Raw genomic sequence first — 144,179 nt, 5'->3', positions numbered from 1 at the left:
GTTTAAGTAAGCAGTAAGGTTTTTGGTTGGGAAGCTAGGTACTGTGTTGCAGATGCTTTAAAAAAAAAAAAAAAAAAAGTGTTTCTGTACAAAGAGGGTTGTCTTTGAGAAGGATGGCTGGAGCTATGACTCATTTAACTTAGCTTTTATGATCAAGGAAAGGAGAGGAGGACCAGAGACTATGTAAGAATCCCTGAAAGTCTTATCTGAGAGAAGCTTAAGGTATTATACTGATGAATACTCTGGAAAATTCTTGAGTTTAAATTTGCATATTTTTTTTCCAGTCATTGCATGCCTGTCTTCATAAGGCAGAATGAAATAAGAACTACATACAATGCATCAGGAATTCCTTTCCCTTTTCTAGTGTAAGTCAGCATTGAAAGAGGCAACATCAAACTGAAAACATCACCTTTCTTTTCTCTGTGTAGGTCAACTTACTCATTATGTGCAAAAACTGTGATCAGTATGTATTCCTGACAAAATGCTGTTTACGTCTAAACATTAGTAAGAGAATAGGAAAGCAAGTGTCAAGAGCACATGAGCCAGAAGGGCGTGAAGTAATGAATAACTTAGATTTTATTTTTCCTCTAGTAACGAATTGAGATTACTTTCTCTCAGTAGGAAATGGAGAATGTACAGGATCTGGCCCTTGTTCAGGAAAGCAACTTATTAAATGTTAATGTATCAAAGTATTTCTTCACCTACTTCATGTAATGCTTCTAAAGTGTTTGAATGGCATATTTTTCTATCTGTGAAATTATGAACTGGATGGTAAAGCAATCAAAGGTTGAAGTGTACTCTTGAGTATGCACATATCAGCCCTGCAGGGGTAGGTAGAAGTTTCATATACAAATACAGTGACTGAATTTAGTTCACAGTGTATAAATGGACTGTTGAGAAGATTTTTGTGTTGCACCCTGATGCCCTGAAATGTATGCATGCTGTGATGCTCATTTGTTGTGCCATGGTCCTGTTGTATCCCTGAGGATTTTTCAGTGGCCTTCATCTTCAGATGAAGAAAAGCAGGATATACAAAATAAACATAGTGGGAGGTTTTCGAAATGACTAAGACATAAATAAAGTAATCAGCATTTCACCTGCTGTACTAAATGGATGCTATTAGTAAACACTAGAGGGTAGGTTTTCAGCATATAAAGACTCTGAGTAGCAGCAATCTTTGATAATGATGGGAATTGCCTGTTTAATTCCCCGCATGCCTTACTGAGAGTTAGCTACTAGCTGTATGGGATTTAAGATCAGCTAAAGCTGTCTGCAGCTCCAAGTTTTCATTTCCCAAAGTTGTGAATACTTTTTCTTTTGGCTTATGAATCTGTAGACGCTCTGCTCTGATATTATACATGCAAATTGACTCTAACTGGATCATTTTGCGTCAGTCTGAGCTGATGAGAAAAGCCCCACGCTAACCATATGTTGTACTATCTCTGTAAAGGGAGCAATGGGATATTCTGTACTTTTCGTAGCTGTCACTGGATCTGTAGCTTTTTTCCTAAACTGTATATTTAGGCACCCAAGGAGAACTGGATTTACAGTCCTCTGTTTCCTAAGATACGGTGATTGTGATCTGAAAACAAAAGAAAAGGTTTTAAAAAGGGAAAAAAAAAAATCCATATAACTGTGAAGGGACAAAAAAGCCTCAATAGCTGGAAATGCATCATAAAATTAGTTTTTCCAGCTTTCATGAAAACTAAACATTTGAATTTGTTTCCTTTATCATTTGCCTTGCTCTGCTTAAATGAAGGATAAGATTATCTATGGGGATTTTTTTTGTTTTTCAACATTTATGCTAAAGATCAGTGTAGGTAGCTTCAAATAGCTTCAATAGTCTTTACTTGCTACTCCTGTTTACTAGGAAAGCATTCCCTATAGTTTTCTCGTGAAACTGTGACAAGTTTTCCCCATTCCCTTGAAGTTTTGCTGTGTACAATTTTCTACCACATGTCGTTTTCTTGGCTTTCTGGTAGTTAATTTGAAATGTACTATGACTATCATCAGGCAAATAGAGATTTGCTCATTTTTCATTTAAAAATCTTGCTATGTGGTTTACATTTTATTTTATTTTATTTCGTTTTTTAAGCAACTGTTGGGGTTTTGTGAAAATGAGGAAAAAAAGTTGCCAGCCAGGCTTTATCAAGCTGGGTGTAAGATTATGCAGACCGTACATAAAGGTAGTAGCTATTTGTCTTCTATTTCTTGCTTTGCAGATCATGTTCAACATTGTTGTAGCTGATCTAAGATTTCTTAAAGATTTTAAATACCTTTATTTCTGAAAAACTTGAATATACTGCCTAAGGTTTTCACAGAGATTTAAAAAACTGTTTAAGAACAAAAAGGAATTATGTGTCTCTTTTTTTCACTTTGGACTTTAATATTGTAGCTAAAAAGATCATAAATTGAAATGAAATGTTAGGAAATATTTCTATAACTCATAAAAATGTTAAGAACTGTAGAGATTGAGCAAGAATTGGCATCTTTTGCATAAATTTAAACTAGGGTTTATGGTGTAGTTAAAGCTTAAAAAAGGTGGGGGCGGATCAAGTTGAAGAGCTAGATTATATGAATTTTGGAGTGTTAATAGGATGTGAAATATTTAATGGAGTAAATGTGAAGAAAAGTTGTGAGAATCAGAAAGAACCTAAGATGACCTTACTGCTGAAGATACGCTTAATCCATTTTATGTGTAGAAACAATGTTTGTTTGCTAATTCTAGCCTGTTTTCCCAGAGAAACAAGATTTTTGCAGTCACATGGTATTTCTGTCACTAGCAATTTTTAGATGTATTTTGGTCATAAGAATCTATTTGCCCATGTTTGACAGTGTCATAAAGGTTTCAAAGATGAAACCACATTAAAATAAGCATGTGGATAACATGCCCTAATGAGAGAGTTGCTGTACTACTTGATTATCCAGTAAAAGTGAGATAAACGTCCTAGGCTTGGAAAGAGGTTCAGTTGGAGCTTACATCTTCAATATGTGGCGAGGTCAATCAACTGCAGGGCACAAATCTATAAGATACCAGACTTCATTACAGTTCATTGGATTGCTTTGTTTGTTTGTTTGGAGGTAGGGCTGAGTAAGACTTTCCTATAAAGATGTTTACTGGTTCACAGACAGATGATGTTTCTGTCAATTGAATGTCAGTTTTGTTGCCTGGCTTAGCTTTTCTTCTTAAATTCAACTATTATCTTGAAATATCAGCAGCCTTCCATTTTGGATAGTGTAGGGGCAAGTATCCCAACGGGAGGTGGGAGGTGGGGGTGAAACTGGAGTAGGGCAGGGAGGACGAGGACATGAGGAGGAGAAGAGTGAGCAGTGCAAGCATACTTAATGAGACCTTTTTCTACTTTAAACACAGGTGTATAATTGCATATCTCCTATATTAGATTGTTTACAAGTGTTTAGTTTGTTACTGTATATTATCTGTTCTTTCAATTAAGTGCTGTTTCTCAGTTGGTTTGTGTTTAAGAGACATTGCATTTACTACTTTGTGTAAAACAGAGATTTGTTCTCCTAAAATATGGCCTAATTCCCTGTTTTGGGACCGGGGGGGAGCAATGAGGGGCTGGGTGTTGGGGTTGGGTTTTTTGGGATATGGTTTTGTGTGTGTGTGCGTTCTCATTTGCATCTCCAGGAGCAAATAATTGGTTTGTAACTGTCAGAAAAAGCCAATCTCTTGGGAACGGGTTTGGGGCCAGGGTGGGAAGAGGCGAGAGGAGGGAGTTCAGTCTCCAGAATTTCAGTGCTGGTGCTCTTGGGGATGGTGATCCCTAAGCTGCTTAAATGTTAATGCAAGGAGTTCAGTAAAATGCACTTGAGGAATAACTGGGTCCAGCATTAATGACAACAATTTGGCCTCCGAATGCTAACAAATGAAGTGTATGCTGATCAATACTGGAAGGGAAAGAATACTAATTTGTTCAGAAATGTGAATCAGACTGCATTTTTAGGAGAATGCCTGTCAGCTGGCCACCCTCGGTTGAAAAGCCAAATTTTGCCCAAGTGGTGCTATTTTGTAAAATCTGTCGGTAAAAGAACAGAAGTGGTTGATGATAAGAAGAGTAATATGGTTATAATTTGTGTATGGGATCAGGAGTTTACTTGATGGGCAATCTCAGTCAAATCATCACGTAAACTAGATCATTATCAGAACTTGAAGATTTGAGTATTTTGACATCAGGCATCTGTTGAGTAAATAAATGTTTGCAGAAAGTTTCTTACATAAAAATTCCACCCCCCCGCCTCCCCGAGGAATGAGCCTGGCCTGGTTGCCACAGCCTATGCATATGACAGATAAATTTGCTAGCCACCAAGATAGTCTTCTTGCTCTTGATTAAGGTTGTTAAAGCTGTTTTTCTTTATGTAAATTAATATTCACTAGTTTATTAATATTCCTGCCCTGGGTGAATATTACATACAAGGGGCTGGTTCATCTGGTATAAAATGAAAATCATCATTCTGTATATATACTGGTCAAAACTTTTATGTACATTTATGTATAATAATAATAATACTCTCCAGACTCCCAGAACACCACCAAACAAAGGCTTTAATGAATTTGATATTTTTCTGATTAAATAATTTTACTAGAAATTTCCTTACTGGCTGTAATGATGACTAGTAGATTTCTTCACTGTTCTTTTGACTTCTTATTTTCCAATAACAAAAGCAGTGGAAAAAATGCAAAGGCAATTTCAAATATTGAAAAGTATATTTGCATAAAGTGTTGGGGTTTTTTTCCATCTACAGTGATGTGGCTACCTGTATTAAAACCCAAGGGGGATGAAACTGAATGAGTAAAGAAAATGTCATTTGAGAAGCACCATTTGCATTTTCAAGATTGCTTAATAAGCATTTTGCTTTAATGAGCATACTTTAGTCGTTCCAGAGGAGTTCGAGAATTATTAATAGCGGTGTCATTCCCAGAGCAGTCGTAAGTATTTAGATCCCTGTACTGAGTTTAATCAGTTAAAATATATATTCTCCCTAGTTTGCTGCCCCCAAAACATATTTTTCAGCTGTCAGACAAACTCTTTCTTCTTCAGTGCTGTTAACCAGCTCAGAAGAGTTAACTCTTAATTATTTAATTAAGCCTTTTTATTACAGAATATGGCATTAATTTAATTCCTAATTTAAGCTAGTTAAATAACCTTATAGACCCGATTAGGTGAATTACATTGAATAGCTGCTGTTGAAATAAATAACACAAGCCTCTGCATGAATGGCATCTAATCCCTCTAATTATGTTTTGTTAGGATTGCCTCTTAAATATTAAATATTGCCTTTTTTTTATGTTCACGTGACATTTACTTAAATATTCTCTAGTGGAACGCCTTGTAGAAAAAAATGCTGATAAACATTGACTGTTAAGTGTGAGTGTTCTTAGTGTATTGAGTCCGATACTCGTCCATGAATAATTTGAGATCAGCACTGTGCTCCAGAAGACACTGGATTAATGTTTAAGGAACTGATTTAGAAAAATATTTGAACATGTTCATGATTTTGAACACATATGTTTACGTATTGACTACAGTTACTTATGCACTTAAATTTACACATGTGATAGTACCTTTTTGAGTGTAAGGCATATATGACCAATTTTTTAATGATAAAAAGCAAAAATATTTAGGATAAAGTCAGACCTTTCATTGCCTAGGTTTCTTTTTGCTAAATTTCCGAATTCATTCAGAGAAAAAGCCCTAAAGATTAAACCAGAACTCTTCATTCCCAGTGATGGCAATATGTGGTACTGGTGAGTCACAGTGCATTGGATACTTCTCATTTCCACTCAGTTTAGTTTTGCCATTTTAAATAATGCTATCCAAGTATGAAAAGCCACCTTCTTTAATATCTGTTTCCTTCCCACTGTTTGTAAATAGAAATCATAGCTGTTGTTTTTTTTTTTTTTCCAAGCCTAATATGTCACTTTTGTAAACAAAAAGAGGATGGACTTACTGGGATGATAGAACACCCGTTCCCATAGTTGCTGTCTTTTAACCTACCGAACAGCATGTCTAGTCTTTTCCCTTTCTGTAATGCCAATGATTTTTTTCAGCTGGTTTGCTTGCAGGGGTTTATGTTACAGAAAGAAAAATGGAGCTTAGAAGTTGTCTGTGGAGTGCTGGTAGTTGGAGCTGTGGGAGCAGGTGGGGTCACTTAACATGAGAGAATGTAAAAAGCAAGAGGAGGAATGGTAAGCATGGCATTAGGCAGTTTGCGTCATCACAGACATGTCAATGCCTTGGTCCCTTCTTAGTCTTTTAAACTCTTCAGCTGTATGAACTTCTTTTCTGAGATAAACTTCAGAGGCTGGTGCAGTAGATGTTTGCTATTCCAGATTACCTTTGAAGCAAGCACGTCTTGACCTTGAACTGACAAAGATATTCTTATTAGTAAGAGCAGCATGTTCCTTGCTCTGTTTCTGCATAGTGATTGTGTGAAATGTAAAAACCCTTGGGATGTTGAGTGGACAAGGCTGTGTTCTTCTGCAGTTTACCTTTCTCATCATGAAGTTGATCAGTGAGCTGTAACAGAGAGAGAGGAAAAGGATAGGAGCATAAGAGAGAGAAAATCCACTTACACAGATTAGCCTCGATACGCATTGATTTAACACAACAATAAGAGCTTTTAAGAGAGGCTATACAGCAAAACAATAGATTTTCCATTTTCTTACAACATGAAGAGAAAAAGAACTTATAAAAATAGTTATATAAATTAAATTAGATAGCCAAGAGAGAAAATTATATATAACAAGAAGAAAAAATATTGCTTTGTTTGTTTTTGAAAGAAGCAGAAGTAAATTTATGGAAATTGCTTCTATTTTCCAGCTCCACTAGCTTTCACAGAAAATTCCATTAAAGAAAGATGAAAACTAAATATATGTTTTGTATAAATGTGTGACTTTTCCAAAGATGAAGAAATTATTGGAAGAACCTGAAGTTAGATATTGCTTTTTTTCTTTTTCTTTTTCTTTTCTTTTCCTTGAGGGAGCTGGGAATTATTCAATTTGAATGTCTGCAACTTTGGTGGGTAAAATATTAGTTTCACCTACCTGTTCTTATTTAGAAAAGTCTCTTGAGAAGTACACGCTGTAGTGCCTTTTTGTGGTTACAGTATTTTGGGAAGTATCTTTTTCATTCCTTTGTTGAGCCTTGTTTTTCGCAGCACCTTGGGCAAGGGCCTTGTTCCACCTTTAGTTTCCACTTTTAGTTTCTCTTAATCAGGTGTTTATTTAAGGCTCCTAAAGATGGGTTTGCATGAATACACACAGAATAGAGGAACAAAGCAAGCTGCACAATTAATCTACCTGGATTCCTATGCTGACTCATTGCCCCCTGGCCCATACACAGCATAGCTGCCTATTAGCCAGCTCTTACTTCATGGCTGGAAAGTACTGATGGTCTAAAGATTGGTAGATGGGTGAAGAAGCAGGACCGTGGCTGCTGTGCACGCCAGTGGGTTGCACAGAATGTAGTCTGCAAACCCTTCCTGCAGTGCAAGGCTTGCAAGATTTGTCGTGCTGCAACACTGCCCTGTAAAATGCTTATGCAGTAGTTGCAGCTGGGTGGGAAACACAAACACTGAGGTGTTGCTATTGTAAGACACGCTATAATAAGGTTACGGTAATGCCTGCAGGTCTGCAGAATTAATCCAGTCATTGGCTGCATTATATTTATAATGGCCAGTCCAAAGGTCTGCTGGGGTAACGCAAGGGCTGTCTTCAGTCACAGGATGCTTTGGACTGGAGTCTTGATGTGTAAGGCACATTGATGTGAAAGGTTTCAGGTTTAAAATAATAAGATTAGAGTTCTATGAAAGTACATGCCTGCCAAAGATCTAGACAGCATTTGATAGCGTGTCAACCAACTTCCCAGATTTTATCAGAAACGCATTTGTTCTCTATGTAGATTTGTGTTTATCTTGTTTATGCATGATGTACATACGCAGGAGTTGAAAACGTGTATTAGAGCTTGACTCCGTCCACACTTCCACATTATTAATGCTGTTTCTGGAAGTCACAAACTAACACGTTAGTGCACCGGTAGTGTAACAGGTGGATTAACTTACTGTAGAGAACGTTGTCTGGTACTTTTAGAAATGTGTTAAATTATTTAGTTTGGAATACTCTAACTCCTAAAGAACCTTTACAATGTTCAAAGTTTCTTGAAGTACTAGCTGGAAAGCATGACTTTATTTGTATTAAGCAAGTGATATATCCTAGATTTTAATATCAGTAAAATCTGATGAACATGGCAACAGACCTAATTACATGAACTTACATTTGGTAATTACGTTCTTAATACAAGAGAAAAGGCAAAGTTGGCATCACCTTTGTGTCAACTGCTTTGCCATTCTGGAATGATGTACATTTAATTAATGGGTCAGTATCACTTAGCCCCTTAAAAGAATCTTCATGTCTTCACTTTAGTTAATGACCGTCAAAAAGGTAATTGAAATGGACTCAATTTCTTTATATCAGTGTGCTTTTTTATACTTCAATTATTTTATTTCTCCTTTCCCTGAGATTACTTGTATATGCTTAAGCAATTTGAGTATAAAAGAAACAACAGAAATAGGCCAATACATATTTAATTTTGACCTATAGCCTTCTTCATGGAATTCAAATCTCTTATGCTTTCAAATTAATGGTAATTTATCTGAATGAACAATTGTGTTAAATATGCCAGGAATGCAGTTATGACTAATCAAAGGAAAATAGTACTTTTGCAAAACTGAGGTTCCTGGTTGTGCACCTTTATTTTTATGAGGGTGAAGATGTTTGTACTCAGATACTTACATAGGCTTCTGCTTACATAATGCATATCTAATTGGATATCCGTTGAAAGGAGTAGGGTGACCAGTACCTATCTATCCCCCTTTTAACTCATCTTTTCTTTTTTTCTTTTAAACAAGCTAGACTCCACAAATAATTTGTACTGAAACAGATCCAAGGATAAGTTTGACGGATGTGAAGCTTTGATGATAAATCAAGCTTTAGAGACACATTCATTAAAACAGAATGGCAGGTCTACAATAATAAAAATCAAGTGTCTCAAGTGTCTCAAATGGAAACATCTACAGATGTCCTTTCCTAGAATATCTATTCACCTTTAGAGTACCCTAGATAGTTTTGCCAATCCTTTTTCCTAAGGTTGCCACACAGGTTGAACTATAAGGGCCGCAATATTTCCTTTCATTATAGTCTCTTAGTTTATAGTGCCTTGGCCTGAACTGAGGTTTGAAGTCTCTGAGGCAAGGGCTATCTTTTTGTTCTAGCGATGTCCATGAATAGAGCTCCTGATAATGGTTAAGTATTACCAACAAAGCATTGAAATGCGGTCCTGCTGGAATTTAAAGTAGTTTTGCAATTGAACTCATTTATTTTAAGATTTCTGTTACAAGCTAATAGCATATTCCTCTCACCCAATCAGCCGGTCAAGAATAACTGCTCAAAGGTAATTTATACTTTAATATAGAACACTCTACTTGGAAGTAACGGTTTTCTTCAGCAGATGGGCAGTCTACTGATGGCTGCAAAATTCAGTCTGAAACTTGACATGTGTAAGTTTTGCTAAAGTGGAGAGGTACATGCTATGATGGCTTCACATCAGTTGAGAATTTTATCTCAATCTGAAACTCTAACAGTACTCTAACTAGAAAACATAGCACTGTCACTACAAGACTGTAAAAGCAAAATAATAATAATATTTTGTTCCTCTGTGTACCGTGTTAAGCAGACTTTTCACTTGGTATTTGATTCATTTTCTAGTGCAACATAATCGATTAATATGATTTCTTGTTTTATGCATCTGATTCTTGTAAACACTATGGTATAAAACCATTATTTCATTCGGTAAAAGTACTATGGAGTTCAGTGTCTGGCAACAATACAAATGATTTAATTTGATCTGGAATGCTATTCTGCTCTGATTAAAATACTGCAACTTTCTTAATGATCTAAATTTAGAATAAGGAGTTGGAATTTGCTTATTCTATGAAGCAGACAAAGTGCTTGCAATGGGCAAGATGCTCGTACTTCTTACTTAACGTTATGGTAGCTTTTGGGGGTATTATTATCAGATGAATTTGGCCATGTCAGTCTTCCTTGAGATATCACTTGGTTGAAAATACTGTCTTGAGACACGTTATTCCAAATTAAAAAAAAAAAAAAAAATCTGTATTGATTCTTCCCTCCAGATGATGATTGAATTTTCTGTATATCATTGATCAACAACAGTGAAGTTGATGTTATTATTTACGTAAATGAGAAATACAAAACATACTTCATTTTGGTTTACTTGCAGGTATATGATCATGTGATTTTGAGCTTTAAAAATCATATTTTCTGAAAAAAACAACAGGTAGAAGACACGTCTTTTTAGTAACATTAAGGAGTAAAGATGAATTCAAGTGCTTCAATGCGTTTCTTATCAGTCCTGCATAAATTCCTTCCACAGAAACAAATGCAGGTCCAGAGAGGCTAGGTCACCCGTATAATTGTGTTTTGGGTGGAATGGTGGGAGATGGAAAGGAAAAGCATTTACGCAAAGGAAAAATGAATTATTAGGAAGAAAGAAAAAGAACTTGGGTGACAGCTTTAGGGTGGTACATGTTTACTGGGACAGTAATCCAGTGTATTCTTTAGTTCTGGCATGTACAGTCCTAGTTAGTAAGTACATATTGATATGAAATTGGTTTGGGTTTGGGTCGTGTCCCCCCCCCCCCCCCCCTCCAATTATCTCTCTTTATTTTTTTCCCCTTTTTCTCCTACTTTGACCTTTACAGCATGGCATATAGGTCATCTGATGACTTGAACTAATGAGTATACCAGGCAGTATGTTTGTGTAAACATATGAAACCTCTTTATATTTCCTTGCTGTTTATCAATGAAATGTTGTATATGTATTTTCAAGAAATTATGCATTGTTGTTGCCCAGAGTTAGAAAATTGATTCGTATGGAAATTGCTCATAGAAATTTGAAAAATAAATGCTCTGACAGCATCCATATTCTTCCCAGCATTGTCAAGAATTTGGCTGGCATTTTGGTGCCAGAGAAGTACAACATTCGTTATTGATGTGATGTTTTCAGTTCAGTGTTGAAATAAGAGATTCCTTTCTGCAAGTGACAAAATTTCACTTTGTGTTCTATAGAAATAGCCGTCTTAATCCTTCTTAAAACTAATTCAATCCTTGTGGAAGATTGGTGCTTCTTTACAGCCTATTAATTGTTGCAAAAACTTACCTGTAACTAGTTCTTTAATTCTAGTTGACTAATTTATTTTGACTGTTGCGGAACCTCTTGCACTATTTCTGTTTATTTTCCAGTGAATGAGCATTACTGAAAGTGGTGGGTAGCATGAAGTGAACTTTTGGGGTAATCAAATTTTGATTTAACTGCAAATTACCTAAAAATTTAGTATTGGTGATTATACTTAAGCAGTATTAACTCACACGTCAAGTAGATTAAGGCCAGAATACTGGAGCAAGGGGGGCTCAGCTCTGGTGACTAATAACAATTTAGCTTTACAATTGATTTGTCACTTATTATCCTGATGTTAGCTGGAAGAGGGGAGTTAAGATTGCATCATATTAACTACCTCAGTTCCCCTTTTCTTTCACCATGGATGGTGGAAGTAGAAGGGAAGTACACAGTCCTTCAATATTTTATTGGTTAGAATAATAGAATGTTTATGGTAGAAATGTTAGAAAATCCCTGGATTTGAGGAGAATCCCTTGAAAAAATGAAAGTTGAGAAATTGATGAGGCAAAGTAGCTGAAAAGTCCTGAAAGAAAAGTTTCTTCTCTTTCTCTGGTGAAAGAAAAGGTGTTTGGTTTCTCTTAACCTTTTGAATCATGAAGACAGGGAATGAAGTTAGTCTCTCCTTCAGGTCTGATTGGATTGAATTGATTTATGCTAGTGGTTATTGAAGAAAACTTCTAACTGGGCCTGGCAGTATCTTAACTCTTTCTTATCAGTATGCAGATGATGATCACAAACTGTTCTTGTGCTTTCCAAAACTGCCTTTTCACTAGGGCTTGCTGGAAATTGTAAGCAAGTCAGCGCTCAAGTTGGACAGAATCAAGGCAGCCCCCAGACTAGCAGTCCAGAAGCAGTAGAAAGTAATGACCAATATTGGGCATGTTCAGTAGTTGGGCTTTTTTGTCTTTTTTGTTGTGTTGTTTTTTTTTTTTTTTTAAATCTAGATTGAAATTATTAAAAAAAAAAAAAAAGGGGGGGGGGGGGGGCCAGAAATGATGACTCCGTATCCCTGTTAAGCAAATCTGTATCATATCCTAAAACAAGGACAGCCTGATTCTCCGAGGAACTAAGAATGTGCAGATCCTTTCTAAGGTCATTTAATTTCTGTGGTCAATTTTCATGCAGCACATGGAGTCAGGACTTAACAGATCTATGGCTTCAAAACATTAATACTTTGTATCTTAAAAAAATCAAGACTGTGTTTGTGAATCTGATTTTGCATCGGCTCCACAAGGTAGTGCTTCCATTTCCCAGGAAGATAAATTCCAGCAAACAGAAGTGACTTGTCCATAGCTTAAAAAAAAATATTGTTGGAAGGGCCAGTGATAAATTCTGGATCTCCCGATTCTCAGCACTAATACCTCATTTGAGTGCGTGCACATAAAAACAAGAAAAAAAATCTTGCAAATGCATCCTGTGTATTTAATCATAGCTTTTATGCCTACGCAGAATGATCCTTTACGTATACCCTTCTGTGAAAGCAAAAAGTTGCAAATAGCGTCATAAGAGCTTTGTGTTTTATGTTACCTTGCATATGGATATCTGAAAGCGTTTTACAAATATTAGCGAATTGCTTCTCTTCTGCGTACTGTGGACACCTGCCTCACGCAGATGGACGATAAAGGCACACACAGTGTTGATGAAATGCTAAAATTCTCGGAGGAGGAGTAGAGTAAAACCGAGGAAGGAAAAGACATCTGATGCTGTGCTGAGCTATAATCAGAGAACTTTTCTTCCTTTCTGCAGAAGATGAGAAGCTAAAAAAAGTCTGCAGTGTTTTGAGACTTGGTAGATACGTTGAAAGTAATGAATGAGGAAATCCCTAGCTGGCAACCTAAGCCCAATCATTAGTCTGAAGATATTACACAGACACAGTTGATTAGTCTGTTGTGCTGCACTGTCTGGAAGAAGTTAAAGTATAAAATGGCAGTCATTTCTATCCCCTGTGAGAATGCAGCCCCTTCTGCAGCTTTCAGATGATAGACCATTTTTTAATTAATTTTTCTTAGTACTCTATTTTTTTCTTTTTGCTTTAAAATTTTCTATTAACTTTAATTAACTTTGCCAGCCTTGCGAACTTGTTTGTAAATCAGCTGAAGGCATGCTGGTTCAGAGAGCAGGCTTCTTCCAACTTGGATATGTACAGATCAGTAGTTCTGACACAGATTATTGCTAAGGGCTCTCTCTATAAAATGTGAATATCCTAGGCCTGCACCAGGAAAAAAACCAAACCAAAAAAAGTCCTGAAACCAGTGGTTTTCCCGCCAGCACAAGAAAGTCTGTGGACATCTACGTAGCTCCCTGGGTAGTGTTAGTAGTGGTCCTGCTTTAGCGCTTGTTGAGATCAAAGTATTGAACTTTGGGGAATGGAGGAAGGACATGGAGACGTGAGGAGATCAGAGCCTAAAGATGTCAGTCTGCCTATTTATTTTGGCACGAGAGGAGGAGGAAGGTTTGTTGTTGGTTTGGCTTTTGGTTTGGTTTGGGTTTTTTGTTTTTGTTTTTCCCAGTGGTAAAAAATCCATGGACATCTCAAGTCCATTATGTTTGTGAATAAGAATAGGAGCTCAGTATCACCGAGGTACTCCTTCAGGGAACAGCTTTCACTCACTAGCAGCTGAAGTGAGAGTTGGGACCGGCTACATGTAGGAGCATCGTCACCATTCTGGGAGCCATGGGTACGGTACTGCCCAAATGCCAAGCAATTCCACATCCTATTTACTGAGACTGGATTGACGGTGTGTGCAATGCAGAGCTGCCCTGTAAGGTTCAAATCAGTTGTCTGCGAGAGATCCTTCTGTCCTGGAGGCTGCAGCCCGGAGTCCTGCCCCAGTAATTACTGCAGCAACAGGATCTTCTGGCTGTTGTCCGTGTGCCATGTCGGCACACCTTTTGTACTTCTACCAGTTGAAGCAGCTTGGGACGGAGGGGGCATTCATTTTTTGCAGACCCAGCAAGTACCCCAGGCTTCCTCCGGGCATAAACAGAAGCGTAAATTGGGCAAAGGTGACTTAACTCTCAGGCTGTGAGCTCTTTGGAGCAAGACCGGGATGTGCAGACTCTGGCACAAGGGCACTTTGGCCTGGTTGGAGCCTAGGCCACAAATACAAATGTGTGTTAAAACCGGTATGAAGTTTTCAAAAGTTCATCACTGCCACTGGAGCTTCATGTCGATGAGGCAGACCTGGGTACGCGCTGATTTCTGGTAGGAAAAGTGAAGCGCTTTACTGTAACTTTTGCTAGTCTCTTATGTTTTCCCAAGACAAATTGCCAAGAACTGTTCAAATTATTACTTTGTTACGCGCGTGGTCAATACTTCTCCAGCAAACCAAGCAGCATGACACAGCATTCCCTTGACAAACTTACAAGTTTGGCTGAGCTATGTTGATATGAATCTAATTTTCAATTTGCAATAGTTTACTGTCCTTGGGCTGATGGTTTCAGGGCAGATCACACTCCAGAAAAATCCTAAGTGAGGGCAATTTAAGCAGCCATTTAAAAAAATCTAAGTAGCGGTAAATAAAACAGAAACTACACTGACTTTTCAGGAACTTTTTCTTGTTTTCTTTTTTTTTTTTTTCTTGAGCGCTTTGCCTGTTTTGAGATAAAAGTTGACTCTTGCAGACAAATAGCAAAATGTCAATATGGGTTTCTAGGATAAAACTGAATAATTGGTTCAGCATTACAACAGCTTTTTTATTGACCACAACTTTCATGACTTGCAATATTATTTACTCCGTAGGTTGTGTGTTTCATAAAAAGCTGTGCAGCTGTGTATGGCACATGAAAGGATGATGATATGCATACAATACTTAGTGGCAGAAAAGAAAAACAAAATACATATTTCCTTTGTAATCCTAGTGGAGCACTTTTTTTTACAAAGCATCAGGGAGCATATATTCACAATGTGTATTACAGAAGCTACATTTCCCATTAATTATTTTGTAACTGAGTTTCTTTCAACATCAGACATAAAAGTGAAGGGCTTTTTGTTTTTGCATTAATTGGTGTCTTTGTGATAAAGCACTTTTTGCTCCTGTGGCTGATAAAATAATCAGCATTAGTGTATGTATGCGAATATTCCCTTAGGGTTCACTTCAAAGACTATAAATGAGGCAGATTTTCATACGCATGAAGAATTGGTTTAGAACTGTGTGACATGTTGTTTGATAAACACTTCTGAGGCATACCTTATAATATGCAATGTACAAAGTAGTATGTCCTTTTAAATTAGAATTATTTTTTTAATCAGAAAAGCATTTTATCATCAGTACATCACAGTGGAAGATTATTACAGCCTAGGCATTTCAGAGCTTCTGCAGGTTGATATATTCTGTTTATTTTCAGAATGCAAAGATGTGATTTTAATTTTTTTCTAAACTCAGAGGTATGGATTGTAGATCACATATGTATGCTCCTCCTTATACCCAGGGGAGCTTCACTGTGGATTGAGGTGAGAATGGAGCTAAACCTGGCATCCCGAGCCAAAGCTCCCTGTGACATATAATCTCAGAAATATTTGTCTGTCATCATTGTTTTGAAAATGAGTATTCATGCTTTTAAAATGTGCCTTTGTATTTATGATTTTGGTAATCAGCCTGAACTTTGCATACAGAAGACCATTAATAAAAAATATTTGGGCCTTCAATACATGGACAAATGTGACTTGGGTTGTTTGGAGATAGATGAAAACTTTCACTGATGCTCTTAATCACCTAGTACAAAGTTAAGTGTTGATAGATGTTGCTAGTGTGATAACATGTAGCAATTGTAGTTACACTGAAACAAAAATCACATGGGATTATGTTAATCAGAAAAAGGATTAACTATCAGCAATCCTTTGCCCTTACAGCATTTGCAGAACTTTTGGTAAGATCGTTAGGGAATTTGTAGAAAAAACCCAACTGAGATTATCTACTGCATCTAAAGCCTTACACTTTGCTCCTTAAAAGCCCATTTTATTATGGATCTAATGCAGAGCTCGAGGTGGAAAGGAGTGTAAAAGGACACTAAGAAAAGCTACCTGCTTGCAGCGTGGACTTTTTTATTTGCTAAATAGTCACAAGAATTAGGCATTTTAAATTTTTTTTTTTTTTTAAGGATGTAATTTTTTTAAGGGGAGAAGACACGACCAAATCATGAGGCTCTTCCTTAGCACACCAGTGGAACATACAACTACTTCTAGGTTAGGACTTCTATTTGTGTACCTACAACTTTGCTTGTACAAGTTCCTCTTCGTTCATTACAGCAAAGGGATTTTTGATGGTAGGATTACTACCTGCTGACCATTTGTGTAATTTAATCTTGTTGAATTCCTATATATGCTATGTGTTGATTGCTTTTCTCAATTTGAGCATGGCAGGAAGAAGGAAACCAAATTCTGAGTATCTGGCCAAGACTTGCATTCACATTTGTGCTCTTCCACATTATTCTTTTACAATCTTGATCAAATCATTTATTTACTTTGTATCTCACTCTAAATTTAAAGTGCTTGTTGGAATGAAAATCCAGCAGGGGATTTTTGTTTCTGTACTACCGGGAGAGATGGTACATCAGTTAAAGTGTACTTTATTATAGTGTCTGTAGTATTACTTATCACACGTCTCTCTCATGAGAGTGCTTTGATTTCTGCAGATCTTGGTATGGTGTTTGTAACTGATAGGTTTTTTTCAATCAAACTTGATGTCTCCTCTTTTGAAGACATGACCAAAGTAACTTGTTTGGTGTATACCGATTGACATTTTGCATGAAAATTCATAGATTGTGTTCTTGTTTCATTAGGCTTTTGTCATTTTCTTCTCTGCTCCTGCCATGTAACGTAATGTCACTGAGGATGAGTTTGATTCCTGTCACTTCTGTTAGCAGTACATGTACCGATTTCTGGAACAGTTTTGGTTCCAAAGGGTATCTAAACTTGAAGGGATGTTTTTTCAAATAATGCTAAAATAGTTATTTTGGTGTTTTGCTGGTATTTATAATCAATTGCAAGTATGTGATGTGCACTGGTGACAGAAAGCCTATACGTGACAGAATTTGAGGCTGATAGGTTTTCATGTTCCATTACTGCTTCTTTGAACCTGGGGTTCTGCAAATATGTGAAGTGCCTGGGTGTTTTCTTTTACAGTCTAATTTTTGAGCTAATCCATCCTGATAATCCTTCCATCTTTCTAACACTGCTGAACTGTGCCATACAGTGGAGTTCTTTATCTGCCTTAGACCTTCTTGTTAATCTTGAGAGCATGATCCCCAGTACATCTCAATCATACGGTGTTTACACTCTATATAATATCCCAGAAGACATGCTATGCATTCAAACATGTCAAAGCAGCCTATTCTAGTCTCTCCCTCCTTAATTTTCTGTGCTGCGACATATCCTGTGATAAACTCCAGTGATATTAGGACTTTTTATCAATTTAGCAAGCTTTTAATTCCTGATTTATTTTTTTTTTGTTGCAGTATTTTACTACTTAGAAAAAGATAAATATATCTCAACATTTTGAGTTTTGTGCTAGAATTTTACATTTAATTTCTCTCTTTTTGTAAAGAGTGTTGGGGGAAGATACCCAGTGAGGCTTCTCATGGCTCTCTTTCTCACAGCTCTTTCTGTAAAGTTAAGTAGCTGCACCTTATCAGTGCTGGCCTCGAGCATAGGCAGCAAAACCCTTAATAAGGGGCCTGACAGTGAGGGTGCAGTTTGCCTCATCTCCAGGTCATTGATAAAGCTATTACACAGGATAGGTCCCAAGATGGACCCCTGAGGAACCCAACTTCTAGGTACAGCATGAACCATTAATCACTACTCTTTGTTGATTTCAGTGTGAATCCTTTGTGAATGATTTCACATTTAGTAGGGAGAAGACTTCAAAGTCTGGACAAAAGAAATTTCCCTTACATTTGAAGATATTTTTGTGGCAAAATGGAGTCTGTAAAAAGGAAGAGCTTTTCATCATCTTTTCATCTGGAATTACTTTCACTCTACTTTTTACAATATATTGCAATCCTTTCAATAAATGCTCAGCAATTAGACTCTTAACATTGCTGCTCGGTGTTCTGTGTGCACCTTATTAAAAACAAAAGGGTTCATCTAAATGAAAAGGCAGTTTAAGGCAGAATTAGGGTACTCTTAATTGTTTTGGGCTCAGTTGAAATTAGTTAAGCTTCTTTGGGCAGCCTCCAGTCATTGCAGTACATGTAAGAAAAAAATACTCTCTCTCAGTACTATATGATGAACAATTAAGCCTAAGAGACTATGATTGTCCACCTATGACAGTGTTTTTTTCTGTTTCAAAGGACTGACATGATGATTTACACAAATTTGTATTTCTGCTTGTTGGTGCATTCAGAATTTCATTCTCAAATGCTGTATTTATTATCTCTTCTTTACTACCTTCAGCTCAGGAGTCCTTTGCTAGTGATGGAGTAGAGTTGGTCTGGAGGAACAGTAATATACAGCACGAGTGGCTGGTCATCTTTGTTTGCAAGAATGGGGACTGGTGAACACAGCTACAAATGATGCTTTACTGGCATTACTGAATGGAACAGGGCCAGTGCACCTGGGACTTGCTGTAATTCGTTGGTGAATTACTTTGGTTCCCCTGACCGGAGTATGTTGTCTTGAAGCCTCTAAGTTCCTTTAAGCAATAGGGCTGATTACATTAGGGCATTAGAGGGACAGAAATTGGTTCTGTTCTTACAAAGTACTCTCTGTTCTGAGATGTGAATTTATGACAGAATATAAATGTACGAATTTGATTGCAAGTTCAACACAATTTCTTGACGTCTCTAGTTCTCAGTCTCAAATGTAGATGGAAATGGACACTAATAATTGCTGAGGCAATTTAAGCAACTCAAACAGGATTGGAGTCAGTGAGAGGGTAATGTGAGTCGTGCTGATGCCCTTGGACTTTGACCATGACACTGTGGTCTGTCTGCAAGGTCTAACCCAAACATTACTCCTGCAGTACTGCCTGATAGCCCTAGACTTTGTGCAGTTCATCTAGCCAAAGCATTGCATCCCTTCTGTTAGGAGTGTCCTGGAGCTCTGCCACTGGGTGGGAAGGAACTGGAACAAGCACATAGATCATCTCAGCACCTGTCCCCTTCTGTTCACCGCTGAGAGGGCCATCTTCTGTCTTTTCTTGACCTGGCACTTTTATTTTCTTCTCTGGTGTTGCCTTTTGTATAGGAGAGAGCTCTATGGAAAAATGTGGAGTCACGAGGAAACCATCTTACCTTCCTTCAGCTGCTACCTCAAGGCTATCATTTCCCAGGATCTTCCTAGTAAATTGAAACCTGATGATGGTAGGCAAACAGAAGAGAGTAGTTTCTGCTTTTGGTGCTTGAGGGTTCTGTACACCCTATGCTTTGTTTTGCCATACTCATCTCATTTGCTTTTCTTCTTTGCCTCTCATTTCATGTTTTCTATTCAACATCAACAGAACAAAGTCTTTGGGAGAGGACTGTTGCATTCAGTCTGTTCCAGTGAGAAGGAACTCAACGTGGTTAAGGTCGCTGGATGCTTAAAAAAAAAAGATGTGTAAACAATAGGAATGTTAACAATGATAATAATACCTATGGTGTAGAAGAATAGCAGAGCATCTGCCTGGGAGCACTGGTAGAGAAATTACGCCAGTTTTCTCTGTAAGGACTATGTAATACTGCTCTCCCCAGGGAAAGGTTCTGCCTAAAAAAAATTCTCAAACACTTCAATATATAATTTATTCTGCAGTTCAGGTGCCACTGTTAATTTTACTTGCTGGCAGTCCTTTTTGTAGCAATTACTATTGCTATAGCAGATTTCTCTATATTGCTTTTATCTGTTCTTGATACTGAAGCTTTGAAAGTGAGTGCCAATAAAGTTACATATGAAGTCTGATATGAGCTTCCTCCCTCTCGGAGCTCTGTTCTCATTCTTGGTAAGTGCAGATACTGAAGTTTCTTGTATGTTCTCCTTAATTCCATCACTTTCCTTCAGTCATCTAAATTTCTCTCACGTTCCTTGTGCTCGCTTCTCCCTTTAATTTTTCTCTTTTTGGCTCTTCTCTTTTACTGTAAAAGTCTACTTTGTTGCTCATTTCATGGACAAAGAAGCAAACACCAGCCTTTAAAAACAGCAGCACTTTCCTCTATCCCAGTTAACTCTCTAGCTATATCCCCAACATCCCACATTTCTCCCTTTTGTAGTTAAGCTGAATTCACGTATGTGCTCTGAAGCACCTTTCCTCAGACGTTATCCTTGGCCCTCTCTATTCAGAAGTTTCATTTCCTGAGATTAAGTTTTGCTAAAGTAATCTTTAACTCCTTCCAAACCAAGTGTGGTCCTCCATGACCTGTCAGTCGCTTTGAGCACAACTGACTGTTCTTTCTTTTTTTCCAAATCTTTTTTCTTCTGGTTCTCTGCTACACCTATAGCCAGTCTTGATAGATCCTTTGGAGGACAAGGAAATTCCCTTTAATGTCCCTTCCAGCTTTCTGTGGCACTCTCATTGGTGCATCTCTGTTTTCTGTCTTCATTTCTCCCCTCTTTTTTCCTCTTGGGGTAATTTTATTCACAAACACAAATTAAGGGAAGATCTATTTTTCTCCTGTCCAAATGGTATTAGTCTGTCCCTACTATCTCCAGCTGGAGATCTCTTATCCTTGAACTTACTGTGTTTCAGGGAGGGATTGTACTTCTGTTTGTCTCCTGAGCGTTTTTTTCTGTTTCTGATCTTAGTCATGTGGACATCGGCAATGCTTCTGTGAATCTGATTTCCTTGTTGACTCAGACATGTCTCAGAAGCCTTGGGTTTCCCAGACTATGGCTAAATTTTGCAGGCAGTTTCCGCATAGTGTGTGCAAAGTAGTGTAATGCTTACTCCTTGACACTAAACTCCAGTCTGGGCTCTTACCTAACAACTTGATTATTATCATGGTCACTTCCTTGAATTCGACTGTTTGACTTATTCACTGTGATCGCTCTAGGATGTTGCTTCAGAGAACATTGATTGTTTTGATTATCTACTTTTTCTGTATATCTCTCCACTGATTATCTTCTACCATCTTTCATTAGCGGTTTGATACTTTCAGTGCCCTTCAGGGACCATCCCCGGTCTGTCATGTATCAATGATCTCCCCCCCCTTCACCCATAAAACCATCTTTCATAACTCTTACTATTTTCAGTTGTGAAAATTCATGTTTCTCCTTTGCTTTAGAAAGACCTCTTTATGGATTTTCAGAACAAACCTGTTGTAGTCCTTCAAATCCCACCGCAAAATTCCTATTTTTGTCGGCAAACCAGGTTGCTGATTCTCTATGAATGTGGATGAATGTTTTTTTGTAGTTTGCTCGTAGCTCCCTAAATGTTATCTTCATTTGAACTGTCAGAATTTTCGTGTGTAGAGGGTGGCTTTTTTTTTTTTTTTTTTTAGGTAACCCCCCCGTTTTTTGACATGATTTTGAAATGCTTTATAGAATGGTTGCTATTAAAACTTGTACAACCCACTTACAAATGGAATAACAGTTAATGTACAATTGTTTTCTCACAACATATCAAATGCATCACATAATCATTAATTTATAAAGGCAATTCCTGTTAACCATTTATTATTATTAATAATAAGCTATTTAGAATTGCTGCTTTATTTTAAAGTATTCTTCATTCCTCTCTGCCACTCTAGTCTGCTGTACTATTTCAGATAAGAAAAGCCATTACAAAAAATGCAGCAGCTTTTCTTAGTAAAGGCACGTATTTCACCTGCAGTTTTCAACAAAGACATCATTTTTAAATATCCTACATAATTTTAACACCTGCACACTTTTATATAAGTGTTATAACACAACATATGGAATTAAGTAAAAGATACTCAAGCATCCTTAGTTTCTTTGGTTTTGTTTATAGCTTTGCATGTATTTCCTCAACATTGCATTATTAAATATATTTATAAAATTAATGTTACAAAATTCATCTCTTCAGCAGAAGGACCACTTGGTGTGACTAGATAACACATACCCTTTGGCGAAGGGGGGAGGGTTATCTTGCTTTGCTTAGCTTTGATAATATGCACATATTCTCCAACAGTAAGGACTTGTTGGTACAAGATTTGCAAATACACCTGCAATACTGTGTGGTTCTGAAGTTTTCCATGTTCTTCCTTTTTATTGCAGTTAATCCTCCTTGTTCTCTTGCTCATCAACTTGTCTGTTGGCTACTTCTGATGTTTGCATAGTACTTAATAAAAAGGGGACAGGAGAGGAAAAAGGCATGGTTTCTCACTTTTTCAGTTGGTTTATTTGGTACTTTTGAATCTTTATTTTCCACTCACTGACAAGTAGAATTTTTTGTTACCTGTGAGAGAGACAAGTGTCTGTTGCTTATAGTTTGACGCTTAGTCAGAACCTTCCCAAACCCCAGCACATTTATTCTGAACCTATACATGCAAAAAAGTGCCTTAAGATACTTGTATCAGCTGATCTGTTTGAATGCTTGTGGTGGTTTAACCCCAGCCGGCAACGAAGCCCCACACAGCCGCTTCCTCCCTCCCCCTGGTGGGATGGGGGAGAGAATCGGAAGGGTAAGAGTGAGAAAACTCGTGTGTTGAGGTAAAGACAGTTTAATAGCTAAAGCAAAAGCCACGCAGGCAGGCAAAGCAAAACAAGGAATTCATTCCCCACTTCCCATGGGCAGGCAGGTGTTCAGCCATCTCCAGGAGAGCAGGGCTCCATCACAGTTACTTGGGAAGACAAACGCCATCACTCCAAAGGTGTCCCCCCTTCCTTCTTCTTCCCCCCAGCTTTTTATGCTGATCATGACATCATACGGTCTGGAATATCCCTCTGGCCAGTCGGGGTCAGCTGTCCCAGCTGTGTCCCCTCCCAACTCCTTGTGCCCCCCCAGCCACTGGCTGGTGGGGTGGGGTGAGGAGCAGAAAAGCCCTTGGCTCTGGGTGAGCACTGCTCAGCAGTAACCGAAACATCCCTGGGTTATCAACACTGTTTCCAGCACAAATCCAAAACACAGCCCCGTACCAGCTACTGTGAAGAAGATTAACGCTATCCCAGCCAAAACCAGCACAATACTGCAAGTATAATGCCAGAAATCTGCTTTCAGATATCAAGCCTTTTATCGTGGTAGTTGAAAACAAGGTTCACAGAGTAACTTGGTTGTTTTGGGGGGGCAATGGTGTTCAGCTTGGAAAGGTATTTGGATGATAGAATTTAATCATTTGGGGCATAAAGGCCTAAAAGCATCTGAGAATGACACATTGTATTAACCTCTGAATAGTTCCACTTTTTGTTTAACAGTGTCATATCTAGTTAATATGTCAGTCTTCTAGTTTTGGTTTGTGAAAAAATATCACTGACGGTCAGAGGGTATTCTCCAATCTTATTTAGACTCTAGCATCGTCTGTGGAAGCTGTTGTTTTCTGGTAGATGCACTCACATATACCTGCCTGCATGGAAAGGATTGATGATTCAGTCTTGCTGCATATGTCGTAGATCATCAGCATCCACTAAACGTTGGTTGCAGAAGGAGCAGGATTAAATGAATGTTCACAGACACTTGGTTCTCAAGGTCATTGTTGCATATGGTTGCCTTCAAATAATTCATAGTGGTTACTTGCTCATTTGCTGTGTATGGATTTTATTTTATATTTTTTTTTCCACCAAAGAAAGCTCTTTTGAGAGAACTTTTATCAGCAAAGTAGGAAATTATCTGGTGAATATTAATAAGCATGTCTAGTGCCTGATGCTTGAAAGTAAAGCTTTAAGTGTTTGATCCTTAGCTGCACTGCAGTCTGCTTGAGCCACTCAAGTAGATATGAGTGAAACAGAGAAAGAGAAGGAAAAGCAAGAAAGGGGTTATTTGGGATCATTACTTGAAACAAGTGGCTTCACATGCTGGAAGTGAAATGTTTAGTTCTCTGTTTGTGAATGATTGAAGATCCATCCTGTTTATTCCTTAGAGCACAATGTATCTGCCACAAGGTAAGATGCAGCCCTGGTATGAGCACCTTGACTCCTGACTTTTCATGTCACATAACTCTCAGTCATGTAGCCAGTTTGGCTGTCCTGACAGGAGGAGGGAGAGGCCTCCATTTCCATGATTATGAAGATCCTGTGTTCCTGACCACATAGGGGGAAGGAACAAAAATGCAGCTTTTCTACTGGCTTATGAATAGAATGGGAATGAGAGGGGCTTTGCAGCAACTTTTTATCCTGTGCACAGCTGGGGCGGCTGGCTCCCATTCCCACAATGCCTAGTCAGGGCACTGCGCTCCATCCTCAGCATGGTGCAGGGATGGGTGAATTTCACCTTGAAAGCTTTAAGGTTAGTATCTGGCATCTGTGATTACATTTGCAATTCAAGTTAGTCTATTTTCTGCTTTTTAGCTTTTATTCAACTGAATTTAGTGCTTGTGAAAGATGTTGGATTGTTATTTCTGGAGACTGAAATCTTTTCATTTATCCGTGTAACAGATACACCTTAAGTAGTGGCAATGTAATCCTCCCCCTGTCCAACACTACCCCTTCCCATGTTCCTGATGCCGAAGAACTATCTCTTAGGAGTGAGAATAATGGTCAGTTTTCATGTAGCTGTAGCAGTATTAATGACTAGCTTTGTATGGATGAATTTAAGACAAATCTGGACCTATCCATATTATGGACTGCTAGCAAATAAATGATGGTCACCATCACCTGGTAGAATCAATACTGATTTAAAATGTTAGGCATTACATCTGGGATAATACAAATGGGTGGGGTGCAGAATATCTGTGTCTAAACTTGACTTTGTGAATATCTCAGAAGCTAAGTAGTGTATCTCAAGGTAATGAAAAAAATAGCACATCAGCATGGGTGTTTCTTTGGGTTTTCACAGACACATACTCCTAGCATATAATGCAATGCCATCCAGATTAAAAAAAAAATAGTGGAACAGTAAATCTATTATCAGAATCATTTAAAGATCATTACTATAGTAAAGTCAAATTCATATGTCGAGAAACAGAAAGTCTGTTTGTAATATAGGAATAACAGAATATGATGACGTTGTCTAAGAAAGGGGATTTACTCACAGGGCTGAAGTACGGAGGTGGTCAGTGATGTGATACCTCAGCTAAGCATCTGCCAACTTGAAGCTGAAATTCATGGTTCCTGTTAGGAGTTGTGTCAAAATAAGGACAGACAGTTGAATGCTAACTGCACAATTCTTGTGCAAAAAGTTTCCTAAGACCCCCGTCTGAAGTACAAAGTGCTGTGTACATTTTTAAGTCATTCCAGCTGCTTGAGATTTTGATGAATTGTTCAGTGATACCAGGAGAATATTCTCTGTTCTCAAGTTTCTAGCATGGAGCATGGTATAATGGCAGATTCATTGGGCTAGAGAGACAGTGAACATAACCATGCATCTCTAAATTAGGAAACGCAGCTGAAAGCTGAGTCTTGGGTATCTCTTCCTAATTCAAGAAATTATGAACAAGGTAGTCTATAAAGTATCTCAGAGTCCTTGGAGTAGGAAGAAGTTAAGAATCATGTTCACTCGCTGATCCTTAAGAAATAAAAACATCAGGTACCAAATGGAACGTTTCCTAGAGGTGTTTCTAGAGCACTGCTTCATCTCCCTATATAATTCATATACATATCTATGTATACTAGTATATATACACACTGAAGGTTAACCCATACACTAAAAGTAAGTACAGTTTTCTGAGTGTTTCTACAGGTGTATTTGAATCCTTTCTTCAAAGAGAGGGGATTAAATCTAAGTGTCTGACATCTTTGGTGGGTTAACTGGTCTATAAATAAAAAGGGGATACCATATCCTTCAGCCATATTTGTAAGGAATCAGAATTCCACTGCATTTCAGCTATATTTGTTGTACAGGATGCATAGAAGGCTGTTTTTCGACCTTGCTGGGAGGTAAGCATGAAATAAATGTCAAGTTCCTTAGCTGTGTCAAGTCCTGAGGCACTATTAGTCTTCTCCACCAGAATTTGGGGAATCATAAGGAACCCGAGTTTTGAAAGCTGATAGGCCTATGAAGTTTAGATCTTTCTAGGTTAATGTAAGTGTATGGAGATCACAATTTTAAATTTGTGAGCCATCTGTAAATCTCACTTTCAGACTTAATGTATGGATTTGGATTTTAAACTGCCTATCTTAGTCAAATGAATGTGAACTTCACTAAAACCTGGAAGCTAAAAGTGTGAAATATGATACAAGCTCAGAATAGGAAGGCTGAGTTACTTTGCTGTTCAATATTACTGAGCGTAGTGCTAGACTACTGTTTTCAGATTCTCTTTTCAGCCCAGAATTTTGAAAGACTTGTGGAAAAGTTGAGAAAGATTTCAGAAAAAAAGCTACAAGAATGAATCTTTCTAGAAAGAAAAAGTTTAATGCAGAAAGAAAACTTTGAAGCTAAGTTACTGAAATTAAGTTATAGGGATGATTTGAGTACTGTTTACAAGTATGTTTATGGGGATGAGATATCCAGCAGCAAGTAATTCTTCACGGCACAGGAAAAATAATGGAAGATCCAGCTTGAAGTTGAAGCAAGGTAAATTAAAATTAGAATTAAATGCATGTTTTAACTTGAAGTACTTCACCTGTTGAAAGCTTTTTTGAGGATGTGGTGAAGTCTCTAGATTTAATTTATTATTTGAAGTCTGTAAATTTAAGACTGCATGTCTTTCCAAAGGTGAGTTGTAGATCAAACAGAATTTTACAGGCTGGATATAAAGGTTACCATAGGCTCTTTGGTTTGTCATGCAGTAAATAGTTCTAAATTCAGCTAACTGCAAGCTATTGCAGGCAAAACTATTGGTAAACTACTACTTGACACTTCACATTTAGTGAGCTATTAAAGATGATGCTGGAAAATGCTAATTCCCTTTCTTCCAACATCAGCATGCTAGGTGTGTGTGTAAGCAGCTCTGCTGTGGTGCGTGTGAGATGCTAATTGTTCTCTCATGGGAACCCAATTCCCCCTTATTTTTAACTCCCTAGTGTGGCGTTTTACTCGTGGAAGAGATAAGCCCTCAAACTCTGGTGAGATGAGTAGGGAGCCCTTACTAACTTGATTATACACAGCAGGAAAAAAAAAAAAAACATCACTTAGTGATCCCTGGCTTTTGCATTGTCTGTAGTACCAAGCCAGAGAGAAGAAAAGCTGCTTTTCCCCAACTATCTCTGAACGCTGAAATTATTTCAGCTAAGCTATCCAGGCAGCTGTGAGAGTTGAGACAGTCTTTTCCAGGTTCAACTAATCTATGGCATATAGACTTCCACTTAAAAGCTGTTGATTGGTATTGTTTTGGTAGAACTGTAGTTTATTAGTTATGTATTTAATTTTACATGAATACTTTCTCCTCTATCTATTCATACCATATGCCCAGTTTAATGTTTTAAAATGTTTTTTTGTTTTGTAGCAGAACAAAGCAATTCCATGAGATTTAAGCAATCCAGAAATACTCATGAACAGTAGCTGCTCATTTCAACCCACAGATAGAAAATTGCTGAGTTGTGTTATGAGAGTAATAGATACATTCAGCTGAAATCAGGATCGCTCTGTGAACAAATACCAGAAAGAATAAATTTGCATTGATTACAATTAGTGTCAAACTGATATCCTAGAAAACGTAATCTTAATTACAGTGCCAATTTAGGAAATACTTAAGCACATGCTTAAGTATAATTAAGCATATGCTTAGTCCTTCATTGATTTGGGGCCTCTTCGCTGAAATATATGCACAAGGCTGGCAGCCTTACTGGTAGATTCTGCAAAGTACATGACTGCTGGGCTCAGATTCTGATTTGATTTAGTTTTAGAAGAGAAACTGTAATTCATTATGCATTTACTTAGTCAAAGGTTGCAGTTCCTGCTGGCAGTGACTGTGTCTAAAACACGAACATAAGCACATTAGGAATTACCTTAAGTTTGGGGGGAAAAAAAAAAAAAATTCTCTGGATGTTTAAACAGGTCGACACTAATTTTCTTCTGTAGAGGGCAAGGTCCTAATTCAAGTCAGGGAAAAGTATCCGGGAGGCCTTCCCTTTGCAACTGTCACAATTTATGTAGTGCTGTGATACAATACTATTTTAGTGTTTTATTAATCTTGTACATTTCTCTGTTTTATATCCTTATTTCATATTTCTAATGTGCATGATAAGAATCCTGAATTAATGTATATTTATTTTTAAATCATTGTTCATAAAATCTGGGGTAGTATGGATACATATGTCACAAGGAAGCAAATAACCATCCTTTGTTTAAAAGAAGAAAAAAGTATCAAGCACTGGGATCTTATTCCTAATGGTCACTTTATATTACAACTTTACTGAGTGTCTTCACTTGACTTCTTAAAGCAAAATGTTAATTTAAATATACGCTTTCATTTATTGACATCTTTGAGATTGGATTTTCAAGGCAATTTCTTGTTATTTTCAGAATATAACTGAAAAGTCTCTGAATGAAGTTAAGATTAGAGGCCATCTCAATGTATTTAGTTTTCTACTGATGCCCTGTAGTTTTTGTTATTGTATGTCTTGGGGTTTCTTTAACATTCTCTGGCGTGATACCTTTCCTGATAACAATTTTTCATCCTCAACAAATGACGTCTGTTGATGACCCTGGCCTCTTGTGAATGTGGAATTAATGAGTGCATTTACTTTCATTCATACCTCTGCTGTCAGCACATTATTTTTGCCATCTCTTTGAATCTGATCTGTCTTCTTCACAAGGTTTTTAATGTACATGGGGAAAAATCCTATCTCAGCTTCTTGTACAGTTTATGTCCATTTTCCATATTTGACTTCTCTTTCCTTTCCTCATTTCAACTTCTATCTGTTTTATATTATATCTGATATATAATACCTTCTTATTCTTGATTGCATTATGCAGGTCTGATTTCATCCAGGCTGGGATTCTGTTTCCTTTACCACATATTCAGCCAAATGAAATGCAGGAAGACTGAGCATATTATGCAGAAATACCCTATGAACAAACATTTCTTCTTTGCTTTCACAAACGCTTCACCTTCTTCAAACTTGTCATTTCAAACTTTTTTCCTTGGGTTCGTTTGTTTGGTGGTGGGGTTTTTTTGTTTTTTTTTTTTCATTTTCTGCTTTAGGAGTTCAAGTTTTACCCCCTTTTGGTGCTTTATGTCTTTTGGGTGCATATTGTTATTTGTGTCTCCTACATTGCTTATTCTGTAGAATAAGCCAATAATTTGATTCCCACCCCACTTAACTGGGAAACTGCTTTCTATCATCTCTTACAACTAGGAACAGTGTGATTTCTAATACCCCTTTATTGTGCATTGATTTATATTGCGGTAACTGAACACTAGCGAATGATACAAAGGAAACTTTTCCTTTCATAAAGCTCTCTCACTGATAGAGCAGGCTGTATGTGGCATGCAAATGGTCAGGTTGCTTGTTTTGTTATTTAATGTATAACAGGTGTTAATCAGTGTTTGAGGAAGGTTGCTTTAATTGATATGATCAATGAGATGACTTTTATCTGTTTTACTTTTGTGCCACTGTAACACCACTGATTTCTAAAGTATAATTGTATGCATACATTGGTCTAAGTCTGATGGAAATGTCCAGGCGAGACACAGAATTTTACAGGTGACTTGAAAAATACATTTGGGAGTCAGATGACATTTTTGGCTGGATGAAGGGTGTGAAAGAATCTCACTATTAAGAGCGAGCTTTACTTAGCTCATCTATGAATATCCCTTTGTATCCTCAATGATTTGATTATGCCTCAGATGAGCAATGTGACATTCTATTGCTGATCAGAACCCAAGTGGGGTTGGTTCAGTGTAGCTACACATGTAATCAGTACTGTTTTGTCTGCAACTAGATCTTTGACTCCAAAAATAGCAATATATGGTGCTCAGTGGAATACATGCAGATTTTGCTTTTGCTTAGTGTCTGCATTTCGGGTACATCTCTGATGGTGCCTGGATTTCTCTGGGAATCCGAAAGGAGATGCTTTTATCTATAGAGAATAGACTGATGCTGCTTTGTACATCAGTAACGTGTTCAGACTGCACAGGAGAAAAAGAACAAAAAACCCACCCCCAAAACAGGACTCTGTATCTAGACAGTAGTTTTTTGGTGATGCTAACAGGCCTTAACTTTGCAATCTAATCAAGTAAGTCCAAGTTTTAAAATCTCATCAGCATCAGCTGAGTCAGCATCATTAAAGATCAACCTCATGAGTAAACCATACTTAATTATAATAGCTGATATTTATAAGCCTGGAATGGGGGAAAAAACAGAACAGTGAAATTTGTTAATCTGCTAATTCTGAACCATAAATCATTCATTTTTCCTCTTGAGTACACTGCATTTTATCATTTACAAGTTAGCATCTTGCTAGCTCTCTTTCAAAATCTCAGTGCAAGCAAATTAGGTCTCAAATATAACTGTGTAGGACTGTAAAACTGAGAAAAGTATTGCTGATACAAGTGTGCAGAAACATTTCCAGAGATGTTGGGATTGGGGCAAGACAAAACATTTTTTTTGCTTCTTCCAAACCCATAATTCTGTTTTATTTAGCATTTAACTTGAAATGACTGAGAAGTTTTTAAAGCATTTCTATTCAGTTGTGTCTAGTGAGTGTATATTTGAAGTTGTGGGTCCCCTGTGATGCCGTGTTTCCTCAGTTGTATTGTAGCATCAGAGAAAAATTACAAAATTACATTTGGCTGGTAACCTGAAAGCTCTTGAAGAGAGTGGAAAATTGGCTTTGAGGTACAGTTATCAGTTATGCTATTTTCAGGAGAATATTAATTTGATAAATTTCACTTCCAAGATTAGTGAAGAAATGGTATCCCATCTTCTGTTCATTGTAATATACTTTGAAAATGACTTTTCTTTTGTAATTGGAATGGTGGGTGACAGTTTTCTCCTTGTGTGTTTGTATGTCTGTCTGGCTAAATGGGTGGCTTTTACTTTTGTGAAGACTACTAGTAAATATATGATAATTTAAGATGTAGCACTTAGGTTTTGGGTTGAAAGAGTTTTAAAAAAAAGCTGACAAAGGCTAGGCAAAAATGATACTGTATAAAGTATCATTTTGCTCTCAGAGACTACTCTGAATATGAGTATAATATTTACTGTTAACCTTTTGATTGGTCTTTGGTCTTATTTTAAGCATTTGAGAAGAACTGGTAACTGTTATCTGTCTTAACCTATCTATGTTTTTTATCTCTGCTAGTGAAAAAAGTGCTTCCCAGTCTAGTAATACATATTTTCTGACACATCCTAATTACCGTGATACATGTTGTAAATACAGGCACTGACTAAAGATACCATCCTTTAGCATGTGTGTAAAGGGACTTCTCAAAAGTGGGTGTTACTTTAAGCTTTTTTAAAACTTTGAAAATGGCCATTCAGCTGTAAGACTTCCTTCCAAGGGCACACTTGAGGAAGGATCTTCACTTATGGAAGAGGATATTTAGGAATATTCTTGTAATTATGTTATCCCTGATGCCATAGTCTTGCCCACAGATGATAATAAACCAACTGTGTTAGATTCTGCTGAATGATGTGGTTGCTAGGGGTTGTTGCAAACCCTTACAAAATTCTTCAGGCAAGCATCAAAAATATAACAAAGTGGAATCTGTACTGTAAAATTCTGGCTGAAAACTTTAAAGTAACCAAGAAGAATATGAATATTTGAAAGAAGTTTTGCTGGCTGAGATTGAAAAGTGAGCATTTTCCTCTATAAATTACTATTTGGTGCAAGTGGATTTTTGCGTAAGATTGTCTGCTATGATCAAGACATATCTCTAAAATTAAATGTTAAAAACTGAAACAGAATAGCAGGTAAAGAAAAAATATGCTTTGACACACAAAACTAAAATGTAAATGATTATACTTCTGATGAAACACCCTACAATGTAAAATGCGTGTTTGCTTCAGTTTCATTTCACATCAGTTAAATAAAGCTGCAAGGTTCACACTTTCTTTAGATCATTTTGTGCTGATGTATCAGTTTTGTAAAGAGCTGTACTCCAGTGGGTAAAGGAAATGTTGTACTCAGTCAAAGCTAATAATTGTTCATCCTGACATGGCATTAATGAAACAGTTTCTATTCCAATTAAAAATATATTTGAAAAATAGCGTGGCACTGAAGCTCTCAAAACAAAAAAGGTGGGGTGAATTTTGGATAGCAGTTGAAGTTTTACATCACAGGTTTATTTTGCTTATTGCATTGACCAATTTAATTGTTTGTAAAGTGAATATACTTCGGTTAATTCATTACTGGAGTGATAGCTGTTAAATGGGTTAGAAGGTCTTTGAGTAATGCTTTTAAGTGATAGCAGTATGTGCTAGCTTTGATAATTATTTTTTTTTCTGGCCAGTTAGTTATTGAGGAAAATAGGAAAAGAGCAAAACTTAAGAGCAATTTCACACAATTTGATTGAAAAGTTAGTTTTCCTGTTCTTTGTTGCTCTTGCTGTTTCTGAAGAACATCCCCTGGGTTTTGCTGCACATGAAGTTGATTCTTAGGAACAGAGGATGAGCTTGCTTGGGAGCAAGAAATCCTTGAAGACAGTAAAAGATCACCGAAAGGGATGGGAATCTTTCTAATCAAGGTCAGAGTGCAGAATGGCTGGTGGAGCCGTGCGCTGCAGATTTGACAGCTGTAGTTTGAGTTGAAAGAGATTGCCAAAGCATGCACCGGGTAGTAGCAGCAGAGGAGAACAGGGGGGTGTAACTACTGCAGATTACAGACTGCCACAATGCCTGATGTAAACAAAACCGAACCAGTCTTCTCAGCGGGTGTGGAAAAAAACCAGCCAGTGCAGACCACATGTCAAAAATCAAAGCAGTCACACGGAGGCACAAATTGTCAGATGCCATATACATTAAAACAGAACGGAACGGACTGATGTAAGAAGCACGTTGCATTGTTGGGTAAAACGGAAAGATACTTGACCTTACAGGATTATAAAGGGATGAGGTTAATGACAGTTGATACTTCTTGGTGATTAATTTATCACCATGAGAAGTACATTTTTCAAGTAATGAAATGTCAGTTTTATGATGAATTTAATTTCAATAATTTTCAGGGCTCTGATCGCATGATAATGACTTATAAAAGCTTAAGAGTGCAATTTCAGTTAAAGATGTGCAGGTGGTAAGAAATCTGCATATTAAAATAACAAAAGATTCTTAAAAAATATGTTATTTTCAACTTCTTCAGACAGTGGTTTTGGTTTTCTCATTGTCATGACGTTTGTCCTGTATCCATCTTTCTACGTGGTTTTGTAGCTTCATATAGAAAGTGTTCTATTGTACATTATATAAGGGAAATTGATGGTGTAGAACCTGTTTCTAAACAGGTAAAAAAAAACCCTGTAGGAAGCCTTATTTATAGTGAATAAGCATGCTTGGGTTAAATTCATCTGACTTGTTTTCCATTCTACTTGCTAATAGCCTCTGTGGTATTGCAGAGATAAAACAGCGTAAGTGCTTTGTTTTGAAGGAATACAATAGCTGGCTAGCAAATTATATACAAAAAAAAAAAATTTCTAGTGGTGAAAAAAAAAAAAAATCTCAAAATTCCTTTAGACATCAACCTGTCCTTCCCTGGGAGGAACGGTATTATCAAAGAGTTTGTCATAGCTGAAGGGAACCTGCTCCTCAGAAACACACAGCAGGATGGGGCTCACTAAAATATTTGCATTTGTTGAGCAGAAAGCTGATTTTCCACAAGTAAAAGAGATTGCACGATACAGAAATAAGATTTTTCCAAAAAGAAGAGATGCAGACAGAACTGGTAACCTACTTCTCTAGTGACTGGAAATTTTCTCACAGTGCAGGAGCCACTGGAGCAGCGTAATTAAATATTGAGGTCCCAGTTGTGAAGTCTAGATCAAAAATAACATGTAGGTACAGACTTTTCTTTCTCTATGTGACTGAAATCGTAAAAGTGAATGGGATTCAGACAGACGCCTGCAAAGAGGCTGGCTGCCGTCAGTTCCAAACATGGGCACTGGGACTGTTGCTTTCCAGAAGCTATAGAAGGAGCCAAGTCTGGCAGCCATGGATTGTAGGAAGTCCTAACTACCTTCTCAGCAGTCTTGAGGCTGGATGCCGTAGTATGTACCCAGGCTACTGTCAGGGCATAGGAGGAGTGCCAGGTATTATCATGGGCAGCGCTTTTACATCGTTAATGTAGCAAGAATCAGGTAAAGGTGCCAAAAAAGAGTTAAGTAGAACAATACATTGGTATAATTAACAATAAAAAAAAAAATGGAGTCGTATAATGGAACATTAAAGAAAAAGTGATTAAAACAATGGAACGTTTCCCACGTTTAACCAGCATGACTGTTGCCAAACAGAAATGTTGAAATCTGAACCTGGAGCAGGAAACACAATCTTAAAAGTGATTTTATTATCTCTCTTGTGGTGTTTTAGAAGGGTTCCTAAGTGTCTACCCAAATCTCCCTCTGGGAGAAGTGCTTGTGAAAGCAGCATCAAAATAGAAAAAAGTGTAGCATTATACCTAAATTATAAGTAATAAATTACATAGACCTAATTCTTGACTGACTTGTTTGAAGTCGGATGGTGCCTAACAACTGGCTGGTGCTGGCACTGGTAGTCTGCTTGTCTCAAAGGTTCTCTGTAGTTTTGCAACTTTAACAGTAATTACGGGGTGGTTTAGGCTTAAGTTACTTCTCTGTTCTTATAACTAGGTTATAAGAGTTAACCCTTATCCTGCAGGGTTAATTCAAGTTTTTTGACATGTGTTAACGCTAATTGTCAGCTAGGCTAACGTAAATTAAATTCTACAGTTGGTAATATATGCTACCTAAGGTGCAAACACGGTTGAGGTTGGAAGGGACCTCTGGAGGTCGTCTTGTCCAGTCCCCCTATTCAAGCATTGTAGAACTCACCTGTTGATGGACTAAGTAGGACTGGAGTGGGAGTCCAGTTCTTATTTCTAGTTCAGTCATGTTCTGTTTACAGAATTATAAGTGTTTCCACCTGGGCAGTGTGTGCTTTCCATTTTTTGTTGGGTTTCATATTTTGGTTGGATTTTTTTTTTTAGCTTTGTTTTTAAAATAGGAAAAAAACATTTTCTTTAGAGAAAATCATCACAGCCCTGAAGGTAAGTCCTGTTTAAGTAGATCTTTAGCTTTTCCTCTGGACTTAACTTTTACACAACTTAGGTGATATAAGAGGACAGTGTTTATCTATATTTGGAAACTAATGTGGTTTTTATTCCAATTTATGAACTAATTTTAAGTTCGTTTGTTCTACACATTACTCATTTTCACATATTTCTTTATGCAAATTATAGACTCACTGCACAATGCTTGCCACGCAGTAGAACTCCACAAATTATATTCTCTTGGCTCGAAAAGGAGAAGACTGACCTCATCTGCTTTAGCTCACTGAGTCCAAACTTCGCATGAAAGAGATGAATAAAATGCTTTAGAGTGAATTAGCTGTGTTAATGCTGTATTAGAAGAAACTACGAAAAGTCAAGGTGAAGGACAGAAAGAAAACTTCTCAAGCTTAACAAAAGAATACAAGTATTCAGCAGGCAAGCAGAGCAAAGACCAGCAGTATTCAATCCTGGAGAAGTGTCATGATAACTAGAAGGGGGAGTACAGGCAGAGATTTTAAAATATCAGTTTCCAGATCCTGCATGGTGTGGAATAGGTTCAGGATCAAAAGATAAGCTGAGCAATATGTAGATGCAGTGGGCAATTCTGTAACGTTGTGATGCAGTCTGTGCTAGGGTTAGTGTGAAGCGACACAGGCATCTCTTAAACAAACAGCCATTCTGGCTTTGCTGAGGAATTCCTCTTTTTTTTTTTTTTTTTCAGGGATCAGAACTCTACTAATTTTAAACTCCACTTCCGTATCCTGTGCCTTTTCCCTACTTTCAAGCAGTAAGAATTTTGAGTGGTCTCTTAAAAAGACACTAATATACATGAAAGGTTGCAAATGAATAAGAGTAATTGTCCTTTTGTCTTTCGCACACTGTCATGCTAACACAAATCCATTGGAATTTTAGCAACTCTTGTTTTGCGAAGATATTGTCAGGCTCTTAGAGAAAATGAGAATCTTAAAATTGCTAGATTGCACATCTAATCACAGCTGCCTTTCTTTTCCTAAAAATTTTAACATAGTGATTTCAAAATATTACAGATAGCTCTGTATATTCTCTATATAAAATAAAGTTTAACATAGTTAAACTAGAGAAGTAATGTGGGCATTAATTCAAATTGCATCATTAACCTCACTCAGATTGCATCATTAACCTCACCCACATTATCCAGTATACTTTGGTTGTCATGGATATGTCATCAAAACCTGAAGTGTATAGGGAACAAATTTAGTGGTGAAGTTTACATAGCATGTAGTGATGTTCCTGTAGACTGTGGGTGGCATGGAGGGAAAAAATAACCAAAAAACAAGTCAAAAACAAATCACAACTTTCAACCAAGTCAAAGTAGTTAGATAGTAGTGCAAGGAATTTGTACACGAATGCGGGGAAAACAATAGCTTAAGCAGGTGGAAAATATTTCAAGAGCTAGTAAGAAAGACTTTTCATTACATTTTTAGATCAGACTTGTTTCAGATAACTAGGGCGTAGAGTGCAAAAAGCTGAACGCTACCACTTATGTTCTATGAGTTTTATAATGCTCATGGTAGAATGAGGATAAGAAGTGTTAAACACCTTTCGAGGTTGATTAAACACAGAAGCAAGGCTGAGGAGTTGATGACTGCAAAACCCATTTATTGCAAGTATATACTATTGCAACCATTGGGTTAGTAGATACAGATCAGAATTTATTTTTATTTTTTGTTTATCTGGGCTGCTAAAGCATTTGTTTTTCTTTGCTACTTATTTTCCATTTGTAATACTATGGATTAAGGAGTTAAATGTTTTAAGAAGAGTAAGTGAACATGCTGGGTACAACTTAAACTTTTCAAATGGAGCTCAAGCATTAGATAGTCCATATGCCATATTTTTAAAAGAGGAATGAAGCAGTGATTCCTTGCTTCAAAACTGTAAGTCCGCAAAAATCAAGAGATTTCTCCTGGATAGATCTGAAGCAATGTGGTTAGACTTATTTGGCCCAGTACCTTCTCTCTCACATATGCTGAAGAGGAAGAGAACACAGGGAAATACATCACTTTTTAGCTTCAATATCAGATATATTTCTAGTATATATACTTGATTGCTAGCTAGATAAATGGAAATTAACATTTAGACCCAGAGTTCCAGTTCACACTGTCCCTATCAAAGAAAAATAGTCAGGCAGCAAGCAACTAGAGATGTCTAAGGGAATTTTTGTAAAAAATGCTAAGGGTAGAGATAAAGATACTCTGAAGGACAGTGGTACAATTGGTTTTATACTGAAAATCTGATGGGTCGGATAGGTAGGAAAAAAAATAGCCTTTAGTTATGGAAATACTTCTGCAAAATATTCAGTAAGGAATAATCTGCCTTCTCTCTCTTAGCGCTGTGTGAACAACAAAAATTTCCTACACTACTATGTAGTACTCACCAAATTATGTTATGTTCTGCTAATGTTTCCTTTAGGTTATGTAAGCTTTTGATAAATACAGAAAACACTGTAGGATTTATATGAAAATTCCTGCTTACAAGGGGTTTTTTTGGTAGCCTGCTGAAAACTTTCCTGAAAAGTGGTTTTTTTTAGCAAACCTAATCTGAACAGTAAGTGCTGCCATTCTTAACTGGTGGCAAACTAGATATTTGCAAGGAGCAGATAATTTACACCAGTGCATATGTACAGCAAGAAAACTAGTTCTTCGTGACATTTTGTACCTAATTTTTCTTTGAAGTGCACGTTATATGCTGGTCATGCCCTGATACCTAGGATGCCTTCATTTGGCCATTGTGCACTTGAATTCTTGCCTTGAACTTAAACTGTTGTGGCATTAGGATATTTTGATTGAAATAAAGCTGACAAGGTTGTGGCCTAGGTATAAAATGTTATCATATGATATATTGCTAATATTCTTTCAGCCTGCTGTGTATAAGCACTTATTTCAACCACCATCTCTAAAACACAGCCTGTTAGAAAAAGAAGGTGAGATTTGAAACTGCATTTTGTCTTAAATCTGTTCATAGTGGTCATAGAGTCTTGGCCTGAGGGTTTGGGCTCCATGAAGGATGTTGGAGGTGATACCTTGTTGGATAGCCGTGTCCCTTTTCTGGTTCCCCTAAGGTGACAGACTATACGTACTCCATTTGTAGGTTTTTGCTTTGTTTTTAGGCAGCAGAAACATAATGCACAAAACTATGGTGTAAACATAGTGTTTAGTTATTATGGAAGTCATAGGTTTTAGCTGAGTGCAGTCTGAATACAAAATGTGACCCATGCGTCATTGCAATTTACAGTCCAATTTCTTCAGATTACTATGGCAAAGATAATACATATAGTGTTTAAATGGACAGGTAGATATTCCTGCTGGGGCAGATTAAGACGGTGAAGTGCAATCTGCAGAAGGGGTTTCTGCTGAAATTGGTAAACAGGTTATATTTTCCAAATCTCTGTTATTCCACCATTTACTTAATAAACAAAATATTTATGTTCCTGATTGTCTTAATCTTACTCCTTAAGGGAATAGTAACTCTACTAGGATGAAAGTGTGCTGCAAGGCCATTGCAACACAGCTCTTCTCTGGTGAGGGCAATATGATCTGTTGACAAGAGAAGTCTGCTTGTGAGTTTGCATCTACCTTCCTTGTCAAAAGTGAAGTATTTGGAACTTTGGTTCCCTCTTCTCTGTTTTGTCTCAACTCCAGTATTTTAGCACGATGAAACTGCAGGTGCATTGCTCCTGTTCCACCATAACCTGGGAATGGGAATGTTAACGGTGTTCAGGGCATTCCTTTCCTGAATGCACATTCACATGACACTCCTCCACGCACAGTCGGACCGCTGTCTTTAGACTGCCTCACGTTAATAACTTCCACGGTATTGCAAATGATCATTTTTCTAGCTCAGTCTTAAGTGCTCCATGCTTCATCACTGTAATATCGTTCTGGATAAGCTGTTGCAAGATTTCCTGTATTTGCCGTTGTTGTGAAGGCCTACAGTATCCACAAGAGGTAATACTGTTTTGGTTGAAAACAATTGCACGCACCAGGAGAGTTATAACTAAACACTAAGGAAACTGTAAACATTTTACAGTGTAATCTCATGACACTTAGAAAGACGGTGTCCTTAGGCACAACTGCTGTTGATATCATGAAAGTGGAGCAGCTACTGACTACCAAGCTAAGCAAGGAGCTCAGAATTAGCCTGAATAAGAACAGTGCAAATGACTTGCTGTCTTGAGAATAGTTTGTGTCTGTAATTGTTCAAACATGCACATGAATGCTCGGACGCATTAACAAGTTCAGGTTTCTATACATTTTTTTAAAAAAAAACCTAATTTTGATTCCAGTAGAGGGTAATACAGTTCTTTCTGGCATATGTATTCTGACCTGGCTTCAGCAAAGAATATGCATATTATTAGGATCATATTTAATTTTATTTAAATCAGTTTGTGTTAAAGTTTCTGTCAAAAGTAAGCATGTGCTTAGAGATTGTCAGTTGGGCTCATTATATGTTGAAGAGGGATGGAATGCCTTTCTCATTCCTCCTATGTGGAATCTCTCTATATTTGGGGCGGGCCAGGGGGAAGTTCCTGGGCTATTGACTTGTTGCCCAGGAATTTGTGATAAAAGTATATTCTGTAGTTTTAGAACTTTCCTGAGATTATTTTTGTACTGCTCATTTTTTAATTTGGAAGCAGGGCAAGTTTAGTGGTAATTGCCCCCAATGCTGGCTTGGGAACTGAACGCACACTTCAGCGATCTTCTCCCTTCCATTGTAAAAACAGGAACGTTAGCTGTCCTAGAGTCATAGAATCGTGTAGGTTGGAAAAGACCGTTAAGATCATTGAGTCCAACCGTCAACCCAGCACTACCACACCCACTAATCCATGTCCTGAAGTGCCATGTCTATGCGTTTTTTGAATGCCTCCAGGGATGGTGACTCCACCACTTCCTTGGGCAGCCGGTTCCAATGCCTGACAACCCTTTCAGAAAAGAAATTTTTCCTAATATCCAATCTAAACCTCCCCTGGTGCAATTTGAGGCCATTTCCTCTCGTCCTACCTCCAGCCACCTGACAGAAGAGACCAGCACCCACCTCACTACACCCTCCTTTCAGGCAGTTGTAGAGAGCGATAAGGTCTCCCCTCAGCCTCCTTTTCTCCAGGCTAAACAATCCCAGTTCCCTCAGCCGCTCCTCATAAGACTTGTGCTCCAGGCCCCTCACCAACTCGGTTGCCCTTCTCTGGACACACTCCAGCACCTCAATGTCTTTCTTGTGGTGAGGGGCCCAAAACTGAACACAGGACTCGAGGTGCGGCCTCACCAGTGCCGAGTACAGGGGAACAACCACCTCCCTGCTCCTGCTGGCCACGCTATTTCTGATACAGGCCAGGATGCCGTTGGCCTTCTTGGCCACCTGGGCACACCGCTGGCTCACATTCAGCCGGCTGTCGACCAACACCCCCAGGTCCTTTTCTGCCGGGCAGCTTTCCAGCCACTCTTCCCCAAGCCTGTAGCGCTGCATGGGGTTGTTGTGACCCAAGCACAGGACCCGGTACTTGGCCTTGTTGAACCTCTTACAACTGGCCTCGGCCCATCGATCCAGCCTGTCCAGATCCCTCTGTAGAGCCTTCCTACCCTCGAGCAGACCAACCCTCCCTCCCAGCTTGGTGTCGTCTGCTGTAACACTGTTCTTTAAAACATACGTAAACAAGAATTAAGATATGAAGCAATGAGTTGTTTGCACAGTGGAATGGCATTGAGTGTGAGAGTACTTTGTAATTTGTTTTTTCACCATGGTTAAAGGATATGGTTTTTAAAATGTTTTTGTCAGCACAGTCTGATTAGTATATTGGGTTTTTTTAGTCTTCTGGAAATGGACTTTGCAGGGCCCAACTTAATCCCTAATTGGATATTTGTTAACATTAAAAAGGATACAATCTGGCACCATTCAATATGATGATTATTCATACATAAATTTATAAGATGTTATCATTGTAATATTTAAGTGCTGCATAGATAATTAAAATGTTTATTCTGGAGTAGGAAAGTGGTTTCTATTTCAGAGCACATTGTTACATTAAGCCACTAGGAGAAAAATAATGCCAGTGCTCATGGAATATTAGGACCATAAGCAATGTTTTGCAATAATGTATCTACACAAAATGTACTGTTGTCAGTGCGCTGTCTTCTGCCCAGAGACTGCTAAATTTGTGCAGCAAACAGCTTCAGCTCTTCCAAGTTTTTAAAAGGTGGAGAAAATGATCACATGATGATAGAAAAACAGAGCTGGAGAGGACCTAACAAAGGCATCTGGTCCATACTTTCTCCCAGGGTAGATTCAACTGTATGTAAATTTCTGTTAAGAATTTTTATTCTTGGAGACCTCTACAGATAGCATTCTGTTTCAGTTTTAACTAATTGCCTTAAGTTCTAATGACCAAATTAAGTTTTCCTCCTTTCAATTTTATTCCTCCTTTCCTCCCCATTAGGTAGGTTAGATGGAAATATCTATTGGGTGAGTATTCATTCGTATTCCTGCAATCTACTTGTTTGAACACGGTTATTGTATCATCCTACAGGATTTTTTTAGATGCCTGATACGTACTTTCTAGAAATGTGTCTGGAAGTTTTTATAATGATTTTTTAGGAAGTTGATGCTGTGAATATATACAACCTTTACGGATACCCTAAATGTATTATTTCATATGAATTTTTAACATACATAATACTTTATTCCCACTTTATTCCATTTCTTTTCTGTGAAGTCAATAAAGATGTAATTATAAACAGATTTAATGAAAGAGATCCAAATATAAAATGACTATTAAAATGCTTCTAGTATGCATGCCGTGTTTTCTTTTTGACTGTAGCTATGCTGTCTGTAGCCAGCTATGCTGGCTGTGACAGTCATGGTTCTGTGTCATCCTCCCCTCAATACCTTCTTCTTTTTATGGATGTTTGTGGTGCTCCCTTTGTGTTTACCTGCCACCCCTGTTGAGATATTGCTTTGATAATGAGTGACAGTGTATGTGGCAAGTTGAGGATCTTAATCCTTCTTGGAATGATCTTTTAGATAAGATGACTCGCTTTCTTGGAGAATAATGCATAAAATGGCTCAATGATTCAAGTAATTGTTTTCAACTGGAATAGGGGGGAAATGGGGATACTTTGCAGGAGCTCTGAGTTTAGTTAGGGGAGAAAAAGAGAAAAGGGAGATTTTCCACTTCCAAACCTCATACTGTTGGAGGGTCAGAAGGTAAACTTCTCCTGCTCTATGAGGCTCGGCTCTGTGCTGCAGTTGGAGATGTGTTATAGTCATGTGGCAAGACTTCTCCAGCCCAGCTTTAATTTAGCTTTTTGAGAATTTTACAGGCCTGTAAGGACTCTGGTAGCTGGTTATGTGGCACTTTAAGTTAACTTTGAAGTTTATACTGTTTTCCCAATTAGAAGTCTCAAGGTCTACGTGCCTTGTAAGGTTTTCTAGTCCTCCCTCACTTTTGTCATGTTTCTTGATATTTGGGGGGAAGGGTGTGTGTGTGTCAGTTCACTATTGTTCCAGATAACCCCTGCTTCCCTTTCCTGCAGAATGCAGTTGTCAAAAATGTTAATTCTCTTAAATACCTGATATTAGTCCTATTAGATATATATATTCTAAGCAGAACAGAGCCATTTTCCATATTGCTTAGAATCCCATATGGCCCCATTTGTCTTAAGAAGAGTGAAAAGAAATCTAGAATATAGCTTTTTTTTTTTTCTCTCCCAAGATTGTTTGTCCACATTAAACATTACAACTTTTCATGGAATGGGTTTTGCAGAAGAGTGTACACTAAAAAAATGCATTGAGCCTTTGGGAAAAAAAAATGAAGTATAAAATCCCCCCTGGATTTCACCCCCCCCCCCCCCCCCCCCCCCCCCCCCCCAAAAAATCATTTATGTGCTTTATTTGTTTTTATTCATAATTATCTTCTTAACTAAATTGCCATTGTAATTATTAGCTTTGCCGACTTCAAATTTTAGCCATTGGATTGAGATATGCAATCATATCCTGGATTAAGAAAGTGTTTCTATTTTATATAAAGATTGGGGAGGGCGGGGACCTATTTACAGAAAAATCTCTATTGTATTTGGTGAGGAGGATTCGTTTGATGGGTGGGGAGCATTGGTTTGTACCTGAGCTACTGCCTTAGGGAAAAGTGGATGTAAACAGAAGACATGTATGATTTTTCATGTGTGTGTATCAGCCTTGTTCTGGAATGAAGTTCTCGACTCTGGAGAGAAGAGCATAAAGAGGTGCATCTTGAGCAACAACACCATGTAGCTGGGGGCTATCATGATTTGTATCCTATGTAAATTGACTGAGGGAGATCCTGTGACATGCATTCATCAGTGAATTGTATATTACAGTAGAGATTTGTAATGTTTGGTAACATTAGAGGGAAAGAGTTACAGATTTTTGTATAAGGATTATGTAAGTAATAGCGCAAAAATGAGAAGAAGTGGATAGGGCTTATGGTGAGGGGAGAGAGAGAAAGCCTAGGATGTGAGTTTTGTCCTGCTGTTCAAAAAAAACCCCAACGCACTTATGTAATTGTTCTTGTTTTGTTCATCTTCTAATTTAAGAGCAGAGATCAGGGTCTTGATCTGTAAAGATCTGTTTCTTTTGTACTGAATGTAATGCATCATCACAGCACAATGTGTTTACCCATTCTCAGGATGATTGCTGTATTCAATACTTTTAACCCTATCACACAGCAAATCTCAAATTGTGACTGTGGCTTCCCTGGGGGGCCTCTCATCTCTACCAAGTGACATCCAAGTACGCTCAAAATGTGAACAGTAGGTCTCCTTTGTTGATTTTCTTGAGCCTTAGTGCAAGCATAACCTTGTAATGAGGATTCAGTCATGAATAGAAAATGGCAATCCTAAAAGGTTCAAACTTTTATAACTTTATGTATCTGAAAAATTTGGTTGTGAGCTGTACTTCAGTTTTTATGTCCCTAAGGATCTGCCTGAGTCCCTGCCTAAGGTCTCTGTTCTTTCCATGTTTCTTCTCAATGTTTACTGTGCTTCAAGTCTTTTGTAGTGTTCTGATTAATGGTTCCATGTCCTCACTGCTGCCTTTAACTCTTCTATTACAGTAGAAACTTTCTCATGTAACTGGGCAAGGAATTTGATAGACACTTGAAAAAATTTTATGGAGCAGATACATCAAATCCCTGGTTTCTGGCTTATCTAGACAGCCTGGAAATCGTATAATCATAGAATAGTTTGGGTTGGAAGGGACCTTTAAAGGTCATCTAGTCCAACCCCCCTGCAATGAGCAGGCACATCTTCAAACTAGATCAGGTTGCTCAAAGCCCCATCCAACCTGACCTTGAAACATTTGCAGGGATGGGGCATCTACCACCTCTCTGGGCAACCTGTTCCGGTGTTTCACCACCCTCATCATAAAAAATTTTCTTCCTTATATCCAATCTAAATCTCATCTTCAGTTTAAAGCCATTACTCCCTGTCCTATTGCTACAGGCCGTGCTAAAATGTTTGGCCCCATCTTTCTTATAAGCCCCTTTTAAGTACTGAAAGGCAGCAATAAGGTCTCCCTGGAGCCTTCTCTTCTCGAGGCTGAAAAACCCCAACTCCCAGTGTTTCTTTACAGGAGAGGTGTTCCATCCCTCTGACCGTTTTTGTGGCCTTCCTCTGGACCTGCTCCAGCAGGTCCATGTCTCTCCTGTGCTGAGGGCTCCAGAGCTGAACGCAGCACTCCAGGTGGGGTCTCACTAGAGCAGAGCAGAGGGGGAGAATCACCTCCCTCAACCTGCCGGCCACGCTTCTTGTGATGCAGCCCAGTGTACGGTTGGCTTTCTGGGCTGTGAGCGCACATTGCTGGCTCATGTCCAGCTTTTCATCCACCAAGAGCCCCAAGTCCTTCTCCACAAGGGTGCTCTCAAACCCATCAACCCCTAGCCTGTAGTGATACCGGGGGTTGCCCTGACCCATGTGCAGGACCTTGCACTTGGCTTTGTTGAACCTCAAGAGGTTCATGTGCGCCCACTTCTCGAGCTTGTCCAGGTCCCTCTGGATGGCATTCCATGCCTCAAGCATGTCAATGGCACCACTCAGCTTGGTGTCATTTGCAGACTTGCTGAGGGTGCACTCAATCCCACTGTCTGCGTCATTGATGAAGATATTAAACAGTACTGGTCCCAGTACAGACCCCTGAGGGACACCACTTGTCACCAGTCTCCATCTGGACATTGAGCTGTTGACTGCTACCCTCTGGATGTGACCATCCAACCAATTCCTCATCCACTGAACAGTCCACCCATCAAATCCATATCTCTCCAATTTAGAGAGAAGGATGTTGTGGGGGGCTGTGTCAAAGGCCTTACGAAAGTCCAGACAGACAACATCCGTAGCTCTCCCTTGTCCACCGATGTAGTCACTTCATCATAGATGCGTTACCTTAGGCTTTTCACCATGCAACAATGGTGTATAGGAGATGGGTGTAAAATGCACTGATATGCTCATGGATAGGTTCTTGCTAAAGTGACAGTAAGGGTTAAGTAACGGTTTGGTTTTGGTACCAAGATTGTGCTATTGTCTCTTTAAGTGCTCAGGTAGTTCATGGGAATGGATGCAGGCAGGCAGGCAGGCATGCAACATGCATAATACACAGGATATGAAGAAACATTTTAATGAAGAAGCCATTTAATGCTATTAAATTACATTTACCAAAAGTAATACAGGGTCCTTTTGTTTTCTACCCAGATAGCTAGGGCTGTGCACGTCATTACATATTTAAGTCTGGCAAAATGACTGCTCCCTGAATTATACTGTGTTCAGTAGGTTTGGCTAAGTTGGAGCATTTCCACTTTTTTTGTTTCTTTTTGGTGTTGTGTTGCTTTTTTCCACGGCATAATTAAGCATGAGTGTACTCTTGTATTTGTATGTCTTCTCTTACAGAACTTAATAAAGCTCTCAGACTATGAAGGAGTTTTTAGTGTTAGTGCAATATATTGCTAATTAGTATATTGTCATATTTGAATAGAGAAGTGCTTTCAGTTTTGGTTCTTGATAATAGTCAAATGATATGCAGGTATGGCCTCTGATTAATGCCACTCAGTTTTTCAAATATATCACTAAAAGCCAGGGTGAAGTTATATTTACATGTGAATTATTACCACTATTTCAAGCATGTATAAGATATATTTCAAGTATTCAAAAGGATATTGGTACTTTCTTTTGATTTAGTCAGTAGGTAACATTGCAGGTAAATTCCATCACTGGGAGAAATTGATGATTGATGTTTCTTTGAAAAAATCTTACTTGCATATAAGGAGTAAAAAGGCTTGTTTTCCTGGACACCAGGATTTGTATATCTTGACTTCTAGCCAAGGTTTAAATGAAAGCTCCTTTCCCAGTTTTCTGAATGCCATGCTTCCAGGTCTTGATTCCTCTATTTGTCTCAAACACAAAGACAGAGGGTTGCGCCAACTGTAGTTCTAGCTTAGGTATTTGTTATGCCAGTACCTGGAAAACTCTGTGGTTCTCGTGTGTCTGCTGCCAAGGCTTGTCGGGCTAGTCCCTCTGTTCATAGAGGCTTTCAACTGCTTTCCCACTTAACTTGAATGGGAGCATTGCTGAAGTGGTACTCTGTTTCCATGATCTAACCCAGACCATAAAAAGAAAAGGAGTTTTTTTAATATTATTTTCCACCTATAAATAGAATTAAATATTCAATAACAGGATTGAAGTATTACCAAATCCTGTTTTATTTCTGGACTGGCTTGTATTTCATGTCAGCTGTCAAGACAAACCTTTCCTACTGCTCTACTCTGTGCAGTGTTTTGCCTTGAGAATTGGAATGTATAACAAAAAGATATTCCATAAATCTGTCACCAACATAAGTAAAGTACCCATGGTTTGTACTGGTTCTGTTTGTATTGTTTCCTATAGATTTCTGCTAAAGTACCTCTTGTGGCCTGAAAAATGCAATCTGTCCTCTGTATAGTATCTTAGAGAAAAGTTCAAACTGTTTATGTAAAGCATTTCAACATAGTTTACAAGGAACCTTCCAGAGGTCTTCCGTTTCATCTTCCGGTCAAACTGTTCATACTTCTTCTGCAAAATGGTACAAAAACATGTCTGGGTTTTTTCCCCACTGAAAAAGTAAAAAAAAAAAAAAAGATTATTTTAATTATTCAAGCTATAGTTTGTTACCTGTTTCTTTTCTTCCCTGTAGTGGAGCTGCAGAGGTAGTCAAAAATGTTAGCCTGTCTTTGAGACAAACCCTCTTAATAAACAAAAGACATTATAGGAATGATTGCGGGTAATCAGAGGAGTAGACTTATGAATAGTTTTCATAAGTAAACACATATACACACGTGTAGGTACACATTGACATATACTAAGTATATGGTGCTCCAAGTAAAAGTGGACTAGGCGTGAAAGAAGGCAGTACAAATGACGGAATGTAGTGTTGGTGTATGTAGAAGAGGATTGTGAAAATGAAAATCTGAACAAAATAAGGAATGTCTTCCATAATTTAGCAACTCTTTACCATTAACCAAGGTAGTCAGTTATTAAATCTCCCAATAATCTAAAAAATGAGAGCAGCTTAATGTTTCTTTTATTAATTCTTGTCAAAGAAACATTTATCTTCTATACCTCTTTGGAACGGTAATTAGACGTAATAATCTGTCATTCAAGTGCGTATTTATTGTCTTCTCTCGAGCAACATGGTGTTCTGTCAGTGCCTCCTACGAATCTAAGAATAATACTGGACTTTTAACAATCTTAATATCTATTGCGTGAGGTATAGTTCGTGTTCTTCCCTAAATTTGGGGGTATGAAGAAGATTCTTGTTTACAATAATGAGGTGAACTGTTTTTTAACACATAGATTGCCTTGTGATTTGAAGTGACTTTGGTTGACAGTGGTGAAGAGATCTGCAGATAGTTTTCCACTGGCTCAACTGATGCATCATGTTTATTGACCACCTCTATAATGCTGTCTGTAAGCTGGAAATTATGACTTCAGCTTCTGAAAGAATCCTGGATCCCTTATTGCTTGAGTTAAAAGACTTTATTTTGTAGGCTCGATTTACAATTTTATGTTTTGCAGGCAGTAAAAGACTCATAAAAGCCTTTTGTGGTCTAGCCACAAGAGGACAAAAAGCCACAGTGGTATCAATGTGGGTTACAGAGGAATTGAGGTTTAGTTTGAGGACTTGTGATTATGGTTTTTGAAGAGTAATTACTTGAGCTAGCCTATTTGATTATGCTGATGAATTTGTGCTTTGATATTACGAATGTTAATATCCTTTAGCTCTCTATGGAAGTGACCTAAAATAATTCTGGTCCCTTTTAATGACTGTGACTTCATCAAGCTATTGTGTTCCCTAGAAATTACAACTATCAACCTCAAAGGGACAAGTCTGAAAAGAGTGCTTTTTCCTGCAACCAGTCATGGGTTTCAGTGCGAGAACATGAGAATAGGCATAGCTATCACAGTTTTTAGACTGAAGTGCAATATACCTGATATGATTGATCTTTCCTGCAGTTAACAAAGGATAGGAGAGAAAAGGGAAAAGAAAATAGAGAAACAAAACCCTAAATTATAATCTGTGCATGGAGGAAGTGATTTGCTTTCTTTTTATTTTCAAAGCATTATCACAGTCACAGTCTCTACTATTCGAACTGAGATAAAATAACAAAATGCAGAACCTATTCAGTTAATTTAAATGGATTTTAATTTTCATATCCAATCTCAGTAGTAGAGATGAAAATTTTATCAAAATGCCTTTTATAAGGAGATTAATCCTATACTTTAATTCCAGTAGGCCTAACCTATGTACTGAGATTTTAAAATCTTTCTTTACTCTGGGCAAAACGATGTCCACTACCTACCATTTAAATGCCTGCTTATTCCGTAAAAAGTTCTTTATCTTAGTTGACTCAGTGCTGAACTTATGTCCTCACTATAAAAGTGGAAGTACTGTTAGCATGTAAATATTCTTTCAAGGTATCAATGGAGATAATGCAAGTGTACTCCAGCAGGTCATGCAGATTTTCCTCTCTGGGTTATGAAAGCCTGATGCAGAGCAGCTTGCACAAACTATACAGAGCGTGTCAGAACTGCAGGAGGGTATTAATAAAAGGCTGCAAAAATTCTAAGGTGCCACTGTACCAAAACTTAATGCTGACTTCTGAATCCACTTAGCAGATGATGAATTGGAAGAAAAACTCAGCAGCTCTGCACTGTGGCTGGCAACTTACCCCCTCGTTTTGTTGGGCTATCTGGTTTCTCCTAAAGCTTCTTTTATAAGCAAAGTATACAGATCTTGCTCTGAAAGTCTGAATTGGCTTGCTCACTGTATATTTTTCCCAGCTTTGGTTGTCGTCGAAGTTGTACATAAAATGAGCAGGGGGGGGAGAGTTTGCTCTTGTTCCTTTGTCAGGTTGGTAGGGCTCACTCAACTGTGGTACAGACAGGGGGAGGAGAACAGGTATGTGTTCTGTAGCCAATGTCCATGCTCAGCTGAATTTGCTGTTCCCTCGAGTCATGTCTCTTTTTTTCAATGTTCTCGTGACATCAGTATATTTGTATTCACTTACTGCATTTTAAATTACCGTGAACACAAACTTGATGGCTTTTATGTTGTACTGTGGGGTTGACTGAGGTTTTCCCCAAGATTTCTATTATCCTACTAATATAATTGTCCATTTGTATCTTTTGCATTCTTCATTCATCGTAAAGACAAGCTAGGAGAGGGTATTAAGCAAGCTAGGCTTGCAGAGAATACAGTGGCAGTGATAGAATGGTTCTAAACTTCCAGTACGAAAGGCAAAAAGTAAGAAATATTTAGAAGGTTGGATGTCAACAAGGGCAAATCCAGTGACAAAAGGAATGCAATTTGAAGATAAATAAGGTAAATACAGATTTTCGTTTTATTATTATGCTACATAATCTTCTATCATACCTCTTGGTGGTTGCTTGATTAATGAATGGGAGAGAGGCAGTTTTCATACTAAGATATCAGTTATGCACAAATATTTTTCAGTACTTTTTTTTTGTTGTTGTTCTCAGGGGCCAGAGGTAGCCCATCTCAGGATATGTTTACTAGATAAACATTCCCTTCAAGGTATTTAAAACAATGAAAAAAAAAATACTTTGAAACATTTTCCAGTGTGGAACTATCTGAGATTGCTAATTTGCATGTAAGATGCATGCATAACATTTTTGCAAGGCATTTAATTTAATTTTTTAAGAACTATTATTTGTGATGTTACTCTGGATTGCTAAGGATGTCTGTTTAATTAAAAAAAAAAAAAAGTCAAGCTTCTCAATAGGAAGGTCAAATTCTGAAACATTTTCCTGATGAAAAATGTTTTAATTCCACTCTAGTCGCTTTCAAGTTAATAGGTTTACTCACATAGTGAAATGCAGTTGAGGTGAGTAAGGATATGAAAATCTCCTCCTCTTTGCTGTGAGGTTAGATCTATTCAACATGAAATCTGCCTGGGCTCCGTCGACCTTCCTAAAATAAAAAATTTTGTGTGATTTTTTTCATTATTTTTAAATGTAGTCTCTTTAAAAACAAAACACCACCCCCACCCCAAAAAACCCCAACAAAACAAAACAACCAAAACCAAAACAAACCGAAAACCTAACACAAAAAATCTCCAGGAGATCAGCATTTAACTTCTGAGAAGGTACATTTGAGATCCAGACGTGCCATCTGCCAGTGTAAATGAATGTGTGTAACACTTGGGAAATGCTGCGAGACAGCCTTTCTTTCAGCAGCACCCACTTAAAGATGGTGCCTTAAGGCTATCATTGCTTATTTAATACTACTCTGACTTCTGTGGTCTGGAAATTAAGCTAGGAATCTTGTTAAGGACAGATTTCATTGTGAAGACTCTTCTGGTTTTGCTTTGCTAGAATAACAACATCTCTTGTAGGATTTTTATAGTGCTTTCCCGTGCTTCCTTCATAATAGTGTGGTGAAGCAGTAAGCAATGTTTGCTTTGTTTTGTTATAGACATTAAAATAGGTCAAATCGCCTTTTAAAGTCATAGTTTTTAAAGTCATGTTTAATCTTTATGTAATGGAATCGGTGACAAATTCTAAATGAAATGTTGGGAATCCTAAACTGAAGGACTTAAAGTTTCATTGAAACTCCTCCACACTGTCCAGGCCCAAAATATATACTGCTTGCTTGCATTGAGAGGTCAGATACTAAATAAAGAGAGTAGACATTGGAAGAGATTGGTAATAATCACAGCTTCTTACTCACGTTGCTGAAAACTATTAATCAGACTGTAACAAAGTAATTTGTAAAAATCATTAACAGAAAAAGGCTAAATTCATCAACTCATTCTCGCACACTATTGACAATGACCTATTGTCATCATATTGTAGTTTTCACATCAGCTCTATTTAAATATAGACATATACATGTATTTAAAAAAAACCCAACCAAAACATACATGTATGTAAAACTGTACATTAGTCTTGCCAGTCTGCCTGTGTTGAAGAAATGAATCTGAAGCACCAACAGAAATTGTCACAAGCTCATGTGAAAGGTTGAACCTTCTGGCCTCCAGGAAGGTTTCCTGCTCGTTTCAGCTGAAAGGAGATGTGCCATGTTTGTATGTAGCGTGAGGACAGCAGCATTTGCACATCAGTGCCTGCACGGGAGACAATGGAATATTGCTTTGTATTCCCTACATGGCTAAATTGCAAAGCGTTAGCATTTTCTTAAGTTAGTAAAGGCTCGCTTGCTGTTATAGACAGCAAAACAACTGCTTTGTTCTTAATTCAGTTCCAAACAGTTGTGTATGAAAGTAAGAGCTTGAAAGAGTCTTAACCAGGTTTTGAGTAGCTCGGTGTTCATTGTGCCATTTGGAAGAACCCTCTTCAAAAAACCAGCCAAAGACAAAAAGAGTGGTCAGAGCTGTGATAAAACTGATATGTGAGGAAAGACTGAACAGTTTAGGAATTCTGAGTTTGGAAAGGATGTGGTTAAGAAGCAATGTGATAGAGGTATGTTAGACTACAAATGCCATGGAGATGATGACTAGGAAGACATAGTTTGCTATTGTTTAGCATTTTAGAAAATAACTGTTTTACCCAGTGAAAATGTGCACGATGTTTGTTTGTTTGGTCACTCAATATTTAAGCAATATCTCTGTTGTATTCTCTAATTCAGAACTGGTGCTGCGGGCAACAAGCATTTAGACTCTCTCTCTGGGAAATTAAAAAAACTAGAGGCACAATACTTAGTACCACCCTTACTGTGTTTGTATGCATATGTAGCTGTGTTAAGGAATATTTATCAAAATTCTAGCTGATGGAGTCACAAAACAAAGTCACAGGAAAGGCATTCTGAAACCAAATTACTGCTTGTTCTGGGGACTTCTTCCTATTTTTCTGTCTGTTTAGTCCTGCAATAAAAATCTGCTCATCCCTTCATGCCCCCCATCAATTCCTGATTTACAGAGATTTATTGTTTTCCTATTCATAATTTGACCTGTAGCATAGGATAAGTTTCAAAATGGAAAGAACTCAATTAGGAAAAAATATCTTTATTCATGATTTACCAAATAATGAATGTTCATTTTTGCCTTAAGTTTCCACTGCAAGATCTCACTGGCCTTGTATGGTTTACATGGGTGAGACTTGAAGGCATCATTTGACACTTAATTGGACTGTGTGTTTGGGAACACATTTCCTGTAATGCACTTAACATGCTTTAAATCTCGTTACACTGAGACACCTTTGGGACTTTATGAAGAATAACAGGGATGTCTGAAAGCAGATTTGTTAATTTCTGTGTGCAACTGAGGTGGAATTAAACAGCAAAGCAATTTAAAAGTGCTTGCTGTTGTAAAGAGTAAAGTTCTGTTTTCAGTTTTAAGTATTTTGATATGCACACATTTGTTCTCAGCAGTGCAGTAGAGCTTTAATTACTTTGAATAAAAATACCTGCAGTCAAAGTTTGGTTTCAGTGCAGCTGAGTTTGAATACAGTGGAAAGATCATGTTTATAAATCTCTACCTGATTCCATATAAGCTTTATTCATTTTTAATGCCAGATTTTCCTGATGCTTTCATGCATGAAAATCTCGGGTATTTTTTATTGGTGTTGTGTTGTGTAACAGAGATGTACCCTTCTATTGCAACAGGGTTTCTAAGTGAACTGAACTGTGTGGTATAACATACAACAGTCCTATGATAATTATTTAACATCTCTATTGCGCTATTGATTAGGAATTAACTAGGTCAGACGCTATTGTACTAGGCACAGTAGAAGCATATAAAACATGACAGCTCTTGCTTCAAAGAGCTTATAGTCTAAAAGGCAGCACATACCAAGTGGACGATTGAGATAAGTAGTGAGGAGATGGAGAAAACGCAAAATAAATGACTGTGTGAAATTCTTAGCTCTTTAAAGATTTTTTTTTTATCAAAAAATGAAAAGTGTTTCACCCACGTGTTCTAAGGGTAGAGAGGACCATTTTATTGTCTGGTCTGACCTCATATTTAAAACACATCATAGAATTTTCCTTCATAATTCCTGCATCAAGCCCGTGATATCTGGCCCTGCAAGAATATTTCTTTATTTAAAAAAACCCCTCAAACTATTAAAAAAAAAGTATAACTTAAATCTCTCTCAGGGGTGGGACTGTTTCTTACAGGTGCTTCTCTGGCTAGGCTTTTCAATCTTGAATGTTCATTCTTATTGTAACAGTAAGTCAGGCAGAGATGCGACGTACACAAGGGTACTAATGAATGCTGTGATAACGCAGTGCTGGTATACAATGAGTTATGAATGTTGATACATGTGTTTTCCATATAGGACTTTCCATTAAAGAAATTTCTTGACTGAAAAATCAATTATAGAAGAAATCAAGTATTATAGAAGTTTTCTTTTTATTTAGTTATGAAAAAGTTTGTGAAATTGTTTTGGATTTGAGATCTCCGTTCAGCTTAAGTAACTTCCTTTCTCTTGAGTTTTTATGTGTTTGCTATGGATAATAGACACTAGGCAGATCTAAATAAACCGAGAATGATGTGCTGGCCGGGGGGTGGTGGGGGAAGTAAATGTGTCGTAATGGTGTAGTTAGTCCTGATTTAGTCCCAGCGATATAAGAAAGGGAAATATGTGTTCTGTAGTGGTCATTACAGAAGCAATAATCTTGTAGCAGTGGAATTGGGGGTAGGCTATTTGATCATTTTCTGTTCCCTCTGAAACCAAAACAGTAGCACCCTGATGAATGTTGTAGTCTGCAGTCCATATGCGATTATGCTCCTTTCCCGATTTGTTTTTGGGTTTTACTGCCTATTTTTCCCTCTTGACAGTGTTTTTGAATGCCTGCAAAAGATAAAGGAAAATTGTAGATTTAGGCAAAAAAAATTCAACGTTTACTATGAGAAAATGTCTGTCACAGAAAATTGACAGAAAACTTTTGGAATGTTCTGCCTCAAGAAGGAGATTTTGTTAGATAAGGTTGGAGGATTTTATTTTGACTTTCATTTGCATTCTTGCTCTTTTATTCAGGTCTAGGGAAAATTTCTAAGCCATATGAATTCCTCAGCTACAAGAAATGTTGAGGTTTGGTCAGCTCTAGGAACATTAACAAATTTAAAGTGACAGCCAGGGTGCAAATGGACAACAGCAAAACTTCTCTTGATTTTTTTTTTTTTTTCCCTTGGCTTTTATTTATTTCCCTCTATGATATTCTGTGCAGAACATGTAATATATGGACTCTCTTTTGAAAATGCTTTAGGAAGAAATACTCCTGCGCATATAGAAATGTTGATACAATACAGCTGTGAATATATTTTATATTTTATCTTCACAGATGAGAAGAGAATATGGGAGATGGGAGGAAATGCAAAGAGAATAAAACTGTACGGAAAATATCAGAGTCGAGTAGAGATTTTAGTATTTTATAGAAGCCAGCAAATTGGTGTTCTCCCTCCTCCCCCCTAAAAAGGCAGCTACTTCTATGAAGGACCTGATCTTTCTTTCTTAGTTATTTAAAATATTATGCTTCTTTTTTCAGTTGATTCTTCTGAATTTTAATTTTTTGAGTTGATATGCATTGTTTTTGAATCCTTTTGTATACCTTCTCTTGAAAAAAGTTTTTCTTTTATCAATATTTACAAGTCTCTTTTATTATTGTGAAAACATATATTCCTGATAAAGCGGTTTATATAACCATCTTAGAATCTTTCTACTGCCTTTGGCAGCCCATGCCTCTGTGTGCTTTCTTGAAAGCAGGATTATTTCTTGAATCAATTTTAAATCAGCTGATTGTTCCCTTCACTTAGTTCTGGTTTTCCTTTTCTGTTAGTATGATCACACAGGGTTTAGCCTAAGATAATCAATTCAAGAATAATAGTAAAATTGCTTGAAACTCCAGCAACTTCAACCAAGTCTGCCTCAGGTGGCCTGGAGATGCTGGTAGGAGGAGGCTACATTCTCCAGCCCACCTCTCTCGTTTCATCTCCAACAAGTCCTCCCCTGAATTAAGTAAATGTAAGTTAGAGTGATGCTTTTTAACTGTCTCAGGAATTAAGTCCTGAAACAGTCAAAGACAAAGAAGTAGTACCTGGGCACGGCTACATAAGGGGTTACAAAATGAAAGTCCGTAGATGTATATTGTGATTGCTTATAACACTGGCAATTGAGTGCAGCTCCTTCTTCATGCCTCTATAAAGGAAAAGCTTAAGGCAACCTCAAGCACTTGCTTGCCTTCAACTCTGTGAAACAGTTTCATTCCATTCAGCTGTGAGTGTGGGTCCATGTAATCAAGAGAGATGAGGATGAAGGGGCTGGGTTGCAACATAATGGCACAATGAGAGTTGGCAGAAGTCATGTCAGTCCTGTTATTACTCATAATTTTTACACCTTTCAAGAGAAAACCCTATGGATGAACGAATAGGAAGGATAAAGGAGAGGAAGAAAAACCTGAGGGAGAAAAATGATAAAAGGAAATTTGAATGTTTTGGCAGAATGACCCTGGGAATAAGAGACCTCTGAGAAAGGCTAGAGATAGTGAGAGTAAATAGACAACCACTGACTAGAAAATATGATTGAGAAAAGAATTTTGTCCAGCTGTTCTCTTTATTGTTGGCTTATTTAAGGCAGGTCCACTCTGTGAACCCACACTGTATGCAAAGTTGTGTAGGACGTGGTTGGTTACCATTTCTTTTTATAGAATGTAAATTGATTTATGTTATTTGTGGTGTTGCAGCCTAACACTAATGAAAAAAACCTAATGTTAGTAACCATAGACACTTTTACTTCTTAACATTTTAATGAACCTTTATTCCTTGTTCTGTACTTCCTTTCATAAGTTCTCCAGCGAAGAAATTTAGATACGTTATACCTGCTTTCCCTATTGCTATTTTTTGGCAATTGGTCACCTGAAAAGTCTGTCCTGATTGAATTTATTCATGTTTCAACAGTTTTCTTCATTAGAACCATGCTTGTTAATGAATTTTTTTTTTATTTTTTTTTTATGGTATGTATTCTCACCTTAATATACAGTTCAGGAATTTGGCTCCATGAAGTTTCATATATTTTTTTTGTACGGTATAATCATAAACCAGTTTGCACCTTTTGAGTTCATAAAATGTACATCTTCACTCAGACAACAGAACATTTCTTATGAATGTCTAATGGTTTTATATCCCAGGCATGTCACTCACATTAACTTTTGATTCAGGTAGTTTGCAGTGGTTGAATATGAAAATTAAGGTTTCTGAAGGGGTGTTGGTGGTGAAGTTTTGCATTATCAACATTATTACTGTGCTAGTTTAGAAACTAAACAGATAAATTCAGTGTCTGATGCTGGCAGCACAGTACAGAGGCAGATTCCCTACTGAGTATTTAAATCCCATATGAAGTTCTGGTAGAACCTTGCCCTAGTTAATTTAAAAATAAAAAATAAAATAAAAAAATTTGAGACCAAACCCACATTCTTAATTCCCTTTTAATGTCCTCTAATTTAATTCTGTGTTTTCTTTGAATTAATATTTTCCATCAGTTTCTTTAACTTTCTTCCATTTTATTATGAAATTTGCGAAATAACTTTCCAAAATGTCAAGTTCTAGATTATGCCTTACAATGAATAAAGTTTCTTCTTGGAATGTAGAATCCTGTGCATTCAACTGCTTTGGTCTGACTCCATGGTTTGCAGAGATCTAGGTTTTTTAAGAGAAAAAAATGTTTTCTTAGAAAAAAAAATCCTGGAAATACATAAATATCAAAATGATGGATAATGTTCTAGAAAAAAGTTCTTATTAGAAAAGAATCTTCACATCTCAAAGACCGATTTTTTTTGTTTGGGTTGGTGTATTTTTCCCTCAGAGTGTAAAAGACAAAGTTCATGAGTCATATGCTCTTACTTATGTTGTTTTGTAAAATGCGCTATCAAAAGGAAAGGAAGAATTCCATGAACTCTAATATCCTTAATTAGAAAACTAGATTTTCATTGTGATTAACAAAGGATCATGTTTTGTCTAACTGAATGTATATATTTTTTCCAGAAACCAGTAAGTAAATGAGAAACTTCTTTAGACAGAGACATTCCTGAATACCATGCAGAACATAAGAGAAGTTTTATACATTTACCTCTTACTTTCTGCTGTATAAAAAGTGAAAGCAAAGGTCAAATATTTTCAAAATTACTCACACTGCATCTGTTTATCTGCCGGTCTCTCTCATTCATGTGTGTTATGAGTGTAAGAGTCATACAACGTATGTCTTAGGAATGAGGTGGACCACTGGTAATGTCTTGATTTGCCTATGAATTTACAATTGAAGGGTTAGATTTCTAGAAATATGAGAGATCTCAGTTATTGAGGGGGTTGCTGAGGGCAAATGTCTCTCAAATAATATTAAAGTAGGGGCAGCACGGTGTTGAAATGAAGACAAATGTTGAGGTGTAGTCCTTCTATTTAAATACTTGCTGCAATATTAGATTTTAGGGAAATATTTTCTGGCTGTATTAAAAGAACTACCTATATATTTTTTATTTAAAAGTACCAACAAAAAATAAAATAAACAAATTTCATCTATTTTTTGGGGGGGGGGGGAGATGAAAATTTTTTTTCTCATGTTTCAATATCATTTGCTTTATAAAGACTGAAACTTTTATTTTGGATCTTAACTCATGGGGTTTTGAGCATTGTTAAAATATTAGCTATGTTGTGATATTCCTAATGTATTACTTCATTGTGCATGATGTTTAATATATCCTACATATATACATGCATCTGTACGTTATGTCTTTCTAAAGAACTATCTTGGGTCAGGTTAACCAGAAATTTAAATCGTGGTGTCTAACATGCTGAATATGAGCATTTACATTTTATTTCACGTCCTTAATGTTCAAAGTAGCTCAGGTGCTCTGCTTGTGGTCAAAAAATAGCCTCTGAAGATAGATAGCATTATTTAGTTGCCTCTGCCAGACCAAAGCTCTTCTACATATACTAGCAAAAATCTGTGTGCTACTTTGAATGGAGAAGTAACATTTACTTAAGGGTCACTTCGCCGACAGTGCAGATGAAGCCTAAATTTGAATATCTGCACTGGAAGCAAGTTATGGTATTGTAATCTTTGAATGAAAACATACCCTTTACATGTCCAGGCTGAACAGATGTTTCAGATATGCTTAATGACTATCTCACAGACTTTAAATATTTGCCAATTTTGCTTGGAAGACATTTCATTCAACATGAGTCTAAACAAAAGCAAGCTTTTAGAGACTCATCTGTAGGTGCAAATATCTGTTAAGATGTTTTGGAGAAACAGATCCCTTATGGGTTTTATTTTAATTAAGTAGAGACAATAATAACTAGTTCATGGACATTTCATTAACTGAAATGGGATGAAATTGATCACGTTATTTACTGTGAATGATTTACCAAGCTTTAAAAACAGGCTGAATTTAAGAGTTGTTATGATAATACCAATCATAACAATGTATTCTAGTTGCAAAGAATAACTGAAATGGTTTCTTCCTGAAAATTTACCAGTTTAGATCTAAGTCAATCAGTTTAGATGTATATGAATCCAAACACTGATAATACTGATCTATCCATATGTATCCTACTTACAACAGCATGAATTCAGCTCTAATATGCAGTGTAAAATTTATTTTTGTTATTTGACCAGGTGAATGCAATTCAATAATTTTTGGCTTTTTACAGCACTAAGGGCAGGAAAGAGCCTGGTGGTTTCCTTACAAAAAGATCTTGTTGCTTAAGTTTCATTACAATATTAAAAAGTTTCAACACTTCATTTAGCTGAAAACTTCCTTACCACTGTGCGAAGAAAATGAGAATACAGAATTATAATTCAGGAAATTCATTTCCTTGTCAGATAGCATTTGGCTTTCTGTGTGTTCCTGTAAAACTTTCATACCAGCTTGGGTAAACTTTTTATATCCCTGATCCATGCTTACACTGAGACTACTTTACATCTCAGCGCCAATATAAAGAGGTCTGAAAGCGAGCATAAGTTATTTTAGCATGAGAGAATGATGCAAAGTGCCTTTACTTTTTAAAATGAGAGTTAGATTCTTCTCTCCCCCTGCCAATACACTGATGTTTTGTTATTACCAGACAGTAAAAACAACAAAACCCATGCTCATTCCTAGTATATTTTTCAGGTCTAAAAATATTTCTAAAAGGTTTCATAAAACCTTTCTACGTGGTTGATATTTTATCTTTGTTGCTTCTTCAGTCAAAATGTGAAAACAATGTTTTGATATCTTTCTTTAAATATTACACCTTTTCATCTCCAAAATACTATCATGTTCATAGTTTGCAGTCTTTTCAGTGCATCTGCTGAATTTTCCGAGTTCTCTTTTTCCCCCCGAACTTGTATTTCTTTTGTAGTAGTATCTTAAATTATGGTGTTTCTCATTTATTGAGAGTGGAATTATTCTCAGTTTCTCTTGTTCCTTTTTTTCTTCTGTTACTGAACGATCACTTAGTATTCTCTTAAAGCAGTGAGGCACAATTCTCAGAAGGAAAAGCATATGCAAGGGAATGTTTTATCTTCTGTTAACTTAGTCTGAACTGCTTTGAGTAACTTAGGAATAGCTATGTACTAAGGCGTTTAAGGAAAAACAAGGTTTGAGCCATTTGCAGTCCAGTCTGATTGGAGGGCTGATCTATTTCCAGTGACAACGGCTGCAGGGATGACAATAATAACATCTGCAGCATCACCAAAGACTTTAAATCTTCACATTCAGAGTTCTGAAATAATCTTACAGATGTCTTTACCTCATTACGTGGCTACTGGGGGATTGTCTCATCTGGTGTACTTTGCAGCCGGGTGTACCTTTAACAAGCAATCTGGCATTAGCCTTCTGTTTCTGCCACTGGAAAGCACAGAATTGTTATATATCACTGGTACTGTTAATTACACTGCTGTGCTAGGCATCATTAAAGCTCAGAATGCTGAAAGGCATATCAGGAGGATTCATTTTTACTTAAGTGAATCCGCATTAAGAAACTGAAGAAAACTGTTGCAAGTAATAACCAGTTTTCTTCTTTCCCCGCAACCCATGCTTCAAGATGAAAGGTGTTTACTTCAAATCTCCTGGTCTAAGTAAACTTAATTTGGGAAAAGCTTTCTTAATTTTTTTTTAAACTTGTTACTTTGTTATGCTAAGAAGCTTCTAGAGTTAATAACATGTTACATAGCTCAAAAGCGTAGGAATTTCCTTTTGTTTCAACCCTGGAAGACCAAGATCATTAAAAGAAAGGAGACATATGCAACAGTGATTTGGTGTCTGTGATACATGTTTGAGTGAAAGATTTGTCAATTACAGTGCACTTTCTCATGTTCTACTTTGTACCTTCGTTGTTCTGAGTACTACTGAAAGTAAGTAGGCAGGAAATGGTTTTCATGCCCGCTGAAACTTTAGTGGGGCAGATGTACGTATATATATATATACACACACATATATACATATATATGTGTAGCCGGTATAAATGAAGTCTGTATATGTGTGTGTGTGTATATATGTATACATATACATACACAAATATGTGTGTATACATTTATAAAGCCTTCCTTCATGCTGGCATAAAGTCAAGGAGTTCCATGTTCAGAAGCAACATAAACAGAGTATTATGAGTGTGTTTTCTCACATTCTCTCTCCCACAGGTGGATGCTCTGGCTGCCAGGAAGTTAATTTTGAGGACACCAATGAGCTCCCGTGTCTTTACAGCCATGAATCTTGTATTTTAAAGAAAGCAAAAGGTAGCCCTAATTCTTCACCAAAAACTATGAGAATTCCTAAGTTTTCTTCCACTCCTTCCAGGTACTTGTTCTGACCACAGTCTCACTCTGTTTTACTTTCCTGTCATACTCCTTCTGGGGCAGTTCTACGTAGCTTTGCTTTTATACTAAAACCTGAAAAAGAAACCAGGTTTTCGGGTATCCTTCACCTTGTGGTACCTCTTCTTGGAAGAGGTTAAGGGGCTTTGCTGTGTTTTATTGAGTAGTGATGCGAGTCTTCTCTTTTATAAACAGATTTATACTCTAGGAAGCATCACTCTTATCATAGACTTGTGACCAGACAGATTGCAAGATGCCCTAATGTCTTCTTCCCCTCTGCTTCTCCATCATACATTATCATGGGCTTGTGCTGAATGAGCATTCCTTACACGCTTTTGGACATGCATTTATCCCACCTTCCTTTTGTTTTTCCTTCTTTGCCCCTTTCCTTGCCTTCTCTAGTCAGAAACGACTTTGAAGAAGGGACTGGGGCTTCCCTGTCTTTAGGATATTTTAAAACTCTAACTTTGGTGCAATTCAGAGATTAAATTTTCTATATAAATCTTATAAATAGTTTGAGGTGCCCATAATAGATCTCATACACTTCATAGGCAGGGATGGTTTTACAGCTTTTCTATGCCTCAGCAACCTTCTGGACTAGAAAATGTGAAATTCCCTGTATTGTTAATAGAAGGAAGTAGGAAACTTGAGGGAGAACAATTTGGAAAACCTAAAAAAAGACGTATAAAGACATCTAAGAGTTAACCTGAGCATTTCATTTTTTGTATCTGACAGTGTACATATCATACAGTGCACTTTTTTCTGATACATGGATTTGAAAAAAATGTACAGATTTTATTTTATTTAAGTCTCTGCTAGAAAATGTAGTAAGAAAAATAAACTTTTTGTAGCACAGGCTTTTTTATTTTCTCTGGGATATTCAGTCCTTGATATAATTTATATGCCAGGCTATTCCCAACCACAGTGAAAGCTTTTTATTATGTTGCGGTGAACAAGGCAAAATTCTCTCCTTTAACGGAGTCTGTGCTTTGGGAAGGAGAATTTTGCCCCCAATGCATATTAATTACATTAAATAGAATATTGTAAGAAAAAAGAACAGCATGAATCCAATTAAAAGGCAAAGAAAGAGCTTTGGGGTGAAAATCTACCAGAATTTCTTTATTTCATGAGAATAAAAAAAGGCTGTAAATACAGTGGACAAAAGGAACTACAGAGTTCTGTTTTAAAATCCAGAGTTTACATTAACAACCTGCAGCAGATACTGTTTTGTAACAAAAGTACCTTTAGACCTAACAGTAACGTGTTCACGTGCAGTTTGTAAATTGAGATAGTAGCATAGGGGTCTGCTGTTTCTTCTTGCTGCTCTGACCAGCCTCCTTGACCAGCAAACATGACCAAAATAAGTGTTTTATGTGAGAATTATGTTATCAAGAAGTTCCTTCAGTCTAAAGGAATATTCTACAAGAGAAATGAGATTCATTAAAAAAGGTATTTTAACACCGGATTGTGGATTTTAAGGTATTCCTCTAAATTATGTGAAGAGGCATACATATTCTTGGTCATTACCAGCCAAATGGGTATTATTTACCAAACTAGAAGTGTGATTTCAAAATACATCCCGATGGCCCACTCTCTTCAAAAGCAAATTTGCCTCACTTTCCATTTTTTTCTTTATTTTTCATAATGAAATTAAAAAATCTTTTAAGGTTGCATAAAATGTTGACAGAACAGTAAAATGTGCTAGAAACAAAATATTATTTCATTATAGAATTTCTATTCTTTTAAAATGAAATATTTTAAAAATGGACTAAAGAACCAGAACATATTCACAGAGTTTCAACTGTTAAAACTTTTATATTTACATTCTTTTTAAAGCAAAAAGTAGTAGCTGAGTTTTACTTAAAATTATTGGCCAATGGTGAAGCCCTATTATTTTAGTGAATAAAGTAGACAATGCTGTGTAAAACACCTCATATACTATTCATGCATGATTCTTGCATTCATATGAAGAAAGAGGCCTTGTTGCATGTATTTTTGCATCAAATTTCAGGAGGGGAGGAAAAGAAAAAGCAAAAAAACCAGAGGCAGTAATTTCAAATTGACTAACCCTGTAATTTTAACTGCAGCAAGGATCTTGGAAACAAGCATTTGTCATTGCCTGAATGTGCACTAGAGTATCCTGGGACTGCATTTATTATAGCATCTGGTACCTCTAGAATGCATAACAGAATTACACGAGAATTGGATAACTAGTTCTCATGTACGTAGGCCTGCAGATTTTTGTTACGCATTTTCTATTTTTAATCGGAATTTTGTGTGTATAATAAATGAAAGCTTGTCCCAAAAGTGCATTGTCTATTGAGGTTTTTTTTATGAAATCACCATAAATTATATTGATATGGTTGGAAATTTTGTTGAAGTGCAGATCTTTCATTATTAAATCATTAAGGTTAAATGGATGATATCTGGTGGTTCTGTAGCATCCATCCTTCAAGGCTAGCTATGATTAATGCTTTATTTCACATATTATAGATTTGCCTAACCAGAATTTTCTTCTGCTTTTCTTTTGGTTAGGAAGGGGTATATATCGAGATGTGTGTGGGCAAGTTGTACGTGCATTCTGTTAACAAGCAGGATTTCTGTGCAAACCTCTTCTACGTTTTCTTTTGAGAAAATTGCCCTAAGAAAGCAAACATTTGAAATCTGAAAAAAAGTATGGTTTTTATATATATATGAGAGAACTCTACAGAGCAAATTACAGAAACTGCTGTACTCTCCCTTTGCTTTATAACAAACTAGACATAGTTCTGATGATCCGTAAGCCTATGTACTACTTTATAGCATAAGGTCTTTATTAATCCATATTGATCTTGATCTGAAGAGTACTGTTTTGTTATCATAGGAAGGAAGTGTGGAGTGGCAATATGAAAACTAAGTCAGAAGTTATGTGTGTCTTTAAGAAGCTGTAATTCTCGTAATACCTTGTAATGAAATATTATACATAGAAAATACTTGAGAATGAAAGCCGAGGTCAATAATTCCTGATATTTACATGACATTTGCAGTTATTGCATAGTTCGCTTGCCTTGTGTATTAAGTTGTTCCCTCAGCCTAAATCTGACTTTTAATTTAGATTATGTGCCCTTAGATTATACACTTGAAGAGCATGACTTTTACAAATGCCTTACGACTAAACAGCTAGAAAAACTGAGCTGCTTATACTCTAAATACTGTCATGGTAAACTAATTCTTAGAGTAACAGTGCATAAGACCTGGTCCAGTCATGAATTCTGTGGGCTTTCCTAAATATTAATTAAAGTCCTAGTTAATTGAAATCACTACTCTATAATGGATTATTACTTGCTTAAATTACTAAAAGTTTCTTATAATGAAGCTTTTAAAGTTTCTGAATATTAGAAGAGACCAATGTATGGGAAGAATTGCATCCTGTTCTCTCCAATGGAGAAAAACCTGAGTTTATCGATCACCTTATTATCTTCAAATTTTTGTACTCTTATTTTTTCAAAAGGTTATATGTCAAAGAAGGGGGTGGAATGTGTTCTGGAATATTGAATTGTACGTTTTTAAAGCGGATGGAGTTGAAGGAGCTGAGATAGTAAAGTCTAGTGTGATAAGTAGCCATTTTTTAAGTCTGAGTAGTTAGAAAATAGACAATGTATGCATTGCTTTTGCAGTTTCTTGTGATTACAACTCTAAATCTGAGAGGTCAACATTATCAGAAATCAGTGAGTTATTTTTTTGCCCTGCCTTAGTTACACAAGGTGAAATCCTAGCATTGTTGGAATCTGGCAAAACTACTGTTGCCTTCTGTTTCGACAGCATTTTCATGTACCCATATAGCGTTAATTTTAACTTCAGGTTAGTCTATTGGGGAGGATGCTCAGAACACAGAGGTAAAGATTTGGAGTTCTTAGTTTTATTCCTGTATCTGGTAAAATATCAGAAGGATTTTCACTGCAGTAAGATTTTATTTGTTCTTTAAAAGATTTTCAGAGTCTATGGTGAAAACCATGGTGTAATGAAAACCTGCTACAATTGTACGTTTATGACGAGTTATGCAGAAGAGGGTAATTTATACCAAAATCTTGTTCACGCTAATTGCAAACTGGCATGAAAGTTTCTTCTTTGCTAACCATTGAAAATAATAGGACCCTCATTATACCAGTACTCCAGCCTGTATTACTAAGTCTTTTCCATGATAAGCTTGGACTGGGGGAGAAAAAAAAAACCCCTGTCATTGAATCGAATCTGCTGCCATCACAGGCAACCATGTAGCATGTATTTAGACAAGAAGCTCCACTAATTGCAAGTCAAAGAACACTTCTAGCATTATATAAAATAGTTCAGACCAAAGAAGAGATTGGAAGCCATAGGAAGAGATCAGAAGTTATCAAGGATATGTTCAGCAATCTGGATCATTGTAACAGCTTGGGAATTGTTCGGTAAAGCTCTGATACATCTTAGGAGATTGACCAAACCCAGAGTTTATAGAGAAAACCAAAAAGCCTCAACTATTACTGTCTGTCTTCCTGACCTTGGTTAAACTCAAATCAAATACTCTAGTTACTGATTCAACCTTAGTGTGGAGGGATGATAAACCAGTGAGACACTTCAATGTCTTTACACATTAAAGATTTTTCATGTCTTTAGAAATGCCTGTCTGCACGTGACATGTCCCAACTCTGGTCAGGGCTGTTTTTCAGTAACTAGAAGAAAGTGAATTAAAAAAAATATATAACAAATCCAGCAACCATATCATGCGTCAAGAGGAAGGAGAAACTCTTCCTGAATCCTGCTCTTGCCAGCAGTCAACGAAAGCCTTGAAGCATGTAAAGTCATGCAAGCATTTAATATTTTGAAGAAAATCTTTTGTTCTTAATTAACAATACGACATTACTTGCAAGTTTTTATTTCCTTTAACATCTGTTCCGTTTTGAAACCTGTAATGTAAGCTACTCAGCCTTGTTTGCAAAAATTTGACAAATACTTCGTGCATATGTGTCAGTTACTTCTATTGCCACATATATCTGTATGTTAGCACTAAGTGTGGAATATATTGCTTCATTATCATAACCTGTTGGATTTGAATGAGAGAAAAAATGAGTGAGTCTGAAATGTCTTCCTTTTTCTGTCAATTCTCTGGCAATAATTTCACTAGTAAGCAAATAATACCTTGTTAATACCAGAGTAGCCAATGTGGTAATTCATAAAAGCAGAAAGGTGACCATATGACAATGTAACTTCAAAAAAAATCTTAATCTCTTCAATGATGTCTTAGCTATATTTTAGCGAGAAGAACTGATATACGGGGCTAACCTGTTATGGATATATTTTGTATGTGTGGCTTAAAAGCTTTACTGGCATACTGTTCTCAACTCCAAACATAAGCACCATTAACAAATCATGAATCAAATCTTTCTAATGATCTCCACTGCCAAAAATAAAAATGTGCAAGTAGCTTTAAAAAACTCTCTGCTTTTCAAAATAATATCTTCATATTTATTTTTCTCATTTCTGAATTGGATAGATGGACTCAATCTTTTCAAGCCTGTCTCTGAAATCATGCAGTGATGGAATCTCTATCATAAGAAATTTTCACTTCAAAAATTATTCTCTGGTTCAAATTTGAATAAATTTAGGGAAATCCTACAGTGATATGCAGGAGTTATAAATGATCACACCAGTTCCTTCTGGTTTTATTGTCTATGAATCTTGAGATCTGAAAACTTAGCTTAAAAATGAAAGCCGAGAGCCTCACAAATCACTTAACTCCTAGAGTTGATGTTTTAGTAAAGCCCCCAAATATAACAACACTGATATAAAATTGTCAGAGTGATCATATTACTGGCAGATTGCTGATGAGAGTTGTAGGTGAGCGTTAGTTATGGAGGTTTTTTTCTAGCTGAGTGCTCTGATGTGAGGTTGTCACTAAGACAAAAGCTGTGTAACTAGTTCCAGTTGAATTAGGTTATGATTTTTCAAGATAAAAGATCTTCCATATTCCATGGTATAATATTTTTGGTGTTTTCCCAGGTTATGGGAGAATATGCTGGTAAAAGACTCAGCGGCGGCCGTTCTTGTCACGGTTATATAGAATGGTGTTTCTATGTTTGAAGAGGGGGAAAAAAGTTTCCCTTTGTCTTATAGATTTTTTTGTTTCCTTCCTTTCACTGTTACTTGGAATGATAGTTAAAACTGCCCAGAGGTTGGATTTATCAGAATAATCTTGGTTATAGGCAGAAGACGCATGAAGTAGAGATCAGTGTGAATATGCTGCGTTCCACACAGATAAAATGACAGATGAATTTGTGTGGTACAACAGAAGATACTTCATATTCCAGAACACTGAGGACATGGGAAAAGTGGGCCAGTCTGAAGATATACTTGTTGAAATATTGGCACAATTATTTCCGGTAGAATTGAGCTGCTCAAAGAAACTGAGCCCATAATGTAGATCCTCTGTTTTACAGCCTTCACAGAACTCTCTCTCTTACTTTCAGGATGCTACTCCTATCGTAACCGCATGCCAAATAGGAAGACAGAAACAATCTTAGTAAGAAAGATAACTTTAAGTCTTGTCCATCGCACTGTGAGGCGAGTTTTGCAGTGGTGCTTTAAGAACTGCTATTTATCTTCTATAGTTTGTTTATTTGACTGTAGGGTTTAGGTTATCCATCTGTACTACTGATATTTCTTTAAGTTGAAGTGCCTTTATTTTTTTTCAGTAGTATTTAGAGTACTGTGTTGCCTTTCATTGTGCTGCATTTTTGTGGTGTTTTCTGCCCAGTGTATTCTTGGCTTCAACAGCATGCCATTATAGATCTTTCACTGCACTCATACTCAAAAATATTACAGGGAAAAAAAGAAGGGGAAAAATTCTTAAGCAGCGTTTATATCTAAGACCGAGGGCAAGCTCTTTTAATGAAAGACAGATGAAAGACATAATCAATATAAAATTCTGTTACTGTCTTTGACTTAGACATCCAGTTGGGAGACAAAATCTTTGCAAGGGATTAGACACACCCTTCTGGAGGATTGCAGTTAAACTGCTTCGCCCCACAGTGACCAGGTGATTGCTGATGGAGACTTATTAAGAGGATCATTGCTAAAGATTCATTTCAGTTAACCTGCAGTTTGAAGATACAAAAGGGAAAACCCTTTGCCATAAGGGTAGTCACAGGCTGATGGTTCTTTTTAAAAGCAGGTTAATCATATTGCCGCATCTTAAAAAGAGTGCTCATGGGGAAAATATTTCTGCTTTGAGGAAATAACATCTATTCTGTCAGCCAAGCTTCTATAGGGGAAAAATGGGATGAGTAATAAAATCTGGGTGTTTTATTGGGTGATCGTTAAAATTCAACTGCTATTTCAGTAAATGGTTTGCAACCAGTAGAAATTTATGTAAAAAGGTAATTATATGCTAATTATAAAAATATAACTTGATTATGCATATGATTTATATAGTCATTATAAAAATATGTTAACCTTACTTTGTGTTCATAATGTGATCTATATTTTAATTGTAGAATTAAAAGCTACTTTAAAAAAACTAAAATCTTCAAGCTACGAAAATACAGTCCTGTTGATACATGTTAGTAACCTTTTTACGTCTATGAAAGAGGCAATGTGATTTGAGTAACTGCATGCCTGTTAGTCTGATCTTGGTATTATGCAAGCCTAAAAAGTGAATGGAAAGAATAATTAGTAACATGAAGGAACACAGATAACATTCTGTGGGCTTGACTGAATGCAGCCAGTATCTTAGGGAGAAAAATAAAGGGCTGGATCAAGATGACAGAGTTACCAATGTGACTTGACCGCAAAAAAGTCAAATGCCAACTTAGGAAATTTTATTTCTCATAGTAGCAATTTGGCCTCTGTTAAAATGTTAACATAATCAGAAAATTTCCATTTGCAGTTTTGGAGCACTTGTTATAGGTCCATCTGTGCCTAAATAGTAAAAGGCACAAACAAAAAAAAAATCTACGTGCATAATTATTCATTATTTCATCCAGTAAGAGTGTAAGATGTAAACTATTTGCTTTGAGGTAAATGCCAGTCATAAAGCAGGATCTAAAGATTATAGAAGGTCTGAGGACATGTGAAAAATAAGATTAAATTGACCAAAGGAAAATTTAGATGGAATATAAGGACACAAGTCTTAATAAAGTTTCAGTAGAAGTTTTTTTTCTTTTGTAGTAGATCAGTAGCATCTCTTTCCTTCGGTCATTCAGAACAAAGCACTGAGATATTTGCTGTAGAGAGCAATTTTAGATTGCCAGGGAGATGTACAATATGATCTAATAAGCTTTTTCTCATCGCTAATTTCTTTTTGTGGTACTTTAATCTGGTGATTTGGAAAATTGAAAACAGAATTGCAAACAAGATTAATACTTGGTTTGAATTTGATTCATATTTTTGCTGTTACTGCTCATGGCACATCTATAATTATGTTCTTATGCATTTGCTGAGATTGTACCGCTCTTTGTCAAGTATATTATTAAGGCATTGACCTGTATCACTCACAAAATGTTCAGTCAGTTGTTTAAAGTAGAAGCTGAAGTACCTTAAAGGAAGAAGTCTCTCACCACTGTCAAGGAATTCTGCAGTCAGGTGGCAAAATGCTTTCTAAGGTAAAGAGTATTTGTCAATACATCTTTTCAAGGAGTACAGCTTATCTGTCCTTGTATGCCTGGGTATATCCAAGACAGAAGGAAAAGACATTTACTTTACTGTACTTAACACTACTGTTGTTCTTTCATCACAGTAACTTCTGTTGCATGTGGAAAAGGCTCATTGTGCCATGTTTCTTTTACCTTTATACCTGTCTTGCATACATAGAATGATTCAGCTGCAGTGGTAAAGAATCTCCTGTCTTCTGGGTTGATTCAGCGTACTGCTGGTCTTAGGAAAGTAAAGCCTCAGCACTTCTTTCATGGTCCATGTCTATCACTGATCTTTGCCAGGATACCAAGCTTTAATGGAAGAGTGCCCAAATAAAAATGGCTTGAAGGTCCTCTAATGCCTTTTTAAGAAAGGAGTTTAACTGCTTCTCCAGTCTTGGGTGTTTCATAGATTCAAGTATATTTCTTCTGAAATCACATGTAGGAGTGTGGTCTCCAGGCCTTTTTTCTTCTTGTGAGCACAGGGCTGGATTTTGGGGGCCTTAGTGCTGTTTCAGCTCCAGCAGCTTGCCCTGATTTGCAAAACTTCTATTTTCCAGTGAAACTTGAACTCAGAGGGTAGTACATATTGTTAGCTTCAAAAGGAGACAGGTTCTTCCATATGTTCTTTTCCTGTTCAAATTCCTGGAGCAAGGTTGACCTTCACAACTCTTTCCTTATTGGGTACAGAATGGGGGAGTAGGCTCTGCAGAGCCTACTTTGAATCTCCAAATAGTTCCTATATTTTTTAATGGCTAGTAGTTACAGAGTTTACACAAAGAAAGCATGCAGCTATTGGTTAAAAATGTAAAATGTTTTAGTTTGTGTCTGTCCTGAAGCATCTTAAAAAGACTTCATTTCAAGAAGGAGGTTGCTTAATGCTTTTTGACACTCAAAGACTATTGAAGGATTCTCAAATTAGCATCCCATAAAGCAAAACAGTCCTAATCAGTTGTCACTTTAGAAAATCCTTGTGTATGTGTTATTTTAGGATCTGGGTAATAAAGAATGCATTTAAATGTGCTGAGCTTTTGGGACAGGCAAAGTAATTGTTTTCATGCAGAGACTGTGAAAACATCCTGAGAATATAGATGGCACTATATGATCAGAAACAGAAGGCTGCAAATAGATTTTCTTTTTTTTTTTTCCCTTTTTTTTTTTTTTCTGGGATGAGAGCAGAAAACAACTTTAGGCTGTTTTTTCTCTGCAGAGCTGTAAAAAACGAGGTTCAGGGATGAATGCAGTAGCAACATCAAGAGCAACGGTTAGAGAAATAAGCACCTCAATCAGTTTGTTTGTGAGAGTTATAAAAATGCATTATTCTTCAGAAGTGAGAAGAACTTCTGTGCTTTTTGTCATGGGCAGACTTCTTGTTTTTGTTCACAAGGTCTTACATTTCATGTATTCACTTGTATATATGACTCAATCCAATTCTGTGCTCATCTTTCTGTCTTTTATAATCCATAAATCAAAATGCTTTGTCACTGTTTCTGAGAAATACACTTTTAGCTTCTTTTATGGTGACCATTGTTCCTCAAGCATCTTTGTGAACTGTCTTGCTTGCTTAGCCTTTGCATGGCTTCCGTCAGAACTTAAAAAACCAGAAATGCTTATTACTGAGGATGTTATCCTTAGTCAAAGCATTCCATACAAACCATCTGTCACTTCTGATTTCTTCTTTGAAGAGGTGATGTTTCACAGATATAACATCTGAGGACCACCGGGCCTTGGGAGGAACTCCTTATCCTCCTCCTAGTATAAAGCAGCATAAATCATCCAGTGGCTTGGAACAGGGCATGTGCCTTACTCATATTCAGAACTGTCATGGTTCTTAATGGTATTTCTTCCTTTTGGTCCTCTTGTCCCTTTTGAAGGTGGAGTATTTTTTTCACAAGTTCTCCTGGGGGGAAAAAAAACCCCCACCTTCAACTGTGGGTATTTGTCAGCATTCTGATTCATGTCTCATCTTACAGGTCCACTTTCGTAAGGTTATCTGCCTCATTTTTCTAAATGCTCAGCTATATTCTTTGTAAGAGTGTTTCATATATATATGCAGGAGGGGCTGGGATAGGTAGAGACAATGTGAATGGGTTCTGAATAAAACTGAGCAATTTCCTAATCCTATCCATATATTTTTTTGGTTTTTTTTAAAAGTACTAGCTTTTTCATTTTAAGCTACGGAAAGTTATTCTAGTTCCAGAAATAATTAGGATCCAACTATCCTGTCAATAGCTTCAGTGATTGAAGTATCCGCAGGTTGCTAATGGTTCTTGATTGTCCCAGTTGGCATCTGGAGACAGCTCTTTTTGTCTCTCTGGTCAAAGTCCATGCTTGGAATACAAATGGCATTTTAACATGTGTTAGCCAAATACAGATCTTGAAGTTCTTTCATCAAGGCAGGTTGATAGTTTTGAAACGTTTGTGAAGTAATATAAAACCTGGTATTGTGATATGGATTTACTTCAGCTACCTACTGAGTTAAAATTGTAACTGCAGTGTATTTTTGCCCATGTTTGTATATCTCAGAAAAATGATTGAAACTCAGTAGATGTGACCGCTTTAAGCTTAATTACGGTAATATGAACTAGCAAGCAAAATCTGTGGAGAGTCGAGAGAAATTCTCTGGTTGCTTACGGTTGAAGTACAGGCCATTAATTTCTCAAGATCTTACTACCATGCTGCACAGACATGCACAGTGTTGTAGCCCCACATCTTGGTATGCTGTAAAATGATTTTAACATTTTTTTTAATATATGTTAAGCTAATCCTTGTTTTTAAAAAACCGCCATTACTGATGGTGAAAATAAGCCATTCACCCCTCTTGAAACTGTGAAATACATGAAACAAAAAACCTACAGATTGCATTCCTGTTTAACTTCCAAACAATGATTAATACAGGCTCTCAGAATATTATATATTGCAGTTACACCTGCTGATTCATCATACTAAACTTTCATTAATGTGTGTGTTACTAGCTGTCATGGATGTGAAGAGAGCCATGAAAAAGAGATCCAGTTGTAAATGAACAGTGGTATCTTCCTACATTTACAAACAGAAGAAAATAAGCTGCTAGAATTCTCTTGCATTTGGATATTTTTTGTGTTGGATTCCCAAAGTTAGATTTTATGAATACCACAGTTTCTGTGCATGGAGGTCACTGCTGTATTCTAACAATGCTGAAGGAAATATTTTGTCTACGTTTTGAAACAAGCAAACAAACCACGTAAGTATTAGAATTGCATTGTTATGTACGATGACAAACTAAAATGAGTAGAATAAACAGCATGTTATGTCATTTAATTTCAATAGGAGGACTAGCTTTTTCTTGTGCAATTTCCCATATTTTCAAATGTCAGTAAAACATGAAAGTTCCCTGTAGAATTTGTCAGGTGGGTTACACAATGGATGATAGATAATTGGCAAGTGGGAAGGAAGGGGAGGCATTTTGGTATTCTACGGTGCATATTTTCACCTTGATGAGGTCGGTAGTGGAGGAATTGATATTTGATGTTTTTCTTTAACTTTCACAGTAAACAATTTGTTGTCATACAGAGAGATTTGGTGTAATGGTGAAGTTGCAGTTCATGGAAGGCAAAACTGTCAAGGATGAGTGGAATAAATTAAGTAGCTCGTACATTTGGGCAGACAGATTTCAAGGACTATGCCGCTTTACGGATGCGTGCAGGGAAACATAAGGTTTGGTTCTACTATGCTAGTTGACACAGGTTCTACAATTACCTTTAGGATGGTCTTCAGTAAAGCTACTGGATAGAAAAGATGTTTAAGGACAACACTTGACTGTGGTTTATTGCCGCTCTGCTAAGCAGGTGATGCATTAACTGAATAGGTCACTTAATTGACTTGGGTGTCCATTGTAAATGGGAATAATCATACTGTTTGCTTGCCACAGCCTATCAGTGTTCTCTGTGTATATCTTGTGAGTTTTTTGATGCAGATGTATGAATATGTTAAAGATCAATTCCTAGGTTAATATACCCAACTCTTTCTTTCTGTGTAAATGATTGTGCATGTAAAATCATGTCTCCTTAATTATCCTGACAAATGCTAAGAGGATGGAGTCAGACTCTTCTCCGTGGTATCCAGTGAAAGGACAAGGGGCAAAGGGCACAAACTGAAATATAAGAATCATTTAAACATAAAAAACTTTTTCCTCTGAGGGTGGTCAGACACTGGAGCAATTTTCCCAGAGAGTTTGTGGAGTCTCCATCCTTGAAGATTCAAAACTCAACTGGACATGGTCCTGAGCAACCTGCTCTAGTTGGCCCTGGTTTGAGCAGTGGGGGGTTGACTAGGTCCCTTCCAACCTCAGCCCCTCTGAGATTCTGTGTCATCCTTTCTTAGTACTGTTTCATTTTATTGCAGCTGATATTTCAATGGTATAACAGAAAATCTTAGCAAAAGCACTTGTGTTTTATTTCACAGATACGTGTTTCTTTGCATGCCCGGTTTACTGTATAGGAGTCAATGCCATTGTGTATTTGGATTATTGTGCCAGTAATCTTTAATGAAGCTGACAGCTGATTTTATTTTCAGGCGATTTCCTTTAAATTACATGTGATCCTTTCTCTGGATGTTACGTCTGAATGTTCAGAATCTGAACGTTTATATGGCTTTTCAGTCTGAAATAGTCTTGTACTGAACATTTACAGTGTATCACCCAGTGGTCTTGAAAAACTTAACAGAAAACTTTTTAAAGGTTCCTATTAGTATTAATGGGAGTTTAATACTTTTGTCAAGGGGAAGAAAGATATTTTCTCAATGTGTGCAGATAGGTTGCAGAAATACTTATTAAAGAAATTCTTAACTGCTGTATTAAAAGAAATACAGGCAAGACTTGCACTGGTCACATTTCAAAGGCATCGTTAAGGTGCTAATAAATATAGATAAGCATAAGAAGAAATAAAATTTTTAAAAAATGCGAATAATGGTTACTATAGCAAACCATACTCTGTCCCTGATAGCCACTCTCTGTGCTGTAACAACATATATGATTTGATGACATGGAAAAACAGAAGCCCATTTCAAAAGAATTTTGTCATCTTGTACAGACTTCAGAGAAATTTTATACTACTGTTTCTCCTTCTCTAGCAGTTGGAAAATGCAGCATGTGTTTTATGGTCTGTGTGTTACTTCAAAAATGAAAAGAAAGTCCAGGATTGTGGTAATCTTTTGCTCAAAATTTTTTTTTTTTTTTTAGTTTTGTCATGGCATAACAATACATGACAGAACGAGTTGTCCATCCCACTCTGCAAAAGTATTAAGCATAATCTAATTTCTAACTGTAACCCTACCAAATGTGTGCCCAGTCTGTTCTTCACACCTTCAAATACAGTCAGAGTGTGTTCCTAATGTTGTACTAAGGGGTTTTTTAATTGTACGTAGACTGCATTTTTTCTTTTCTTCCAGGTGCCATGGAGAACAATTAAGCTGCAATTTTTATAATAGGCTTTTAATGGTGGAAAATTGTTGGAGGTCTTCCTTTGATGGTGTGTTTCCCTAGACCAGACAAACAAAAATCTTTCAGTGTTTCTTCATACGTGATTAAAAAACATACAGCTTTTATCAGTTTTGTTGTATTCCTGAAGACACTTATTTGTGCCTTGTTTCTTAATTTTTTTTCTTCTGAAATGCACTACCCAGCTTAAGCACAGTCATCTAGGTAGGATTAAAAGTCCTGAGTTGCAGAAATACATTACCTGTGATATTCCTACTAATACATACTATTATGACACCTCATTTCCTGCGGGAGCAGTTTATTGCTCACTCATAATCCATTTATTTTCCAACTGTAAAATGCAGACTATTCTGTTATTTCTAATTTTATATTTGTGCATTTGATTTTTTTTTTTTCTCAGCTCACTAGCTTTTCTTTTGGGCTACGATCAAGCGAAACAAAGATCAACCAAGTGTAGATAAAAGCAGCATATGAGTACATTAAGGTACTTTAATGCATCCAGAGGAGGGCCACAAAGCTGGTGAAAGGGCTGGAAGGAATGTCCTGTGAGGAGCAGCTAAGGACTTTGGGCTTGTCTAGTTTGGAGAGAAGGAGGCTGAGGGGCGACCTCCTTGCTCTCTACAGCTTCCTGAGGAGGGGACGCGGAGAGGGAGGCACTGATCTCTTCTCCCTGGCATCCAGCGGTAGGACGCATGGGAACGGTTCAGAGCTGCACCAGGGAAGGTTCAGACTGGACATGAGGAAGCATTTCTTTACCAAGAGGGTGGTCAAACACTGGAACGGGCTTCCTAGAGAGGCGGTCAATGCCCCAAGCCTGTCAGTGTTTGAGAGGCATTTGGACGATGCCCTTAACAACACGCTTTAACTTTTGGTCAGCCCTGAATTGCTCGAGCAGTTGGACTGGATGATCATCGTAGGTCCCTGCCAGCTGGAACTATTCTATTCTATGTAATGAATGTTCTTTAAAAATATCAAAGTAAATTAAAACACGGAATAACTCTTTGCATGTAAAATTAAGATAAGCTCATGTAAACATAGTGAATATTTTTCTTCTTTTTTCCTAAAAATCACTTTTCACAATGGCAAGAACAACAGTTTTTAAGCCTGACAGTGATTCTGAATGTTTGGCATAACAGTTGCAACCATACACAAGTAATATTTAAGCTGAACAGTGAGGCAAATAATGATTAATGTCATAACTGAATTTGAGTTTATTCTAAAATTATTTTAAGATAGATTAAATAGTTAAAAGAAATAATTAAAATACATTAGAACCTGGGAGTTTATCACTGATGACTAAATTATGTTAATGGAGCTCCTCAGGCTTATTAAGAGTTCCTAGGTTTTGAGGAACAAATGTCGGCTGGGGAATTACGACTGATAGAAGACCTTTGTGCTACTTTCAGCAAATGACTAAAAGAAGTCACGTCAGTCAAGCAGAACTGGAGGATTTAGTATAGCTATTAATAAATGATAAGATCTTAACTGTAGATTTTTTTGATACAGGTTTAAATTCATTGGACAGGTTTAACTTCTCAGTGAGGGTTTACTCCCCCTATTGCTTTGCTTTCAGTAAAGTTTGTACAGTTAACAGAGGCAGATACCTTATTTTGGAAAGATTATTTTCACTGATTCGGGCAAGGACCAAGTGTTTTACAAACTGTTTCTTTTAGGCAGCCTTAAGATTTGATGTGGTCTTTTGTTCACCCTGCTAGTTTCTGTCCTCCTTTCCTATTTTTTTTTTCCCTGTGAGGGTGAGGTTCTCTGACTGTCCACGCTGCGAGTGCAAGGGGGCTGTTTGGTTTTCTTAGGTCTGTGCATGAGTTCAGGAGTAGGGAATGAGGGGTGTTGTATTGTAAGGGCTTTTTTAGCTGCTCAGTTCTTTTTATGTGTAGCGTAAGATGAGTTAAATTCAAACAGGAATATGAATATGTGTGCCTAGGTTACCTGTGAAACACAGAACCAGCTTGGCAACAGCTACTGCAACATTTTACTAATGTATTTTAGATTGTTTTAACTAAAAATATTTAAAATATGAAAAGTTATTATAATAAGCTCATCAAGAAATCTCAGCAGTAAGTTGGATAGACTATATTTAAACACTGATGGGGAATGTTATCTAATTTGGTCCATCAGGAATAGGTAGAGCTTTTATTGCATTCATAATCACATCAATAACAGAAATTTATTCTTTAGTGTTGCTTTCACATTATATACTCGTTATCAAGTGTCAGTATGTTTCATTTTGTATTATAATTATATCTGAATAGAGAGTCTGACCGTGGTCAGAACTCACCCTCTGGTGCCTTCAGTGGACTCGTTCATAATCCGTGTTTCTCGATTAAAGAGCATTCAGGCTACCACCCGATGGGATCAGTGGGGAGAAGTGGTCACAGTACCAAAGTAGGACGCATATATTAGACAGTCATGATTGCCTATTCTGTCCTCTATAAAGTACAATTCAAAGATAAGCATTTTATTCCCTGTAGCGTTAATGTTATGTCCAGTGAATAATGTCATTGCTGAAAGTTTTAAGATATTTAAAGTTTCCAGCTCTATAAATACCCAAAGCAGGAGAAGGCAAGATACAGATGCTTATGAACAGAGTTGATAACAGGCATTTGCACGTCGAACTCGGGTACCTCTTTGCTAGACTGTTGACTGCATAAGAGCATGCAGAAAACAAAAAGGGTCTTCTGGAAACAATTTGCTGGTTAAATATAGACATGAATCTGACCCTGACCACATATAAACTTTACACCAACTTCCAAAATATATTAACTTTAGAACCTTCAGGTTTTGAACTAAGTCATGCAAATTCTGTAGCTGGAGCTACACCTGTTTCTGGAAGTGTGAAAAGGCTTCCACCTATCTGTGTAATTGCATCCCTGTTACACATGATCAAATATAATTAATCTAAATGACTCTCTAAAATGCCATAAGATACAGAAGGGGGATCTCGGACAACCTGGAAGGCCACATGTAAATAGTGTTTATTGCTTTGTTGTGCAGTTCTTAATCATCTGCAGAAGTTCCAAAGACAGGGAAGAGAAATGAAGAAGTGAGTTTTTTAAAATCTTTGCAGAGAAATTCAGACCTGGAGGAGATCTACCCTTTTGGAGCAGACTCAAATTTCCATGTTGCCAAACCTGAGTGACGGACAACTTCTTTCTACGTTTTTCACCTTCTTGAAAACATTACCTGAAGAAAGTTTATTGGCATTGTTTCAATTTATCTGTAGGGATAGTTGCTGGCATGGATGGTTTCTCAGCCGAATTCTTTATTAGCTTTCAGAGCTAAGCTTTCTTTTTCACTCAGTTGGGTATTTAGAGATCACAGCCAACCACAGGAAGAAGGAAAGTTCTGTTAAACACCTTACTGGATTCCCTGGCTTGGAAGAAAGCCAGTAGATAAACTGGGGAAAGAGCAATATCAATTTGCAGAGAGCAGAGGATGAAGAAGCGTGGTACTGCAGGGCAAAACATATTATCAATTGTTTGGAGCTCAGGAGCAGCAAGAGATCAATTGATCAAGAGAAGCTGGATGGATGCCAGATGATCAATAGAAGTGGGGATGATCATTTAGTAGTTGTTTTTGGCTAGGAAAATGTCAAACAGTCTGGTTGGCAAGAGGCAGAGGCTGACTTGTACAGAAACGTGAGAGAAATGAGAACTACAGTGAGGAGCGTAGAGGGGGGGAGAAAGGCTTTGAAAGCATTGGGAAGATATGATGGTAATTTTTGCATCTAGACAAAAATATTTGTACATGCATGTAACATTAAGAATCAATGAAAGACATATGTGAAAAATACCTTCTTTCTTGTTTTATTTTTTTTTGTATCAGCAAATGACCATACCAGAAGAACACTGTAAGATATGTAAAGTTACCAGACAAGATCATGGAGCCTTTAATCAACGGCATCTACAAAGTAAAGAAGCATGCTGTTGGATTTGAAGATTGCAGCAACAAGAAAATAGGCTGACATCACAGAAAACCTACAGAATTTGGTACTTGTCTCAGGCAAAAAAGGTACATGGTTTTTATTGTCTGGGTAAAAATCAGTAAAACTTACTGAGATGGTGGTAATGCATTGGAAAGTTTGATATTAGATGAATGGGAAATTTTGGTAAGATGTTTGTAAGTTTGGACTATTTTGACATGAATAATTTAGTGAAGATACTTGTAAAATCACCGTTTTACTGATGATGCTGTGAATATGCAAGTGATGTAAGTGAATCATTATTTTATCATTGGAATAAGACATGTCAAATAAATTGTAGACTGTCAGTAGGAGGCTATGTAACTTAGGTTTCTGAGGTTTTCAAGGAGGCCGTTTTGAGAAAGGCTTTTTGGAGGTGATACTTTTAACATCTGTTGGTCACCTTGTTCTGCCCAGCTAGGAGTGTTTTGACCATGAAATGGATGATAAATTGCTACAAATATTTTACTCAGTAGAAATGCTTCTTTGCTTTAGAAATATTTATTCCTCAATTTTTCTGATGCTGCTTAAATGAGCCTAGAAGTTTCTATCCTTAACTTTTTTGAAAATATTGGTGCAATTGGCCAATCAAAAGTGAGTGTTGTCAAATGAACAACATTTCTGATAGCTAACTTGGTGTTGAAAGACTGCAATCACATAAATATACAAATATGTATAAAAGATAGGTACCAGTACTGACAAAAATGTATTATAGGTAACCAGATATCAGCTATCAACAAAACACAAATACCACACCCAGTAGAATGAGCAAATTTAATGCTGAGCCTGAGTAATCTGAAATATGCGTATCTCTCCTGATTAGGGACTTGTGTACACTTCAATTGATGATGATTAGCCTCCATTTTTCTTTGCGGTCTTTGTGTGTCTTTTTTGAGATATTGATTCCCTATTTAATTTTAAAATGTCTATTATATTTACTAGGAAACTAATCAGATTTTCACTTCAGACATTATAAGAAAAGAATCATGAGTTGCAGAAGATGGAAAAATAATTAGTGAAGAAGCTACTAGGCTGTGACAGAAAATAAATAATACATACGCACAATATATAATCAGCTGCATATATATGAAATTATATATTGGCATCTGATCAACTTTCTAAATTCAGCTAAACTTGTCATGCTATGCAATCTAATGTCAACATAATATAAAAACAAACTTGAGCATCCTTGGTCCAAAGAGCAGAAATGAGACAAAAGAGACAGTATGTCCTTCAGCTCTGGGAAGTGATAATTGGATAAATAGAAGAAAAACATAGGTGGCTCTTTTGCGACTTCTTGCTCTAATGTGGCATCATGAAGTTTTGAGACCACTACTTTAAAGCAGCTGTGATGATGATGAAGCATGATTGATGCTTTTTTTAAAGCGCTAGTTGAAGAATAAATATTTCAAATGCTCGTAACTTTATATAAATGGAGACTCTTGTGTATTATGAGAGCTGCTGACGTTGTGTGCCATGTTGCAGAAGACCTCGTGCTGGTGTGGTTTGTGTACATTCTCCTTTGTACCCAGAGGGTGATGTTGGGCGCAGTACATGCGAACCCATCTCCTGGTTTGGGTGGCTTAAGAATTTCTCGTACTATTGTGGCATTAGTTCTGTACCTGGTGGCCACCAAACAGAATCACATAAAGGTGGGTGCTTGGCATAAGGGGACAAGTACTGCTGTAGTACGTATGTAAACGTGTATGAATAATTCTGTTGATCTTAAACTGGAGGGAGATGGACTGAGGCAAGTCACAATTCATGCTGTTGCGTTGCAATGGGATTACACTAAAGTAATACTACTAATGGATGACAGTGCACTCTGTGTGAAGCCTGAGGAAGTACCTGATCCAGGAAATTTGTTTTGAAATTTGTACAGCTTCAGCGATCCACTTAATGATCTCTATGGGAGATCCTCCTCCTCTGCATATCCTTTTTTATTAAACTTCTCTTCACTTAAAAACTGAGAATACCATTAACAAAATGCAAACACAGGTTATGCATATCCAATATAGCATTTCCTATCAGCTGCTTCACAGAGGTGTTCAGAAGCTGATAGTACAAAATTTATGGCAAAAGCCAGCTTTTTGCTTCCTCCCACTTTGCCTCCAGCTGTGTCAGAGCTAATTTGAGTGAAACACCTAATTATCTATTAGCCAAGGTTATAAAATAAAATTAGTCACAGCCCTCTATGAAAAATGGCTAACAACTTTCTGCTCATTAAAAATCAAAGCATATACTTACGAGTTTTTGATACAAAATGACCGGAGTAAAATCTGTTTGAATGAATGTATTAAAATTATTCTGGGGAGAAAAAAAAAATCACAATTAAAACAGAAACACCTGGAATGAAACGGCCATTTACATTTTAAACTGTATTTCCTAAAATATTACAAGCCTATGAATGCTTAAGAAAGACCTTACACTTCATTTCTAGCTTTGAATTTCTGAATACATGGGTGGAGCAATACTTCATTTCTCACTAGCCATCAAGGAGTTCATTAAAACACATCTTGATCTTCAACTGTAGAATAAAGTACCATTTTGAAAAGCGGTATGGTTCAGATTATCATGAGATACATATTTAGCTTTAACGTCAGTAAACTTTAAAGCAGAAGAGGTATCACCAGGTTCAAAAAGGGTTTTTACAAATTCATGGGCAGCAGATACTAAGGGGAATAGGTGTACACAAACCCTCTAATATCCCAAATCCAACAGCTGTAGACACCGGGGAAATACAAGGGAACTGTCCCACAGAAAGTGGCTGAGACTGTGTGAAATTCCTAAACAGACTCTTCTGTTGCTTCTGTCAGAACTGTGGTCTTGATGAACCACTGAGCTTAGTGGAACATTTCTTATGTCGTTGTTTTGTTAAAAAATTCTTTACTCTTCAGCTACTGTAAGATACAGAGATTTTAATGTGTATCTGTTTTATGCAGTTACTCTTCGGTTAGTGTAATTAATCCTTCAGAACTAAAAGATCACAGTAAGGGGGGGGGGGGGGGGCAGAAATAAAGACACAAAAAGGCATAATGGCTATGCATATATATTCTTCATATATACCAGCATTTGTGTGTTTCTTGTGTTGTGAAATCTCTATTATTCTATAAGATACAGAGCATCACAACGAAAGCAAGTCTTGAAATCCCAAATACGTTGCTTAATTCAGCACCCCAGGATTTCTTGAAATGCCTTAGCTGCAGTTGATACATGGTAGCATCATTTAGTGAGAGCTTTTTTCAGGGTCACTTACCACTGTGGGTCTAGGAGACAGTTCCAGTCAAGCAGAGAAGGAACCTACTGAGTGAATGACAGGAGCATTACCTTGCAAACCAAGAAGGATGTGTTTGGTATAACTTGACTGTCTGACCAACAGCTGACAAACTGATGCGTACAACCCGTTCAATGAACCCAAATTATGTATGTTTTGTTTAACATACTTCCACTTTCTGCTTTCAAGTAACAATAACCTGTTTGGTAGTATAGTCCAAAATGCAGTAATGTGCTTGACCAAAAAGCCGTAGTTGTAATGCTCATGTTTCTTTCTCCAAATTATGTATTTGGTTTCTAATTATTCTGAAAATCTGGCAAAATTCCCATACCTGCAGGACAACACAGATGTCTGCATGCCATTTAACAGCTTTTGGGTGAGATAATGTAGCGGGTAAATACTGGAATTGACATCCAGTGCATGAGTGAAGAAGCTTGGCCCTCATCATCGGATAAATAAAATAAAAGATTACTGCGTGATTTAAAGAAGCTGATCTTGTGCACTGTTGGGTCAAGAAATTTTTCTTTTCTTCTTTTATGCTGCTAGTTCACATCCTTTTTCTTTTTTTTTTCTTTTCTTTTTTCCTTGTCTGATACAAAATCTCTGCTTTATTGGCATTAATTTAATTTATTACATTGACTTTCTTAAGGATTTTTCCTCTCTTATGTGAGCAATATTAGTTTTCCTCTTCTCTCAAAAAATCTTGCTTTTGCCAGTGTATTAATGCAACCCAGCAGCAAGTAAAATCACATTATTGCTGATTGCATTCAAAAAGACAGCACATTCGTTTCACCTCTCTTAGCACATGTGCAAAGTTCTCATGTACCAGGTGGTTGTAATTAGTCTGGAATGCAGTTTGGCTGGCAAATTCCTTCCTGTTCATTGGATAATTTCACTGCTCCAGTCCCAAAACAGAGGTGGGTAATGGTGAGAGAAGTCTTATAACTGTAGGTGCTCTGGTATAAATCGTAGAGAATTTTAAGTACTGCTAAGGCAAGCTGATACTCTGAAAATTAAAATCATCCAGTCTTTGGGATCTCTGTCACTCAGTTCATGTGGCTTAACTTAAAAAGGAAGATTTCGGTAAACACAACGCACAAAATGCAAACTACCTCGTTGGTTTTTAGCTGACCTGTATGATGAAAAGGAACGTGTAAAGAAGTCTGACGTCTCTAGCGTTTAAGTGGGTAGTACATAAGCCAAACTTCTGTTGTCCTTATTTTTGAGGTATGTTCCATGATGGTCCACATAGATGGATGACATAAAAAACACAAATACTTAGCGTTAGCTGAAATAGTAACAGAAGTAATTTTGAAAACCCTTGCGGAGGCAGCTGCCCATGCACTACGATGTAGAAAAGATGTGTTACACTTATGCACAGAGAGGTGTATGTGCTTATGTTGCACTGATGCTTAAGTCTTGCAAAATGATTAAAGGTGGACTTTCCTCAAGTTTGGAGGCTTTCCCAGGTTAGTTGACCTTGCTGAAGAAATGGTCATAAAATCACAGAAGTGCTAATGCATTGAAATAGAAGACAGCATTTCTGAAAACCGAAATATTGGGAGTGACACAGAATCGGTGTTCTACTTAATCAGTTTGCTTTATTATTCAAATAGATAAGTGTTGATAAACTATACAATTATAGTGTGCATTCAAAGCCTGTATTTTTCAAGTGAAAATTAAATCTTTTTTTAAGCCATTCAGTGACATGATTGAGAAGTTCAGGCTAGTTATGCATTCTTTAGGTGGTTACATATCTGCTATGAAAAACATATCAAAACGCAACATTAATTGAATCAGTGAACCACAGAAATGCAGTACTTTTTATTCCCCACCCCCAACTGTTTTGTGGACTTTTTTATTTCTTCATTCCTAACCTATGTATTTAGAACAAGGAAATTTAAACATACATCAGCAGAACAACCATTCTAAAAAGTTTTCTACCAGGTGTGAGTAGAGCTGAGTAAAAATCCTCAAATTTCTCATTAGAAAATGCTGCTTTATCACAACTTTGAAATTTCTCATAGGGAATGCCCTGTTTTTGCTAACGCTGGCCTTGCAAGTCCCTCAAAACCTGGTGTTTTGCTTGTGCACCATGTTTAAGTCATGTTGTTTATTGTGACAGTTGTATAAATGACTACTTAAGTGCAGGGGGAGGGAAAACTGAGTCTAGAGTCTACATACCTCATGGTGACTTGCAGTGCAGACAAATTTCAGTGGCTGTAAATGATTGAATAACTTGAATGACTGATTCAAATACCATGACTATCAAGTAAAACCCACATCTAAAACTGTAGCTTTATTCACACGCACACAAAAATTCTTCTCCTGTAGCTCCAACTGTGTATGCGAATTGAAATTCATCTGTGCTGTGCAATGTCAAGTATTTTGTTCTTCCTTCTTCTTAAGCTTTGTGTAGTCATGCATGTAAGTTATTTTTGTTGTGGTGCTATCCAATAATTTCTCTTCATTGGTAGAAAAAATGGAAAATTTTAGGAAAAAAAATACTTAGCAATCCTGAAACCTCGTTTTGTAAGCTGAAATGTGCTTTCAAAAATGAGATAATGCATTACCTCAGTAATAATTGCCAATGATACTTGTATTGGTGATATTTAACAGGAGAAAAAACTTAACCAAAAACCTTAGGGAAAATTATTCTTTTCCTTACTTTCTTCCTAATTGGACAATTTTATGTGAACTAATATTTGTCATCTGATAAGGCTTTCAAGGGAGCCAATTACATATTTCCCCCCCCATCAATATTGCAGCAGTATAGGCTTTTTCTGCGACCTTTTGTAGCTTACTTCTTAATATTGATTTAGGGGTTGCTCTCTGGGAGACAGCATTTATAGTTTAGCTGTAGTTATGACAGTTACTTCTGCTGATAGAGCCTGTCAGAAGAAACACTTTAAATAAAGCTTCAAGTAAATGTACTCAGTGCATAAGATTAGTGTCTGAGAAATTCATCTGGCAGAGTAACCATGATGTAAGACACGTCTCTGTAATTATTATCCCTCTTTGACAAGTGAACTGTAGGACACTGTTTCTGTAAGAGATCAAATATGTTAAATATGAAATTTACTAAAGCCGTCTGTTGGTGACTTCGAGCACTCAAAAGGTCGAGGTGTATGCAAGTCTGGTGACATCGCTGGGTAGGTATGTTTACATGTGTGTCTTAGGGGTTACTAAAAGATCTGCTGGTTTGTGTGGGGTTTTTATTCTGCACCCTTCATCTTGATATCTGAGCACCTTTCCTCAGCACAGTTGAATCACAACACGATAAACGTGTTTTGTATGCAGGTTTCTGTCCATCCAGCCTGCCTTCCTTTTTCACCCCCGCTCCCTCCTGGGAATAGAATTGCATGCTGGTTTGGTTCTGTGTTTCAGTTGTGTACGATGTGCTGTGTAGCTCTGAGAAAGAAAAGTTGAAAAGTATTTCTTGATCTTGGAACATAAAGTGGTGAAGCTCGTGGTAGTTCTTAGGTGTTCTATGAGTTTTTTAGACCAGCCCCAGGGTCACTTTGCCTCTTGCCCACTGAGCATTACTCCTGTGATGGACAGTTGCATTTTTCTGATATGTAGAATTCTTGATACTAATCCTCGGCTTAGTGCTTCACCATTTAAATTATTCTCAGTCTAAATCCTGAAGTCCTTTGAAGATAGAGGCAGAAATGATACTAAAGAATGTGTGGTTCTTTTTTCTGTCTCCATCACAAATGGAAAATAGGACTTTTCTCTACTCCTTCTGAACAGAGGATAAAAAGGTATGTGAATAAATAATGTTAGTTTCATGAAAACACTTATTCCTAAGCTAGTAAAATATTCTAGGACAGCTTCTCTTTTTTCTTCTCTTTTTTTCTTTCTTTTCTTTTTTCTTTTGTTTTAAGAGATTGCATAAATTCAAGTTGCAGAAAGAATATCTGTAACCTTTCCAAGATGCAAAAAAGATAATTGGTATCTTAAGCTTTTTAAAAATTAATTAAAATAGAGACAAAGAAGGATGATATTTATATTTCTATAAAAGAACTTCACTCACAAGCGTGTGGATTATTTCTGTTGGTTGACTTCAAATGTAGCTGTCGATAGAAAGAAACAAAAAAGCTCAATAACTAATATTCTTTTTTTCCATCAGCTCTTTCCCAGCTAATTTTGCTAATGAGATCTGAGGTCATTACTTTCTTCATCTATTTTAAACTTTAAGCTCTTTTTCAGTATTTTTCTATTTATTCAGTGCATTATTTTTCAATACCTTTTGGTTTTCTGAAGTTCCGGATCATATAGAAATTCAACTAAAGATGGAACTCTCTAGAGCATGGATCTAGGGTAGCAGAGAACTTTGTCGGTCCCCTTCGAATTGCACATGAAATTTATCAGAAGTACAGTGAATAACTGAAAGAATAAAAGAATGTGCTACTACTTTCATACTTTCATTTAAGATTATTTATTAACTGTTTTTTTTTCTAAAAAAACCAAACCAAAACAAAAAAACCCAAACCACAAACATTTCCACCCTTCCCCTCTATAGTATTATGCTGGCAAAGAGTAAATGATAGGATAACTTTTTTTTGAAATCTCATATGGTGAAAGACACATGCTGTAGTCTGAGAATAGGAAAGGTAAATTAGCAACAAGAAGAAAACAAAATAATCCCTTGGAATTCCTTCCTATCACTGGCAAGAGCAAATACTGTATTTTCAGAGGGAGGTCAGCCTTGTAGGTAGGGAGCCAGTGCAACCTGTGAACTGTCACCTTTTATGCCAGTTTTGCGTCTGCCGAGCACAGGTAAAATCCAAAATGAGCAGGCAATAACTAGATATTACAGTATGTAATAACATACTCTAGCTACGTTTTGTCAGATGCAGACAGCCCTATAAAAAAGTTTATGGTTTTGTTTTAAATTGTATTTCACTAGAACGTATTTGCCATGAAGAACCCGACATCCTTTGACTAGGTGAGGCTTTGCCAGCATAACCTATTCTAATGACCCAGTCCAAATGCACCGAGAACAGCCAGAGAAAATATGAGAGGGTGAGAGGGGAAAAAATCAGAGCACTTTGAAGAATGACTTATGAACTCAAATCAAGCAGACAACTCTTTCTTTGCTGATACCATTCAAACATGAAGGAAGGCAGAGTATATTTGCTATTCGAGTGGAAGAGCTCCTGCAGCACAAGGTATGACTGATAACGTTTAGCACATTCATCATGGAGTTAAGGTCAGTGAATTAGTTATCTCATGCTTTATGAATCAGTTTGAGAGAATATTCAAAGCATATGAATTTAGTGAACTGGTTCTAAGTTCATTTTTAAATATTAAAGAATGCACATTTAACTAAAACTTGGGAAGGGGAAAAGACTGGCTTTTTTTTTCCCCTTTTTTTTTCTTTTGAGAGGATTCTGTAAAGTATAATTTCCAGAAAGTCAGTGTCACATAGCATTCACAGAGCAGGACAGAAAGGAAAATTGGTACTTACCTAGCTTTGCTGATAACTTGCCCTGTTAGCTAGGCTTTACACTTCATATTTCTGTACTAAAATGTACCCATCTGTAAAACTGTCATAATCTCCTTTTCACAGGAAAGTTGTGAAAAGCAGATTCATAAAAGTGCTTTTACACCTTCTGATGAACTCTATATTCGAGCAAATAATCCTGCTTCTTGCCCATTTGTGAAAAATTTACCAGTTAGTTGCAATTCTTTGATAAAACATTTAAGTAAACAAGTATTTCATGTGCAGGTCATGGCAGAAAGGTCACTATCCATAGTTTCTTCTTTGGGGGATGTATAGGAATACTTTGTAGTTTCCCCGTTCGGATAATGCGGTCATGCTGTGATGATTCTTTCTTAGTGTTCACAAATGATCTACAAACAGCTGGTAAATCCTTGAGAAATGTTAGCCTTTCTGGGTAAGAATTCGGTTTAGCGAATATAGATGTGAGTATAGACACCTGTGTCTGGGGTGATGCCATGTTTTCCTTACAGTGAATGAAGAGATACAGGCACTTTTAGGGCACAGCTTATCTGAGACGTCTTCTAGAAAGAGATGAATTATTCCCTGGAAGTGTCAATCTGTTTCTATTGACTACCAAAGAAGGTGGGGTTCAGATGTAGGCATCTGTACCGCACTTGCCTAAGGTTAAGTGAGACTAATCCTATCCTGAGCATGTGGTGAGCCAACATAACAACAGTCAGGAGAACTTTTAATGCGATTTTTATCATTTATTTGCAAGCATTTATTTGCTCCAGTGTTCTTTGAAACCTGTGAGAGACCCAGAAATACACATCCTTCTTGTAGGCTTATAAGAAGTAGTACTGTGGATATTAGAGATCAAGCATATTTTAATGGCAAAGATATTCATACATTCACATATACTCTTAAAAAATGTCCGGTTTGGGGTTTGCTCTACTTCTTTTATTTCTTACTCCCTAGAACGTTAGTATACTTATGGCAGTGGTCAGGAATTGGGAGCCTGCTGTGCCAGTAACTTTGGAAGTGATAAAATACAAAGAATCCCTGTCCCAGCAATCATTGTCTCTTATTGTCGTGGTTTAACCCCAGCCAGCAACTAAGTACCACGCAGCTGCTCGCTCACTTTCCCCTCCCAGTGGAATGGGGGAGAGAATCGGGGGAAAAAAGACCCCCAAACTTATGGATTGAGATAAGAACAGTTTAATAGGACAGAAAGGAAGAATCTAATAATGATAATAATAACAATAATGAAAAAAAAATAATAAAAGGATTGGAATATACAAAACAAGCGATGCACAATGCAATTGCTTACCACTCACTGACCGATGCCCAGTTAGTTCCCGAGCAGCGATCCTCCTCCCCCTGCCAACTCCCCCCAGTTTATATACTGGGCATGATGTCATATGGTATGGAAATTTTATGGAGAAAAAGTTTCAATAAGTGAAAGCAGTCAAGGGAAGAGGTGATTTGAGAGACAAATGACAGTGAGCAAGCACATACTTGGAATAATGTTCTTGATTTCTGTGCAGTTTATTTATAATCTATGTGCTTGGACTTCAGGGTTGTTTGTGGAGAGGGTTGTCTCTCGTATTTAAGCGAACGATTCCACTTCTTATTTCCAATCTTAACTTTCTCTTTCTGGGAAATGAGATGCTTTCCTTCCTCCTTTTTAAAATTCATTTAAGTATAATAAAGTTTGCTGTTCTTATTAAGTCCTTCGGGGAGCGTTGGTGCCTTGAACATATAACCGTAATAGTAAAAGCAGCAATTTTGCACCCCACCTCTCTTTTGAGAGTATTGGTAATTCGTGGCACAGCAGATTCCACAGTTGTGTTATGTTTCTAGCTTTGTTTTCTAATTTATTTGAAATATAGCAAGGAGATGGACAGACACACAAATGAAGTAATTGCCAAATAAAATGATGTCATGTCTATTATAAAGCTAAAGATTTTGAGAAGTGCTTGAAATTTTTTTTGGCAGAATAGTGGGAAGATCAGATTGAACAGCAACTGAACGTTGGATATTGTAGTATTCAAAACGTTTTATATGCCTTTTCGTGGCACTTTTGTTGCAATACAAGAAGAAAGAAGTCTTTATTTGGGGAAAAAAAAAAAAGTCTGTATGAAGTGTGTTATATAAGCAGTGCAGGCTTAAGGGGGGAAGGTTACCAAGACTTTTCCCATAACACTGCTCTGTAATATAGACAGATACCATTTTTGTCTCCAATTTCTCTTATGTATGTGTGATGCCAACATGCGTTATTTTGCTTGCATGAATTACAATCGATCGCCTATATTAAACATTCTAACTGTGGTCATAGAATTTGAGTATGTATTTATGCCATGAAGGATACAAATTTGGGATCTACTGATTGCTGTATTCCTTCCTTTTCTTCAGGGACAAGGCAAAACCACAGTTGTTTTGTTTAGCTACTGGAAATAGAAATAATATGTGATTGTTATATGCATGTTTTTTATACTTAGTACCAGTCTCTAATCTTCATTATTTAGGGAATGTAATGTAAAGAGAAATAACAAGCAACAGGCAGAAAGGTGTTAGGAAAATAAAGAGCGAGTGTGGCTTAAACCCATTTAGAACCGTTAGTACATTTCATTTCTTAGTTGCAGAAGTGGGTAGGAAAAATAAGAAAGAGTAGAAAGATGAAATATAAGAACTATTATGTTTTGGTGTCTTTTCCTGCACTCCCCCCCCCCCCCAAAAAAAAAAAAAAGGACAGCAAAGATATGGAGAAAAGCAGTATCATTTCTAAAGAAATGTAGACCATTTTTAAGAAGAGGAAATGCCTTATAATATGTTTCTAGACCTCAAGAACTGTGGTGATCAGATGTCTTTTGTTTAGAAAACAAATCACAAATAAATATCTTTCTGAGGTGGTTTCTATTAAAAATAAAGAAGTAAATCCCAAACACCAAAAGTTAAATATAGATAGGTAAAATGCTAGGATTGGGTTTTGTTTTCATGATCTTAGAAGAAACCCTTTTTAATGAATGAAGCAATTGTCTTACTGTCACTGCTGAAAACATCATTAGTTTTCTTTTCAATTAACAACTCTGCGTTAGCAAATCAAAAGTATTTTGCAGCATAGCCATCAAACCTCCTTTCCAATAACTCCTAGACACATGTAGTTAAAAGTAAATTTGAAACTTGTCCTTCAATGAAGTATGTGATTTATCCCTCTAAAACAGATGTGGAATAATTTAAAAGATAAGCTAAGGATTTTTCATTTTGTAAATTATATGTGTAGACCTCTTTCGACTTTGTAATTTTTCTGCATAAACTGTGATGAGATTAAAAGGCCACAAATATGTTCCTGGTCATCTACTTCTGATTCCAAAATCCTATAAAAGTGTATCTTGCCAAGCAGGCAAAGTCCGTTGTACAGCATTCTTCTGGAAAATGACCAAAAGCAGCCATGCTAGCAATGGAGGAATGTTTACTACCATGGCCATCTGCCTCAGCAGCCTAAGAAACTCAGTGGAAAAAACAGGTAGGTAGTACAGATTTCAACCAGGACCGTAGGATGTCGCTCCTCAGATATTCCAAATACATTAAAAGCAGAAGGTGGCTAACTTTTTTCTTTAATTGCGTGCCTGAAATTCCAGTGTTTTGATGGACTGTTGAGGAGCAAGCCCATCTCTCAGTTGTATCACAACTCACTTGTCTCTCTCTGATCTGGGTGATGCATCATTGATTGTAGTTTCCCTCTGACATCCCCCTCCTCAAACATCCATTTGGTGGTGTTAAGGCTAATGCCTTCCCCTCCCAGCCTTTACCAGTGAGCGACCTTTCAACCCTGCATCAGTAGATGGTCATCTGCTTCCAAAGCTGCGTCCACACACTTCTGTGCCTTGCGTATAAGACTCTGGAAGGAGATGGCCTTATTTCTGATGTCTCTTTTTATCTCTTCTTAATAATATGCTCTGTGCCTTCAGGATGGAGAATGGGTAAAACGTCTCTTTCCCCTGTCAAGAAACTGAAAGGAAAGAGATGCTCTGATTAGTGATCAGGGAACTGATGCTAAAAAGGAAATTTGGTTATTGTTTCTGCTGCTGAAATACTTGTTTTCGTAGAGATTAATTTTCGGTTCATTCTTCGAGTGGCTGATTAAATTGTCTTCACAGGACAGTAAGTGCTGGGAGCTTGCTGTGAATGAGCATGTCCCCATCATAGTGCTTTATTGCCCTTACCCATGTGCTGAACAGCGGATGGGATGCTTTGAAAACACCAGCTGTGGACTTCGGTGGTCTGAATGTCTGAGTTTTCGTTGTCGACTGACTGAAAGGAGACCCTCTTCACACTGATATTAATTGTCCATTAAGGTTCCATTTGCTCTTCTAATTACTTCATATTGTCTCAGTCAGTAAACGATCCCGCCTTAGAGTCACGCTTCTTTACAAACTGTTGAGATCTTTCCAATTCACATTATGCAATAGACTGTAAACAATAGCTTATACTGAAGCCGAAAACTGATCGGTTGATACAGGTTTATAAAGAGCTCTGTATCATTTTTTCTTCCACAAAAAGAGCTTGCCCGCTGTCACTCGATAAATAGTCTTTAACAAAAACGTAACCACAGGGTATCTCCAGTATGTGTTCTTTAGATAAAGTCCTCATTAGGTTAATGTAAGATCACTGGCTTTAGCCTGCATTTTATTTTATATAATGAGTTCCTTTTTATACAATAAAGCTTATGAAAGAAGAAATTGTTGGCTCATAGGGAAGAGATGGATGAATATAATAAGGCTTCTGTTGGAGGGATTTATGATGTATATTTAGCACTGCAGACAACATAGTAAATCACTGCCACAGCCAACGTGAAAGATACATTAGTTGCCATTTGTTTTTTACCAGCCTATCTAAGTCCTTTTCAGATGTCATTCGAGAGATTTATAAATCAGTCTCATTTCATGTTATTAAAAAGTCTATTACACATTATAATGCAGCTCTAAAACATGGCAAATTATTGCACTTTCATTGTTGTTGGTACCATTAATATCTCCTCCCTATTCTCTGATATTTAACCTAGATAGAAGAAGCATTGGTGCCAGTGTCATGAAAACAACACTGTAATTTGAAAGGCAGATAAAATGTTTGTGGGAAATGTAATAGTCATAAGTTTTCCCCAATTTCCTGGGATGTCCGTTGAAGGTGATGTTATGTTCTTTGGTCAGATGCTGCTGTTGATCTTAAAACACTGAAAAAAAATTATTCATTTGGAAATAGCTTAGAAGAGCAGGTTCAGTGTTGTGTTACATGAACTATGGCCATCATGTTAACTATGGCAATATCTATACCAGAGGAACGCATGCAATTGGATTTTTCTGTTGAAACTTCATAGGAGCGTCTGTGGGCTCACTAGTTGAAACCAGTGTTTGCTCACAGGTAGACATGTCACAGAACACGTAATACTATTTTTACACTGCTCACCATGATCAGGTCCGAAGAATCGATTGAAGCTTTTAAACAATGGAAAGGGTCGGAAGAGAGTTAAAAACTCAAAAGAGGGAAATGATTACATTTGAGTGAATATTCCTAACTCACATTTTTCAGTTTCCATGGCCTCCAGTAACTAAACATAGTACTTCAAAATGTTCTTTGATCAAGAGTAAATGTACCCATCAGAGGCAATTTTTGTATCTTGGAAAAAAAGATCTGAAAATTAATTGGGAGTGTTTTGTTTTGTTGGAATGCATGGCAACATCTTCCAGATATACTCAGAGGGCTGTAATATCAGCAATGGTTCCAGTCAAGAGAAAAGAAAGGTTGTATGGGAGGAGGATGTGTACTGAACTGACATGAATGAAAACCAATAAATGAAAGTTTCTTTTGTAGCTCTTGGAGGAAAAAGTGGAGAGCACCATCACTACCAGGTTTGGTTTTCTTCAGTAATAATTTGCTTGATCTATTCCAGTTCACATGGGATCTATTTTACTCAGGTGCATGGATGTAGATGGCTGGTTAATTATAGACAGTTTCTATTATTTGTGTGTACTGTCTTCAGTCCTTTTCCAGCCTGTTTGAACATATTATGCCTTATTTTCTTTAAAATATTACTCCTTGGAATGACTTTTTTCCTACATTTTTTTCTTATCCCCCCCTGTCAGCGTGTTCAACTTGATTGTTTTTACCCCCTGACTACTTTACTATCCATTTTTCAAGATTCTTCTTTTGGATCATTTTAATCCCACCGTGTCTAACTATCTTGTGTGATGGCTGCATGTATTAAGCTACCAGAAATTTTACCTGAATAACGACAACAAAACTGGTTTGTTAATAAACTTTTTAGCAGTGTGAGGACTGTTTTCATAGCCCTGAAATATTTTGAAGTATTGCAGTTTGAGGGGAGAAAAAGTGTTTTGTTTACTTGCTGTTTATTTTACACAGTATCTTGGTGTTTAACCTAAGGGTGTTTAAAAAATGAAAATACATGACTGTATTATTCTGTAGATAAGTCCAGTGAGCCTGAATGTTGAGCCAATTTGTATATTTTGTTTCATTATGTACAGGAATATAATAGTTATAAATAATTAACTAAATATGAGGTCTTTATTCTTTTAACTTCCTTTTAAAAATCTCTGGTTTATAAAACTGGAGGAACTAAAGTGTAGACCATATTTGTAGTTTTAGTCTATATGAGCTATACATACGCATAGAGATATATATGTCTGTGTCTCTCTGTGTGTGTGTGTATTTACCAAACCATGGCTTCCTTATGCAATTCTGAGTCCTGCTGGGCAACTGTCAGTACAAAGCATGCTCAAACATTCCTTGATCTGCTTTTTAATGCCACTCTTTTTTCCTTAGTCTACCTTCGTAGGAAAAAAAAAAATCTTTATGAAATTTCAGTAGCTGCTATTTTAAACTCAGCAGCATCCCATCTTCAGTTTCACAGGCTACAAATTTCATAGATTTCGGATGTGGAAAAACAGTGTATACTTATAATTGAGATCAGGCAACCTGGGTTTAAAAGGTCTTTTTACCTGTGATCAGAAGACACTGTGGCACTGTGACAGAAGCCATAGGAACCCTGATAAGATAATTCTGCTTATTCCTTTGGGAAAGATCACAAGGGGTGGAAGAGCTGTCTAGGGTGAAACATGGAAAGTTAGTTCTTGTCCCTCCTATTCAAAGCTCACTCAAACCTTCTATGAAACTACTGAAAGACTTCAAGGAATAATACATTTTTGTTCATGTTATGAGTAGTTGCCTCCAGTGCTTCCTTCACATCTGTTACTTACATGATTCAGTTTCAGTGCACCTAAATGCAAGTATTAATTTAGATTTTCCAAGTGAGGAGTGTATTGTCCTGGGTCTTTGTATATGTAGACAGGCTTCTTTAGGAGTTATTCAGCACCTGCAAAGATATAATTGATTGGTCGGATTTATCTATGCCCAGGTGGCTTCCAGATATTTGTTATTCATGGTATTTCTCACCTTTTAAATTAACCTTAGATAAAATAGAAGCTGTGTTAATTGCCAAAGAGAAATGTTTGAAATGGCTGGCCAAGTTTTATACTGCATAAGAAACTTGTCACTGGGGTAAAGCGACTTGAGGGCAACAGCTATTGTAAGAACAGATTTATTTGTTTTACTGTCACCTAGTCAAAAAAACCCTGCACTTCTGAAATGTGGATTGTTCCACAGCTGCTGATGCTTTTCTCTGGCAGTAGCAATCTGTACAACACTATCTCTGTAGGCTTAAACATGTAGATTAGTCTGAAGCTTAGTGTAATTGCGTAACAGAGTTACTAGTCTTCTGACTGCTAGCAGGAGAAAATGGCAAGCATCTTTTTTTATCGGAGTTCTTCTTTCTACACTGGCTGCTGTTTAGCACTCAGAATACAACAGGTCCGTTTGCCATATATCGTGACAGGCACCCTGGGAAAGGCTCGAGAAGTGTGTCTCCCCGTTTGTGGTCTGCTGGACTGTTTGCACTCGTGTGCAATACTGATGATAATTATCCAAGTGTAATGACAAAAGTGAAGGAAGAAAACTAGTAGTCAGTCTTCAAATCTGAAAACATGTTTTTTGCATTTACTTTTAAGTTTCGAAAAATAGGCACAGACATTATGGTGATAGGTGCTTTGTGCATGTTTGCAATATCATCATCATTGATAGCTTCCTTTTTACAGGAACAATGCCCTCTGAGGACCAAAATACCTCTTTATCTTGATTGCCAGAGGACAGAAACCTCCAGGATAAGCAAGATAATAGGAACTAAAATAGCTGCAAGTCCCATTAACTCTGGCCATCATAAAGCACGAGTAATGCACACTCGAACCAATCATTATTTATAATGAATTCTGAAAATATGATACAAAGCCTGAAGCCAAACTCAGATTAAAATCAATATGATGTCACATCAGTACTGATGTGTCTTTTGGAGTCGGCATGTGAAACAGAAAATGAGTATAAAAGAGTATATTCGTTATTATCTCTGAATTTGTATTTTAAAGGAAATGCTTATTTGTAATTATGTTATGCAAAAAACATCTGTGTTTATGGTCTGGTAATAAACCCTTTGAGCTCTTCCATGATGTGCAGTGTAACCAGGACCCATTGAAAAAAAAAAAAATCCTTGCATCTCATTACTCCTTTTAAATCTGTATTAGTATTTTTTTATAACTTTCAGATTATAGTAACACTGCAAATAAATTAATTGTTTGTAAAATTGGGGTACATATTTATTTCACAAAATAAGAGAAGTACTGCTATTTATTTCACGTAGGAAGGTGATGACATTGCCATGTCATCGTTGAGGGATGAAACAATGGTGCTGATACCATGTTCAGGTTAGTCAAGATCAAAAGACTGAAAGAATCATCTTCTCTGCAGCCCCTCTTCATTGTGAGTGTCATGAGCCTTTCTTCCTATGAGTGTACTCATGCTGTCATTGACCTCCGTTTGAATGAAAAAATAGTCAGATGCAACAACTCCTGGTCACCAGCATGCCGTATGTCAAAACATGGTCTAAATACCAGAATCCAGATGAATATCTCCAGTTTTTCTTCATATCTACTCCTCTGTCTATGGCTGTTACTTCAATCAATTTATTTATTCCTATTAAACACCACTTATTTTTAGTCCCTGTAGCAACTTGAAGGACTACTTACCTACATTTTTCATTTATGTTTATTGGAGTGTGTCCAGAGGAGGGCAAACAAGATGGTGAAAGGTCTTGAGGGCAAGACGTACAAGGAGTGGCTGAGGTCACTTGGTTTGTTCAGCTTGAAGCAGAGAAGGTGAGGGGTGACCTCCTCGCAGCCTACAACTTCCTCATGGGAAGGGGAAGATGCTGATCTCCTCTTTCTGGTGACCAGCAACAGGACACAAGCAAATGGAATGAAGCTGCATCAGGGGAAGTTCAGGTTGGACATTAGGGAAAGGTTCTTCGCTGAGAGGGTGGTCGGTCACTGGAACAGAAACCCCAAGGAAGCGGTCACGGCACCAACCCTGTCAGAGTTCAAGGAGCAGCTGGACAACGCTCTCAGGCATATGGTTTAATTTTAGGTAGTCCTGCAAGGAGCAGGGAGTTACACTCGATGATCCTTATGGGTCCCTTCCGACTTGAGATATTCTATGATTCTGCGTCGATAACTCATATTGTTAGGTTTCTTGCCTTCCACCCAAATAAGCAGTCTTAACTATCCATGGGCTCCTGCAACACACAAAAGAAAAACAAAAGAAAATTTGTGCCTTACAGTAGCAGTGTTCAGAAAGCCCAGAGAAGTGACAGTTTGCTATCCAAGACCTAGTAATTATCTAATCTTAACCCACTTACTGCATGCATGGTCTTCAAGATGCTAACGTAAGACTCAGATGAAATGCAACTGTTTAGATTGGGATGTTGCTACTAGAATAACACTGTGCATATAAGATTTTTTTTCTTTATTTATTAGCTGTTGCATGTATGCATGAAAATTAAAATATAGTCATTACTTATGAATGGCATTGTTAAATACACATAAAAAGCATTATCTCATTGGAAAACTATTTGTCTGTATAGCTTTTGATTAAAATACCATGAAGTTGTGAGTTTAAAACACTACTCATTTTACGGTTTTATATATGGATATACAGAATACTTGTGGCACTGTAACCTTCTGTATGAACAAGACAGATCTAGAGAAAGAAATATTTATAAGCAGACAGATAAAAAAGTGTACAAACCAGAGAGATCGTCAGTGATATGCTGACTCTGAAAGTTTTCTAGATGACTTTTCAGGTCACTCTATAAGTTTATCATGTGCATATATAATGGAAAAATGGACTAGATGCATTAATGTGACACATGTGTATCCATGCAATATTCTGTTTGATCTGACATAAAAATAGCAGAGAAAAAAATAATGCAGAAAAAAATTCCATTGTGGGTAGAGGAAAGCTTGTTACTGACCTCAACAGGGCTATAAATGTCACAGTTTTTTCCTGTTCTACGCTAGCTGCATCCTTTGAAAACTCAGTCTATTAGAGTTGCTTATTGCCATCCAGTGTTAATACTTCAGGTACCTTAAATCATGCGTTACACTGCCTCAGTCATTCCCTTTCTTGGCTAACCTATATTTGGTGTACAACCATTTTTCTGGCCTACAGCCCTTCAGACATACATAAATAACACAGTAAGCCAACACTAACCGTGATAAGTATTTTACTGGTAGTAAAAATGTGGATTTTTCTCGTGAGGGGCTGAAAAAATTATTTGGCTTCTTTGTAGTCAGCTTCTGCTTGGAATAAATAAGGGTTATTTACAATGAAACATAACTCTATTTATCAGTTCTCAACAAATAATCATTCTGAAACAAATTAAATATAGGATATGTCGTTTATAAATCTAGTATAGACTATGAAAATACAGTTTGAGTATTTTAGTATATGTTCAGTATGTACAGTTCAAGAGTATAGGGTTGTTACTTGTGATTTGTTTGCCTTTGAGTGGCAGCTGCTGGTTCTATCAGGTAATCAGTAATATTTTATATTCCAGGTATTAAGATTCCACTAAGCCATATTTGGGCATTTTCCTTGCAAGATGGCTCCTGTAGGAGCCAGTTTTCATAGTATGGTATCAATGAAATAATCATGTCTCTCTGAGAAGTAATACTGCATATACTCAGGGCTGAAGCATAATGCATAGCAGTAACCTATCTGTTACTTCAAAAAACAGAGGAGGAACATAGCAGTATTTAATTTGTTGCGTTTATTTGTCATATTTGTTACATTTCTCTTGTTTGGTATGCATACAGAAATCTTGATTTTTTTTTACCAGTCATTCTAGAAAAACAGCTGGTATTAATTTCGTATCAAATATGTTGTCTTGGTATTTCAGAAACACGAAAAAAAAGGAGGAGGAGAAAAAAAAGTCATGCTTTATGCATAAAGACCAGTAATGAGTTTATAGGAGCAGCAGGATTGTTTATTTCAGGGCCAGGGATCTTCTGAATTGCCATTTAATTTCAGCTACAGTATTTTAATGACCACAGCAAAAGTTGCATTGGTAGTAAAGTTCATATACAGACCAAACAAAGCTCTTATGCTGATACCTCATATGAATCTCTGATCAGATTGTCAAAATGCAAAAGAACTGTTTCCATCTCAATATCTGAATTTTGCATGTATCTTTTGTGTCTGACTGAAGTCTTTCCTACACAGTGTTTTGTGAAGGCACACAGTGCAGTTTGCTGCACATAAACACAGAAGAAAGTTCCCCAAAACATGGGGCAATATACAAGGTAGTTTTTTCTAAGTAGAGTGTTTGCAATTATTATGATTATTATTACTCTGAAATATTTATATCTTCAATTTTAGACTTCTAAGTGTGTGTGAGTAGAGTTGTACAGAATGAAGATTACAGCATGCATGTGATGTGCTGGTTTTCTACACCATTTTTTAGGAAAATAATAATTATTCCTGTCTTAAGCATTATTAGAAGCGTAGGACTGTGTATCCACGATAATGGGTGAGGAGTGTGCAGTCTACCTAAAACTTTTTGTGAGTGAACGTGCATATGTATATATACATGCAAGCATATCTCTGACTTCAGGGAAACGTGTTGCTTCGTTAGTCACCAACGTCTTCAGAGAAGTGACTGGGTCTTAGTGAAGGTGTGCCTGTACAGCTGGGGCAGCTGGACAGCCCCAGGCGCCGAGAGCCATTTCTAGCCGTGCCACGGGCACCACAGAGGAGCTACTCCGTGGCTCTGAGTAGAGAGTAGGAGAGCCAGGATTTAAGATGTGTTCAGAACACCAAGCCCCAGCCACCTCTGCTGTCCATTTCTGGGGTCTGTTTCCTCAATAGAGAAAATTGAGAGTATCAGTTGGGTTATCTAAAAGGATCGATCTTAAATTAGGAACAAGAGGAAAACAAAAAAAAGCTTAAATTAGGTAATAATCAGAATCTGTGATGGTTATTCAGCCTCAAAGAATGCTCTCCTGCTGCAGAATGAAATGCATGGGCCTTGCTAATGCTGTGGTGTGTCTTTTCCCAGCCTTCTTAATAACTATGGACACATGGTTTTGTAGTGTCTTGTTATTGATCAAGATTTCACTGTTCACAAATGTGGGTATTTATTCCTGTATAGCAGCTTATTTTCAAAAAAGTGTTGGCTTATTTGTCTCACTTTATTTGCAAAATGTTATTGCAGCTGTTTGTGTATATATATGCATCAGTGTATGTACAAAGAGCGTGTGTCTGATCAAGACTACAGTTTTAGCATTTGTATGTATACACAAAATTCACGGATTTTACAAATGAATGGCCATTTCTCAAGTCCCCATCAATGAAGGATCCTGTTTGCTTTTACTTCTGAAAAGAGAATGCATTTTTTTTTTCTGCTCTGTATGTATACGCAAGTGGGGCAAGAAAACACATTTCTCGGCCTGTGAGTGTGGAAAGTTAAGCATTGAATTTAGCAATTAAGCTTAATATCCCTTAGGTGTTACCCCCAGAAGTTTTAATGTTTTCTATTATACTGGTACTTGCTCGTCTTTATGCCTTAACTCAGGATTCAAAAGTTTGCATGTATCTTCTTTTGTCCTGTATCTTTTGAGATACTTCCCCCTCGCCCCCCCCCCCAATTTTGTTTTTTCCTGTGCACAAAGGGTTGAGATTAAAAGACTAGTGTCTATATATATTCCCTTTGGGATTTAAGAATTCTGGTCACTCACTTCTTAGTGGTTGATCAGAAAGCTGTAGTTGAAGAGAGGATTAATTGCTTCTCTCCAGATTTCACTGGACCTGGAAGGCTATCTCCTCCTGCTGTTTAGAAACAGAGAAGGCTGATTTTCTGTTCTTAAATAATAAAAGTCCATTGTAGGCACTTGAGGGATTTTCTAGTTTGTGAAAATCTGAACATTATTTTTCTTTCTGTTGTCATTTCCGATGCATCCCATGCTAGGAACAGCCTGGTCAAAGAGAAAGAAAACAAGTGCTGGGAGTGTAGCTCTTTCTACTTCACTGTGTACGAACATTTTGTGTCTTCCTCTGATCCTCTCTGCGTTCATAAGCACAGGTCTTCAGGCTGTTGGTACAGAGCTCCGGCCACTTGCTCAACACTCCGCTAAATAATGCACTAGAGCAATTTCTGGCAGGGCTGAGATTCTTTTCTAAAAGTACACACATCAGACAAAATATTACTGCTGTGGTTTAGCCAGCTTGCTCCTCTCAGGTCTCCTTGCCCCGTGTCACTGCTGAACTTTGTCCCTTCCATGCACGGGTAAATTTTAATGGCATAATTGCTTTTTTTTAATTGTCATTAAAAAGAATTGTATTTAATAAACCAAGGTGTGCTTGAGTTGTAATGAAAAGATTGTCTCATTCCCTTTCCTGTGAACTGGTTTGTTTTACAAAAGTGAAAACTTGAAAAAGTGATTTTGCGTTCCCTATTTCTTTTTTTTGCTAGTTGTGCTGGTTTTGGCTGGGATAGGGTTATTTTTTTCTGTATTAGCTAGTATGGGGCTGTGTTTTGGATCTGTGCTGGAAACAGTGTTGATAACCCAGGGATGTTTCGGTTACTGCTGAGCAGTGCTCACCCAGAGCCAAGGGCTTTTCTGCTCCTCACCCCACCCCACCAGCCAGTGGCTGGGGGGGCACAAGGAGTTGGGAGGGGGCACAGCCGGGACAGCTGACCCCGACTGGCCAAAAGGATGTTCCACACCGTATGATGTCATGCTCATCATGTAAACCTAGGGAGGAGAAGGAGGAAGGGGGGACACCTTTGGAGTGATGGCGTTTGTCTTCCCAAGTAACTGTGATGGAGCCCTGCTCTCCTGGAGATGGCTGAACACCTGCCTGCCCATGGGAAGTGGGGAATGAATTCCTTGTTTTGCTTTGCCTGCGTGCATGGCTTTTGCTTTACCCATTAAACTGTCTTTATCTCAGCCCATGAGTTTTCTCACTCTTACCCTTCTGATTCTCTCCCCCATCCCACCAGGGGGGAGTGAGTGAGCGGCTGTGTGGGGCTTCGTTGCCAGCTGGGGTTAAACTGCTATTTCTTTTTGATTTTCAGTTCTTTACAAATATTATCTCCTGATAAGTAGTCCATTCTTCAATTTTTAGTTGAGGAAGGTAGCCTAGTATTGTAGGAATTTGAACCAAAAAAAATTTTGACTGATGAAGAAAAGTGTTTGGGTTTTCCACATGCATTAGATAGAGTCTGAGAAAATATAAATGTTTAAAATGCATACTACTGTTGTTGCTTTGATAAAGAGCGTTCACGATCTGTTAGCTGTGACAGACAGTGACTATATACAGTTGGAGTAGGTGATTGTTGTAGGTCGCTTCCGACTGAACTATTCCATTCTATTCTACACCCTAGACTGGTACTTGTGTGCTGACCTTTGGCAAACTGGCTACGTAAAATATTTTATTCATGCAAATGCCCTTAGCCAAGAGGTTGAGGAGAAAGGTGGTCTTGTGGTTAATGCAGTAGGCTTGAGTTTAGGACTACTGGGTTCTAGTGGAACGCAGGAGTTATTTGTTGATTACCTGCTATCACACCTGCAGGTGTATTAGGGAATGGGTATAGGAACATGGGATTTATGTGTATTCATATATACTCATCTTTTTAATGAGGTCACAAATCTCAACAAGCTAATGAAGCCGCAAAACTTTTAAGGATATACTAGCTCATTACTTTTTAAAACCACAATAGTGGTATTTTCAGAGAAAAATAAAAATGAAATGTGTTATAAGGATTTAGGATATTTTAAAGAATTTGGAAGCAGCAGGTGGTTGCTTGGCCCATTGTCAGGGGAATCGCAGGTAAGTAATGATGGTAAATAATATTTATGTTCATATATTATGTTCATATGAGTGTGTAATGGTCAATAGGTCTGAAGATTTTTTTTTTTTCATTGCTTCTCGGAGGTGTGGTAACCTAGCAGATGCACGAAAAGTCTGCAGGATAAACCATGCAGGGACACAAGTTCAAATAACATTAAAAAGTTGCCTTTTCCAAGGGGAGTATCTGTGCTTCCTTCACAGGAGATAGAAGGCAACTTTACATCTGTGTAGAAAATACTAATAATTTAAGTGTTCTCAGAATGTCTATTTCTAAAATGTGAATGCACTCAGAAAATTTCGTATGAGACACTGCAAATTTTAGTGCTGAATATCTTTCACATACACATGGCTTACACAATAGAAACATACTTTGAAACACGGTGTGCTAATCTTGAGTGCATGATACTTAGATGACGAGGTTCTCCTATTTTGTAAGTTTAGAATATCCTTTTTACTGAGTATGAATACATGCTCTTTTTTGCCTTTTTTTTTTTTTCCCCACTGGAAAGATTATAAAAGGCTGTGTGGGTGTGAAATGACTTGATTGAAGAACTGAAGCTTTCTCGATATTGTCCAAATGAAGACCAATATTTTTTCTCTAATTTAAACTTCTGTCCTCATCGTCACTGCAAACTATTTTTCTGCAAATGTTCCTCTTTTAATTTTGGATAATTTCTAGTTCACCATTCAGTCAGGCAGCCCAGCTTTAGAAATAATGGCAGTTATGATGTCACCCGGCTCCTCCGTTTGTTAGTTACATTATGTACAATCTGTACTCTGTATAAGGCTATCACGCTTTATCTTCTCTGCAGCTGTTTTTCATCACGGATTAAATCATAAGTTTTATTTCAAATCTAAATCCCCACAATTAGAAGGGGAAAAAATGCCAAACTTGTCCTATAGAGAATTACAAATAAATACTAAGATGAATGGGTTAGGAATTGAAAAGTTCGATTTAAACTTCACACTTAAAAGCAGTAAAAACAGGAGGATATTATTTCCATCCTCCTCTGTAAGCATTTACAAATCTATATGTCCAAAACTGTAAGGACTTTGTGATCCACCTTTGGAAGTACACCAAGATGTAAGTCAGTGCCACCTACTGTAGATGGTGTTTGAGAATGATGATAAGATGAAAATATGCATCTACTTCTTGCTGGTTTAGCTTTGTGTAGTTCCCCCCCTCCGTGTCCTGGCATAGTAATTTCCATTATTGTGTCATTTACAATTCCTGCTACCGAATGCCCCCAGTCTTAGAAGACATTTCTGAGGACCTCGTTATTTGAGGGAATATCCATTTTACCCTTCTTTAGATCTATGACTAAGGCCTAAGTCTACTATCTGTAGTTGTCTAACATAGATAAGCTTCTCCTGAGGAAAACGCAGAGCACTTAAGTTAGGCTTATGCTCCAAATTGCTTCTTTGAGGAGTCTGTTTTCATATTCTTAGTCAGATATGCACAAGGATGTAATATAAATAATGCATAAGAATAGTGTGTGCTGAGGCTTTGCAATATGTTGCATTTGCTATTAAAAAAAAAAAAAAATCTGTTGCACATGACCACTTCATTTGTAGCTTACTGTTAAGTATAACTTTAGACAGTGAAAGTTCTATGAAAGTTGTTGCATATAACTTGGCACCCTAAAAAATTGTTATAAGAAAAATCATGCAATATTGAAACTACAGTGTATGATGATGAATTATTACTAGAAAGATACAGTTTGCACATTTTCCTTAAAAAAAATCTAGTCTGAGTCTTGCAGAAGTGCAGGGAATGGATTTAAAAAAAAAAAAAGGGGGGGAGAAAAAAAAGAATAGGAAAAAAGAAGAGAGTCGCACAGTAGTCATATACGATTTTTCATCTATGCACTTGCACTACACTTTGCTTCAACACAATTGAAAATGATTCAGTGAGTGAAGCTGCTAAGAACGAAGTGGGTGTTTCCAAGTGCCAGTCAACAGAAAAATGATAAAAATGTTGCAGAACTGAATGCTAGTGTGCAGAACTAGAAGGTGACGTGAAATGGCAGTGTACTTTGTATCCGCCTCAGCTAAGTCTGCTGAAGTATTTTAAATACTTACATATTTTTAAGTTAAATGAGAAGAAAATTTTTAAGTCCAGAATAGATGTATTCTATTCTATCAAACCACATAACTCCAAAAAAATAGTGAAATATCTTTTATACAGATGTCACTGCAAGCATCTTAACTGTGTGTCTGATATCATAGCAGTATCATCTGCTCCTCTGTCAAAGGAATTTTTATGAACTTACATACTTCTAATGTCTCAGTTCTTATTTGAACTAATAAGCCTAAATGTCATGTAAAAAACTTAAGTATAAGGCCTATTGTTATTATTGGGGGAAATAATTTGGAGATCATTACACAAGTGAACATTATGGCACCTACTTTATTAAGGTATGTTAAGTGGTCACAATAAATTTATCTCTTTTAAATTGGAAAAGAGAAGGGATGGTTTCTGACTTTCAGCAGTATTAGTGAGTAGTAGTTTCATGTCTTAGGATGGGTTTTTTTGCCCGCTCTACTCAAGCTGTCCTCTGAAGGACTGCTTCTGCACTGGTACGTATCAGAAATGGCCAAGACAAACTGGTTATCTTCTTGAGCCATTAAAAAGGTCCAGCATTGGGCAAGGAGAATGTAATTTCATATGATAAGCTCAGTTAGTTTTGTTTACCCTTTGTGTTTTTTTCTCTTCCTTCAGGGTTAGCCATGGTAGCACTGCTAAACCTTCTATTAGCAGCAATATTTGGAAATGAGTAAAAATTCCTCAGTTGGCACCAGTTTCTGTTGTTACGTAGATTTCAGATTCCTTACGCCTTAAAAAGCTCTTACAGCTTCCACCTGGAAGACGTGAGAAATGAGAAGTCAAAGGGTAGCAACTTCTCCCAAGCTAGACCTCTCAAGAGACCGGTGATTAGTTCCCATCTTTGCAGCTCCAGGGTACAATCACACAGCTAAAAAGTGGAGGTGAAGAGAGGGTTATCTGGATAAAATTTTGAAGACTAAAAATCTCACTTCAAATAAATTAAGTTTCGATTAGGCTGACTGAGATACGCACTTCTATTTGGGATGCTCCATGTGTTTAAGTAAATGCATAAACATGAATAAAATAATGTGAAAGAACACAGAGGATTCTGATGCTAAAGTAGTGAGGCAAAACTAAAAACTAAGAAAGTAATTTTAACCTGGTTGACAAAAATGAATTGTAAGCTTGTAGCATCCTGTTAAGGATATCCTGCTATCTTACGAGTGACTTCAAAGGCAAAGTTTCTTTACAGGTTTCCCAGAAAATCTTGATCCAGGGAGGGCTACTTGATATCAAACAGTGGTATGTTAATTAAGGAAAATTTCCAGCTGACCTAGACAAACCAGACAATCCTGAATAATAGAAGATATTAGTTTTAATATCTTTTTGCCTATTGGTAGCAACCCCTTATATGTCAGCATTATTGACACCAGACGAAATCCAGTTTTATTTTACAGGAGGGGAAAAATTATGCTTTCTTACTCTAAAAACACTTTCTGTCGTCTTTGTTAATTTTGAACAAGTGAGAAAGTATTGCAATAACATGTGGATGAACAGGTAGTTAAAACTATATTTAGGAATGTAGGCATGAAATTTTAATAAATTTGAGTCCCCGTCATATTTAAAACAGTTGTATTAAGTGGCTTAACAGTGAGAAATTTTGTTCAATAGAGAGCAGGAATATGAATTTTAAAAAATTCAAAGTTTTTAACTACTGGCTGTATTGGAGAGTTTTTGAACTCGCATTTCTTGATTTTTTCAGTCTGCTTTGCATGGCTTTTGTGATTTTGAAATTGGAAAATGCTGAAATTGGAGCATTCTTTCTGAAAATAAGCAGGACAAAAATCTTTCTGTTGTATGTGTGGTTTTGATGTGGAAGCTCTCCAGAGTGCCAGTGGTTTTCTTGTACAGCATTATTCTTTGTGTATTTTTACAGACAGAAAGCTAATGCTTTCTCCTTTGGGGCTTTATACTGTTTTCCCTGTGTTTCCCTGTATGTCTTTAATGCATACTTGCAACACAGACAGGTAACGCCTCTTTTCATCCTTTCCAGATCTCTAAGCTTGAGTTCCCGTCTTGTCCCATTCCCATGTTGCTCTTATTAGCTTTTCCTCTTACCACCTTCGTTTGCCATCCAGATGACTATACACCCTACACCTCTGTCTTCTGAACTGGATTTCCTTCTTCTAAGTCAAACACAGCCACACAAAAGAGTGTATTTTAACTTCTGCTCAGCAGTGTGCTCAGCCCACAATCCCAGTCTGTACTCCACACTGTGCACTCGTGAGCTACAGTTGGCTTTATGCTATTAAGGAAGGGATAGTCACAGATGCAGGGTTTGTTAAGACATATGGGGAAAGAGAGAGAGGGGCTGGAAAATTGACTTGTATATGAAAGAATGCTGCAGGAGGCACTCAGACATAAAGAGAAAGGAAAACTCCATGCGATTCTGAGGGGATGGTAAAAATTGCGATGCTGTGGAGGTGTGCTTTTGGGCATTACTCGTTTTTTAGTGAGAACTGTTCATGTGAACAGTTGTCAGTGATGGTAATTGTACATGAACAGGTACTCCCAAAGAGTCAGTGTTGTGACAGTATGCAACAGTCCACAGATAAATGTGAGTGAGTTTCAAGTAAAGATGTCTCAGCCACCTTAATTGCATGGCCACAGCCACTTCTGACTGCCTTTTGTACAGGAAAAAAGAGATAATTAAGGCATGTGAAAGGCAAAATACTAACATTTTTGCATGTACTGTATTTCTGTTTCCTTTCTCTGTAGAGAAACTAGAAGAATCTCTTTTTTTTTTTTTTTTTTTTTTAAATGAGGATAAACCTGCTTGGCAGTTTTTAAAGAGAGATTTGAGGATAAAAACCAAATATTTGGGGAAAGATGACATTTTAATAGAGATAAATCTAGAGTTGTTCCTGGTGTTGGAATCTCATCCTCTTTCCTTGGATGCAAGCACTTGTAAAAGCAGCTCTGCTGGTAGCTTTGAGTGAGGAACCTCGCTATCTTTAAAAAGATGGCTGCTGCACACAATCTTGTCCTCCATTCTAGGATTTGGAATGCTATGCCAATGTATAGCTGTTGAGACCATTCAGTTTATCAATTCAGAGAGAGTTTGGGGATGTGAAGCCAGCTTTTTCTTACATTAAGATTAAAAAAGAAGAGAAGGAAAAGGCAGGGAATAAAGTAAAAAGAAAAAAGAATGTGCAAAAGAGGGAGAAGACAGCAGAAACCCGTGGTTCATAGATGTTGTTCAAGAATTAGCTCAAGTCAGCAGGTAGACCCTCCGTACAGTTCAGACTCGTCAGGACATAATTTAAGTTCACAGAAATGAATGGTCAAAAATTATCCCTGTGGGCGTCAGGCCCAGAGATGAGATGGTGAGGCGGGCAGTCATGATGCTACAATTTTGCCCTCGTGGTATAGCTTTCAGATTGTGCGATCTTCTCTGTGGATAGATTATAGGAAGAGGCAATGGCTGGAACAGCTCAGATTCTTGCTACCTTCTATGTTAAATTACCACAACTTCATATGTATGACACTTTGCTTTTGGGCATTAATTGCAAGTCCCATATGCTTTTCACTGTCATTCTCGATTTTTGGTCTTAATGTAATCTTTCTGTTGTTAACTGTTGTAGACCTTTAAAAAGAAACAACTCGAGTATAAAGTGTCCTAGAATAGGTGTCTTAGATTGTGTTTGGTGTCCTGGAATAGCTTAAAATGTAGGCCACTGTGTAACAATACTTCAAAACGTGAAGTATAGCTTCCTATAGCTATAGTTTTAATACTACGCTAAAATTGTTTTAACCACCAACCAAAAATACACCTCACAGGTGTAACTCAGGAGGTAAGCAATATTTTGTTAATACTTTGGTTCTTCTTCTCAATATGACATCATAGTTTGCAGGATATTCCGTGTGTTCAGTTTAAGAACATTTTGCTTTAGAATTACATTACAAAAGGTTTGGTCATTTTCGTCTTGATTAGTTAGTTCAGTTTAATGAAAATACAATATTTAAAGTGTACAAAGAAATGTGTAGGCATTAAATATTCATCAAGACATGTCTGTGACTGACAGCATTGATGGTATTTGTGTTGTATATATGGACACCCAATTAGAAAAAAAGGAGTGAATGTCCACAGTCACCCAGAAATCCTGCCACATAACATTAACATTAGAATTTAGGACCTCTTTCTCTGCCTATCTGCACAGTGCAGTCTGTTTTATTTTGAGAAATATAATTGTTAGGCAAATAGTCCTTTCCGCCTCCAACTACCTTTAGAACATCATAATCCATGTATATGTTCAGGATGTTTACTGGCAGAGTGCTGATTTCTGCAGATTTTTCATTCCTTTTCACATTCTGTATGTCTTTTACTGTTATCTGTTTCTCTCTCTCTTTTTTTTTCTTTTTTTTTAGGTTTTCTACTTTTTAATCACCTAGGAAACCAAACATTGATATCTTCCCTCCATTCCAACATGTTCCTCTCCTATCTTTGTTCAAGAGGTAAAAAGGGGTTGCATAGCTTGCTCTTGTTCATAGTTCCCTCCAAGCAAGGCATGTCACTTCTGATATGCAGGTTTCCAGGTCCCCTTCTAAATCTAAACACAAAGTGAAAACAGAATTGCAACTTTTTCTCCTTCCTGCCTTCCCCCTCAGTACCCAGAATGATTTCATAACTGATAGTCTCGTGGAATTAAAACCTTCATTAGAAGTAGTAAAGGGAGTGACAGAACACTAGTATCTGTTGTGTTTTATAAACTATCCTTTAGGGTTTTTATGAACTCTCATTGTATGCAGAGTTCAGCTATCATTTTGTTATCAGAGATGCAGCTCTTGGCAACAGACAAGAGACACCACTACACACACTGAACTCTTTCGTTCTGCCTATTTATGCTGAAAGTGTATGGTTCCTCTCCTTACGTGAAGAGATGTAAGCTATTGTGTGAATGCTCATCAATCAAACTAGACTTGCTACGGCATAGACTGTTCTATTTTACCTTAGAGACAAGTTTATCTTAGTAGTCCCATGAAAGCCCTCTTAGCACCTCGCTATTGAGTTCATGTTTCCACAGCAATGAGAACATTTTTTTGCCTTTTTTCATCATTTTGAAATTCCTTCTACTTCATCTTCCTTATGCTGCCTGGACATACTGCAGCTGATAAGATGCAACGTTTTCTTAGCAGATGCAGGAAGTCTTCAGGAGAAACTGGCTGGAGAGATATTGCTTTCATTTAACATCATCACTTTTGCAAAACTGTATGAAAATTTTAGCCATGTGAAGACAAGGATAACAGGCGAAGAACAGATTATTTGTACCTTGCCCTGTAAAAATGGGGAGCAACTCTTATAATGAGTGCAAATTGTGTCTGCTTTGAAAAAACAACCCCCCCCCCAAAAAAACCAAAAAACCCACACCATTTTTGCTAGAATAGAGAAGTCTAAAATAGCTTCAAATTTTATTTCTACCATAGAATTTTCCTATAAATATTATTCTTTCAAGCTTTGGAACAATACAAATGGGGAAAATAATAGTCAGATACAAGCCACCTGAAACAATGAGATCTGTTTCATCTTGTGCTTTCCAGGCTTGGTCAATGCTAGTGATAGGTAAACAATATAGATACTAAAATGAAGTGTCAGACTATGACTGATACTCAATCCTGCTGTGGAGCCTCTTCACAATAATAGTTTTGAGTCAAGATTCTGGGCATGGTGTGAAATACCTCTGCATCAAAAATTTGTAAGAATTTCAGTGGGAAAGGCTTGGAGCTACATTCAGTTATGAACTCTCCAAGAGCCCATGTAAACATTACTTTCAGATCTTTGTTATATATGCTATTGTCATGATGCGGAGTCTGTTTAATTTTTGTGTCTGGTGGCTCATGGTGGCTTTTTTTGCAAATAAGCACTGCATAGTCCACAGTCCTTCAGAATTTTTTGCCATCGATCCAGCCTACAAGAACTAAAAGTATGAAAATGCTGGGTAAACAGATGAGAGCAGCGTGTGGAACGGGGAGGGGTGATTATCCTGTCTTAGACACCCCTCCCACCCCGAATGAGAACATGCCCTCGGTGCTCCACAAGCAGAGCTACTCCTGTTTCGAAGCTGCACTTCCACATGCAGCTGCCGTAGAAAGAATTGTTATCGCCAGGAGGGTTATCGGGTGCTGTGCACTGTGTGACCGTCACTGAGAAGGTTCCTTCAGCCCCCTCCCTGGGCAGCTGGGAGGCAGGGAGGGTGTCCCGGAGGTCAAAGATTCGCCCAGGACTGCAATGCCAATCTGATCTGTCGGAAAAAATGAAGGTTTCACTCGCAGGATAGCTGCTGTGTACCTGTGTATACCAAAGATCTAGCCTGCAGCACATATTGCCAGTGGGGAAAAATAACTGGCCTTCTAAAAGCGACCATCTCTTTGACGTTCTATTTTAGATCAAATTCCATATGGATTTGAAATCCTAAATATGATTTTTGCTAATTTAGGGAGGCACACTGAACAAACTCCTGTCTCCAGCTCATTTAACCTTCTACCGGCTTTTGTAAATGAATTTATCAAAGATGACATGGTGTCTAAATGCTTTTTAAACATTTTTAAAAGTTATGGCAGTAGCAAATATGTTTAAAAAAGTGAGACTGGGAAGTCAAGTTCTCCAAAGTTAGGAAATGACAGAATTTAAATTCAGCGCAACCAGAATTTTAACACTTTAAACTGCATGCAGAAACTGCTTAATGTCTAAGACTTTCAGATTCAGTCCTGCAGTCCTGGTAGCACTGATTCCTAGCAGCCTACGTTCTTCTCTGTGAGTGTCTGAGGGTGGTGATGGAGGCTTTCAAGTGACCTCCAGCAATAATGTTACATGTACTTTATGTATGTTTTCTTTCATGATGTTATCGGAGACTTTTTTTTTAAAAAGAACACCTGCTCCATCTTGTGAGTAAGTATTTATTAAATTCTTTTTGTCTTATACAGTCATGCTGGGGGCCAAAAATAGCAGGCTGTTGTTTATTCAAAATTATAAAATACAGCATAAAACATACACGGAAGAGGATCAAGCACTGGCAACATCAGTTCTCCCGTTTCCTGAATTTTCTATGTTTGCTTTCCAAACTTAATGGTCTTTTAATATAGATACTTTTTTAGAAATCTAATATCCTGGTGGAGATGTTAGATGAAGAATGTCACTAGTGCATGTGTATTACCTCATATTGTGAAATCAGACATGGATTCTACTTCTAGCCTTGACACGATGTCTGTGTAAACACTTGGTCAGATCAATAAGGCTGTCTGATTTTTGGTCTAAAAAAAGGAATATTGCTATCTGGTCATCCTTTTTAAATACTCTAGATTTTAAAAAATATTTCTAGATGAAAATATAAGCTTTTAATATTTGAATTAAGGTATGATCTGCTTAATGGGAATGAATTGAGGAATCTAAGAGGATAACATCTTTTTCACAGATTCCTTGGGAGGCTTATTTTGGTTAATTCCCTCTTTCTCTTCCTACTGTTGTGTTCTGTGAGGGCATCATGTAGATGTATAGTTTCCTTTCAGAGAGAGAAAAATGGCCAAATGAGATTAAATTAATGACTTTCCTTCATCCAGTTGCAGTCTTTGCATGAGAGTTGATTGATGTTTTGCCATTTTCACATCTTGTTACAATCCTTGTCATTTGAATGAATTGTCAGCATTTTAATGTCTTGAATGCTCTGTAAATTATAGCATGGGTACTCCCACCTTGTTTATATATTGAATTTTGATGGACCTATCCATTTTATCTTTCTTTAGTTTGTAACTTTACTAACTACTAAAGAAGTGAAATATATGACCAATCAAACCTCAGAATGTTTAAAACAAAGCAATGACTTTATCTGTTGTGTTTCATAGATGGCATAAGGGACTATGCCCCAGCCCTGCTTTAAGTGACACTGGAAGATTTATATGAACGCGTTTATCTGCTAGTTTTGTTTTGGTTTTTGCTAGCCCAGTTTAAATGAGTGCCTTCTCACTGAGATGAGACTGTCCTCCAACTGTGTACTATTCTGCTTCTCTGTCCCTGGGAGAAAGGAGATCAAAATGAGAAGTGGGAGTATGGAAGAAGAGCCATCATGCCCACTAACTGATGGAAGAAGGGTTACTGGGGCAAAAGGGGAGGCAATGTCAGTGATGTATACTGGAGCTGGATTGTGTGGGCTGTGTGTAGGAGAGGGAGGAGGAACAAAGGAAAAATCAGGGAAAAAGAAGGGAGAGAATGTGAGTGGAATGAAGAGAAAATTTTCCCTTCCTTTCAACCTTGAGACTAATCCTGCTTAAATGCTTTTCTCTTCTTATCAGCCAATTTTACTTCTCTGCTTCCCTTCCCTTTCCCCTTCCCTTCCCCTTTCCCCTCTGTAGGGAGCATAAAAAAGAAAAGGGAAAAAAAAAGCAGAGGGGAAAAAGCAATAGAGTGTAATTTTCTTCATTGGCTCCAGGACTGTGTAGATTGCTTCCGCTTTCACGTGTTGTGGAGTGCTTAGTAATGTTCTGGAATTGCCCACCTGTCTGCATTTTTGATCTTGTCAGTAGCTGTGATGAGCTAAAACTGGGAAGGGGGGTGACATATATGACTGGTTTGAATTCTGTCTGTAACTCATCTTGTTTCTTGTATGTGCAAATATATTTTGTGTAAATCAGAATATATTGTGGGAAGAAGCTGGCAGGCAGCACTCAACATGCACAGAAACTGGTTTGATCATTAAAGCAGTTCAGTGTTAGAAATTGCTCATGTATGCCAAGAATGAAACACTTCTGAATGTGTGGCCTGGCTTTTTTTATCAGAACATTAATTTTTTTTACACATAAGCACTGTCATTCTCTGTACATCTTGTGCAGGTTTTTGGGTGGGCTTTTTATCAGTGCAGAGTGAGCTGAAAATGCTGTTGAATCTGAATAGTAGCGTATTAGGCTTAGCTGAAGCAGACGGCTACAAAAGGCATTAGGCAATAGAGGCTCGAGCCTGAAATATTAAAAGAAGTGTGCCTCTCTAATCTTGAAAAAAAGGTATGTTTTTAAGGTGAAGATAAACTTTGAAACATAGGACAGTAGAAAATACACCATTTAGTTTAATAATCTATAATTGCTAAGAAAATTATGTTCCCCTAACACTTTCAGCTTTTTTAGAAAATGAATCAACAAAGTGAACAAGTCAGAGGTAATTATTTTTCATTATGTCCCTATTTCTATTGTTTTCACTCTGTGGATCTGTGTAGGCTCGCAGTGTGGCTCTGCCCTACTTTAGCAGTCAGGTGGTTGATTTTTTTCTTCCACATCTTTGATTACACCACCATGAAAATGAAAGGAGCTTCATCAGATTTTAGTTTTGGTCTGGGGACTTTTCCTAGCTCTCGAGCCTGAATGAATATTTAAGCAACTCATAATGCAACAATTGTTATTCTAGGGGGAAAATAAAAAGCAATACTCTACTGAACATCACAGTAGCCTGATGAAAAGGTAATGGCACCTCTGCAGAATAGAATAAAATCAAATCCTAATTGTTTTGGTCAATTTGACTTGCCAGCAAGTCATGCTTTAATCTCTGCATAAATTAGAAGCCTTTTCTCTGTTCAAATTCCTGTGGGGTTGCTGTCTTTGGCTTCTGTCTACTTAATTCAGCTCAGGTAGTAAATGCTTTTGGATAATGTCATGATATTTCCATTAAAGAATTCAAAGTTGGTGAGAAGAAAGGTGTCAAACTGCTATTATTCAATCGAGATGAGTTTCAGCGATAAGCCTTTGGTTTGGCAGATTCCTCAAGCACTGTAAAGGATGTTAGTGAATAAACTGAGGTGCAGGATCCAAGGGCAAAGCTGTTTGCCCAGCGTACCTGCGGTCAGGGTAAACTGTAATTCAGATTACAGCAAATGAAGCTTCCAGTGCTGGTGGCTGATGGAGAAGAAGGGTGTGCCAGCGATTGCACTGGCTTTTGGGAAGGAGTTGGGCACAGAAGGGAAAGAAGGAGGATTATCATTGATTGTTTCTTTCTGAAAGTAAGTTAGGTCATGGGATAAGTACCGATTCATGGAGTTATGGTGTCTTAGTCTGCTCTTGATTAAGCATGTTCTGCTTTTCTCTTGTTTCTACTCCTAAATATAGTGTATAAAACCATTCTCTACAGTAAGGCTGCTAAATATTGAGTCTAGCCCCTGCTTTACTGAGAGTCTAATTCTCTCAGTTGAGCACTGCCGTTTTGTTTTTCTCTTTATGGAATGAAAGGTACGTTAGCATGAGGAAGGTCACTATATTGCCAATACAGAGTTGATAATTGCCATCATTTCTGAACAGTGGAATGTCATTAAAATAAAAAAGATTAAATCCCTCAAATACTGATAGAGTTGTGTAGTTGAAACATGTAGTTTCAAGTACAGACCAGAGGAAATAACGTTCAACAACCTGAGGTGCAGATTGTTAATTCGTTTGTTCAGTCTAAAGTGTGCAAAGACTTTAGTATGTTAATAAAAAAAAATTAAAAAGAGCTTTATAAAAAGTATTTCTAACCACCTTTTACAAAAGCCCTACTGAATACATGTGTAAGCACCCTAGAGTTCGCACAAATCCTGCTATTTATCAATCCGTTTGGATGACCTTGAGATGCTATCATCTTGACTCCAATCAGCTATATTCTTGGGAGAGTGGGGGGGAAGAGCTGGAGGGGACGCAGTGGAAAATGCATAAGTAAGAAGAAAAAAAAAAATAAGAAAAATGTTCTTTTCTGGAGAGCTTGAGTTATAAGATTAGATTATAGCTAGCAGAATCAAGGGCACATAGGCATGGCACATGATGATTATGATTTATGGGAGCATTAAAAAGGAAGAAAATCAATATATATTCTAAAAGTTCTGTTTTGCTCAGATTAATCTAAACCCCCTCCTTGGGTTCGTGATGACAGAGGAAGGCTGTGTTGATAAGAACTTTTCCTTTTTTCTCCGACAGTAGTTTCAATAACTGTTAATGTACAAATCCAACTTTAAAATGAAAGGCTACAAAAGGTTCATTTTCTAAAAAATAAAAGCCAGTAGGTACAATTTGCAATAAATTTAAGGTCAAATGTGACATTAGATAGGCATCCGCTACTAATAAACAAAGTGATAATGCAGTACATGAAGATTCTATTACCAGGTTACAAAACCAAAAGATTAATCTCCCCATAAAAAATAGTCTCCCCTTCAGCTCTTTCTGCCAGTTATTTTCTTTGTTCTGATGCCTATAGCAAAGTGGTATCTTCAGCTGAAGATCTATGCTGGTTTTACTTTTATAATTTAGTGCATCATAGATCTAATCAGATGTTTGTAGCCAGTTAAAAAGTGTATCATACTTTTTTGTCTGTGCTATGTGTTGATTTGATACAGTTTTCTTATGTGGTTGTCTGAAAATATTTCTTATGAAACTTTGCTATTTTTTAATATATATACGCAAATATTTTTTCAAATAATATTAAATCTAATATTTCTAGGTATTATAGAAAAGAAAAAATGCAGTAATAAGATAAATGCAGCCACATAGCCAAATACCTGCCTCCATCTCTTCACTCCTGTAAACGTCACACAAAGCAACAGTCAATATTCAGGACTAGGACAGGTAAAGACACAATTAAGACTCTTCTGTTACATAAAGACTGTAATGCTTTTTGACTAAAAATGGTAAATGCATTGTATAATTTTTCTTAAGTGTCCATGTAGTCCTTGCTGGTACTTTATATTTTAAAATACTGCCTTTGAGGTGTTTTTTTTTTTTTAAAAACAACCCCCATTAAAACCAAACCAACCAAACAAATAACCCTCTTAAGCAGCAGTATCTTAAAAATAGACAGATAAAAGGCTATTTCACTGAAATAGTTTTGTTCCTGGAGGACTAATTTCTAGGTAATTGGAGTTTACAAAGGACACCTATCTGAGTATCTACTGTAAAGCAGACACCAATTAATGGGAACATCTGAAGGAGAAACAAATGATGGGAAAAGTTAGACACCCTGCACACCCACCCCCTCAAAAAAAACCCCCCTTACATTATAGGATGTTCTACCCATATGGAAAAACCTTCTTTTCCATACTTTGATATTTAGTTACGAGGCTTAACATTTGTACATTGTCTCTTAAATGTCTCCAAAATTAAGTCCAATTCCTTGGAATGGCTGTAGGTATAATTACATACCACAGAACTGTAATTACTGCACTGCAGAATATTAACAAAAATATGAACTACAACATATCCTTCCTAACTTTGCCACTGAAAAAAACCAGTTCTGTATGTTTTTATTTATTAATGGTATTTAAAATGCAAACATTTAAAGATTTCCATTTAAAGATACCTACTAGTGGCACTAAAACGTGTCTTAGAAGAATAGTAATGAAGGTAAATAATGAAGAAAGTTCTATGAGCTACGATACTGGGAAAATGTCATTGGAAATAAATGCCTTGTAACTACCAATCAGTGAAGCTTCACGATACCTCTGTAGAATGGAGAAATGGTAATATATTTCTTCATTTCAGCTACTTCGTTAGTATAAGGTATGGCTGACGGAGCCAGTGTCAACACATGGAACAGAAATAAGAGGTCTGTGTTGCTAGTCTCATCTTAGAACAATACAATATTTACATAGCGAGAGTTTGATTTTGTTCATAAAAGTTATTTAGATCCTAACTCTTAAAATTAAATCATCTTCTCTTTAATACAATTATCTCTTAGGAGCTCATGTATATCTTTACAATGAAACTAAACTTCATGGGTAGGGTAGGTTAAGGTTGAAAAGTGTATGTTAAACAATAATATGGTTAAGGTGAGAAGAAAGAACAGTTTATGGCATAATGCCTCTCCAGATGAACACTGTAGTTATTAAAAGATGCCTGGAAGCAGAAGAGTAGAAGACTCTCATATTTCACAATAAATGTGTAGCAGAATTCACGGCGTGGTAGAATCCATGAAAAACAGGCAAAGGGTCGAGGCTGAACACAAAGTGTGTACCTTTCTTTAAGTTCCTTCACAATAGAAATAATGTAGCTACTCTGTAAGTGAGCATGGAAGAGAAGTCGCGACCCTAGTGAAGAACCAATATTTGGAGTCTTGTACTATTCACGAACAGCTGGATGAGTGCTTTCTTGTTTTGATCACTGAATGGCAGGCAATTCAAATAAATTGTGTTATTACAAGTTTCTACTAGATATGTTCCTGCTCAAAAAATGTTAGTGTATTTATCCTCAAAACACAGAGAAGTATCATTCCTATAATAAGTAGTAAACTGTGAAAAGAGGTAAATATTTTGAACATTAAGCAAGCAGGCTCTTTTCCAAAGTCTCTTTTCAATGTTCAGTCCTGATGATGGCAGTACTGCTGTCATGCATAGAAGCAGAATCCTAAAAACAGATAAGGTGTAAGTAATGGACAGTGCTTTATTCTAAGGGATGCTTCAGAAAGTCCTTGTTTCCCACATTAAATAATTGCATTTTTGTCTTAAGTATAATTTCCTGTTCTAAAACGCATAGTTTATTTGTTGTATATGTTTATTTTTAAATCATACTTACAAATTTTAATACGCTTCCATATCTTTTCAGTTTTTTGAAGTTAACAAAAGTAATTCTTTTAAATGAACAACAGAGAATAATTTTGGGTCAAAGCTCAGTCTTGATAAATGTAATAGCAAAATCTTGTAAATTGTCCAAGAATGATTATTCGACAACTGTGTGGGGATATCTGGGGCAGACTGGTTGTAATTAATTGCACAAACTTTGAGAAATTGAGACTAGGATTAGAAGGAAGAATGTTAAATTGTTTTGTAATCTGAAGCATGGATACTAATCAACTTTCCTGGTATTCATATTTCTTTCACAGTAGTTCTCATTCTGTTTAGCTTTCTGTCAAGTTTAAAATCTTCATTGAAGATTACAGTTTCCTGAGCAATGACCCTTTTTATTTAAGAGTGACAGAATCAAGACAGTTTTGTTTGCTGAAATTAATAACTGATGTCAGGTATTTGAAAGCTAATGTATAACAATGAATAATAACTTCTTCCATATTATCTGCCTATTGGTTCTTCTTTTTGGTAGAAGTTACATATCTGACCAACTGATTCATCGTTAATTCTTTCATATAAATTATTGTTTAATGTTTATTATGTTTACAAGTTTTGATACATACAAGGTTTAATTTTAAGACTAGGTATAAATGATACTCTTAGACTGTGGAAGAAATAGAAGTTATTTTCAGTCACTGTGAGTGTATTTGCTTCTCCTCAAATTTATCATTCTTAAAGGACATAATTGCTGTGAAAGAGGAAAGCAGCTATTTTCAACTGCAGCGTAGAGAAAAACCCATCCTGTAGGGACATGCTTCAACATTTCTATGTATTTGAGACTGACAAATTGAAAAATCTCTTGCACTTTGGAATACTTTTGTCAGATAAGGGAGAATAATTGAAATTGTCTGTTACGCAACCTTCAAGATCAAATAGTGACATATTCAGAGTGTATTTTGTTATCTCACATTATAGGATGAGCTCAGTGATAATACTAAAGGAAACATCCATTCTGATTTTCTCTTAATTTATTGGCAGAGTAGTTTCTCCATTTCTCTGAATTTTACCATCATCAGCTGGAAGTAACCAGATATTTTCAAGTTGTATGTAATTCAGTTCACATTTTACATAATTCAGATCACTTGCTACACATTTAGTAATGCAAATTTTATATTTTCAATACTCCTAAATCAGTTTAATTGATAAATGGAAAATAATCCATTAAACAGTTAATTATTCCATTTTGAACCCTGAAATAACAAGAAACCATTCCAAATACTTGCACGTTTCTACTTGTTAAGGAATATGTGACTAGATAAAATCATGACCAATACCAGTCCTGCTATAATACTGATAAACAGTAATTTCCTGAAAATACAGCAGTGTCAAGTATGACTATAGGTATTCCTTTCCCACTGTTCTCCAAGCACAGTTGAAGACACAGAGGAAGGAATTGGGAACTTAACACAAAGAATGTGCTACTGGAATACTGCTTATTGGGTGAAAAAAACTTTGGAACCAGAGCGCCAAGCAGACAAGGTTTATATTTCTAGGTCTTCCAGGCTTATTTCTAGGAGTTTACTTGGGATATGAGTAAAAGTAGATGAATTTACTACAAAGTGTAATGCTGTTGAGCCTGATCTGTTTCGTTTTGTTTTTTCCCCATCTTGAAACTAGTATTGCTAAAGACAGCAAATAATAGAATGCAGAATTCAGAACTTATTCAGTGTTATCACTGTACATGGATAGCCACCTTTCAAGATAAACAATGGAAAATGTGAATAAAAATTTGCTTTAGAAACAAACTACCAACTCTGGTGAGATGAAGACTTTAGTAAACCTGTAGCTTTGTAGACTATGAAAAGTCATGACTCTTCTAGTGTTTATATTAGTCCTGTGTTTTGTTTGCACTTTGTGGATGATACTGTGTTTTATTTGTTCTCTCTTTTCAATTGTCTTTACTGTACCTTGAGATAGCCTGAAAGAAAACACTTCAGTCTTGTGTAATTAATTTTTCAGTACCAGTTTGCATAAATTGTGTGCTAAATATTTCATTTGCTGCAATAATAAGAGCAGACAATGACATAATAAATAACCTATTGCATAAATTATGTTTCTTGAATATCAGAGAAGTTGACCTACATTTTCAATGCCTGGAACGCTTCTGAGAGCTGCTGGATTAATATGCTTGGGTACTACTCCAGCTTTTTGCTAAAGAATGACAGTATCTGGAGAAGCAGAGGGGGCCTCCCAGTTTCACTGCAAGCTTCCTTAATTATGTTTTAGGGTAAAAGAGTCTATGTGCAAGATTAGTCTCTTGTGTGACCTGTTTATATCAGTTATGAGAATGCTTTTGATTATCAAGGCATCAGCTTAATTCAAATAGGATAGATACTACATACTCATTTCAAAGTCATTTGGGGTAGAGGAAGAAAGAAACATTGGCTCATTTTGCCCTTTCACTGAACACAGACTCTCCTGTGATGAGTTTTGGCCCCCACCAAGTTGGACCAAAACCTGAAGCAGTGACAGAAATTCCTTCATTCTCCGTTTTGTTAGCAATCTCTTCTTTGATTTATGTATTTGTAAGCGCTGAGCTTTTTGATTTAAATATTACAGGGAAGGAATGAAGATTGATGCTTGATTTAGGAAAAAAAAAGTTTCTCAATACTTAAAACTAATATATTAGTTCTAGCCAAAGCTATTGTCCTCCTCTCACATATTAAAAAAAAAAACAAAAACAAACAAACAAATCAAAAACCCAAACAAACAAAAACCCCAGAATTGGTGAAAAGTGGCAAGAATGTTGACAGTATTTTTATGAAAAGAGTTGTTATTTTCCTACCACTTTAATGTACATTGCTATGTCAGCTTCTGGATTGCAGGTAAGCGCAGAACAAAGGAGATAAAGAATGGAACAAAACACAGAGAAAATGAATTGTTGTCTGTTTCTCTACTGAAGCTAAGGTAGGATGCCAACAATGACGACTTCATTTGCTGTACTTCATTGAAGACGTGTCAGGATTGCTGATGTGGCAGGGATCTAGATGTCATGACCACGCTGAAGTTGGCTCTGATTTCGTTCCTGTTTTGTATTTACATAAAGGCAGCATAGACATTCAAGGTCAAGTTGGACGAGGCTCTGAGCAGCCTGATCCAGTTGAAGATGTTGCTGCTGGTTGCAGGGCGGTTGGAGTAGATGACCTTTAAAGGTCCCATCCAACGCAAACCATTCTATGATTCCGTGTTAACTTTCCAGATGCAAAAGGAGCAAAGCAGAAGTGGAGGCCTGAGTCACTGACGCACTCCCACCTTGTACTGTTTTATAGAAAAGTGTTACATCATTTGGGAAGATGTCCTTGAGGAGAAAAGTTGCATTGTTCCTGGTGAGTTAGCACATAAGTTAAAAATCATATTACACTTTCCAAATAAGCAAATGATATTGCTAGGGTTCTGGCCAACATTAACTTTACAAATAAAGCAAGTAGTGACAGATTGCGTATGAGCCATTGCAGAGTATGCTGTATTACAACAGTTGCTTTTATGACCCTAATCATTATACTGCCAGGTACAAAACGTATAATATATACATATGCACAGAACAATGTTTTATGCTGTAAGCACACACTTCTGATGATGGTAAAGTCGATAAAACTGGTATTTTCTTATTAATTTTCATGATGTGTATGGAGCTAAGTAGGGTTCTATGTTTTGCTGTTCTTCTGATTATCTTACCTTTAAAAAGGCTGTGGGCCATGAAGAGAAAATGCTAACTCATGCAAAATCTAGTGTGAGCTTTGAAAGCCAGAACTGTGGTTCGGCAGGCCAGGCGCAGACATTATATCGTGCTGCAATTTGACACCTATATAATGGGTAATTCCTGCATAAGGCTTAACCCAGAAAAACACCAACTTGTGAAAGATATTAAATGTCTCCTATGCTTAGTAGCTCAGTAAAAGTTTAAGATAATCCTCAATTTCAGTGTTAGCCTCTTAATGCATTGAGAAGAAAGTCATGCTACTTCTAGTAAAAATAACTATACAGAAAGCTCATTACAATTCAAATAGCTCCCCGATAAAAAAGTATAAGCATATTTCTCATAGGCTGTTATTGTTTCAGTATGTATTTGGCTTTTCTACTCCCAGTCCCTTTTGTTGTCTCCTTCAGAGCCTTCCTAATGGCAAGATACATAGTGGCAGGTGAATCTGGGCAAAAAATTATTCTAGTTTTTCGTTGCCAATATCTATGAAACTTCCTATTTTTTTCCAGGAGAATTTTGCAGAACGGGTATTCATTTACAAAGAAAAAATAATTAGGCTGTATAGCTAAGGGGATTACGTAACTTAGCAATGAATCCCTGAAAAGATTTTTATGGACAGAGCACAACGTGATGTAATTCAATAATGTTATGTAGCACTCTGAGAAGCCTTCCAGGTTTGTTTTGATGGGTGTACCGGACCTGCAATTTTAAAATATGCTCAGATAAATCTCATTTTATCATGATCAATATATCTGAAAACAGGTCAAGCTTCAGGTCCTCTGTCATCTTGTGTGCTCACTGTACGACATGTACAGTGGAACTGAAAGTAGGGCTAAGCTGCATCTCTGTAGTAATGCCACTCTGCTTTTACACATACAAGTTCCTTCTTTTAAAGCTGTTACACTTGTATAAGCAAAAGACAATGCACAACAGCAACAGTTTTAAATAATGGAGGAAGTAGAATATACTGTGCTATGTACTGTTAGAAGGGAATTGGATGAGATAGCTTATTCATACTGCAGTCTATCTGCATTGAGAAACAAAGTGGAAAAAAACCAGTCTTTCCTAGAGTTAGACCTCAATCACATAGGAAAGTCTTGGCCAGTCCAGGCAATACACGTTAATATATAGTCTCAAATCCAGCGTAGGCTGTAATTTGATACTAGAAGTCAAGAACCTCTGTGGTCATTTTGTGGACAGAAACAGAACTCAAGCAATTTGTAGCTGGCAGACAAAATGGTATGTAAAGCAAAGTTAGTTAATTTGACTTTCATAGTTAAATTCAGCAATCTACTCAGCTCTAGCTGTAAAGTTGTGTTAAGACTATGAATTAACTCCAGGACCCTGAATTTTTCAGTTTCAAATGTTGTATTGACCATAAATTGTATTCTACTGGTCACAAAAGCACTCAAAAATATCTCAAAAGTAATGCAGGTATTAAGTACAACTATATAAAAGGCTTCTTGGTCTGCTGTTACAAAATGCCTGAGAGAAATATGACCTAGTAGATATCTCGAATTAACAAACTATGAGTTAAAATAAGGGTAGAACTGTGATGCTCCATCTGCATTGGATTCGCAGCGGAAGAGTTCTTCTCTTGGCGTGAGGCACCTGTAACCTTGTCCAGGGCAAGGACTTTGTCTGCATTTCAGGTGGAAGCCATTTTGAGACGTTACTAGTTCTCTTTGTGGATACATTGGGGTCAGAGAGGCGCAAAGAGATAAAATGATCATATCCTAGAGCTGGTGACTGAGGTATGTTAAGTTTAGTCAAGACCTTACGGATAGGTAGTTAAAGAAGCAAAAGCAAAGTGGGGCCCGTGTTGGAAGAAACAAGGAAAATACTGTACTCTATCAGAATTTGAAAGGGTCAGAAACGGACAAAATAAGACAGGTACATGCGCTGCAAGGGGTTGAAAAGAAGTAGTTGCTGATGTCAAAAAACATACAGGTAGGTCACTAAAAGAATTGTTTGATGCACCTTACTAAGCCAACCCAGGGATCAGAAGAAGCAAAGGCATGTGTTAGGTCACTAGCCTGAGTTAAGAAGCATCATCTGGTCTTGGCTCCATCAGCATGAATAAGCATTGCAAGGGTGAAATTCTAAGTAACACTGTTATCATCAGATTTGGACCAGGAAGAGAGGTGCGGGTGACCAGCACTCAGTTCTAGCTGGGAAGACTAAGGTACTTCAGGATTTAATTGAAACTGGAGTATTGATTGATCCCAGGTAGCTGGAGCTGCGGGTTGATAACCATTAAGGTGAAAATAGTGTAATAGTGCCCAATAATTTTTAATGACATGGAACAAAGTCCCTGAAGCAAGCCTTATTTGAAGATGAGAAAAAGTCGATAGAGCAGCTTGATGAGATTTGTTTGGGGTACTTGAGTGCACAGTCAGTCGTGTTTTAAGTGCCAGAAATATGTTAGCTTCTCTCCAGAGATGAAATTGATATATTTATTACTAATTTGTAGGGATTTAATTTAATTTATTATTTTATTTAGTTTAAGAAAAGTATTATTTTGTGTAAGTAAATATATCTGGATTATATGTATGTATTAATTTTTTCAAGATTAGGTCTGGCGGTCTAAATATCAAATGTCAGCTTCTGGGCAGACTGCAAGAGTTATATTTGGATGCTCATGTTAACGTGTAGGTGCAGAGGTAGAGCTTTTACATGTCTGCAAACCCCTTAACAATCAGGTGTTGTTGACGGACAGCTTGAAATTGGCTTTTTTTCAGTGGCATTTAATGCAGATCTTTTATAATCACATTAAAACCTTTTGGAGTCTTTGATCCTCTGACATTCATTATCTAATATCAAACAAATGGTCAAATATGCTTTCTTGTGCACACTAATCTTTTTCTATCTGTACATCTTTTTCCGAAGTGTTTCATTACAGATCTCCTTTTCAGGGGTATTTTTATCACATAATTGGAGTATTTCAACGATCAGCACTAGGTTAATATAATTTCATTCCTCATGATAATCAGCTTCTTGGCAAATGAGCAATTTCTAACATGTCTATGTATGCAAATGTTGCTAGTCCTCTATTCACCTCAGATGATATGCTCTTACTCCCTAGTACTCTTTTCTCTAGAATACATGATCTGATTGCATGTAATCACCTTTTTTGCAGTTTTATGAAATCTCAAGTATTTTGCCCAATATCAAATGCACTGTAGTAGTAGTCGCTGTTTATAACAACAAGGCATGTGTTAGACTGTAGAATGTCTTGGCAGTATTTTCAGCTGCATGCTACTCAGATGAAACACTGAGGACTTCATAAGACCAAAAATACAGGATTAGATGGCCTCTTTCTGATTGTTTCTATTTACTAAAAGAATCCAGTATATAACGATTAATTTTATTTCTACTTTTTATGACATCCAAATTTTCTAAATTTGAAAAACTCCAGAGGAAAAATTCTTAAAACAATGTACTTTGTTAAGAAATCAAACAAAATGACACTCACTGTTGGCTTTTTATTAAACCATGTATCTTGATTATACCTCAGTAACATTACCGTTTCTATCTGGAACAGTTTAAGAATGTTAATTGAACTTTATTACTTTTGTAAGATAATATTGAATGTAAAACTAATCCTGCTGATTGACTATTATTGCAAGTTTTATTGAAAACTGAACTGGAGACTTTTTTCCACTTAACATGACAAACATTAGGCCACTCTGGGTTATGGATTGCTGAATTTTAAAGACAAATTCCTTTTTGTCTTTTAAATTCCAAAACACAAAGTAAAGCTTAAAGCAAAACCAGCACCTTATCTTTGAAGATTTCACAGTGCGCATGCATGGAAAATTGTTATCTTCTCTTCAAGCTGCAAAATTTCAGCATTTTCCCTTGGGCAAACGTGAAGCTGAATGGGACTACATCATAAATTCTAAATGTGTTTATACATGTTAACCTGCTAGCACATTATCTGTGTGACTTTTGTTTTATTTTAGTCTGAGGAACTCCTTCAATCTATCATAATTAAATTACCATGCGTATACACAAGGCTAATGAATCATCATGTTTTGTTTTTTTTTCTTGATTTTTAGAGCTTGGTAGTTTTGCTTAAAATTTATTTTATGGTTTAATAAATAATGGTTCCAGAAATATTCTTCTACTACTATGAGCTTGATACCTCTTTTTAATATGTGCAGAAGATCCCTTCCTCACCTGAAGGAGTCTCTCTTCAAACAACACTTCGGCAAAGTTTCTCTGTTTATATTGGTCGGACTCCTATGAATTGTTCTTGGCTTAAAGCAGAAACAAGTTGAGCTGTCTCCTGTGCTTTTCTGAACTGCTGTGTGGTGTTTTGGCCAATTGATCTTGGTAAGACTCAGTCCATCCAGAGCAATACCAAGATGTTGAATTGTCTCGCTAGTATATGGCTGTCTTTTTCTCAAATTTGTTGGCAAAAGAACAGGATAAAGTAGAAAGCTTCCGCCTTGGTCGATATGTTTATTTTTACTTTTTGTTTGTTACAACGTATATACTGGAAAAAAATTGAAGATCTCATCTTTTTAGTGTTCTTTGCACTCTGGTAGTGATTAAAATGTGATTAACCTACTTTTAGATGCAAATTTTATGGACTTGTGGTTTTGTTACATCATGGTCTTACAACAAACAATGATTTCATTTAGGGCCAATGCAAGAGGAAGGCTCAACACAGAATCATGGTGACAGCTGTAGTATCTTTTTGCCAGTGTGAGGTGTGACTCGAGAAGCTTTTTTAATATAAGTAATGAATAATAGTAGTTGAACATTCTCTACATTCCGTTACTTTTTTCTATAAATACTGCTGTGTGTTAATGAAATGCAGCTTTTTTTAATTGAAGTATGTGTCGTGGTTTACCCCCAGCCAGCAACTAAGCACCACGCAGCCGCTCACTCACTCCCCCCCCATCCAGTGGGATGGGGGAGAAAATCAGGAAAAGAAGTAAAACTCCTGGGTTGAGATAAGAACGGTTTAATAGAACAGAAAAGAAGAAACTAATAATGATAATGCTAACACTAATAAAATGACAACAGTAGTAATAAAAGGATTGGAATGTACAAATGATGCGCAGGGCAATTGCTCACCACCCGCCGACCGACACCGAGCCAGTCCCCGAGCGGCGATTCCCCGCCCCCACTTCCCAGTTCCTATACTGGATGTGACGTCCCATGGTATGGAATACACCGTTGGCCAGTTTGGGTCAGGTGCCCTGGCTGGGCATGAGAAGCTGAAAAATCCTTGACTCTACTCTAAACACTACTGAGCAACAACTGAAAACATCAGTGTTATCAACATTCTTCACATACTGAACTCAAAACATAGCACTGTACCAGCTACTAGGAAGACAGTTAACTACATCCCAGCTGAAACCAGGACAGTATGTCAAGTAATTGCAGTACGTTTACATTTCGTAGTTGTGTCCTTACAGTGATGGCTCAGAACAAATACAAACTCTTCTGTTTCTTATCAAAAGTTTATGCCATTTGTATAAGGAAAAAAATTAGAATGTTTACAAGAGCATGCTGCGTAGTATTTTTGAATGCTTTGGATTTCAGCTGCTTCTTTAGGTGTTACATAGACCACATTCCCGTTTGACCTCTCCCTGAAGTGTGAATATACATGTGCATTACTGGACATACAGTATATTCCAAATGTTAAAACACCTGTATTTTATAGAATGCAAAATGACTGAAGTATCAGATGCTTCATGGTGTGAGGTTGGAATAATTGTTTCCATATGGTGCATGATAAAAAGCTGTTGCAACCAAGGGCTGATAAACTTACTGCTTTTATTCCAGATGGCCCAATTTGTGCATCTGCATTAATATTAAAAATTTAAGTGTTTTCTTTGAGAATCAGTTGAACAGTGTCCTGGGAGCCAGGAATATCTCTTCTGGGCTGATTTTCCTACTGCAGTTCTTCTCCTTCTGTCTCAATTCCGTAACTTACTTATTTATTTACTATGTGCTCCCTCACAGTGTTTAACTCTAAGTTGGGAAACTGTTTGTGAACAGATATTGGAACAAGAAATTTACATACAATTTTCATACAGATTTTGAGTCAAGTTGCATTTTAGAGAAGTTTGACCCACTTTATTTCTAGCCAAAAGGAAACATAAAGGCTGAATAAATATTTAAGTGAATTCAGCCTGAGTATATAGAAAACAGATGTAAATTACTAAGACAAATTGCCTTTGTATTAAACTTTTCTTTCACAAAAATCTTTTGAGTAGCTCATTAAAAATACCTTGTGGGTAAATTCTCTGTTAAACCAATATCCTTTAGAGAGGAGCTAAAGAAGTAAGTACTTGAAAAGTTTCTTGTTTCCTTGTCAAGCAAAAGCTTCATTCGCAGAAGAAGAGCTTGTATCTCTCTGTCTGTTTGGATAAATTTTTATATTTACTTAGTATGCTAGGAGAAAAATACTGTTGATTGAACTGCTCTGTATTCTTTAGAACCACCTGAGGATATTGTCTGGCTCTTTCTAAAGCCTATAAACTCGCAGGATGTTTATTGCTTGCCACCCAAAACCAGCGTGCAAAACAGATAATTGAAATAATACTCATAGTGAGGGGACAATATCCGGATTTTTTTTTTTTTTTTTTTAAGTAAGAGTTGGTGTCAGCAGGCTGTTCTTACGACCATCCTGGTTCATCTCTTCTACAGAAGAAATATATTAATGTCATTGTTACTCGGGACTTAAATCAGCAAACATATAAAGTCTTGTTCCCCTACATGTTTTTCTGAATACCTCACTGTTTTGCCCTGCAGCCTTTTCTGAAATAAGACTTGTCCCATTTGTGCTCCCAACTGCACTTAATATTAGACACAATTTGAATAACCATATATAATTGTTCTTCTTCATGCCTTGCCTCAAAAAAAATTCTTAAATCTTACTCTGAATTATTTGCAAAGAGGCCATGCTACTCATTTTCAGAAGTTAAGCTCATTAGCTAACAAGCTTTTGTTCCACTGTCTACTAATTTTCCCTGAACTCTTCTTCACACAGATGAGTGGAGGCTAGAAGAGATTATGATCAACTGGGAATCTTCTGACAAAATGTCTCTGCATCAGGAAAGGTATATTTGTCGATGCAAAGTATTTTTGCAGTAACAAGCACCTCATTTTTGCAGGGGGAGTTTCTTACAGTTAGGATGTATTTGTAGGTGAGGAGCTTTAACCAACAGAGCAAAGTCTGTAAAATTTTCTCCTTGCTCTCTTAGTTTTTTTCATCTCTGTATCTCAACACTTGTTTGCAAAGTCTTGTTCAAGTCTTAACCTATGTGTAATATGTCTGGAGAAACTTGCCACTTCTCTGAGAAAAGCAGCTCTAGTTCATGATTCCTGCAAGCTCCCCTTGCACAACTAGCAGTCTGCGTGTGCTGTGAGAAGGACAGAACCATGTTCTGCTCTGAACTTTTGGGTTTTTCCCCCCAAAACAACCTTCCAGCACAGCCAGTGCAGCCCATGTAACCTTTACAAGAAAGAGTACGGTGTCCTGTGCTTGCAGTTTGTATGAGATGACTTGAGAACAGCGTTTCTGGATGTGTGAAGAACATTACAACCTTTATTGGAGGGTTCATGTAAGTTATAACTGATAACAGAAGATCCTACAGGTGTAAAGGACTTTCTCCTTACCATTGGTCCCACACAGAAATCATCTGTCAAAGATGATGAAAAGGCTAAATCCTGTTCACTGTGAGCTAACTCAGCGTGGCTTCTTACAGGAAAGAAGCTGGCCTAACCTACACCACAGTTAAATGTACCCAGCAAAAATAACAAACCAGGTTCTAGAAAAGCAATGTTGGGAAAAAGTGACATCGTATTTCTAATAGCTCTATACTACAAGAAACTTAGAGAGAAAGAGTTACGTCTTCCCATTTCAATGGAAAAGTAAATTCCACACACACATCCCGCTGAAGAAAGCTAAGAAAAAGAATTTCCTAGTATTTTGAATGCAATGAATTATTATGTTCTATTTTTCATTGGAAAATTAGAACTTGAGGGTTGTTCCCTATTTAATGCAAAATGAGAATTTATGTCTAGGTAAACAAGAGCATTCTACTTGCATTATTACTCATACCTAACAGCAGATTTGCGTAATTCACTGAGAACCAATGACATTCCCCAAAACTATCAACATTAACCCCTGCATATGTGTCAGAAGAGATACGGATAAAGCACAGGCAGATAAGGAGAGCAACTCTCTAATAACCTTGCAGAGTGGAACAGTAGGCTGGATAATCTGTTGAATGCATTAGCATACACTTGTGAATGTACAAAGCTGAGGAGCATAAAGCACGTGGAAGGGAGACTTACGTTAAAATAGTGTAGGTGGTCTAGTAGGTGAAAAATTGCCCCTTGTGGCGACATACTAAGATACAGTGATGTGATTATTAAGATGCCAATGTAAACCTAAAAGACTTCTGATTTAAATTTCTGATGTTTCAATTTTCTAACTCTCTTGAGAAGCAGCAAAGCCTGTGTTTATGTGATTGCACAGCATAATAAAAAAGAAATTCTATTTAGAGGAGCAGTATTTGCAATCTTGATGTCTGATATTGGTCAAAAAGCCTTAGAAGCAACTGGTTTGACAGTTTTATTTCTTTTCAGAGTGTATCATGTGTCTCTCTAAACTGCTTGTAATATAATTGGAAAGCACTGACCCATAATCTACAAAAATAGCATAAATAATACATTCCAGCTTAGTGAATCTTGTAGAGACAAGCTCTAGTGATAATATATGAATTATCTTATTCTGTCCTCTCCATTACCCTGTCAGTAGATGTGGCAAGATGCTACAGTTCTTCACAGCTCCAAAGCACTACCTACAGTATTATGGATATAGATGTCCGACTTCTTAGTGTTTCAACTTTTAGCTCATTCACCAAACCCATAAGTGTTCATCACGTATTTTTTTTGATTTAAATAATCACAGAGCACAAAATTGACAGACTACTGTGAAACAGCCTTTGTGAAGATACAGAAGTTTTCTGATGATCTATCTTCATCACTCTGCTACTTGTTCCATTCAATGAAAAGTTGTCTTGTTAATGAAAGCCATTAGAATAGAATAACTCCATATAGAGAAGGGTAAGAAGCATACTTTCTGACGTTCATTTAGTTTTCTCCTTGCTTCTCGTTTTAGTACAGTTCAGATTTCAGGATGACTTCTGCAAGGCTAATGTTTTCCAGTAAACGTGTGAAAGTGACAGTATAATGAAAAATTTAGCAAAAATCAAACAAAATCCAGATATAATAAGCCAGTTATTAACTTTGCTAGCATTTTATCATGAAAATATTATTTCAGAATAAGAAAGCACTGCCAAGTGTTACTGCTCTTCCATGCAAAATGCACTTTATTTCAAATGTCTTGCCCCACTCCACCCCCCCGTGTGTGCACTGAAATGTGCAAGGTACAACATTACTTTTACCATACTTCTGCACAAAGTATGTTTGCCCTAGAAAAATTTGTCATTCCTGGGTGAGATAACTAATTATTTAAAAAGTTAAGATACTCTCACAAAGCTTTGAAGTGGTAAAAAAAATGACTTTTTTCACTTGTAACCAAAAAATTAATAAAACTTTCAAAGATATACAGAACAGTAATTAATTATGGTGCCTCTGGGTTTTAAAAATACTGTAATTTTCTAATTACAGAGCTTCTAAAGTCATATATTCTGATTTGCTCTCAGATACATGCATATAACTTTACTAAGGTTAAGAGAGGTAATATGTAACTTCAGGAGAGGGAAAATATATCCTAAAAGACTTTCATGTCGTACACATAACAGATCATAATGTATAATAGAATAAAAAATATATTCATTTTTATGATATATATTAGAATGAAATATTACATACTCTCTGTCTAGACTTTGGACAAATATATCTGAGGAAGGAAAAAGGAAGAGACAAGGAGGTTTAAAATGTGGTCATCCATCTTAAATATAATTTAGAACAGTTTCAGAGTTTCCCTGGTGCTGTATTGTTGTAAATGCCAAAATAAGGCCATCTTGTTGGTCAAGTCCATTCTATTTTCTCTTACAATTGTTACAGGTGCCACATTCATGATTAATTGGTCTGGGCAATTGTGGGGAGGTGACAGAAGGCCAAAAAAAATCTGAGGATTATTCAGAACTTATGTTTTGAAAGCCAGCATTTTTTTTTTCTTCTGTTGTGGCAAGAAGGATTATGCAGTGTGACTGAAAAAAGCAAAGGTGCAAGTAGATCCTGTAACAGGTTTTGTAGCTTTAAGTGATATCTGATTGATTTATTCCAATTTTAATCAAAAAAAAAAGAAGTATCTTTAATCTCCTTCCAATTTGTGATACTGCAGAGTCAAATTATTTAATTTGGTAAGATGGCATTAATGCAAAAACCAGACTTTTTTTTTTTATATAACTATATATCCTAATCTTTTTTAGGTATTTTTCTACAGTGTTGTTAACTAATCCTGTGTCGTCACCTGAAAACTATCCAAAATTATTCCCAGATTTCAATTTATTTTAGTAACTACATACAGGATCTACTTACAGACTCACTCATACAGTATTTTGTTTGTGTCCTGACCTTAACAATATGTATGTGAGTTACTGAAATACAAAGTAAAAATGATTAAAAATGGTTCCTCTCTTAAAGGTTAAGATTACTATTAAAAAGGATATGCTGAGTTTTAGCTGATGGTATCAAAATATGTTCATTGCAGTAATTCATAAATTTTAAGACAGTACTGAGTACAGAGTTATCTAGTTATGTAATGTACAATGGTTCTGTTGTTAGAAAAGAGGATGTGGAACAAAGAACTGTTTATTGGAAGTAACCAAGATATTTTTTTTTCCCCTCTTTCTCAGTCTCCAAATGATATTTTGAACCAACTGACATGATCCAAGAAAGTAGTTAGAGCATTTCAAGGTTTTGCCTTAGAACATGTACCTTCTCGGCATCTGCCCATCAATAAGAAATACTAAAGTACATGTCAGATACTGAGGTTGCTTTCACAAGGCATGATTTTTTTTTTCCATGCAAGTGCCATAAACATCATGGAATGGGAGCCAAAAGCAGCCACTAGGAATGCTAGGAACTGTAGAAAACCTCAGATTCTTCTGGAAGACTTTAAAACTGGCAGGAAATACAATGCCACCTGCAAAAGTGGAGGAGACCCTTGTATGTATGGGAACTTGGTGTATCTAGAGCTCAGACTATACTAATATCCATCATCTGAGTAGTTGTGAGCAAGACTATATGCACGCAGGTAGGGAGACAATAGGTCAAACCCCTTTTTAGATGATACACTAACTGCTTCTGCAGAGTCATGGAGGTGTGTTACGAAAGTACGTATTTGATCAAGCTACTTCGATTTACAGGGAGAACAGCTTTTAACTCAGGAATCCCAGCTAAATTCAGGCATATTAGTTACATGCACAAAAGCAGTGCTATAGGCATCCTGCTTCAGAATGTAGGGTTTAAAAACGCGAGTGATGCATCATGATTGTCTACATATGATAGAGTTTGGTTCTCTGATGACTCCTGCTGTTCTGAAGCTTTTTAAGGGGTCCATCAAGAGAAGTCTAAAAAACCTGACTACAGTACTTCATTAAAAGATGTTCACTGAATTTGGTGTTTTGTTAAATGTTTATGTGCATTTCACATTTCATAAAGATCACAGCCTATGGTAGATACTTGCAGAAGTAGTTGCATTTTTAAAGTTTATGAACAGCTGACACCTCTGCGATACTCGTACCGCTAATTACCCAGTGGAGAATGGATGTTTCTAACTTCACTATAAATGAATGAAACTGCTTTGCTGGTAATTCAAATGTTCATGATCTGTTTCTTAAATTTAGAAGGCGCTTATCCAGTCATGCTTGATTTGATTCACTGCAGTGTTTCAGGTGAAGGAACTGTAGTGTATGAAGTTCTATAAACTGAAAAAGCAAGCAAGAGCCACTAAGGAAATCAGATGTGTTCAATGAAAAATTTTCATTTATTGTTCATTAATAGAGGTAAAACTCATTGCTACATGAGCTGGTCCAACTTGTAACAAAGCTGTCTATCACATACTCTTCTTCAATTCTCTTAGAAGCTGATTTTTGTTAATGTGTTGTCTCAGTACATTAGTCCAAGTGAAATGCTACAGGATAGAGATAATATCCAATTACTTGTTTGGCTGAAAATAATTTCTGTTAAAGTTGGAACAAAAGGCATAAGAAATACCATATCATCTTTAATAAATCTTACAATATTACAAAGAATCTTGGAATGCTATGAACCAGCTTTTAATGTGTGCTTCTCTATTAAGGCAGAAAATTGCACTGGGGAAAAAAATACCCAACCTGTTTCTGCTCCATTGCAACAGTTTCACAGATGATGCTTTACTTCGAATTTGCATTGGAAAAAATTTAACATTACTAACACTTTGACTGTATATGAATTCTGATATAGTATGCTAATGAAAAGTCAGTTTGGTTACGTATATATGTATGTTCAAGAAGAGTCTGATGTCTTTATAAATTACTATTCTCAGACATTTCTGCTTCTTACCAACATCACTGATTTCTTTGCATATCATTCAAGGAGCACAAATGTAATCTTTAGAGTATAAGAATAGGGGAAAATTACTCCCCCCCCCTCCTTCCCTATTACAATCACTGTCATAACAGTCTCCTGGTTTACCAATCCTATTCTTGTTACAGTCTCTGTCACAGAAATAAGAATGGAATTTCAATGGCAATGCAGGCTGTGAAATAGTAAATGGCTGTATGACTGAGTTACTGGAATGTGATGTATTACATCCGGAACGCACTTATGGGTTATCCAACCTATAACAGAAAAGAAGAAGGGCAATCAAACGAGCAATAGCTGAATAGGGTGGAACGATAGATTTGATTATTGGTAGTGGGGAGCTAAGAAATTCATTTTGGGGGTAGGAAGATTTCCTTGAACTCTTCCTCTTCTGTCTTCCCCCTGTCGATTACATTGTGCAAGCGAATGTATTTACCAACGGGCCTCCTTAAGAATGGTAGCAATAACCATGCTACTGGAATTCAAGAACAACAGCTAAAACCAAAAATAAATTCATACCTTATGTAATTCTCTTTCCAGTTATAGTAATGAATGGATTTGGTCCATGAAATGAATTAAACCAGTGCATTCGTATCATTCCCTAATCTCTTCTCAGTAACATCCAAAACATTTTATTTTATATTTTAACTCTTGCTGTATGTTGGAAGGTATCTTCAATTAGCTATCATTGCTAATCGAATACTTACAGGCAGTTACTACTCAATTATATATATGTAATCACAATAATTAGGGTTATTTGGGTTATTAGGGTTACTTCAGTTTTACAGAATTATTATTGAGATATGAATTTGACCATTTAGTGGAATCCTGTTCTTACTCAGTGGGTAACACTCATTGATTTTTATGAAAGTATCATTTTGTTCTAGGTGCCATAGGCAATTGCTTCATCTAATTTAATGTGTTTAAATGGTTGAAATAGTTCTGCAAGTGTTCCTTGCCGTGTACTTGTCTGTTCTACATTTTATTTAATGCCATTCCTCCACTTTACACCATGACATCGTCTCAGAGTGTTTCATATAGTATTGCCTTGTCTTAGACATTTTGAATGGGTTTATACTGTCAGCGGTTGTTCTTCCTCAGATCTTCTGTCTTCCCAATCTTTTTCTTGCCTTTGTGAGGCATACTTTATTAACTGTCCATTTTGAAACACGTCAAAAGAACAACATACTATAATATTAATCTTTAAGAACAAATTTCACTTTGCCTGCCCTGGCCAAGTTCTCCATATTTTGGACGTCTGAAAGAATTACTGCCAAAGCACTATTGATATTATTTATACGGTATTATCAGCTTCAGTCATGTAACTGTTACAAGGACAATGATCGCAGCAAATGTGCTATTCTTCAGCACTGGTAAAGGAAAGGAAAAAGCGTGCACTTAGAAGAGTCCCGTGAGATGAGTTATCTATGGATGAACCCTCTGTGATTTCCCCATTCTAATCTCAGGTGAAGATTAAAAAAAATGAATGACACTTTTGCTGTGCAATTCAGTACTTTGGTGAAGGTGATTTGACAGCCATCTCTGTGAAAGAGCAGATGGTGGAAGAATACTCTGAGGTGGATTCTTTCCTTTCCCTCCAGTAGATTGTTTCATTCCAGTGAATAATTGATGCAGAAGGGAAATTCATAGCATAAACTGCTTACTAGAAACATCAAAATTGTTTGAGAGGAAAGCAAAGCTTTATTATTTTCGGAGGGGTTGAATACTATTTAAAAGGTGTCTGTTAACAGCCATTTTACAGAACATTTGGGCAAAAGAATAAAAGCTACTGATGTTTATGATTGTGTGCTCTGTTACGTTCAAACTCTTGCTGTCAGCAAAAGATGACATCCCATATATATGCATGTATGTATATATGGAACTCAGAGTTTACTGTCTGTCCAGATAATGGTTTAACAATTATTAACATTGCAGGGAAGGCAATGGTCACTTGCCCATTATCGCAGCTAAATCTGGCTGGGGCCACGACAAGTCCAGCCCAGCCCTGGGGCCTGGCACTGTTGGGTCAGGTCATCACAAAGCCTGTGGCCATCTGCTAGGAATGGCAAAAATTGTATTTACAGGGCTACGCCTCACATGAGACTGTGCCTGACTGACGAGGTCTGTGATTTGGAGCAGCTGTGACCACATGGCTAAGGGATATTAGACTCCAGCATTGGGGAAACTAATCAGGTAACTGTGTTTAGAGCTTCTTTTTATTTTTTCCTTAACCATTTGGTTTTGTATGATCTAAAAAGAGAAGATGTACTCAAACATGGGGAAAGTTAGGCTTCTGTTTAGTTTCTCTTTTATGTCTCCCTCTCCTACCTCATCCTCATGTGATGCTTTAAAGTAGAAAATCGAGACCTGAGAAGGGGTTTGTTTAAATCTCTGAGGAGTCAGCAGTAGTGTCAGGAAAGCAGCAGGCAAGTGGGTGAGCCAGGGCTACCCCTTCTGATGAATCGGCGTCAGGATGGGGGCCAAGCGAAATGCTCCAGCATGGCCAGGAGAAGATACAGTTCTAGACTCTGCACCGGTCAAGAGACACCTAGTTTGTGAGACCCATCCACAGCAGCTGGGGATCTATCAAAACAAGGATCGCTCTATCCGGACACTCGAACAGCCTGCTTTTAGACAGCTGGGGTTACATCGTTTACGCTCTAAATTCATATAATGTTCCTGACGGAGTATGTTAATGCTACCACATACCTCTGTAATTACTCAGCCAAATTTGGCAACTGTAATATTTAAAATACAAGGCAAGTTTTTGTTTGAAACTTTAGTAGTATTCTTTTTTCTAACTGTGTATCTTTGTAATGCTAAGGGTCGACCTTTTTTCAAAAGAAACAAACAGTTTTATGCAAAAAGCCACAAACCATAAAACTTTAGCAAGTTATTATAATTATTTAGAACATGAAAGAATGATCAAATTATTCTTCTCTAAAATGAAAATATATGGAAATGATATGCAATGATGAGTTAAAACAGAAACTATACAAAATCTACTGCTCTAAATTAAATGGGTTTGATGAAACAGAATCACTAGATGCCTAGGCCATTTTGAAACTGGAAAAAAGAAAGATATTTTCTGGATCACTTAAATGAACATGAGTGAAAAACATTCTGTGTCTGAACAAGGGGAAAAAAACTTCTTTTGCAGTGAAGCAGCAAATCAGATAAACATTCAATTGTCTTGAATGTTGATGTATGGTTTCCCATGGTACCAAAAGGGTGTATTTGGTTGTATATTTAGTTCTTACTGTTATTGTTGATGATTATTATCAGGTGTAAGATATGGTTTTTGTTCAATGTACAATTATATGACATTTTTAAGGCTAATAAAAAGAAACTGTAGCATGAATATCTGAAACTTTATTTCAGAAAAAAAGCAAATCTAATAGCAAATATGATAGCAAAGGTGTTCTTACCATCTTTTGTGTGTCTGAGTCTGGAGCAGTGTTTTATGGCTGGAGAAAAGTATTTCAACTTTTAACTAGCTCTTTAAGGTTTGGGGCTTTTGGCGTTTTTTTTGGCATCCAGCTTGAAGGACTTTTTAGTTTTGCCCTTGTCCACATTGAATTGCCAGTGAATTTTCTGCTTTCTTATACAAAGTGTTTTTTAAAATGCTCAAAATGGGATGGCCTTTTAAAGTGTACACCCTGCTGCTTTCTGAGGAGGAGGGTAAAGTTTCATTCTTAATACCTCTGAAATTCAGTTGGAGCCGCTGCTTTTTGCAGTGTTCCTGCAAGCATGGGGTACTGCTGTGTAACCATTAATTCTGAACAAGTTTCTGCAAGTTGCTACCAATCAGAGCTATACTACCATTTTGTTAATGCTAAACTGATGGTTTTTCAGTTCATTTCTGTATAGTTCTACCCTTTAGGCTGCAGTTAGATCTCATTTTAAGCAAATGTCATGACCTGTGATGCCACACTGTGGTTAAGATAGGCAAATATTGACTTTTTAATTGAGATCACTTTATAGACGTTAAAATATTTATATGTGCTTGATTATTCGTTTATCCTCCTGTAGTAGATCTTGTTTAGGCAAAGCTGTACGTATTTAATTATTTCAAGTTTGCTTGATGCATCAGTCCCTCCAAACTGGTAATTAATTTAGATGGCATTCTCTGAACTCTGAACTCCTTGCAATATATCATCTTTTTGCTGCTGCACTGCACAGGAAAGTGGAGTTTTGGCAATGCCACATGAGCAGAAACCATTAATCATCCCTGTGTGATGCCTGTGTATGTGCAACCAAATCTAACAGTAGCTTTACTGCATCCAATAGCGTAGAGTAAATGTTAGAAACAAAAGGGTCAAACTCAACTGAAATCTAAAGTATTTTGTTTAAAAATAATTAGTCAAGTTTCCTGAAGGAATGACCCTTAAAAATGTGAGGGTCTGCTGACTGATGGCAATCTTATCTAAAAAGGGTAGTGGTCTGAAAGATACTGAGTTTCCAAAAAGCTCATTAAAAACGTGCCCTGATTCGGGCTAAGCTGCGATCTCAGTTCCCACACATACTAGAATATCTCTCTGTATGAAAGAAAGAGACTGTAAGAATCCCAGCAACGGGAGGGGGGGGAAATCTTTCATTCAATTAGCCTCTTACTGAAGATGAATCCAGCTGGAAGACACAGATCTATGGGAATTACGAGAAATGTAGCTGGATCTTTACAGATCAGGTCCATCTTCCTGTCCCAAAGCAGGATGATTTAAATCAATGTTGGGTTTTTTTTTTCTGTCGGATATTTCTTTAACCTGCTACACCTTTAAAAGACCTGCAAGAACGGAAGTTTCACCATTCTCTCAGTGCTTCACTATTTCTCAAGTGTCAAAAACTTTTTAACTCTCGGGCACCATTACTTCTGTTGCTTATAGAGGTACTCTGATAAGCATTTTGGTAATTTTTTCTTCCTGTCAGTCACTCTCCAGTACAAGGAAGACAACATTTTTTTTTTCCCCACTGTGAACCTCTAATGGACCAAGTCATCTAATCCTTTCTGGCTTCTTCGTGTGAACAAAAGCTAGCAGAACACTAGAGATAAAAGGGGTACAGAAGAAACTTTTGCTTCTATAATAGCTATCTCCATGAAAATAGGGAAGCCATTTTACAGCTGCAAGTGGATGCTAGATTCTGTGACCTGCAACGGGGTGAAGTAGAAGCAGGGCTTATCAGTTCTCTCTTCACAAGCCTTTCTTCTCAGTCTGATGAGGAAATGAATTGGAAATGCAAGGAGACAGAGCATGCAGTTTCCTGTACGGTATTGTGTATCCTGTGACGTACCAGTAAAGACGCTTGCCTTCAGATTTTTTGGTCTACTAGAAGATTAGGACTTTTTTAGCAAAGGATTTTTTTGTGTTCTAAAAACATTGGTTTCTTGATGTATTTTACTGTTTACTGGTTGTATTACGATACCACTGAAAACTCTCAGCTGAGCTTTGAATTGCATTGGGTACAGTATATATGTGTATGTATATATAATTGTGTATTTATTTATGTATATATTAATAAAGTGTAAGTTACTTCTTTCTCTGCAGAATGTGCAGCCAAGGAGTGCCTTTTTATTGTCAACATTTGACTCACGGCAGAACTCGCAATCTCCTCTTGCTGCGCAAACCATCGACAGACATACAGGCGTACAGGAAATACTGTTGCCATTTTATACACAGTGAACCGAAGATGCCAAATGCTTTGCCATAAAAGCAATGATGAGAAGACTCAAATGTTTAATTTTTATTTTTTTTAAAGCTGCAATGAAGTACTTTTAGCGCAAGACTACTCTTGCATTTATGGAATCTATGTAAAGACACAGAGAAATGCATTATCACTTTATGTTTACCATTTCCATCCACATATGAGTCTTGTTACAAGTTAGATGAGAAATAAATAAAGCTACTGTTTTGCAATTAGCTTACCTGGCACTTTTATTGTGACACTGTGCTAATCATACTTTGAATATATTTTCCAGCTGTTTCATACTTTTGTGTCTTTGCACTCAAGGAGAGGGAAATCATGCTGACAGACTTACCAGCTGTTCTTGGTGTTATCTTGACTGGTTATAATGCTCAGTAGGGGATATTGCTCCTTCATGAATTATGAAACTCTAATACAGTTCGTTGTATTGTGAGATTTTATAAAATCTGCCAGGTGGCTGCTCTGTTCTTGTCTTAGAGCTTTGGTTATCTTTCTAAGAACTCATAAGTGTCTAAATGTGTCTAGACTTCAGTAAATAAAACCACAGAGCCTTATCATTGGGATAATCTTTACAAACGTTGTGTGATCTCTCGTGACCCATAAACTTGCGTACTGTAAAATAATGCTTTACTGTTCGTTCTCATGCAGGTTTCCCTGCAGTTATACTTTGAAAGTGAGGTTTCATTTCATATGTATGTGAGTGTCTGCCTGCACAGATGAATGTGTGTGAATAGCAAAGCCATAGAATGAATTAAATAACATTTATCATGTACTTTCAATTGATTGGCTTCCAGTTTGCCCATTAATCCATTTTGAGAGGTATCTCTGAGACTCTTTTTAAAACTGCATATTATTGTGCCGATTTCTTACAGGTTTGAGGCATACTGAAACTGCATTTACATTCAGATGGGTGACTGAGGACAAGAAAAAATGGTAGCAAAAAGGCTGTGTCTTGATTTTTCCAGAGAGATGTTTTCAGGCGTTGAGAACGTACCTTTGCATTTTGGGCAGTAAAAGAGAAATAAACAGTGTGAACCTTTCTGGGATCAATAGCAGTTTTAATATTAAAACATTTGGCGTGAGGACCCAAGCCCACAGCAACAACAAAACCTGAGGCATGCCGGAGGAGCTTTGTACAGCAATTGCCTTGAAAAGCCTTTTATAAATGGCTTAATTATATTGCCCTCTGCTGGGATTACTAAAGATTGCAGCCTGATGCTTAAAACGTGGAGAAAAACTCTGAAAGAAGACCCATGGCCTAGAATTAAGTTGTTGTACACTGCTCAGCAGAATGTTTCTGGGTTTGGAATCCAAAGAGGGGATTGGGGTTTCTTCTGCCCTGCAAAGGGGTTTTTCATTTCCTTAGAGAAAAATCTGTGTAGACAGGAGAGAGATCCGGAGTTAAACTTGCCATAAATGTGGACTTTACAGTGTATTCTTGAACTTTCGGGAACAGAAAAAAGAATGATCCCTGAGTTATGTAGGGAGATGAGTTTATGGCTGATGAGAGAACTGTTGTGTGAAACTGAAGAACAGATCTGTTGGGGTCCTGTGCCATAAGATATTTTTTTGGTTTGCATTCAAAATGACTGCACGCTTTTTTTTTTTTTAAAAAAAAAAAAAAAAAAAGCTTCGTCCCTGCTGAAATGCATTGGGATTTTTTTCACTACTGTCCAGGATTTCACTCAGATCATTTTTCCCATTAAAGCTTCAGGTTATTATTCAATGTGTACTTCATGCTACTGAAGTCAATGGAAGGAATGAATCCTGCTTATACATATTCATATCTTAAAATGAGGCAGGAATTTAAATGTTTGGCTGATCTTGTATCCACAGTAAACTCTTCAAAATTCCCCGTCATATTTAGGTGCCTAAATTCTGCTGCCATCACGTTGGCTAGGTGATTCTGAAGGCAGAGACATCAACTGATAGGGAACCCAAGGCCCAAGAAAATGATGTGGAAGGAGGGTTATCTGAATCTGAATGGGACACTTTGTACCAATGGCACTTCCTTTATATTTCCACCGTCATCTATTTTACATTCCTAGAAAGTACTCGGGCTCAGAGCAAGGCCAAATAAACTCTATCAGCTCTTTGACAGCATAATTGCCTACCTACTGTCTTCTGTCTGTTTCTCAATTCACTGGCTTCAAAGGAAGAATCACAGGCAGCGTAATAAAATGAGTCTGAGTAGCGAATGGGGCCATCGTGTATCATAATACTGACAGCCAGCTTCTCGCAGTAATTCTATATGCGATCCATACGCTGTGAATTAAATTGTGATCCTACAGGTACTTACGGGAGTTTACTTATGGGAGTCTTCCGTAGTTTGCCTCCGAGCTGGAGTGAACAGCAGAAAAAGTGAGCTGAAAGGTACTTTCCCAGTAGCCAGTGACCAAAGAGATCATACATTAAAAAAACCCCAAACAACTTACTGGGTATTTATTTGTCTTTCTAGAACCTTGTTGTTCAGTACAACAACTGATGTTACAGCCAAGCTAAAGCTTTTACAGTTTTCTTGTGTGTCAGTCTTAGAGGAAAAAAACAGTTCAATGAGCTTAGCACGAGCAATGTTAAGGTAACCAGCTGTATGTGGGCATGGGCAATTTGATTGCAGCAAGTAACCGAGAAAAATGGCAGAGACTTGAGAAAAGGCGGACACGAAGAGAAC

This window comes from Haliaeetus leucocephalus, unplaced genomic scaffold, assembly GCF_000737465.1.
Source record: "Haliaeetus leucocephalus isolate CR32 unplaced genomic scaffold, Haliaeetus_leucocephalus-4.0 Scaffold924, whole genome shotgun sequence".
In the NCBI taxonomy this organism is placed as follows: Eukaryota; Metazoa; Chordata; class Aves; order Accipitriformes; family Accipitridae; genus Haliaeetus; species Haliaeetus leucocephalus.
Note: the sequence above shows the minus strand (reverse complement) of the source record.